This window comes from Saimiri boliviensis, chromosome 12 (assembly GCF_048565385.1).
Source record: "Saimiri boliviensis isolate mSaiBol1 chromosome 12, mSaiBol1.pri, whole genome shotgun sequence".
NCBI classification, from domain to species: Eukaryota; Metazoa; Chordata; class Mammalia; order Primates; family Cebidae; genus Saimiri; species Saimiri boliviensis.
In genome coordinates, this window is record NC_133460.1 from 2434792 (window position 1) to 2578970 (window position 144179).

Genomic DNA, 144179 nt, shown 5'->3' on the forward strand with positions numbered 1-144179 from the left:
ATTCTGGATGTTGACTTGCTGATACGTGGGATCTGGGATACCAAAGAAAGAGAAAGAAGAGTGGAGAATGACTGCAAGGCTTTCGGCCTGAATAACTGGGTGAAGGAGAAAGAATAGATGAGGAAGACTATGGGAAGAGGAGATCTGGAGGCCGAATCGCGGAATTTAGAGACACAGAAATGTGGTCCTGAGGCATCACTACTGACAGTTGGGTATTGCAGAGGTAGAAAGAGTGACTCAGGTATGTCCCTGGATGTTCATTGCAGACTGTACCAGTTTCCTATCGCTGCTGTAACCAATCACCACAGTCTTAGTGGTTTAAAACAATATAGGTTTGTTATCTCACAACCCTGGAGGTTAGGCATCCATATGGGACTCACTGGGCTAAAATCAAGCTCTCGCCAGGGCTGGGCTCCTTCTGAAGGCTCCAGGGAGTCTGGAGCCTGGAGCCTTTTCCAGCTTCTAGATGGCACCTGAATTCGTTAGCTCTCCTTCCGTCTCCAAGGCCAGGAATGCAGGTGGACTGCTTCTCGCTCAGACCCAGACCCTCTTGCCTCCTGTCTCCATTGTAAAGACCTTATGATCACAGTGGGCCCATGTGGATAGTCCAGGATTATCTCCCCATCTCAGCATGATGTCAGACCAGTGTCGCAGCCCCTCCGAGTCTGTTTCCTTTCCCTTAGGTGACTCGGATAGGCTTTTCCTCGCACACAGTTTTAAGCACTGAATAAGAGTGTGTTGTGGGTTGAATTGTATCATCTCAAGGTGCATCTGCTGGAGTTCTAATCCCTGGAAATGTGACCTTATTGGAGATATTATCTTCACAGAGGAAATGAAGTTAAGTTGAGGTTATTTGGGGTGGGCTTTAATCAATAAGATTGGTGCTTTTATAAAAAGAGGAAACTTGGATACAGATACATGCACAGAGGGAAGTTAAGAGACCCAGGGAGTAGACAGCAATCTACAAGCCGAGGAGAGAGGCCTGGAAAAGAGTGGAGTCTCCCGTAGCCCTCAGAAGGAACCACCCCTGCTGACACCTTGATTTTCAACTTCTGGCCTCTAGAGCTGGGAGAGAATAAGTTTCGGTTGCTTGAGCCAGCTTGTTACAGAACTCCAGCAAACCAATACAGAGGGTTTCTGCAAGGTGTTGATCTCCGTGTCTGGCATCTATGAAGTATTGCAGTGAGCAAATGGAGGGTATAAGAACAACAGACATAAATGATTGCCTGGCCCCTAGGCAACCCTCATTCCGTGGTACTGTCTCCCTCTCACTTTAAGGAGGTTTGTTATAAAGGAAACTCCCAGTCACATCCCTGTGGTCGCTCCCCTGACCACCCCCACCTCTTTTCTCAGATTGGTTGCTTCAAGCCAGAAGCACTTCCCCCAGCACTTCTGACTTGATGAAGTTATCTTGTTTCAGGGCAGAGCAGAGCTTTCCATGACAATAGCTCTCTGGGGGAAATAAAACCAGCCATCACATCACTGCCTGACATTCCCTATCACACATTTTCCTCCAGGTCTTCATGTCCCACAGCTTCACAAGTGGCTCCATGCAGGGCCCTCCATGACCTCCAGTGACAGATTGTCACCTAAGTGGGCAGCTGGGCTGCATTATCACAGCTGTTACAAGGAAAGAGAGGGTTGTAATCCCTCCCCAAATAACAGACTGCTTGTTAGACACGGAATGGTCACTGTGGCTGGTCAGATATGGGTGGGGAAGAAGAATCTGTTTATAGAAAACCACAGACTGACAACCTCTCGTTGTCCTTACTGTTCCCTATCTCCCTAAACCTGTTTTCTCTGCCCGCTTGTTGGATCATATGGATCCTGAAATGTCTCTAACATCTGATGGCAACTGGCAGTGTGCAGCCAAAAGTTCTTTCTTAGCCGGGCACGGTGGCTTATGCCTGTAATGCCAGCACTTTGGGAGGCCAAGGCAGGGGAATCACCTGAGGTCAGAAATTGGAGACCAGCCTGACCAACATTGTGAAACTCCTTCTCTACTAAAAACACAAAAACGAGCCAGGTGGGTGGGCACCTGTAATCCCAGCTACTTGGGAGACTGAGGCAGGAGAATCGCTTGAAGCCAGAAGGCAGAGGTTGCAGTGAGCCAAGACTACACCACTGCATTCCAGACTGGGCAACAAGAGCAAAACTTCGTCTCAAAATAAAAAAAGTTATTTCTTGCCTGGCCAGATATCTCAACTACTGCTTTAAAAACCCACTATATGTCAGACACATATAAGACCATTTATTGATCTACAAACATTTATTGAGTTTGTATGGTAGTAATTCGAATGGGTGATGGTGTAAGTAAGAGGTACCAACTAAAAATGGCCTAACAAAGTCATTATATGCAGAAGACACTTGCACATGGATGTTTATTCACAAGTGCAAAGATACGGAGCCAACACAAGTGGCTGTTGACTGAGAGGCTAAAGAAAAACGTAGTTTATATACACCATGGAATACAACTCAGCCTTTAAAAGGAATGAAATAATGTCATTTGCAGCAAGTTGGATGGAGCTGGAGGCCATTATTCTAAGTGAAGTAACACAGGAGTAGAAAATCAAAAACTGCGTGTTGTCACTGAAAGGGGGAGGTCGAGCTATGAGTACACAAAGGCATACAGAGTGGTATGATGGACTTTGTGAGAATTGTGAGAATGAGAGGGGGGCCAGGGATGAAAAATACCTACATATTAGATACGAGATGCACTAATCGTGTGATGAGCACACTAAAGTCTCAGAATTCATCACTACATAATTCATTCATGTAACCAAGATCACTTGTACCCCAAAAGTCATTAAAAATAAAGAATAAAAATTAAAAAGTATGCTGTAAAAAAATAACAAAAGCAGCTTAACTAATGCCACGTCATTTCTCACATAACAGAACTTAAGAGGAGTTGGATCCAGGGTTGATTCCATGGTGCCTGGGCTTTGCCTCAGTCTCTCTTAGCCTTTTTTACCTTCTCCCTCTTGGAGCCAAAATAGCTGCTGCTGCACTGTCATCACGTCTTTCATGTCAGTGTCCAGAGCAGGAAGGCAGTTTGAGAATGGCTGTTGGGCAGACAGTCACAAATGTCTGGGGGATTGGCCATGTGCTGGTCATTTTTCTTGGTGCTGATGTTTTGCTCCCTCTAATCCTGAGCAATATACTCTGGGAAGGTTTCATCTTAGAGACGTGTCTAAGGCCACAAGCTAGTAAGTGACATGATGGGAATTTAAATGTAGGTTTAACTGACTCCAAAAAGTTTGTATTCATTCCACCAAGATCTAGCAGTGTCTACATCAGGGTTTCTCAATCTGAGCACTGTTGACATTTTGTGCTGGACAATTTCCTTATTGTGGAAGGCTGTCCCATGCATTGCAGCTGTTCAGCAGCTTCTGTAGAATCTATCTTTTAGATGCCAGTAGCATACCCTCAGCAGTGACAACCAAAAATGCTTCCACACATTGCTAAATGTTCAGATGCTGCAAAAATCACTTGCAGTTAAGAGCCATTGCCCTATAGGGTACTCTTTCTGACTGTCAAGGCTCAATATAAAATTGCAGAAGGCTGGGCACGGAGGCTCACGGCTGTAATCCTAGCACTTTGGGAGGCTGAGGCGGGAAGATCACTTGAGGCCAGGAGTTGAAGAGCAGCCTGGCCAACATGGTGAAACCCCATCTCTACTAAAAATTTAAAAAGTAGCTGAGTGTGGTGGCACACACCTGTAGTCCCGGTTACTTGGGAGGCTGAGGCAGGAGAATTGCTTGAACCTGGGAGGTGGAGATTGCAGCAAATTGAGATAGCTCCACTGCACTCCATCCTGGGCAACAGAGCTGTACTCCACCAAAAAAAAAATTAAAAGTGAAGAGTCATCTTGTTGCATTGGCTCACACCTGTAATTCCAGCACTTTGAGAAGCTGAGGCAGGCAGACTTGAACTCCTGAGTCTAGGAATTCAAGACTAGCCTGGGCAACATGGCGAAATCCTGTCTCTACTAAAAACACAAAAAATTAGCTGGGTATGGTGCTATGTGCCTGTAGTCCCAGCTACTCAGGAAGCTGAGGTGGGAGAATCGCCTGGGCTCAGGAGGGCAAGGCTGCAGTAAGTGAAGATCGTGCCACTGCACTCCAGCCAGAGCAACCAGAGTGAGACTCTGTTAAAAAAAAAAAAAAAAAAAAAAAAAAAGCTTGAATCGTGAGCCTTTAACCTGATGAATATCATGCTCTCTGCTCTGGCACTCAGAATGGAGTTTTCAAAACACATTCTCTAATTTGGTATGATTGATGGCTGTAGAGGGGGTGAGTGGGAGATGAATGGACCACAAGTGCACCGTCTGGTTATTGACACTGTGTCACAGTGACGCTGCTGACGGATATTTTATAAGTTAACTCTTAATTTTAACCTTCATATCAATCTCACGATGCAAGTACTATCCTTCCCCCGATCTTTAGATGAGGAGAGTGAATTGAGAGACATCAAGTTACTTGCTTGAAGCTACACAGCTGGAGTGTGGCCGGTGGCAGAATCTGTCTGCAGAGGGCCCCCTCAAGCCTTGCTGTTTCCATAGCACCTCTGTGCGTGAGTTACTGTCAGCTCTGATTTTCCAAGGAGACACTCAGGCCCAGATTAGTACCTTGAATAATTCACAAGGCACTTTCAGGTGTTCAGGCCTGGGGACTTTCAGGAGACCTGGTGTTATGGACTGAAAGTCTGTGTCTTCCCCAAGTTCCTATGTTGAAGCCCTAACCCCCAGTGTGATGTTGTTAGGAGGTGGGCCTCTGGGAGGTGATTAGGTTTAGATGAGGTCATGAGTGTGGGGCCCCCACGGAGGGGGATTAGTGTTTTCACAAGAAGAGGAAGAGAGACAGACTCTTCCTTTATCTCCACCATGTGAGGATACAGCAAGAAGGCAGCCGTCTGCAAGCTGGAAAGAGAGTCCTTATCAGAACCCAACCCTCCTGGCTCCCTGATCTTGGACTTCTGGCCCTTCACAACTGTGAGAAACAAATGCCTGTTGTTTAAGCCACACAGTCATGGTGTTTGATTATAGCAGCCTGAGCTGATGAGGGCGGTTGGTAACACAGATGAGTGACTGCAGGAGATTGGTTAATGTCAGGGCAGTGCCATATCTCATGGTCCAGGAGGGAGCAAAGGCAGAGGTGCCCCAGCTATGACGCCTGCTTGCCTACAGATTGTCTTCTTCAATCTGTTCTGCACACAACTGTCTACAATCAGAGAGCCCGCCAAGCCAGCTGGCTGCTTAAAACCCTTCAGTGGGAACTGCGTGTGGTGGCTCATGCCTGTAATTCCAGCACTTTGGGAGGTTGAGGCAGGCGGATTACAAGGTCAGGAGTTTGAGACAAGCCTGGCCAACATGGTGAAACCCTATCTCTACTAAAGATACAAAAAATTAGCTGGGCGTGATAGTGCACGCCTGTAATCTCAGCTTCCTGGGAGGCTGGGGCAGGAGAATCACTTGAACCTGGGAGGCAGAGATTGCAGTGAGCTGAGATCACACCACTGCACTCTAGCTTGGGTGAGAGGGCGAGACTCTGTCTCAAAAAAAAAAAACCTTTCAGTGGATACTCAGCGCCAACTGGGTAAAGCGCCTAGAACCTATCACTTTCATGTTTTTAATTACTTGTTATTCACTCACTTAATGGTTTAATGAGCATCCAGGCCCAGGGACTGACCATACCTACCTGTCCAGCTCACTCACTTGCACCATCATCATCATCGTGTTCCTGAGTGCAGCCGTGTTTCTCTCAGTGCCTTTGTGGATGGTGCTGCTGCCTGAATGCACATCCCTATCAGTCCACCAGACAGATCCCTATTTGTCCTTTAAATATTTGCTGACTTTCTTGTGTAGACTTCTTGGAGTCTTCTCTCCCTGATAGTTAATCACTTCCCCCTCTGTGATGCACGATTTCCTTGTACACACATCTATGTATTTTTTTTTTCCACATTGAGACGCTCCACTGTTTCTGTCTGGCATTTGACTGTCTCTTCCAACATTCATGCCTTCAACAAGTATTTGTTGAGCTCCTACCATGTCCTGGGTACTGTGCTGGGAGCTAGAAATATAGCTAAGAACAAAACAGATATGGGAGGTTGTCTCTGTTTTCATGGAAACTACAGTCTATTTGGAGGAGCCGGCATTAAATACATAAGTAAAAAGTTAATAAAATGTGAGTGTGATAGGTTCTACAAAGGACAGGTTTACTAGGGGTGCCTCCAAATTTCCTTGTATCCCTGTAGTCCAGTGGTTCTAACAGAGGGTAACTTTGGCTGCCAGGGAATATTGGGCAATGTCTGGAGGTATTTTGGGGGGGATAGGTGCTCCTGGCATCTGGTGGGATGAGGCCAGGGGTGCTGCCAAATAGCCTACAGTGTACAGGACAGCACAGGACCATCAGAGGATGATCCAGCCCCAAATGTAAATAGTGTCGAGGTTGGGAGACCCTGCTGTAACCCCCTTCCCCAGCATAATATGCCCATAATAGATATACCAAAAATGCTAGCTGAATAAATGGATGAAGAAAAGAAGTCATTCAGTCATGGTGGCCAGAGATGCCAGTGCTTCTTCGATGAGCACCTGTGAATGATTTCTTCAGTCTTTGCAGGGTGAGGCAGGGCGGGTGTTGCCCCAGTTGCACAGATGCCCATGGGTCAGTTACACAAATGCCCATGCTCAGAAAGGGCCCAGCTTGGTTGAACGCTCCGCGAAGGCTCTCTTGAAATCTGTAGTAATCTTTGAGCAAGGGTCCTGCATTTTAACTCTACATTAGGTCCCACAAATTATATAGTTGGTTCTAGGCTGTGTAAGAAGGGTGGCAATTAATGAAACCTCGGAGAAGGGGGTTAGAAGAGGGAATCGATGATGAAGACTCCAGTGAGAGTAGAGGAGGTATGTAACCCTCTCTCTGATGTCTCAGGTCTGAACCCAGAGTCTGGAGCTTAAAATTTTATTTATTTTTTCTTCTTTTGAGACACGGTCTCACTCTGTCACCCAGGCTGGAGTGCAGTGGCTTGCTCTTGGTTTACTGCAGCCTCAGCCTCCTCAGCTCAAGCACTCCTCCTTCCCGAACTCCCTAAGTAGCTGGGCCTACAGGCATGCACCACTATGCCTGGCTAATTTTTCTGTATTAATTGTTTAAGTTGACACATTATAACTATACATATTTGTGGGGTCCACAGTGATGTTTTGATGTGTATAATGTATAATGATCACATCAGGGGAATTCGCATATCCATCATCTCAAGCATTTATCATTTCTTTGTGTTGGGAATGCTCAATATCCTTCTACCTATTTGCAACTTAATGTTACAGTTATCCTACACTGCTATAGAATACTAGGACCCACTGCTCCCATCTAGCTGGAATTTTTAATCCTTTAATAAATCTCTCCCTATTCTTCCTCTCTCCCTCCTCATCCCAGCTTCTAGTGTCCTCTGCCCTGTTCTTTACTTTTATGACATCAACCTTGCTAGCTTTAACATAAGAGTGGTAACGTGCAGTATTTAACTTTCTGTGCCTGGTTTATCTCACGTAGCGGAGTGTCTTCCAGTTCCATCCATGCTGCCATGAATGAGAGGGTTTTCTCCATTTTCATGGCTCAGTAGTATTCCATTGTGTATAGGCACCCCTTTTACTTTATTCATTCATCTATTGTTGGACACCTAGGTTGATTCCACATCTTGGCTCTTGTGAACAGTACAGAGTACAGATTTGACATCTATAGGAAGCTCTCCGTCTATTGCCCTAGACCTGCACCTTTCTCAGGCTTCTGCACCCTGGAAATGGTGCCTCTCTATAGTGCTCGTTAAGGAGAATTTCAAACATAGATTAATACAAGCATGGAGGCAGTGGTGCAATGAAGACTCATGAACCCTTTGCTCAGCCCCAAAAATGATCAACATGACTGTTGATCCTTCTTTGTGTGGCCAATACTTTTCTCATTTCCACCTCCCAAAAGGCTTTCCCTCCCATACTATTTTGAATAATTCCCAGAATTACATCATTTCATTTTATTTATAGTTATTTATTTAAAGAGAAGGTCTCGCTCTGTCACCCAGGCTCGGGTAGAGTGGTGTGATCATGGCTTACTGCAGCCTTGACCTTTTGGGTTCAAGTGATCCTCCTGCCTCAGTCTCCCAAGTAGCTTGGATTATAGGCGCGCACCATCATACCTGGCTAATTTTTTGATTTTTTTGTAGAGATGAGGGTCTCATTTTGTTGTCCAGGCTGGTCTCAAACTCAAGTAATCCTCCTGCCTCAAACTCCCAAAGTGCTGAGATTATTACAGGTGTGAGGCACTGTGCTCAGTCCTCATGAGTTTATGAATGTGAAATAATTAGGTAACTTTATTATCATTAACTTATGTATTTCTTAAGAGACAGGGCCTTGATCTGTCACCCAGGCTGGAAGGCAGTGGCATGATCATAGCTCACTGCAACCTCAAACTCCTGGGTCGAAGCAATCCTCCTACTCCAGCCTCCAAAGTAGCTAGGATTCCAGGTGTGCACCACCATTCCCAGCTAACATTTTAAATTTTTTGTGGTGACAGGGTCTTACTATGTTGCCCATGCTGGTCTCTCACTCCTGGGCCCGAGCAATCTTCCCACCTTAGCCTTCCAAGTAGCTGGGATTACAGGCAAGTACCACTATGCCTGGCCATTTCATTTTTTAAAGTTTCATCATATATCTCTAAAAGGTGAGGACAATTAAGAAATACTCAACAGCAATACCATTACCATCTCTAAAAAATGAATGATTCTTTTATATTATCCAATATCCTGTCAGTGTCTAGGAACTAGAATAGCTTCCTCTCTCCTTCCCCCTCCTCCCACATCCAATCCATCCATGTGTCCTGCCAACTCAAGACTCATCCTGAATCCATCCACTCTGCTGTCTCTCTTGGACTTCCACCCTAGCTTAGCCTGAGACAATCTCTGACCTGGAAAATTGCACCTCCTACATGGTCTGCCCTTTCCTGTCTCTGACCCCACCTCCCACTAGCTGTCCCCTACTCTCCTTCCCTATCTTTTCCCTCCAGACCAGCCACACTGGTACCCCGATGACCTGGGCCCCATATTAGCTGTTTCCTGGTACAGGAATTCTCTTCTAACTGATAGTCCCATGGCCTATCTCTGAATTCATTCAGGTCTCTGGTGTCTGTCACCTTCTCAGAGAGACCTTGCTGGCCAGCGTATCTAAACTAGTCCTTCCCCCCAAAGCCACCACCCTCAGCGCTGACCACTCTCTGAAATCAAGCCATATCATGTCATGCCACTGGTTGTTTATTGTCTTTCTTTCCTACTGGCACTTCCTGTAACTGGCGCTTGGCTTGTCTTGTTCACTTCTGTATTTAGCACAGCCTTTAACATCTTTTTTCTTTTCTTTTTCTTTTTTTTTTTTTTTTTTTTTTTTTTTTGAGACAGGGTCTTGCACTGTTGCCCAGGCTAGAGTATAGGGGTGTGAACATGGCTCACTGCAGACTCAACTTTCCAGGCTCAAGTGATTTTCTCGCCTTAGCTTCCCAAGTAGCTGGGACTGTAGGCATGAGTAACCACATCCAGCTAATTTTAACTTTTTTTTGTAGAGACAGTATCTTGCCATGTTGCCAAGAGGGGTCTCAAACCCCTGGCCTCAAATGATCCTTCCACTTTGGCCTCCCAAAGTGTAGGGATTCCAGGTGTGAACAAGACCTCGAGCATATACTCAGTTTTCACTGAATATTTGCTAAGTGCATGGATTTCTTTAGGGGTGAGGTGAGTTTTCCTGCCTCGGATAGCACTGGCAGCATTGAGATGATACCAGAACAAAAACAAAAATGGAAACAAATGCTGAGAAACCTCATCAAACAGTCAGCCAGGTTTGGAAAGCAGTGTTATGGGATGATTGTAAGGATGGGGCAGAGGCATTCTCTTGGGGTCAGAGACCCCACCCCATGAAGGGAAGCTGGGAAGGAACTGCAGATGTCTTGCCTCAGTTCACCCACTCTCATCTCCTCTGAATATGACTCTACCTACCCAGTGTAAACTAGGCTGAGAAATCCCAAGATGTATCTGAGAACAGCCAACCCTAGTGCCCACTCCAGGACAACCAGAAAGAGGAAAAATAAAATAGGGAGAATTCTCTTTTCCACAGGTCCATTAACTGTGGCTGGAACCCAGAGCCTCAGGCCTGGGAAACTCTGTGGATAAAGAGTGAAGAAGGTGGTGCTTTAGCAAACACCAGAATCTCCTGAGACATCTGCCGAAAAGGCAGATGTCTGACCTCTCCCCTTAGCCTCTGGTTCAGGCTATCCTTTTAGGAATCTCCAGTTTTAACCAGCACCCCAGTGGCTGCTGGTGCAAATGGTCCCTGGCCCCACCTGGGGACCACCAGACTCGAGTCTGGTCTGGAGCTGGAGTCCCCTCTTCTGTTTAACACTGGCTTCGAGAATACAGGTGATGAATTATGCAAGTCTCTGGAGACTTCCCAGAAGACCTCAGCCACCTTGTTAATTGGAGCCCAACAGAACCGAGATTGGAGGTTGGAATAAAAATAGCTGCATGCAGGTTGAAAGGTAAAATTAGCTTTGGTGTCAGGAATATGAGTTTCAAGGTTGTGGGGAGTCAGGGAACTGAATGTTTGTGTTGTAGTGTTTGTGCCGGTCATTTGGAGCAGCTGAGGCATAGCTCATATGGAAATCCTAACAATGAGGTCTTACTAATATGGCCAACATGGTGAAACCCCATCCCTACTAAAAATACAAAAAACATAAGCCAGGAGTGATGATACATGCCAGTGACTCAGGAGGCTGAGGCAGGAGAATAGCTTGGGCCCAGGAGACAGAGGCTGCAGTGAGCTGAGGTCACACCACTGCACTCCAGCCTAGCCAACAGAGTGAGACTCCACTGCAAAAAAAAAAAAAAAAAGTGTGACATATATTAATTCTCATATTGCAGATAATTTTAGCAAGTAGGCAAATTTGCAAATAAGGAACTTGCAAATAATGAGATTGACTGTACTTTGGTTATGGAACAGACGAATTTGAAAAATGCGTCAGAGCCTCTCCCCTGCCACACCTAACTGATTCAATGTAATGCAAGCAGAAGTCATGGATGATAAGAGACTGTCCCAAAGCCACTCACTGTGGGGCTGCCTCCGTTCAGAGCCCTGACCCTTCTCTGGGCCTGTGAGATGTCAGTGCTAGGCAAGAGGCAGGAGCCTGAGACAGCCGGCTTCTCATGTTGCTTCTTAGTCCCCACCGTAGGGGACACTTCCTACACCTACAGCCAGCACAGGCCATGCAGGGCAAGCTGCAGCTCCCGGGAAATCCACTCTTTCTCCCACAGGGAAGAGTAAGGGGTGAAGAAAGAGGAGAGAACCTCTCTCCAGGATTTTCCAGAGAACATGAGGCAACATGCCTATTTTAAGGGCCCAAAGAGAGTAAGAGAGAGGAGGGCAAAGTTCTCACTTCCAGGAAAGTCAATCTCAATTACAAGAGCTGCTCCTGGTAGAGACAGCTTTCAGAAAACCAGCAGAGAGGAAAACCCAGGGGCACGCAGCTAGCTGCCTTTGATTCTCTGCACCAGGAGACCAGAGATCCACAATCACCATCTCCAGGGACACGGCTGTTGCTTTTTAAATTTTGACAATGACTTTGAACATCACCTTGAAGTGGAGGTGTGTGAGGACCTCAGAGGCACTGCAAGATCCTGTGAAAATCAAACACGTCACCATCATCATCATGTCCCTGCCATTACTGGTGGACTTAAATGATATGGAAGCAGTTAATATATGCCAATGAATTTTTTTTTTTTTTTTTGAAATGGTGTCTCACTCTGTCGCCCACTCTGGAGTGCAATGGTGTGATCTCAGCTCACTGCAAACTCTGCCTCCCAGGCTCAAGTGATTCTCCCATCTCAGCCTCCCAAGTAGGTGAGAGTACAGGTGCATGCCACCATGGCTGGCTGATTGTGTGTGTGTGTGTGTGTGTGTAAAAATGGGGTTTCACCAGTTGACCAGGTTAGTCTCAAACTCTTGACCTCAGTGATCCGCCTGCCTCAGCCTCCCAAAGTGGTGAGATTACAGATGTGAGCTGTCGCACCCGGCCATATGCCATTGACTTTTAATCCCACAAAAAAACAAGTTTCTATGTATTGAGAGTTTGCCAGTTGCCTGATGCTCTGCTGTGTGTCACAATGGCTCTGTTTTTTAAATAACCATGCAAGCCAACTGTTTATTATTTGCATTCCATCAATGAAGGAACAGAGTGTTGGCCAAATTAAGTAACTTCATAAGCTAGTAGGCAATAGAGCAGGGTTTCTTGACTTCACCCCTGTTGACATTTGAGGCCAGATTATTCTCTTCTGTGAAGGGATGTCCCATGCATTGTAGGATGCTAGAGAGCATCCCTGGCCTCTACCCACTAGCTATGCCAGCAGCAACTCCCACAAGTTAAGACAACCAAAAATGTCTCCGGACATGGCCAAATGTCCCCTGGAGGTGGGAGGCAAATTGCAGTTGAGAACCAGTGCAATAGGAAAATAATGTCCAGGCTGTCTGAGTCCTGAGCTCACTCCTCTCATGCTACATGGTCCAAACTCCTTGCTGTTAATCCTCATCTTCAGCCTGAAACCAGGGCTCAAAGAGGAAGGCAAGTCTCCGCAGTTTGTGTGGGGTCCCAGTGTATGTGAATTCAGTCTGGCCCCAAGCTAAGACCTCTTCCCACCCACCATCCAACATCTGTTTCAAAGGAGATTCATCCATCAATGCCTGTAGTAAACCCTGGGCTTGAACTTGGGCAGTAATTAGGAAAGGTTCATTCCTATAGCCGTGACCAGACCTGCCTGCTCTTCCATTTCTTATCAAGGATTTTTCCCCCCGACAATGATTGTAAGGAAAGCCCAGGGTCTAAGTTCAAGGAATGCATTCTTCTGCTTCCTTCCCACAAGGTGGTAATGGCAAAGGTGTAAATAGCCCTCAAGGAACAGCTATGTGCACCGACAGATGAAGAACACGTTATAATTCACCAGGGTTAACTTTCTTGACTACCTTCCGTGTGCCAGGCACCTTTGACTATCATCTCCTCTAATCCTCACAAGTGCCCTGTGAATTGTTAACACACATTTTATAGATGCAGAGGCTGTGATTCCAGAGAGCTAAGGTCCCTTGGCCCCCGGTCCATGGCTAGGAAGTGCCCAGGCCTGAATTCAAACTCAGATCTGTTAGTTCTGAAGCTCAAGTGGGTTACAGTCTGCTCTGCAGTCCCCAGCTCACAACAGCTTCCACGCCTCCACTATCCCCATTTCCTTCTCCAGCCAATTACAGCCAAGTTTCACATCTACTGATTTTGCAACGATTCTCTTTTCTTGTACAATCACTGGTTTCAACTGCCAATATCTTACTTTGATGTCAAAAGAGAGAGGTAATATGTGGCTTCAGAGATTCAAAACTGGACAGAGCAACAGGTTGCAAAGCTTTGCTGGATTTTTAGCCAAAGAACTGGTTAGAAGGAGATCCGTGGCTTATCAGATGCCCCTCCTCCCTCCGCGTGATGGTGACTGATGAAGGAACATGCTTGACAGTTCAGTTAGCTCTTTAATTACATGGAAAGAAGGGCCTTCAGAAGCTGGTCAATCAGCTGAGAAAGAAAGAAGCACGTCTGGCTTCTAATCAATGGCTGTTCCAGTCTCTTTCATCAAAGGCTTGATCTGTCATTTTCTATTGTCTGCAGTTAATGAATCAGTTTGATCAGGCATTGCTTCCACGGCCTCTCTTGGATAAAGGGAGCTTGCTTAACTCTGGAGACTGCTGTCTCCTTGATAACGTTGCACCATGCGCGTCTCTGAGCATTTATCACTCTGGGAGTTGCGGTCTACTGAGTATCTGCTATGTGCCAGGCTCTGCATTGAAGACTCAGTATGTCTTAGCTCTTTTGATCTTCATGTCAACTCTAGGAGAGAGGTTCTTCTGGCTCCCTGGCCCTGCCCCTTACCAACTGGAAGCCTTTGGACTTCTCTGTGCCTGTTTTCTCATCTGTTTAATGGGGATAATAATAGTTCTGATCTCAAAGAATTGCAAAGCTTTGATGAGTTCATGTTTACAAAGTGCATAGAACAGTGCCTGGTACATAGTCACTGCCTGCAAGGGTGTGCAACATTTGTTATTATCCTTGTTTTTCAAGCAAGGAACCTGGGGTTGATAAGAAGGCTGACCAAGGCTCAGAGGTTGTCAGCAACAAGAGCTGAGACTTAACGCTAGTCTGTTTGACTCAAAAGCTAAGATCTTACCACTGGGTCATGAAAGCAGGGAAGGAGGAAGGGATACACAGCCATGTGATACGCTGCACCTGCTTTTGGGAAACTGCCAGAGCAGTGGGAACCCAGAAACTGGCTCTCACTTTACAAAGACCAGAGCAGACCAACAGTATGTACTGAACCCGCTTAGAAAAAGGCAGGAGACCATCTACCAGGGTTAGAGTGACCAAAAGGCCTGCTGGAGAAACTCCTCATTTTCAGAATAGAGGTCAAGCACAGAAGCTCTCCGGAGCCCTGCAACCTTCCTGTCTTTATCCTCAAGCACCTCACACACTCCAATCCTCCCATCAACACACACACATACATATATACATACATACACACACACCTACATACATAAACATATACCTGCATCTGTACTCAGATCTGACAGTGTTTTTAACTCCATGTCTGTTTATACATACTCTTCATTTTAGCTAAAATGCCTTCCTTTTCCCCATTTGTACCACACACACCCCCTTTGAAACTCAGCTCTAATGTCACCTACTCCAGGAAGCCTTTCATGATCACACCACAAAGAGCTACATGCCTCTTTGGGGCTTCTACAGTACTCCCTTTCTTATTTTTTCAGCTTAAAATTCCCCTGTAATTATAAATCCAGACTGTAATTATCTGTCTCTCTCATGGGCCCTGGAACTCACTCCAAGGTCCAGCTCAGAGGCCAGCACACAGTAAGTGTTCAGGAAATATTTGTGAATGAACGAGTTATGAAGGGATGGGTAGCCCACCTGGGTGCCCTTTCATGTGCCAAAGGGACTTTGTTAATTCTGTGGGTGCACACAGAGCTTGAAGACCACTAGTGGGTAGAGACTCCCAGGGAAATATGCTGACACATAGTAGGTGTACTCAACCACACCTAAAAAGAGGACAGGCTGCTGGACCAAACAGGGATTCCACGAGAGTCAGCGTATACAAGCAGAAGTTGAGGGAACGCTCATCAGGGATGCCAGAGTTAATTTCTGAATAACTAAGATGATGGCTGACGTTCCAGTGCTTTCTGTCTACACTCATTCAACTCGAAATCTTCTCAAACAACCTTAAGAATAACAATTGTGGGCTAGGCACTGTGGCTCATGCCTGTAGTTCCAGCACTTTGTGAGGCCTAGGCGGGTGGATCACAAGGTCAGGAGATCGAGAGCATCCTGGCCAACATGGTGAAACCTCATCTCTACTAAAATGCAAAAATTAGCCAGGTGTGGTGGCACATGCCTGTAATCCCAGCTATTCAGGAGGCTGAGGCAGCTGAGGCAGGACAGGAGAATCACTTGAACCAGGGTGACGGAGATTGCAGTGAGCCAAGATGGGACTGCTGCACTCCAGCCTGGCAGCAGACCAAGACTCCATCTCGAAAAAAAAAGAATAATTGTGATCACTATCATGAGACACTTCTATGTACTATGCCCTTACCACAAAGAGTGATCACCAGCCCTCCCTACATATATAATGCACAACTTAAAAAATGCGAACAGAATTCAAATAATCAATTCCCATGTTGGAGGAGGAAAAGATAACATCTGTATACGATCTTCAATGTAACCTCATTTTTCTGATGCAATCTTCGACCATGTATTTCTATTTAAATACATGTCTTTTAATTTTATTCTTTTCTTTCACAAGTGAGCAATGAGCAATAAGCTAAACCCAAAGATCATCCTGCTAAAAGTTAAAGATCTGCTGTGTTAGGTGGCTTTTATGATTTTATCTTCTCGTTTCTTTCTTTGTCTCGGTCATATTTAGTTTATGAGACTTGTGTTTCTTTAGCAGAAAGATCAGCACTTCTTCTTTTTGCTGGGTTTTCTATAGTAATCACAAAAATGCAATAAAATATTAAAGTCCTTGGCACAAACCCTGCTGCACAGGCAAAGACAGAAACCCTCCTAGAGAGGAATTTCTGCCAGGAGGTCATCGTCACATGAGCTTGAGATGGCCGTGCCGCTCCTGATACACAAAAACCCAAACTTCAGTGGAAGAAGTGGTGTATGGGCATCGTGTAAATGCCCCCAAAGCCCAGTTTGCCCTAAAGATGAATATGTGATAACCAAAAGCTATCAGCATGGTGTTAGATTTATTTGTCTGATAGGATATTATGGCTCAGGGCAGTCAAGTAACTCACCCAGAGTCGCACAGTCAATGAGAAGCAGGTCTGAGAACATGAATCAAGGTGGAATTCAGAACCTATGTTTAGTAATAATAGGTAGTATTTGTTGAGCACTTACTATGTGCCGAAGATTCTTCTAGGCACCATTTGTCTTTAACTTACTTAATTCTCACAGGAACCCTAGGAGGAGTGCCCCGTTTTATAGATGAGGAAACTGAGATGCAGAGACACTGAGTGGCTTGCCAGTGCCCACCCCACTAAATGTAGGGTAGCCAGAGTTTGAATTGGGCGAGCCTGGCTCTCAAGACTCTCTGTTAAGTGCCAGGCCTCTCAGTCAGCCAAAATCTCAGACTCTGATTGTAAAGAACACCTCCCTCTCTGAATAAGGATTGAGGACATGGCAGAGAGAAGCCAAGTGCCCTGAGGCTGGGTTGATTTTAGGAGCTGATATTTTCCTGCGGGGAAGCAGCTCTGCCATCAAAGGCTCTCCTGTTTGAGAAGCTGACCTTGCAGCACAAGGACATCCGAGCCAGGACCAGAGCTGCTTGTTTAAGGCATTGCTTCAAGAAATCTGGCAATGCTTCTCCTGCATGCCCCATTCTCATGAGGGGCTGTCGGGCCTCAAAGATCTGAATCAGGGACTTAATTGAATGCTTCAGGAAAAGGTGCTATGTGGGTCTCCATAGGCTCAACTCTAGCAGCATTTGTGCTTCAGCCACTGAAGCACAAAATGCAAACCACTAGCCTCTCAGTGCAGAAAAAGGAGCAAAGGCTTAGAAATCAGGAGATCTCAGATCAAGTTGAGGCATCCCTGACTTGCTGGCTGTCCTGGGCCAAGTCATTTCACCTGTGTGAACCTCAGGCTTCTCTGAATGTGGGGTGTGATGAGTCAGGTTTCTCTAAATTCTCTGCCTCCAACATCCAGGGCTCCTCTGCCCACATGCTGGAGGAGATACACATCATGAATTGGTTTGAGCTTCCCTCTGCACATTGAATTTCAGGCCTACATGACTGGAACCCAAATGAGGAGGGAATCCTGAGAAACCAAGACCAGTGCTTTACAGGAGGAGCTACAAAAGTCCCCAACTGCAGCAGTGACTGTACTTACCTGAATAGCTCCCAATATCTGATCAATTCCCTGCAATGATCCACCCCAGCTGGATGTCCTATTATTATTAATAGATGGTACTTATTGGATAGCATACTATGTGCTGATTATTTTACTTCCTTCAACAACCCTAAGAGATAGGCAAGAATTAGGACCATGAGAAAAAGGGGAAACTGAGGCTCACATGCCCAAGGGCGCATATATCTAATAAGTAGTACAGTTGGGACTAGACCTCACGTTAATACGACCAAAGGTCTGTGTTCTCTCCACTGCTTGTCCAATTCTCAAATAATCTTGGTCTTACAAACCAAAGCAGCTTAAGCACAGCTCACTTGTTTAGTATTCATTCAACAAGTATTCAGTAAGCACCGATTATAAGCTGGGTGCCACACAAGGCACTAGAGATACAGCAATGATGAGACTAACTCAGATTTTTGGGTTGAGAGAGCCTCAATTGCTCCATAGGGGGGACAATGAAGCTCCAGTAAGAGATAATCACAGTTGGAATGTGAATGAGACGTTGGCAGAGGCACACGGGAAGCATTCGCCTCCATTCTCATAAAAGAAAGCCCTTGATTGGTGGCGGTAAATGGATCATGAGGAGGAGCAGGGGGGAAATGTGTTCAAGCTGCATTGGTAGATTTACTGCAAAATGGAAAATGTTACTGAATGTAAAAATGCTGAAGATATGAAATTAAAATTGAATCACGAACACAAATCATTTCTGAGTTTCAGAAAAGTTTGAAGGTTGCCTGCATAAAATTTGCCTGGAAGATGGGGCAGATGAGGAACAAGTGGGAAAATATGTGGGTTTGTATGCCAGCTCAGAGTATTTATCTCAAAAGCGGGAATATTTTGCACATTTATAATGCTGAATATTTTATTCATCCATTCAGCAGACACATTATGTAGAGCAAAGGGGTATGAGATGAACAAGACCCTGTTCCTTTACTAAAGAAGCTCAGAAATGAGTGGGGAAGGGGCTTAACATATACATATATTACAATACTAATATTTACAACATTGTTAGGTTGTGAGGGTTGTGACCTATATGAATGAAGTCCCATCAGCTCCACAAGAAGGAAGCAATTAATTCCAACTCAGGGGAACCCCATAGCTTTTCCTGGAAGTAGATGCCCATGAAACGGGCCCTAGGGGTGGGTACAAGGGTGTCGGAGCAGAGAGAGAGAGACAAAGAGTGATCAAGATAAAGGGAAGCGAAGATGCGCAGATGTGGAAGCATGTTTGTTGATGAATGGTTGAGTTAGGATGCTGAGCTGTAGGTCGGGGGAAGATGGGATGAGAGCAAGTTTCTCAACCTCAGCACTATTGACATTTGGGGCTGCATAATTCCGTGTTGTGCTGCTGTCCTGTGCATTACGGTATGTTTAGCTGCATCCCTGGCCACTGCCCACTAGATGCAACAAAGAACACTCAGTAATTCTGGTTTATACGGCCAGTGTAATAGAGGGGAGAGAACAGGAGAGAGGAAGAGAAGGAAGAGCAGGGGAGGTAAGGAGCATGACAGTATCTTAGCTATTATTACTCCTAAGCATTAACTAGCATAAAATTCATACATATTACAGCATTTGACCCTCGCCGCAATGCCTATAAGTACGTAGCTTTAGGCTGGGTGCGGTGGCTCACACCTGTAATCCCAGCACTTTGGGAGGCCAAGGTGGGTGGATGACTTGAAGACGGGAGTTCAAGACCAGCCTGGCCAACATGACAAAACCCCATCTCTACCAAAAATACAAAAACTAGCCAGGCATGGTGGCAGACACCTGTAATCCCAGCTAGTCAGGAGGCTGAAGCAGGAGAATCACTTGGACCCAAGAGGTAGAGATTGCAGTGAGCCGAGATCGTGCCACTGCACTCCAGCCTGGACGACAAGAGCAAAACTCCATCTCAATACTGAAGAACTAAAGGACGTAGCTTTGGCCTCAGTAAGCATCGTTTTTTATCCCGACTCCGTATCCATACCCTATTTTTGTTTTCCCTCTGTTTCCTCCTAAACTGTGTCTCATTCAGCAACTGTTCTGAGTGACCTGCCTCCTGGAGCAGGCCACAGGCTGCCTAGGGACCCTCACAAGTCAGGGTGAGGGAGAAAGATCAAACCACCCATTCCAGAGCTACATGTCCATCCCATGAGTGCCACAGAGGCCCTGTGGCAAGGTTCCACCTCAGAGTCCTGCTGAGATGGCACGGTTAAGTCTTTTAAGCAAGGCAAAATAGAACAAGATGCCAAAAACCTGTCAGTGGTGTGCCACGTCCTTGTTTTACAAGATCCTGTCCTGTCTTGCCTTGTTCACCTTGCCAACCCAGGCCATTGCATCCCCGAGACCACTCAGATCTCCTTTTGCCTTTAGACTTCTTTGCAGGCTGTGTACTGTGCCTAGGGGGTCCTCCCCACCCCAGCTTCCTCACCCTGCCAACTCCACTCACCTGTCAAGTCTAAGATTACATATCACCTCCTCCAGGCAGTCTTCTCCATTGCCCAAGTCTGCATTGAGGCTTAACTCTGAGCTCCCATAGTAGGCTATTTCATCATTGTTATTTACTTGCATGCTCACCCTCCATTAGGCGAGGGGTCAGAAACTCTACCTGAGAGTAGAATAAAGTCTGTTTTGGTAAATAAAGTTTTATTAGAACACAGGCATTCTCCTTCTTTTACATATTAGCTACAGCGCTTTTGCATTACAAGAGCAGAATTAAATAACTACAACAGAGATATGTCCACAAAGCCTAAAATATTTTCTATCCACCCCTTTACAGAAAAACTTTTCTGGCTCTTGCACTAGACTATGGGTTAAGAGGAAGAACCCTGTATTGTTCCTCAGTATATTACCATCAGCATCTAGTGCTGGGCCTGGGAGATAGAAGCAGCTTAATGAATATTTGATGAATGGAATATTTGATGAATGTTGAGTACATAAGTGTCAAGCTCTGTGACAATGTGACAATGCTAGCACATAAGACACCCTTGGCAAGATAGTTCCAAATCAAAAGAAACAGTCTGATTGTATAAAACAAAATCAGCTCAGAAACATGTGTGCCTACACACACTCTCTCTCACACACACACATACATACACCCTGGCCTCTCAGTAAAATGAGTAGGTTGTGAATGGTATGTTGAGTTCCAACTTAAAGGAGATGCCACACAGAGACAGGTTGGGTTAAGGTAACTTCCTGCTATGAGCTTCTGTGATTTTTATTTGAATTTTCTTCCCATCCAATGTTTTGAAGAAGAAAAATCAGTTGTTGAATTAAACCTGAATTTCATCAACCTAGAAATTTGAGATGAATAATCTAGACTTTTTTTTAGTCTTGGAAGGAGGGAGAAAGGAGAGTAGAGCTAATATTATCTATTAAGGATGAGTGTGACTTCAGCTCCCCAAGCTGGAAATGTCTCCAAAAAATAATCTCTTGTCCCACTTGTCCAACTGATAAAGCTAAACTCCTTCTTCAGGAGTCAGTTGATTTTTGTTGCCTTGTCAAAGCCCTCTTTGGTTCACCTCCCTAAACTCTCTCCCTTTTCCAAACTCTATTAGCACTTTGCTCCTGCCTGTATTACAATCACTTCTCAGACTTTTGCACATCTACTTACATCATTGGGACTGTGAGCTCCCTGAGTTCATTCTCATCTACATTTCCAGATACATAGTAGGTGCTCAACAAATGTTTATGGAATGGTTAAAGAATAAATGATATTAGAGAGAGAGAAAGAGAGAATGATTGAATTAAATGAATGGATAAATGGGTAGGTGAATGCATGAATGAAGAAATGCATGGATGGATGGATGGATGGATGGATGATGGATATTTTGGTGGGTGGGTGGACTGATGGATGGATGAATGAGCAGTTAAGTGAATGGATGGATGGATGGATGATGGATAAGTGGGTGGGTGGATAGGTGGATGGATGATTGAGTGGGTGAGTGGATGGATGGATAGTTGAGTGGGTGGGTGGGTAGGTGGGTGGATAGTTAAGCAGATGGATTGATGGATGGATGGATGGATGGATGGATGAGTAGGTAGGTGAATGGATGGATAGACTGGATTAAATTGGGTTGGGTGGAAGTAACTGTATTGAAGTTATGAAGGAACTGAATTATATTCTCAGACCTTTTAATAGCTGGTTTAAAGAGAGCTATGCTACAGACAGCTGTCCCACACCTCAGGATTCTTTACTACAGGTACGAGAGTTCCAAGCCCTGGAGTCTTTACTCTTCTCATTGTATCTCTTCATTATTCCCTCAGTCCTCTTCTCAGTCCTCAGCTGCCCCAGCTCTCTCTGACTCATCAAGTTAGCTTTGCCCAGGGAGCCAAGAGGGTAAAGGGAAATTCCTTCATGGGAAACAAGCAGATGATCAGCTTCCAGCCCTCCAGAAAGAGAGACAGGAGGCCACCTGCTCACCTATGATGGATCTAATTATAGTAGTTGCTTTTATTGGTGATTTACAGAGCTTGGTCCCCCCAGTTGGAGCAAAACAGTGGAGAAATGATGGAAGGTGAGCTCTCTCATAGACATGGTTGCAGGTGCCTACCTTAGAAGCTCCTGCCTTGTCTTCTACTCATCTTTCTATTCCATACTCAACTGATCAGAAGAGCCAGTCTCTCTCTCAGGAGTGATGCCTAGAGCTCTGATACTCTGGGGAACACAAATCGAAAAACTTTGCTCTGGTTAGAGAGCACCACTTTGCAGATGGGGAGATTGAGGACCAGAAAGGGAGAAGGAAAATGACTTCCCCAGTAAATCCATGGAGGATCAGGAGCTGGAGCCCAGACTTCCTCCTTTATAATCTATTACACTTTGCTATTGCACTGCCTTCACATGTCAAACAATGTGTGACTACCTTGGAGACCCCTGGATAAAATACAACACTATGTCTAAGAAAGGTACCCTGTTCCAAGCTCATTTAGCATTCAGCTGGGGCTGATTAGAGTTCTGATTATGATGCTGGAATTATTTTTATTTCCCAGCATTAGTATTTAGGATCTGGTGGGCATTAGTCAATAGGGACTAAAACCAGTAACAGAAAGTAAAGTTCTTCCCTACACACACACACACACACACACACACACACACACACACGCTTGCACATGCACACACCTTTCTTTTCTTAGCTTTAATTAAGTTGACCCAGATTGATATGAAAAAATTTCCAGACCCAGAATTAATTTCTCTTTTATGATTGTGAAAATCATTATGTTTTTCAGAGGATGGGATGACAGAGATAAACTGAGTGAAATAGTTTCAGGACTCTTTCAACAGCAACAGGTAGACAAAGACCTTGACTAAAATCAGGGACAACAACCAAAGCCAGGGCTGTTGAGTCAAACAGTTGTGAATTTTCAATCCCATTTCTGTCCCTCTCTCTGGATGTGCTACCTTGGGAGACTTACTGTCTCTGAGCCTCTACATTCAACTGTGTGGACACACCTCAACTCACAGTTCATTCTTTGCTAAGTAGCCAAGAGATTTTTCAAAAACATAAATCAATCCAGAAACCTATTGGATTAAAAGTCTTCAACGTCTTCCCATTTGACTTAGAATAAAGCACGCACTCCAGAACGTTCTCAACGAGGACTTCCCTGATCTGATTTTGCATATAATAAAAAACTAAGTGTATTTGTGCAACCAAACAAGTGAACGCTTTTTTCACATGACACGTTTAAAGATGGTCCAGAGAAGCTCCAAAATGCCAAGAGAGATGCATGTTCCTTTTGTCCTCCTGCTCTTGCCATCATCAGAAAACAGAGACCCTCATGGTCACAAGATAGCCACACCAGCTCTGGACTTGGCATCCAAGTTCCAGGGGAAAAGTAGGGAAAAGAGCAAAGGAAAAAAGGCATTGCCAGTTGGATCTCTCCCTTTTTATCACTAAAGTGATAAGTTTTCTTTAGACTGCAACTTACAGGTTATTGGCCAGAACTTTGTTACATTATCAATGACAGTTTCAAGGGAGCCAGTCTTCTTAGCTGAGTACTTTGTCTCCTGAACAAAACAGGGTTCTATTAATAAGAAGAAATGGAGGTTAAAATGTTGGACTTGCCAGTAGGCTGTAGCAATAGCGAAGAGATTTTTGCAGCTGTAATTCAGGTCCCAAGTCAACTGATTTTGAATTAATTTAAAGGGAGATCATCCTGACTTACTCAGGTAAAAACCCCTAAAAGAGTGACTGGGCTCCCCAGAGCTGAGAGAGCCTCCATCCTGCCTTGATGAAATAGAGAGTGATGTTGAGGGACCCCAAATGGCAAAGGGATGCAGGAGGGCTTCAGAAACTTAGACTCTAGGACCTGAGAGCTGTCTCCAACCAAAAGCCAGCAAAAATCCATGGTGCTAAATCATGCACCCATAAGGAAATGGATTCTGCCAACACTCTAAATGAGGTTGGAAGCAGATCCTTCCCCCTTTGAGCCTTGAGATGAAAATATCATCTGACCACTACCTTGATTGCAGCCGTATGATACCCGGAACAGGGGACCCAGCTAAACTATGCTCGGACTCCTGACCCACAGAAACTGTGAGATAATACATATGAGGGGTTTTTTAAAGTGGCCAAGTCTCCCAAGGTAACACATCTAGAAAGGGACAGAAATGGGATCCAAAATTCACAATTGTTTGACTCAAACAGACCTGGCCTTGGTTGTTGTCTCTGATTTTAGTCAAGGTCTTTGTCTACCTGTTGCTGTTAAAAGAGTCCTGAAACTATTTCACTCAGTTTATCTCTGGCCAAGATTGTGGCAATTGTTGAAATGGAATTGCCGAAAGAATAAATGACAAGGGAGAGAGGGAAAGAGAGGATGGTTGAATTAAATGTGTGAATGTGTAAATGGATAGGTGAATGTATGAGTGGAGAAATGGATGGTTGGGGGGGTGGGTGGATGGATGGATGGATGGGTGGATGGATGGATGGATGGATGGATGCAGCAATAGATAGCTAATACTGTGACAAACACCCAAGTCTCCTTTCTGCCACTTTGATTGTGCTGTACTCCTTCATCCATTTGGGACTTCACTCAGGCTATTATTTCTGCCAGGTGCAATCTTTCTCCAGCTCTGCGCAGAGCCAACTCAATCTCCTCCTTCAAGTGCTGGCTCAAATACCCTTCTCAGAGATGCCTTTCCTCACCATTCAACCTAAGCACCTCCTCAACAGTCCTATGCCTCACCCTGCATCAGATAACCTAATCCTATCAGAAATTACCTTTATTTATCTATTTGTTTCCTTGAAACTGTATTTCTCCCCTAGAATGTCACCTCCAAGAGGGGAGGGACTGTGTCTGCCTCTACTGCATGTAGAACAGTGCCAGGAACTCAGTAAAGCTCAGGTAAAGACAGCCCCATCCACACACCCAGATTCCTGATGAGGTTTGCAGGTAGCTTAAAAGCAGGATTTCCAGACACACTCCAGCAGAGCACACCTATTAATGTTTTGTGAACATAGCAGAAGGTACTCCTGGTCTTTTGCTCTTCCTCCTACAGTGGCCCTCTCCCCTCCCACATGTCCATTTGTATGGTCATCTAGAGACTTGCCATATTATTTCCCTCCCTCACACATTCACCCTTGGGATTTAACTCTTGTGCGTGTGTGTGTGTGCGCGCATGCGCTTTATGCTGTTTTTGTTTGTTTGTTTGTTTGTTTTTGAGGTGGAGTCACACTCTTTTGCCCAGGCTGGAGTGCAGAGGCATAAGCTGGGCTCACTGCAACCTCTGCCTCGTGGATTCAAACAGTTCTCTACCCTCAGCTTCCCAAGTAGCTGGAATTACAAGCATGCACCGCCACGCCCAGCTAATTTTTTGTATTTTTAGTAGAGACGGGCTTTCTTCATGTTGGCCAGGCTGGTCTCAAACACCTGACCTCAGGTGATCTGCCCACTTCGACCTCCCAAAGTGCTGGGATTACAGGTGTGAGCCACCACGCCCAGCCTGTATGTGTGTATTTAACTGTAAGTTACTGCCTCATAAAAGCTAGCAGGAATTTGGAGAGGGTGAGTAACGCCCTGTATAAATAGAATACACCCTAGAAATATGAACATAGTGTTCACCTCCTACGGTTCATCTCTGCATTGTTCTCCTATGTTAAAATGAGACAATCTACCAAGAAAAAGGGGCACCTTGTCTATATGTTCCTGACCATCAAATAATACAATCGAGAGTTGCACATTAATGTGATATAAGAGACTCCAAAATTTCCAGAAGCGTCATTAGAAATTGTTTTGCCCAGCCCTTTTCATCTAAACAGGTGTGTTGTTGAACACCAGCCCTGAGGGGCCCTCTGTATACTGCTCTGTGGGCAACAAAGTGTGGCAAATATGAGTTCCACATTCTTGTCTTGGGGGCTCATAGTGAATGTTAATATGGTGGTCTGGAGGTAGCAGTTAGCCTCACCCCTCTGCCCCTCTGGGTTCTGAACCACCCATAAGACAGAGGAGGAATGAAATGCTTTATTATCCCCAAATGCAGACTTCCTGGCATAGTTGGGATGACCTAGAGTCAAGAAAGGCTTTGTGTTACTTTACTAGGGAGTCTGGAATCCAGAAACTGACTTCTGCTTCGACAATATATAGACCAGATGCTCTGAAGGACTTCTCTACATAAGATGACTAAATCCTAAAGAAAATAAAATTTTTTTAGTGGGATCACAAGAAGCAAGGGAAATCTCCAAGGGGCCTCCAAGCTATTGAAGCTTAAGCAGAGCAGACAAACATGCATAAGGGAACATAAGTATGACAATCAACTACAAGCTTCAGGATAAAAGCAAGATGTGGGGATTGGACCTAACCCTCCACTATTAATCCAGGTCACTAAAAACAGACAGTGCCTTTGGCTCTTGGAAGGCAAAAATGCAAAATTGCCTCTGAAGGAAAGGATCCTTACTCTGTGTCCTCAGTATTCTCACAGATCAAGATTGGCCCAATATAAACTCACAAATGAGTAAGCAACAAAAAATGATCAGATACATTTGAAACCAAAGAAAATCTACAAAATAGACCTATAAGTATTGAAATTAGAACTCAGTAGGTGTGGTTTTTTTAAAAAATAATAAAGCAGATTAGACACAGCTAAGAATTCATAAGGAAGATGGAGAGCAGTACAAAGGCAAGAATAAGAAAATAAGAGCTGTGAAGGGCAGAATAAGGTCTTCTAATGTGCATTCTAATTTGAATCCCAGAAAATAAACAGAGAGAGAATAAAAATGAATCTACATTTGAAAAGCAAAAACAGAGTTTTCCACAGCCAGTAAAGACATGAATCTACAGATACAAGAAGTACCATTTACACCAAACTGACTAAGTAAAAAGAAACCTATTCCTAGATACACAGTGGTAAAGCTAAAGAACATCAAAGATGAATAGGAATTCCTAAAAGCAGCAGCAGATCGAAGAAACCAGCAACAACCCCCAGCACAGATATAATAGTTAGACCAGCGATGACTGCACGTTTTTTAACAGTAGCAACAGAAGTCATCAAAATTTTCTCTTCATCAGATTGGGAAAAATACAACTGTCAAGCTAGAATAGCAGATCTAACAAAACTATATCTCAAGAACAAGGGCAAAATAAGGACATCGTCAAACTTACAAAAACAAAGCTTTAACCAATAGGCCATCTAAAATAATTTCTAAAGGATGTAGTTGAGAGAGAATAAAAATGACCCCAGATAAGAAGGTCTAAGATTCAAGAAGATTAGCAAAAGGGAAAAAGGATAAAACATATAGGTGAATCTAAATAACCATTGTATTCAAAAAATATATTTGTCTATGAAGTAGGTTTAATAGAAAGAACTAAAGTCCTCTGCAACAAGAATGTGTCAATTAGGAGAGAAACGGCTAGGGTTAAAGTAGTCCAAGATCTTTATATCATCAGGCAGGGTGGGAAGGTGATGACAGTCAAGAGACCAACATTACAGCCTGGGCAACACATGAGGACCTGTCTCTAGAAAATAAAAATAAAAAGTAAATTATCTGGTTGTGGAGGTGCATGCCTGTAATGCAAGCTACTCAGGAGGCCGTGGGAGGAGGATGCCTAGAGCCCTGAATTCTGAGGCTGCAGTGAACTATGATCATGCCATAGCACTCCAGCCTGAGTAACAGCCTCTAAAATTTTTTTTTAAAAAAGATACTGACATTAAAAGATACTGACATCAAAAGTCTCACATACATAGTAAAATTTCAAAGATAATCATTTAAAGAGTAAAAACAAAGGTTATAACTTCCATCTCAGGGAAGATAAAAAGTAATAAGAAAAATTAATTTTTATGACCAGATTTAAATTATATATATTTTTATAAATTATATAAATTATATAAATTATATATATTTTATATATAATTTTATATATAATTATATAAATTATATATTTTTTTAATTTTATATATATATATATATATATATATATATATATATAATGCAGTATCAATGAAACTTTTAAAAAGTTATAACAGGAGAAACAAGTCCAAATAGATCAATAATCATAATAAATGTAAATTAAATAACCATCTCAGTCAAATGGTTTTACAGATCGGACTAGGTAGGGGTGGGGAATCCAGCTATCTGCTGTTTTAATTTAAAAAAAAAAAAAAAGCTAAAACATAAAAACATACGAAGGTTTTGATACCGAAAGTAAAGGAATAGACAAAGACATTAGATTGTTGCAAACATACTTACCTTTGCACCAACGTAATATATCAGGCAAATACTATTAATACCAAATAAAATAGCTTTTTGGTAAAGAATATACATCAGGGAAAGAGAGAATCACTGCAAAATAATAAAGCATTTGCTTCTCCATGAAGATAGGATTCTAAAAATGTTTGCATCTACTCAAATTACTTTACAATATATACTGCACATGCTTCTTCAGACTTCTCTATGGAAGATCTCACCTGGCCTCACACCCTAACAAGTGTGGAGAGAAATGACTGTGGGTGGCCAGGTCAGCCGCTGGATGCAGTGTCCCCAGCCCTAGTAACTTGGCCAAAGTATGATAACTTCTCATCTTTCTAGAGATATGAGTCATTCTTCTTTGCATGAGGAGAAAAGAGGTCAGAGCTGAAGTTTCTTTCCCATAATCCCTTGAGAATGCAAAAGTGTTAGATTAAGTTCCTACTTTACAGACTGGGGACAGGAACACTGAAAAGAATAAAGAATCAATTTGTAGCTGGGTGTGGTGGCACACTTGTCGTCCCAGCTACTTGAGAGGCTGAAGCAGGAGGATTGCTTGAGCCTAGGAGATCGAAGCTGCAGTGAGCTATGATCATACCACTGTACTCCAGCCTGAGTGACACAGCAAGATTCTGTCTCTAAAAAGAAAAATATTAAAAGGGAGAAACTATTTGAATTCAAAAGGCAGAAGTCTTGACTTTGTTGAACCTAATATTCCGCTGATTTTTTTTTCTTAACACAGATCTACAAAATTTTGGCAAACAGAGACCTGATCCAATCCTCTCATTTCAAAGATGAGAAAACATAAAACACGGAGAGGTGACATGGCTTGCCCAAAGTCAAACAAATAATGTATTTGCATGTACACATAATCATTAATATTCACACAGGGACCCAAGAAAGATTGTGAAAACAAATGAATTTAAAGTTAAAATGGCAAATTCTCTCTCAATAAAGAAAAAAGCCTCTATCAAACAGCCCCACTAAATTAAAAAATGCACTCCAATAGGTCTGCTTTCCCTCTGCAAAGGGCTAGCAAACAAGAAAGCCGTAGCATGCTGTGCACGGCATTGAAATGTCAGATAGCTGCTGACTCCAGTAATTCATCATTGAATTGAAAGCATTACATATGGGAAGAGCAAAAATCTAATTCCAGCTCATTTCAATAAGAATTGATCTAAGGGTTCATTACATAAAGTAATTTTTACTAACACAACTTTGAACGGCGTCCCCCAGCAAGGTTTAGAATCTCTCCCATGATAGCCAGAGCCGGTAAGGGGAAATTTGCATGCAGATAAATGCTGCCTCCTAAGTTGCAGATCCTTGCGTTCAATTTAACTAAGTTGTTTTTCTTTTTTAATGTTTGCTTCATGTTGGAGAGGAAGGTTGGAGAGGGCTAGGAAACTGGAGTTAGCAGTTATTTTTAAAAAAGATCTAGGGGCCAGGTGCAGTGACTCATGCCTATAATCCCAGAACTATGATCCCATGCAGAGGCAGGAGGGTTGCTTGAGCCCAGGGATTCAAGACCAGCCTGGGCAACATAGCAAGACACTATCGCTACAAAAAAAAAAAAATTTAATATTTATTCAGACATGGTGGCATGCTCCTATAGTCCCAGCTTTGGGAAGACCAAGATGCGGAGGATTGCTTAAGCCGCAAGGTCAAGGCTCCAGAGAGCTGTGATCATGCCATGCACTCTAGTCTGGATGACAGAGTTAGATCCTGTCTCAAAAAACAGGCGGGGAGAGGATCTAGGATCTCAAATGCAGATTCATTTGTCTCCATGAGCTGTGTGGCCTTCACTGCTCTTCTCTAACTCTATTCCTTCTTCTATAAAAACACTTATATTTTATGTGATAATTGAATAAGAAAATGGATGTAAAGTACTTTGCAGAGGTTAAAGTTCTTCATGAAAGGTAGCTTTTAAAAAGCTCATAAACCGTTTACTAGTTCATGATCTCAAGATATTAATACCCACCGACCTGACAGCCTTTAAAAGAATGAATGAATGTGTGTGGTAGGCAATGACTGCTAGTCCCAATCTCCTCCCCTTTGAGTGGGCTTGAGTGAAATCCTCCAAGATCCCAGATGTATCCAGCCTTGTGTCTGATGGGTCTTTCATTAAGAACCTTAATCAATCTCTCTCTCTCTCTCTCTCTCTCTCTCTCTCGCTCGCTCGCTCTCTCTCGTTGTTGTTGTTGTTGAGACAAAGTCTCGCTCTGTCACCCATGCTGGAGTGCAGTGGCACAATCTCAGTTCACTGCACCTCCGCCTCCCACGTTCAAGCGATTCTCCTGCCTCAGCCTCCTGAGCAGCTAGGACTAAAGGCACATGCCAACATGCCTGGCTAATTTTTGTATTTTTAGCAGAGATGGGGTTTCACCATGTTGGCAGGGTTGGTCTCAAACTCCTGACCTCTGGTGATCCACCCAGCTCAGCCTCCCAAAGTGCTGGGATTACAGGCATGAGCCACCGTGCCCAGCCTCCTCCATCCCTTACTAAATAGGTTTTTCTAGGCTCAAACAACAGACCTCTGGCTAAATTCACAAGTTTTCAACTTTGAGTACTCATTGGGGTCATCAAATGAGGAAGTGAGGGGCTTTGAAAAACCCTGTGCCCAAGCTGTACCCAAAGCCAATTAGATTATCTGGGCATGGGACCCAGATGTCAGTATTTTTTAAAGCTCCCAGATGCAACAACAAAAAATAAAATAACCCAATTAAAAAAATGGGCAAAGGACTTGAATAGGCATTTCTCCAAAGATGATATATAAATGGTTCTGTGTTCCTGGAACAGGGCAGCCAAGACAGGATGTGGTGGGAGGTGGGCTAGGAAGATTTAGTCCTCAGAGTTCTGCCACACACAGGTTTGAGGGCAATGGGGAGGGAGCCTTGGAACGCATTAAGCAGATGAGTAATCTAGTCAGATTGACATTTCTGGAAAATTACTCTCACTACAAAATAAAGAGTAGATTGGATGAGGTGTGACCAGAGGCAGAAAAACAAGCTAGGAGTTGATGGGTGGACCCAAGGTCAAACATTTCTAGGACAGTGGTTCTTACACGTGCCTGGAAATCTTCTGCAAGCCTTGCTGAAACGAAGATTGCCGGGCTCTGCTCCTGGTGTCTTTGATTCAGTAGCTCCAGGGTGCAGCCAAGAATTCACATTTCTAGCAAGTCCCCAGTCAGTGCAGGTGCTGCTGGTCTGAAGGCCTGACTTTGAGAACCTTTGCTCTAGGTGGTAATGAGGTTAGAAGGGGGATTCATTTGGAAAGCAGCTTCACAGTTCTAGGCAGGTGGTTCTAGGTCAAGATTTAATGCTGGCTGTACATTAAAATCACCTGAAGAGATTGGACCCCACCACAGCCCCCTTCACTGATTCATCTGATCTGGGGTAAGGTCTAGGTATGGGCATTTAAAAGCCCCCAAGTGACTCTAGTGTGAAATCGAGGACAAAAACCAATCCTTGCTGCTCAAAGTGTGGTCCATGGCCTAGCATCTTCAGCACTGTCTGGGAATGAATTAGAGCTGTATCCCAGACCCACAGAATCAGCCTCTGCATTCTAACACAATTGTCCAGTGGTTCCTTGGCACGCAAAAGTTTGAGAAGCATGGATATAAATAGCATCTGGCCTGAAATGGGATTCCAGAAACAGCTGGAAGCACAGGGGAGGTGGAATCCAGCCCCCAGGATGATAACCCGGACAAGGACTCTCGGGAGAAGAGAGAGATTCATTCATTTATTCCGATGGACTATATTGACCTTCACTGTGTGCTGGGCATCATGCCAAGTGAGGCAGGCACCTGCCCTCAAGGCCAATAAAACATGACAATAATAAAATGAGAGGCCAGGAGCGCTCATGCTGAAGCTCTAGGGGTGCTTCTGAATGGCGGCCAGGTCAGCAACTCCAGCACCAGCTCCCAAGAGCAAGGACATCTTCCCTGCACATGACATGCCAGGCACCTGCCAGATTTTCCATAAATGTTTCCTGAAAGAATGCCAAATTTGGTAGCATTAGAACTGGGCCTTCCAGGTGGGAAAAATTGCTATGGGCAGAAATGAGCCAGGGCTTCGCAAATGGAGGGACCCCCGACCCAGGGCCAAACCAGGTTATGGCAAAGGCCAGGATATGTATGAGGGACCACAGCCTGTGGTGCCATTTGGCTGGATCTAGATCTAGTTGGCACTCTTATTCTGCACAGAGCCAGAGAGTAAACATTTCAGGCCTTGTGGGCCATGCAATCTCTGTTGAAACAGCCCAACTCTGCCTTGATAGTGTGAAAGCAGACATAGACAATCAGAAAACACATGGGTGGCTGGATTCCAATCAAACTATCTACAAAAGCAGGCTGCAAACCAGATTTGGCCCAAAGGCCCCGATCTACAGTAAGAGAAGAAAAAGCTAGAGATGGAGCCACAAAGATAAATCAGAGGTCGTTAGAAGTTCACAGAAGGCCTTGGCTACCAAGCAAGGGAGGGCAGATATTGAATCAACAGTGGGAAGCTGAATGCTAGAGAACAAAGTCAAACGCTCAGCTTGGAGAGCTCTATCAGACAGAAATATGTGAGAGAAGCTCAGGAGCTGGGGGAGGAGAAATGGGGTTGGGAGGCCACCAAGAGATTTGGGGTGGTTCCCAAAGGTCTGGACTACCAAGAGCCAGAGCAACGGCACCCACCCAGAGAGAAAGGCTGAGGTGCAGGAGACCCTTTGGTGGCTGACGGTAGGGAGGGAAAAGGACGGGTTGGAAACAGTGCATTTTTTGGTCACTGGGGTGGAAAAGGATTCTGTAGGCAAAGATAGGGAAGCTGGCAAGATCTTGGGGAGTGAGGATCCAGATCTGGAAGCTCAGGAAAGCATGTTGAGCCCAGCAAAATCCGAATATGCAGCAGCCGGAGGCCCCCCTATCAACTCCCTATCCCCCCACCCTCCCACCCCAACACAGCCAAGCACAGAGGCGGCTGGAGACAACATTTCAGAAAAGCAAGAGAAAAAGGTTAAAATGCAGGGCTGGACTGGCAGCTGTTGTTCTCAAAGATGTGAATCTGAGAGGCGGAGCTCACCCCAGGCTGGGGTGAATCCCAGCTCTCCTGGGCGAGAAGGAGCTTCAGAGCAGCACTCCTCAAACCTCAATGTGTCACAAACCCCTAGAGAGGCTGGTTAAGTCAGATTCTGCTGCAGCTCGCTGAATGAAGGCTCAGACCTTGCCATTCGTACAAGAACCCAGTGGGGCCGATGCTGCCAGCCCAGGACCGCACTGTGAGAATCGAGGCCATGAGATCATTCCCCCAACCTCTGTTGTCACCCAAAAAAAGGACAGTGAGGATCACTATGCGACCATTTGTTGAGCGACTAATACATACTAGGTCCTGGAGATACTGAGAAAATAGCAAAAGGAACTAACATCTGAGCCCTTGTTACGAGCCGGGCACTGCCCTAAGAAACCCCCATCTGTGACTCATCCATTTCTCACAGGGAAAGGACCTGCCAGGAGGCAGGCTTCACGAGTGCCACCGTTCTCCAGATGATGAAGTGGCCTGAACACAACGCAGCCGCACTGCAGAGCTAGAGCGCCATCGCTGCACCCAAGGAGGACAACAACTGACCACCTAGACAAGCTATGAGTCCCCCTAATTGAGGCCACCTCTCCTGGAAAATTTAAAACTAAGGCAAGCTCTTCAACGACATTGGATTCAAGGCATCATGAACCTCCTAAGTGAGGTGGGCTGGCTGCAGGGATCATGTATCTGCCAGCAGCAGGGACACCCATGGGGCCATGTGGCTAGGATGTCACCCATGGACAATTATTTCACTTTGCTTGAGACACTAAAGCACTAAGCCCTTAGAAGAGATACTTCCACGGAGCTCCTATAATGCAAATAAATACTCCCCAAATAAAAGGGAAATAATCTGGTGGAAAATTTTGTAGCTGGTGCGTATTTCATGGGCATGATTTTCAGAAGCGACTCCCAGCCCCTTCGTCAGGGTCCTGGAGTGCAGTCCATGCCGGGCGTTGCGATACTACCACCTACTGGCATTGCAGAGATCTGCTGCGGAAGTCGAAGCATCCAAACCCCCAAAACAACAGGGGAGGCTGCATTCTGTTAACACCAGTCTGGGCGGTGGCTGTTTTTAGCTGGGTCTCTCCTTCTGTGCCACTTTCATCATGGAAACTGGCTCGGTAGACCCAAAAAAAGCTGCGACGTGCTCTGCAAAAGCTGTTTGAGGGCCAATTTTAGCTGCATTTCTTGGAATTTGGGCTCCCAGGAGGAAGGAGGGTTGTGGCGGTTCCCAGGAAGCTGTGCATCTTCTTCCTGGAGGCTGTTCTGGCCACGAGATCATAGATCCCTTCGGGTTCTGCACTGCACCCTGCAAAGGAATATTTGGGTTTTATATGCAGCAGCAACTGCGTCCTGGGAACTTTACCATCTACAATCAAGAGCTTTCTTTATGTGGATCATTTCACTGATGCTTCCGAATAACCCTACACAGACATTCAGAATTATGCCCATTTTACAGATGAGGAAATCAAAAGTTGGGAAACTTAAGTAACTTGGCCAAGGTCATAGAGCTGGCCCGCCAGAGCCATGATTTCAACTCTAGACGTTGTCCTCTACACCCAGAACCTAAGGAAAGCAGTGGATCAAGAGTTGAAAGTCCTGGATTCACCCACACTCTGCTGCCAATTCACTGTGTGACTCTGAGCAGGTCATTTAAGCTCTCTGGGTCTCAGTTTCCTCAATGATGAAACAAGTGTGTTCATCATATGTCCTGCTTCACAAAGTTGTACAAGGATCCAAGAAGAAATCTGATATCCTTTGACTCAATGGTTCTGTTTCCTGGCCTGGGGGACATCAGACTCCCAGAGTCTTCTACAGATTCCAGGAGAGAGATGAGGCTAGGCTCAGGACGCTGACACATGAAACTCTGCTCCGTGAGCTGGAGACTACAATTTGTTTGATTTCCACTGTGCCTGGCAAAGAGCTTAGTTGGCCCCAGTAAGAAATTGAAAGTTGACCACCTACTATGTGTCAGGCCCTTATGCTACACATTGGGGGAGCAAACATAAGTGAGACATAGAGGTCATGGCCATATGGCAGAGATTGACAAGTAGCCAGGTAGACCGCTATACATTAGGGACTATGATGGAATAAAGTGGTGTGCAGGAAAGGGATATGGAATCACAGAATGACCCCAACCTAGCTTGAGAGGATAGGTGCCAGAGAAGCCTTCCTAGAATATCTGGCTCTAGTGGATCCCACAAAGCTCTTAATCAAGTAAGAAAATGAAGAAAAGAAGACTCTTGAGAGATCTGCAGACCCCGTGACAAGCCAGTGCCCTGGAGGTCAACCTGACCCAAAGACAGAAGCTTCACCATACTGCACCATCTCCAGAATCCCAGAAACCCCTTTCCAAGGCAACCAAGTCACTCTTCAGCTAATAACAAACAAGCAAACGAAAAATTAGCCTTTGTCCATATCAGCCAAGGTCCAGTTTCACGCCTTAAGATTTTGGGTAGGTCATTGGAAGGCTATCCATCCCTGCTGCCCCCATGCCAAGCCTCAAAATGCTAAATTAAAGATAGGTAAAATGACAGGCTCACTTTTCCCATCTTTGGCCTTGCTTGCAGATGGCTGTCACCTAGCCGGGAACCTGCAGGTCCAATTGTTTAATATCTCAGTGGTTCTTCACTGGGACAGTGTTGTCCTCCAGGAAGTAGCCAGCAATGTCCCGAGAAATGTTTGTTTGTCATGACCGGGGGGTGGGAGAGATGTTGCTACAAGCATCTGGTGGGTAGAGGCCAAGGACACTGCTCAACATCCCACAGTGCACAGGACAGCCCCTGCCACAAGTAACTATGTGGCCCAAGACACACTAGTCCAGAGGCAGAGAAACCCTGTTGTATCCTGCTGAGCTGACCATAGAGGATGCTAAAGGAAGCCATTAGGCCACTATTGGGCTGTTCAGAGCCCTCTTGGACAGAGGTGGAGGGAAAGGGGGTGTGGAGTTTTCTATCTGACTAAATATATTGCATTAGTCATCCCTGTGATTTTCAATATCTTACCCCATCACTGACCACCAACACTGCCTCAATTTCTGAGAAAGATCAGATGGTATCTCAGCCCTTTCCTATTCTCCATTCATTCCTCCCACATGGATTGAGCACCTAGAGTGTGTCAGGCACACAGTGGTGACTAAGACATTGTCTCTGCTCTCAGGAGCATTCAGTCTCCTGCAGAAGGCAAATTTGGCCCCTGTGTAACTGGAGAAACAGGACACCAGGTGCCATGACTCCAGGGGTGCCACCTCTCACCTTGTGGGAATGGTGCCCCTGGAGGATAGCTTCAGAAAAGCAGGTGAAGTTGCCCCCTTGGGGTTGACCAACATGGTGGGCTCTGAAATGCTAGAAAACAGGAAAGGGCAGATACTTAGCTGTATCTTAAAAGCAATGGGGGAGTACAAGGGACAGACAGGGAATAATATGGACAGATAGTGGAATCAATGGACAGATGTCTAATAGATACAAATGAGTGTCAGATACAAAACCGCTATAATAGACATTGCAATACCACTTTAGTATATAAAACTCACTCAGGACTTAAAATGTGCTAGAGACTTTTCATGGATCTGGCTTTGCCCACACATTAACTCTGGAAATAGATATTATTATCATCTGTAAATTGCAGATCAGGAAGGTGAGGCTCCATAATTAGCTGCTTTACTCAAAGCTGCCCAACTCAAAGGTGGCAGAGCAGGAATTGAACGGGGAATGTTGATCATATGAACTTGATCATTCTTATCACACCCAACTAAAAGAGAGTTGAGAAGTCAGCAGGGGACAGGCACTCAGGATAAATAATATTGCTGCAAGAATGTTTTTCTCTTCAAGTCCAGCTGCTGAGACTGCCTGTTGTAATCTGAGACCAGTTTTATCTATAGCTGCTGAGATAAAGTGCTGCAAATTTAGGACTAATTTCATCTACTCCCATTGCCCACCAATCAAGCTTGCCAGCTCCCCAGAAACTTTTGAAGCCAATGAACATTCTCAAAGAGCAATACGTAACATTTCTCTTTGCCATAAAACCTCCAATTTTCTCTTTGTTCTTCAGATGTACCAAAGTGTATCCAGTCTGTGTGCATGCCGCAAACTACAATTATTTCTTTCAAAATAAAACATTAAATTAAGAAATTCATCACTATATTTTTATTTTGACTTTTCCAGAACCCATGGAATTTGATTCCAAAAACTATATGCTTAACTACTTCCCTATCAACTGAGAAAATTGTTCAAAAGTTCAGTCAGGAATGAGCATATGAGAGTTGAGGGAGCTGGCTGAAACAGAAAAGTTATTGGAAGAAGTAAAGAGACAGGCTCTGAAAAGCATCAAATGCGGGGCTGAGCAGCCTGACCCTTGACACTGTGGAACTAGGAAGGCACATAGGTTCCCTCCTGTGATCTACCCTAGTTGATAGCTAGCTATGGGGAGAAGCAGTAAGGAGAGAAGGAGTTTGAGGCTTGCTGTAATTGGTTAGTGATGTCTGCCTTGAATGTAGAAATGGGGGATAACAGCACACTTAGCCTAGACTTGCCGTCCCTGATGTGGGCAATGAGGAACAATTACAAGTTTCTGAGCAAGGAGTGCTTTAATAGGACTACTCAGGCTATGACATGAAGCATAGAGAACAGAGCAGAGAGCCTGGGATTCTATGGAAACTAGCATTTTCTTCAAAATATGAAACCTTCAAAAGGCAACCTGCTCCACCAAACTTGATCAAATGTTTTTACAGTTATCTCCACTTTCTGAATAGTTGTTTTAACTCTGCTAACCTCATTCAAGAGTTCCAAGGAACTCCGTTAGTGCTTCCCCTCCCCAAGAATATTCCTCATTATAATTTTGTTCTCATATAACTTTGACTAATTAGAACACTTGGGAAGGAAGGGATGGCAGATAGCTCAGGGAATCATGAGAATAAGGAAGAATGATTTAATCACCACCTGGCTAGTCTAAATTACTATCCACAGTGTCCTAACATGGAAATGTCTTTCTTGAAAGGTGCCTTATTTGAGAGGCATGGAGTGAGGTGGCCAGTAGCCAAAGGCCACCTCAAGATGTCCCTCCCACGGCACACAAGCCAAAGAGCTCCTGCGCTGGTCAGAGAAAAACCTTACCATGGCAAAGTCAACTGCAAGATATTAGCAAGACACACTAAAATCACAAAACAGTGACACAGCAATGAATATTCACACATTCCTTCAACAAGTGTTTTTAACATCCCTACTGTGTGTCAAAGTACCTTAGAAGTGATACAGACATCTTCCCACTTTATGTTGAATCCATCTCACACCAACCATAGTGGACCATGGTGACTAATGTCTTCAGAAGCCCAGATATTTTTCTCCATTCCCCTTCTTCTAGTAACTTCTAGTAATTTCTACTACCAAATATTGGGATGGACTTGTGACCCAGCCATACCTGGCCAATCATACTCAGTGATCGCTCCAGGGGTGAACGTATGATCCAAGCAGAGCCACTCAGTGTCCTCTCCTGCAACGTTCTCTTGTAGTCAGGGTTGTGAAGGAGGATGTGAAATCAGATGCAGTAGTGGCCATTTTCTCCACCACATGGACAAAGCAGAAGATGGAGCCAGGCAGAGAGGAGCAGGCAGTCTCCTGTTCCAACCCCAAGAGCTATGGTTGCTACTTTGCCTCCTTCAATTCTGCAAACTATCTGAGAATTCATCCTGACTACATAAACCAACACATTTCCTCCCTTGATGATTTGGGTTGGCCGTGTCCCCAGCCAAATCTCATCTTGAATTGTAGCTCCCATAATTCCCACATGTTGTAGGAGGGACCTGATGGGGGATAATTGGATCATGGGTACAGTTTTCCCCATACTGTTCTCATGGTAGTGAATAAGTCACACAAGGTTTTACAAGGGGTTTCCTCGTTCGCTTGGTTCCCAGTGTCTTGTCTGCCTCCATGGAAGATGTGTCTTTTGCCTTCCACCATGATTGTGAGGCCTCCCCAGCCACATGGAACTGTGAGTTCATTAAACCTTTCTGTCTTTGTAAATTACCCAGTCTCAGTAATGTCTTTATTGGCAGTGTGAAAATGGACTAGTACTCTTGCCATGAGCTATCATCTCACCCCACGTAAAATGGCTTATATCCAAAAGACAGGCAATAACAAATGCTGGTGAGGATGTGGAGAAAAGAGAACCCTTGTACACTGTTGGCGGGAGTGTAAACTAGTAAAACCACTATTGAGCACAATTTGGAGATTACTCAAAATACTAAAAGTTTCCAGAAGAGTTTTGACTGATACATCATCCATGACTCTCTTCTCCACTTGGTATCTTCCAGTTATTGGGGAGCTGATGAGGGACTCGCTGTCTTGAGGTAACTCTTCTACTTTGAGGCACTTTGTCAGAAATCTCTTTCTTAGGAAAAGTCAAAATTTTCCTCGTGGGTCCTCCAGCCCTTGAATTCTGGTTCTGCCCTCTGGAGTTCTCCAGTCTGAATCTGTGACACTGCTGTATAATGTCTGTTAAATATGCATTTGCAAGCTGTGTGCCTTCTCCCAGGCACATCACACACACACACACACACACACACAAACCCCCAAGCCTCCTCTTTGCTCGTATGAGCACCTGAGTTTATTCTACCGTTCTGCATCTGACATGATATAATAGTGCATCTGAGTTCAGGCAAGCCTGGATCTAGGGAAACACATGAAATAAATCATCAGGACACTATCTCACCTTTCCTTTGTTCTTATTTCTTCAGTCTTGGTTGTGTTCACAGATAAATCCTTCTCACCTAGAAAATGGCCCTGACAGCTCAAGGCTCACACATCATCTTCACAGCTGATTATACCAGTTAACCGAAAGCAGCTCTCCCATGATGGGAAGGGTTCCAATTTGTCTGGGGGTGGGTGGGACAGGTAACATGCTTTTGTTGAACCAATCATTTTGGCCAGAGGAATTGGGATTTCCTATGGCCAGTCATGGGTGACGTGCCCATGTCTTAGTAGGAGGAAAGCAGGGAAAAGCCCCCAGCATATGGGATGTTACCAGAAAGCTGGAAGGAGAGGAATGGGAGAAAGGGAGAGAAAGTCAGCTTGAGAAGGGAAAGCTTGAGAAGGGAATCGCATCTGACCTACATGATTTGCAGAATTTCCACCTTCTAGGTGCTCTCCACGTTGTGGCTGGAGCTTTACCCTCCAAGGGTGGTACCTGGGTCTTAACCTGGTCAGGAAACATCATTTCATCATCACACTCTTTTCTAATTTATTGACCCAACCCAGACTCACATTCTCCCCTTGGAAGTCACATCTCATCCTCACTCCCGCTGAAGTTACAAGCAACATGCAGGCACACACACGCACACACACACACACACACACACACACAAGAAACAGCACATGTGCAAACACACAGGCACATAGACACATAGATACACAAATAAACATGTATTTACACATACTATATATTCACACACATAGACACATAACAACAGACATGCATACACAGATACAAACATACAAGAAAAATATGCATGTACATGCACATACACATCATACATAAACACAGCGATCCACATACATGTTCAGGCACACACATACACGTATGCATATACACAGATGTGCACACATATGTGTATTAACATATCTATAAACACATACACAAACATACACACACCTACATAGACATACATACCCATACAGTCAGAGGCACACAGAAACATGTATACACACACACGCATACATACACAAACAAACACACTTACACAGAGACATGCAAACACGTCTACACACATATTCATGTATAAGGGCTTATGACATGAGCTGCTGAGGACAAAAGAACCGCTTACTCACATCACCTGGAATGAAGACCCCACACCCCCACATGCTTTCAGGTCCATTCTCACTGCAAGTAAGACTCAACTCCCAAGGTAAAAAACCAAACCATGGCCAGGTGCAGTGGCTTACACCTGTAATCACAGCACTGGAAGGCTGAGGCAGGCGGATCACGAGATCAAGAGATGGAGACCATCCTGGCTAACCCGTCTCCACTAAAAATACAAAAATTTAGCCGGAGCGTGATGACAGATGCCTGTAGTCCCAGCTACTTGGGAGGCTGAAGCAGGAGAATCACTTCAACCTAGAGGCAAAGGTTAAAGTGAGCCGAGATCACACCACTGCACTCCAGCCTGGGCAACAGAGTGAGACTCTGTCTCAAAGAGAAAAAAAAAAAAACACGTGTTCCTTGCCCACTTCCCACAACCCAGAGCCTTCAGCCTAGCCTTGGCTTCTCCCATCACCATGGAAACCACACCACCCCCAGCACTTGCCATTCATAAACGTTTGTGGCACTCATGAATGTCAAAATGACACTGATATTTTCCAGAGAGGTGACCCTAATTTTGAGCACAACTCAAAGGACTTCTTAAAGATAGAATGCAGGATGACTTCTCTGGCCCTGGGTGAGTCACCAGGGAAGGAAAGCAATGTTGTCAGTCTGCTTTCTTTTGTGTTCCTGATCAGTTACCGCATTTTGTTATAAAATGGACCTCAGGAATAAAATCATAATTGATAACATGGTGATTGTTAGATTTAAAAAAATATTTTCCATGCCTGTGCTCCCCAGATCCTTGCTGAGTTGGCTGTCATTCCCTGAGAGTTTTTCCTCTGTGACACCTATTTCTGCCCCCTAAAACCCTAGCACAAGGTCTTGCAAATAGTGTCATACTGGGGGGCATGGAGTGTATAACTTTGCATTTTTTTCTATGATCTGCCTGGATAGACACAAACTGGAACCCGACCATTTAAAAGAGTGAAGAGGTTATTATTACAGGTGACATCTTTTGGAAGTTATTTTGCCCTTTAGGAATTATTTAATGCTTCTGGAAATGTTCAGACACCACCACTGCATTAAAAATTTGCAGAGATGACTCTGTGTGGCTAGAGAGGGAGACCTGGATATCATTTTACTACCGATTAGCCCATGCAGCTGGGCAGGGCTAAGAGTCTCCCAGCTCCCTGCTGCCTCCTCCAAGCTGTTTCAGCCCCACCTGCTCCCAAACTCTGTCCCTGACACCAAAGGTGTGGGACACCCTTAGCCCAGAGGCTATGGTGCGCCTCCGTTCTCCCACTGAGCCACTGACAACTCTTCCCGGCCTTGAGTCAGGCACAGATTCAATAAATATCCATTCCTTCTTTGATTGAATCCATTAAGGACCTCAGAACAATGTGTTAGCAGGCGAGAGCTGTACCTGTCTGCCCACGCTCTCAGAAGGACAACTGGGTTAGCAAGGCCCACTGTAGACACAATTGAAAAGCCAAAAATCAGGAAAGCCCTCAAAACTCTTTCAAGCTTCCTGCTAAACCTCCAAATCGGAGGCTGTGTTTATGTTCTCCTAACAGGGATCATGAAAAGAAACAGGTTACTGAGGTCAGGTGGCCTGCGTCGGGTATCTTCATGGCACACACAGGTCTATGACCTTGGGCAGGTACATTCGTTTCCTAGGACTGCCATCCTAAAGGACCACAAACTGAGTGCCTTAAAACAATAGAAATTGGCTGAGTGCGGTGGCTTACGCTTGCAATCCCAGCACTTTGGGAGGCTAAGGCAGGCAGATCAAGAGATCAAGACCATCCTGATCAACATGGTGAAACTCTCTCTATTAAAATACCAAAAATTAGCCAGGCGTGGTGGCACATGCCTGTAGTCCTAGCTACTCAGGAGGCTGAGGCAGGAGAATCTCTTGAACCTGGGAGGTAGAGGTTACGGTGAGCCAAGATCGCACCACTGCACTCCAGCCTGGTGACAGAGCAAGATTCCATCTCAAGAAAAGGAAAAAATATATATATATAGAAATTTACTCACTTTCAGTTCTGGAGGCCAGAAGTCTGATATCAGGGTTTCAGCAGGATTGGTTCCTTCTTTAAAAAAAAAAAATATGACCTTATTTCTTAATAAGGCCATGTTCGCAGGTACAGAAGTTAGAATTTAGATGTAATACTGCAGGGCCGGTGGGGGACACCTCAACGTGGTGACAGCAGGTCAGCAGGTCACCACAGCTGTGACCCTTCACTTCCTCTTGTGTATAGAGGAGACAATAGCCCCTCCTTGCTCTGGAGATTCTGCAGTAGAGTCTATTGAGAGCACCCAGCCCAGCTGGTTGTGGTAGTACACACCTGTAGTCCCAGCTACTTGGGAGGGTGAGTCAGGAGGATGGCTTCAGCCCAGGAGTTCAAGGCTGCAGTGAGCTGTGATTGCACCACTGCACTTCAGCCTGCATGACAGAGTGAGATGTTGTCTTTAAAAATAAATAAATAGGCCAGGCGTGGTGGCTTACATCTATAATCCCAGCACTTTAGGAGGCCAAGGCAGGCAGATCACTTGAAGTCAGAAGTTAGAGACAAACATGGTGAAACCCCATCTCTAATAAAAATATAAAAACTAGGCGGGCATGGTGGTGTGCACCTATAAGCCCAGCTACTTGGGAGGCTGAGGCAGGAGAGTCGCTGGAACCCAGGAGACAGAGCTTGCCATGAGCTGAGATCATACCACTGCACTCTAGCCTGAATGACAGAGTGAGACTTCATCTCAGAAAAATTAAAACAGCAATTAAGTACCCAGCCAGTAGGCCTGCAAAACCCAACGTGCCCATGGCCATGGTCTAGGGCCCAAGATTCTTAGCAGCTGGCAAATGCTTTCTTGGGGCCCAAATCCAGGAGACCTTTGTAGGGAGATCTTCCACAAAGGGGATCCAACTGGCAGCAAAGGGAAGGTTCTACAGGCACCTGAACAGAATCTCTAGGGGCAGGTTGATAGGAGGTGGAAATAGCTCGTACCCAGCAGCAACCTGATGGCTGAAAAGAGCAATGAAATTCTGCTTGCTGTCACTCTCTCTCTCTCTCTTATTCAACTCTCCCCACCGCCCCCACCCCCCAAACCCCACCCCCGCCACTGCCCCTGTTCTTCTAACAATTCTCAGCCAAGTTGTGGTGTGTTGTGGGTAGTTGTGAGGTATATTAGCAACGAATCTGTTGCTAATCATAAAATGCCAAATGTGGCAAATATGTGTATGAGTAGATGCAAGGTTATTCCTATGAAACGTCACTTTCATTCATTGCATTCTGGTTAGATTTCTTCAGTGGGAAAAGAAAGGAGAGAATTTACAGCTACTGCAGGCATGAGGGAGTCTCCACCCATGTTAGAATAAAAAGCCTGGGATCACTTTGCTTTATCCCACGCCCTGAGGGGCATGAACAGAAATGTCATGCTTTCTTCTGTGTAACGTACATAGGTGCAATATACCATGCCTGAGGGAGACCTTGGGCGAGGAAAGGAAATACAGATGGCCAGGAAAGATCAAGAAAGATGCAAGAATGTAATTAGAAAGAGAAGGCACCATTATTTACTCACCCGCTTGGCAAAACATGTTAAGTTTTATCCTAACAGGTATTGGCAACAACGCAAAGGTGCAGAGAGGAGTTCATTCAAACATGCTTGTGAAACTAGCCCAATTGTTCCATGGAAATGGTATAACTCACCATATCCAGACAACAAGACGCCAGACCCCTCACCCATCTTGATTGCTTCCTTACTCCTTCCTCATTCTCCTTTTCCCACCTTCCCCACTCTATAAAATAATCACATCATTTTAGTTGGTCGGGGAGTCAGACTTGAGACTGATCTCCTGTCTCCTTGGCCTTCGTCCCTGGCAGTACTCATCTTGGTGACTGGCTCTCTGTGCAGCAAGCAATGGGACCTGGACCAAACCCTTGATGTTTTGGTAACGTGATTCAGAGGAGTGAGGTTGATATGACAATTTGGGGGACTTTGTGGCATACAGATGCCTTTACCTTTCTGACTTCAATTCCTACTATTCTCTCTCTTGCTCACCAATAGGATGTGTCATTTCCCAGGGTTAACAGCACCAGTCCTTTAGAAAGGCTGCCTGGATTAGGAACTTCTGCTTCATCACTTTGTAGCTGTGCAGACTTGGCAATTTCTTAAATCTTTCTGTGCATTCATTTCCTCCTGTGTAAAATGGACATGATTGGCTGGGCACAGTGGCTCACACCTGTATCCCAGCACTTTGGGAGGCTGAGGGAAGCGGATCACCTGAGGTCAGGCATTCAAGACCAGCCTGGCCAACATGGCAAAACCCCATCTCTATTAAAAGTGTAAAACTTGGCCAGGTGTGGTGGCATTCACCTGTAATCCCAGCTACTCAGGAGGCTGAGGCAAGAAAATAGCTTGAACCTGAGAGGCAGAGGTTACAGTGAGCCGAGATCACAGCACTGCACTCCAGCCTGGGCAACAAGAACGAAACTTCGTCTCAAAAAAAAATTAATTCATTAAAATAAAATGGAGATGATAATAATACTACTACCTCACAAGGGTTGTGTGAGGATTCATTAAGATAGTACATGTAGGCCGGGTATGGTGGCTCATACCTGAAATTCCAGCACTTTGGGAGGCCAAGGAGGGCAGATCACTTGAGTCCAGGAGTTTGAGACCAGCCTGAGGAACATAGTGAGCCTTGTCCCTGCTAAAAATACAAAAAAATTGCCAGGTATGGTGGTGCATGCCTGTCATCCCAGGTATTCTGGAGGCTGAGGTGGGAGGATCATCTGAGCCTGGAAAGTTGAGGGTGCAGTGAGCCGTGATTGTGCCACTGCACTCCAGCCTGGGTGACAGAGCAAGACCCTGTCTCGAAAAAAAACAAAACAAAAGATAATACTGTGCTGGGACCAAGTGGGTGCTGAACACAGGGCATCCATCATCATCATCACTCTCATTAACATCACTGTTATTTCAGATGTGCCAGTAGGGTCTCTTTGATTCTGAGTGATATATGCCAGTGTGCCAGGATTTAGTATGTCTGTACATGACACTTTCATTCTGCTATATACAGAGATACAGGATATTTTCACTCTGTTATTTATACTGATGGGGAAAGTGTCACTGTTGGTTACGTACACAGCAAATCAGCCTCTTTACTGTTATTTTTAAGCAAGAGTTTCTGGATGTTATGTAGGTAGTTAAGCTATGTGTATATTTACTCCTCACAATCCCTACAGATCTGGCATGTTTGGGTTGGTTAAATCTGCTTGGCTCCTGTCACTGGCATACACGGTGCTACAATCTCAGAAGAGATTGAAGAAAACACAGATAGAGCCACCCATTCTCCCAGTGTTCCTGGGACTGAGGGGTTTCCCTGGGCTCAGGACTTTCAGGTATAAAACCAAGAAAGTCCTAGGCAAAGCAGGGCTAGTTGGTCACCCACCATAGACACCACCCAGGTCAGCACTCCTCAAATACCAGTTGTTCATTACCCCACACGCCTAATCACTTAGGAGCACAGATTCTGGAGTCAGGGGTCTGAGTCAAATCTGACTCCACTAGTCATAGTCATGCAGCCTGGGAAAGATATTGATATCTCTGTGCCTCCTTTTGCTCAAGTGTAAAATGGGGTTAATAATGGAACTAACTGCAGTGACTGTGAGAATTTAATGAGTTTATGAATAAAAAATGCTTAAAATCATGCCTAGCCCAGAGTAAGCACTCAATAAACCTTTGCACTGTTATTACATCTGCCACTACCTCTAGTATCTATTTAGGTATTTTCTAGATCTACACAATCATAAAAGGCTTAAGTGTGTCTATTGTAAAATGAAATGGTACATCTCTACCCTAATTGGAAAGCCAGTCCTGTTAGTCATAAATAGAAGATAACTGTAAACATAAGTGTGTAACTATTTACCAAGTAGAAGCAGCTCACGCTCCATTAATGGGATGCCAACAGCCTTTGCAAACTCTGATTTCTAGCCCAGTTGCTCCAAACAAGTGGAAACTGGCTGAGAAACATAGAGGAACAAGGCAAGGTGGAGTCAGGGCTCAGAAGCCCACTGTATGGACGCCACATCTAAACCCATCACACTGTGCCCTAGGGCCATTAAGAAAGGGCAGGTAGCGGGGCGCGGTGGCTCTCTCCTTTAATCCTAGCACTTTGGGAGGCTGAGGCAGGTGGATTACTGAGGTTGGGAGTTTGAGACCAACCTGACCGACACGGAGAAACCCTGTCTCTACTAATAATCCAAAATTAGCCTGGTGTGGTGGTGCATGCCTGTAAGCCCAGCTAGTCAGGAGGCTGAGAGAGGAGAATCACTTGAACCCGGGAGGCAGAGGCTGCAGTGAACAGAGATCACACCATTGCACTCCAGCCTGGGCAACAAGAGTGAAACTCCATCTCAAAAAAAAAGAAAAAGAAAAAGAAAGGGCAGGTAGGAGACATTTTCCACAGGTTGGCCCTTTTCAAAGCAGGTATCTGAAATCCTTGTCAGCCCTCACCTAGTCTGGTCCTCAGCAGGCAGGTTAGAGTTAGGGCTAAGGCACCTCCCTGAACTGGCTCTGCCTGCTTAGGACGAGTCACTTCAACTCCCTGGGCCTCAGTGAACCCCATCTGCAAAATGAGCATAATAATATCTGCCTCACAGGGTCACTGAAAGGATCAGACAGGATACAGGTAAACACATCTTGTGGCTTGGAATGCATTCAAGAAATGTTCCTGCTCACCATCTGGCCTGTTTGAATACTGAGAATTAATTTGTGGAAGCTTTTCATTCTTGGATGAAAACTGTCTCATTCCCCTAGCCTCAATTGCCTCAATGAAAACTAGGAAAGACATATAATCAGAAAGCTCTTGAGAAGGCCAAGGAAGGGATGTTAATTTTACCCCTTTTAGACAATTGTTCATTTTCTTTAATTGTACTTGAAAATCTGGGCTCCTACTTTAGAAGACTTCAAACGGTGAGCTTGAATCACAGCACAAACTTCAATTGACAGGCTCATAATACTATTAGAGTAACTGCTTATTATCTTCTATTATTGAATAATATGTTCATTAATAGCTCTCCCCTTCCTTTACTATAACATTCCCCTGCTAAAAATAAACATAAACACCAAAACCCAGGATGTTTGAGAGCTGAACTTGACCACAGAGTGAGCAACATGGAGAAACCTCATATCTACTAAAAATATATAATTAGTCAGGCGTGGTGGTGCATGCCTGTAATCCCAGCTACTCAGGAGACGGAGGCAGGAGAATCGCTTGAACCCAGGAGGCAGCAGTTGCAGTGAGCCAAGACCGCGCCATTGCACTCCATCCTGGGCACCAAAAGTGAAACTCCATCTCAAAAAAAAATGCATTTATAAAATGTTTGCAGTAGTGACTAGCATATAGTACACAGTACATGAAGGTGACTGTTAATTAAATCCAGAGCTAGGGATTGACAGGTGCAAGCGCTGGCCTGAAACCTCAATCTGCCCCACCCGAGTCACAAGGATTAAAAGAAGAGGAGGAGGATTCTCCCACAGGAAACAGATGTACAGTTAGCAAAGAAAGGAGAATTCGGAGCAGAAATTCCAGCACAGCTGCTGTCTGATAAAGTGGCCTCAGTGACCTGCCACTACACTTGATTATTTTCTTTCCTATTAGAGACAAACCTAAGATTGAAGCTGCCTTAAATTAAGATATAAAATATCCTAATTATGTGTGAGAATAAAACAGAGCAGGTCATCCTGGCCTGTTGCTACAGTTTCCTTTGTGTTTCTACTCACCAAAAATGAATCCAGGACAATCAGACATTTAAAGTCTACCTTTGGCCAAATGAGGTGGCTCATGCCTGTAATCCCAGCACTTTGGGAGGCCAAGGCGGGTAGATCACTTGACGTCAGGAGTTCGAGACCAGCTCAGCCAACATGGTGAAACCCTATCTCTACTGAAAATACAAAAATTAGCCGGGCATGGTGGTGCACACCTATAGGGCTGGAGAATCGCTTAAACCCCGGAGGCGGGTGTTGCAGTGAGCCGAGATTGTGCCATTAAACTCTAGGCTGCGTGGCAGCAAGACTCAGTCTCAAAAATAAAAAATAAAGTCTACCTTTGACTCATTCATTTGTTCTACAGACATTTAATGAGCGCTAGAGATGGATGTTCCCCCAAGCTAATGAGGCTTCAGCTCCAGGGGCCCTCACGGAAGTAGGCTTCTTCCAAGGCCTTCCACCGAATTTGATATTTGTAATTCTACGTTACTTTCCTTAAGGAATGCCCTCCAAATTGTATAAGCCACGGGACCCGTGAAAACCTGGATTTGCCTCCATGAGTCCTATTATGTGCAGGATGAGGAGCGGCTGAAGGTACAGAGATGAACAAAAGGTAGTCCTGTCCTGCAGAGTTTTAGTTATACAAGACGGATTAGTCCTAGAGCTCAGCATCATGCCTGCAGCTAACAATACTGTATTGTGCATTTGAAGAGGATTTAATAATACCGTATTGTGTATTTAATAAGAGCATAGAGCTGAGGGTGTGTGTTTTTTTTTTTTTTTTGAGATGGAGTTCACTCTGTCACCCAGACTGGAGTGCAGTGGTGAAATCTCGGCTCACTGCAACCTCTATCTCCCAGGTTCAAGTGATTTTCCTGCCTCAGCACCCCCGGTAGCTGGGACTATAGAAGTGTGCCACCATGCCCAGCTAATTTTTTGTATTTTTAGTAAAGACAGGGTTTCACCATGTTAGCCAGGATGATCTCAATCTCCTGACCTTGTAATCTGCCTGCCTTGGCCCCCCAGAGTGGTGGGATTACCACCACTGGTGTGAGCCACCACACCCAGCCAGGGTATGTGTTCTTACCATAAATAAGAAAGGAGAAACCTTTGGAGGTGATGTAACTGTTTATTACACTGATGGTTGTCATGATTCCATGGATGAGTACTGACCTCTAAACTCATCAGGTTGTATACAGTGAATATGTTTTTCATATGTCCAAGAGAAAGAGGTTATTTTAAAATACAAAAGAAAAAGAAGGTGGTCTTGTCTCGAAGGAGCTGCCCTCCATTGAGGGAAATAGAGAATGAGCATGAGGATCATTTCACAGGGAAAATATTTGCTATTAATTCATTCACTCATTAAATAAGTATGTATTCATCACCTACTATGTGTCAGGCACAGCAAAGTCCTGGATGAAAAGGCAGGGAAGGACAGTGCTCTCAAGGAGATTCCAATTGAGCAATATAAAAAAATAAAATTTCAGTCCAAGGGCTAGACGCAGTGGCCCATGCTATAATTCCAGCACTTTGGGAGGCCAAGGCAGGTGGATCACCTGAGGTCAGGAGTTTGAGAATAGCTGGGCCAACATGGCAAAAACTTGTCTCTATTAAAAACACAAAAAGTAGCCAGGTGTGGTGGTGTGCACTTGTAATCTCAGCTACTCAGGAGGCTGAGGCAGGAGAATCACTTGAACCGGGGAGGTGGAGGTTATAGTGAACCGAGATCATGCCAGTGCACTTCAGCCAGGGCAACAAAGAGAGGCTTTGTCTGAAAAAAAAATTCAGTCCAGAAAGCTAGGACAAAGTGGTAAAGAGTGACCAAGATGCTTGGTTGGGAAAGGGTTCTCAGTCAGGAAAGAAAAGCTGGGATGTGAATATGAGAAGTCCTAGCAACGTAAAGATAGGGAATTGCTCTAAGCAGAAAGAACAGAAATTGCCAAGGTCTAATAAAGGGATGACCCCAGTGATTAAAGGAGAAGATGGAAGGCCAGCATGGCCAGCACAGAGGGGACCAGGGGGAGAGAAACAAGATGAGGTCAAAAGGCTGGACTTTGACATTGGAAGCGATCGGAGTTTTAGGCAGGAGAATGATATGATCTTGTTGATATTACCAAAGAGTTATCTGCCTGCCATGGACAGAACAGAGTGTCAGGCAGGAGCAAAGGCTGGTTAAGGGACTTCTACCCCTATCCAGTTGGCAAACACCCCAAAGTTTCACAACCTATTGCTATAGGTTGGGAGGAAACAGAACTCAGCTATTATTGGTAGGAATGTAAAATTGTACCACTCCCATGAGGGAGAATTTAGCAATATATAGCAAATTTACATAGCCATTTGGCCACTGACTCATCAGTCCCTGTCTTAGTCATTTTGAATTGCTACAAAGGAATGCTGGGGCTGGGTAATTTATAAAGAAAAGAGGTTTATTTGGCTCACAGTTCTGCAGGTTGTACAAGAAGCATGGCACCCGCATTTGCTTCCGGTGAGAGCCTCAGGCTGCTTCCACTCATAGCAGAATGTGAAAGGAGTTGGTGTGTGCAGAGACTACATGGCAAGGGAAGAGGCAAGACAGAGACGGGGTGCCAGGCTCTTCTAAACAACCAGCTCTCACAGGAACTAATAGAGAACTCACTTACCACTCTTCACCAAGAGCGGGCATTTACCTATTTGTCAGGAATCCATTCCCATTACTCAAACACTTCCCATTAGACTCCATCTCCAACTTTGAGGATCAAATCTCAACATGAGGTTGTGTGGACAAATCTGCAAAATAGAGTAATCCTACTTCCAAAAATCTATTCAAAAAATACACTACCAAAAACACCAAAAAAAAAAAAAAAAGATTGTGGGGGGAAATGAATCTATTCTCTGTAATATCATCTGTAATGGCAAAGGCTGGGAATCACCTATACAGTTGTTGGATTAAATTAATCCTGTGCATTGGCATAATGCCGTCCACTTCCTGGCTGTTAAAGGAATGTGGAACATCTCTACTTAGTCATATAGAGTGATCATCAGGATATATTATTAAATAAAAATGCAAAGTAGAGAAAAATGTCTATATTATGATGACATTTATCTAAGAAAGAGGTAGAATATGAACACATTTTTAATGGAAAGAATAAATCAAAAATTATAAAAATGGTTACCAAGAGAGGGAGAAAATACTTGAAAGGGGAAGCACAGAAACTAGATTCTACCAAATAGACTGTATAAATTTGACTTTTAAACATTATAATTTTTATATCATTTCCTAAAAATTATTCCAGTGACTTTAAATCTAATATTTGACTGTAAATCCCTAGTAAGATATGAATTCAGAACCAAAAAAAAGCTGCAAAAAGTCTTACATTGTTTTTGTTAATCACATATAATAACAATGATATATGATATGATATGATATGTTACTATTGTTTTCCTGAGAACATTCTGTATGCATTATGAGATAAAGCAAATGAGTGCCTGTGTTAGTTTTAGGTGGAATCAGGAATTTTGGTATAGAAGAAAAAAGACACTGCTATAAAATTGAATACACTAAGTAAAAACCTACTAGTCCTGAATTTGAATTGGAGGTCTCAGTATCAAATCAAGATATATTTTATCTTCAAAAAACAAAAAGAAAATGTTTCAAGTTACTGGTTCTAGCCAATAAAAAGATGAGAAACAATGTCCATCCCAGAAACAACAAGCATCCCCAGCACTCAGACTGTGGTCACTAAGTGCCATTCCTTACCTAGAGAAATCAGGGATCAATAAACAAAGGGCTGATGCTATGTCTGGGGCAGAGCACAGCAAAAACAAAGAGTAGGAGAAGGGAGGAAAGTAAATTACAAAGTAGCTGCCAGTGAACAGGAGGAAAGCCAAGACAGTGAGTGAACACCAACACCAAGAGAAGAAAGTGTGTTTTTTAATTGATATATAGCATTTGTACATATTTATGGGGTGCATATGATATTTTGTTACATGCATAGCATGTAATGATCAAGTCAGGGTATTTGGGTTGTCACTACATTGAGTATTTATCATTTCTTTTTTTTAATATATATATTTTATTGTGTTTTAGGTTTGGGGATACACGTGAAGAACATGCAAGATTGGCACATAGGTATGTACATGGCAGTGTGGTTTGCTGCCTTCCTCCCCATCACCTATAGCTGGCATTTCTTCCCATGTGATCCCTCCCCACCTCCCCACCCCCTGCTATCCCCCCCCTAGTTCCTCCTCACAGACCTCAGGGTGTGATGCTCCCCTCCCCGTGTCCATGTGTTCTCATTGTTCAATGCCTGCCTATGAGTGAGAACATGCGGTGTTTGATTTTCTGTTCTTGTGTCGGTTTGCTGAGAATGATGGTTTCCAGGTTCATTCACGTCCCTACAAAGGACACAAACTCATCATTTTTTGTGGCTGCATAGTATTCCACGGTGTATATGTGCCACATTTTCTCCGTCCAGTCTATCATCAATGGGCATTTGGGTTGGTTCCAGGTCTTTGCTATTGTGAACAGTGCTGCAATGAACATTCGTGTGCATATGTCTTTATAGTAGAATGATTTATAATCCTTTGGATATATACCCAGTAATGGGATTGCTGGGTCAAATGGAATTTCTATTTCTAGGTCCCTGAGGAATCGCCACACTGTCTTCCACAATTTTTGAACTAATTCACACTCCCACCAACAGTGTAAAACTGTTCCTATTTCTCTATATCGTCTCCAGCATCTGTTGTCTCCAGTTTTTTAGTGATTGCCATTCTAACTGATGTGAGGTGGTATCTCAATGTAGTTTTGATTTGCATTTCTCTAATGACCAGTGAAAATGAGCATTTTTTCGTGTTTGTTAGCCTCATATATGTCTTCTTTTGTAAAGTGTCTGTTGACATCCTTTGCCCACTTTTTAATGGGCTTGTTTCTTTTTTTCTTGTAAATCTGCTTTAGTTCTTTGTAGATTCTGGATATCAGCCCTTTGTCAGATGGGTAGATTGCAAAAATTTTTTCCCATTCTGTTGGTTGCTGGTTCATTCTAATGGTTATTTCTTTTGCTGTGCAGAAGCTCTGGAGTTTAATTAGGTCCCATTTGTCTATTTTGGCTTTTGTTGCCAATGCTTTTGGTGTTTTGGTCATGAAGCCCTTGCCTGTGCCTATGTCCTGAATGGTTTTGTCTAGATTTTCTTCTAGGGTTTTTATGGTGTTAGGTGTTATGTTTAAGTCTTTAATCCATCTGGAGTTAATTTTAGTGTAAGGTGTCAGAAAGGGGTCCAGTTTCTGCTTTCTGCACACGGCTAGCCAGTTTTCCCAACACCATTTATTAAATAGAGAATCCTTTCCCCATTGCTTGTTTTTGTGAGGTTTGTCAAAGATCAGATGGTTGTAGAGTATTTATCATTTCTGTGTTAGGAACATTGTGAGTCCTCTCTTCTAGCTATTTTGAAACCTACAAGACATTGTTATTAACTTTTGTCACCCTACTCTGTAATCAAACATTAGAACTTATTCCTTATATCTAACTGTATGTTTATTCCCATTAACCAACCTCTGCAAAGAAAGTGTTTTAAGAATGCAGGAGTGATCAATTGTGATGACTACTGCTGAGGTGAAAAGTAAAGTAATAGCAGGGCTGACCCTCGGAGTTGGCAACATGGAGGCCACGTGGCACTGACAAGTGAGGTCTCAGTGGAGTCGCAGGAGCCTGATTGGAGTCTTGAGGAGAGAACCCAAGAATGCCAGGAAAATTTAGAAGTTTCTCCAGAAAATTCTATAGACAAAATTTAAAAAAAAAGAAAGAAAGAAAGAAAAAGAAACACAGCCGAAGGAAACAGATCCAAATCTTGCCATCTGTGCACTCACCTCTAATAGGAACCTGGCATTTAGAAAAGGTACATGGAAAAGACACATACTTTTCTGTATGCTCTTCATCAAAATGCAGGTGTCATTTCTTTTTCCTTTTCTTTTCTTTTTTTTTTTTTTTTTTTTGAGACAGAGTCTCACTCTTTCACCCAGGCTGGAGTGCAATGGCGTGATCTCAGCTCACTACAACCTCGCAGGTGTCATTTCTACACATGGTGATATTTAAGCAGGAAGGCATTGCCTTGGCTCCCCTGACCCAGGTGAGGCAATGAGTGCCCCACCTCTGAGGGCAATCAAGTTAAAAAAGAATGATCAGCTATCAGGGATGCTATGGAGGTGATCCAGCCTTGGATCTTGAAATAGGGCTTTGTGCACTATGGAAAGCAAAATGACCTAGGAAACAATGGGAGCTTAACAGATGATCCAGGCCTATCTGTGCAGCTTTTCCAATGTCCCTCACTTCTCCGGCAGCTCCAAGACCTTGTAATTCCATGGAGTTTGCTTTGGATAAAGGGACCCAGATTCCCTTATATGGAGCTTTTCTCCAGGTATTTCTCTCCACTGGCATCTCCCGCACTCCATCTGCCAGTATCTCCTGCCTTTTCTGCTGCCAGAATTAGCCACAGAAAAACAAGCACAAAAGAACCTTTCATTGCCACCGCCAGCTGCACACTCCAGTCTCAGACCTTGCTGCAGATTCTAGCCACGGGATGGTAGAAAAACAAACCCAGAGCACACCTGTGCTTTCCCTCTATTTACTCACAGAGATGGGAAGGGAAAATGGCCAGTTCTCCACTATCACCTTTAAGAATGGCCCAACTTAAAGCTGGAATAACAGATGCTAGATACAGAAGGAACTTGCTGGTTGCAGGATCTGAGGTCCTTGTATCTCCTGTAATAGATATGTAAAGAACAAATATCTAAAGAGCACCTTCTGGCCAGGCATGATCGCTCATGCCTGTAATCCCAGCACTTGGGGAGGCCAAGGTGGATATAGATCATCTCAGGTCAGGAGTTCGAGACCAGCCTGCCCAACATGATGCAACCCTGTCTCTACTAAAAATACAAAAATTATCCAGTTTGGAAATAAAGCACTCTATGAACAACCTTGTTATGAACCACATGTTTATGTCACCCCAAAATTCATATATTGAGAACTTAATTCTAGTGTGATATTTGAATATGGGGCCTGTATTAGGCCGTTTTCGAATGGCTATCAAATACCTAAGACTGGGTAATTTATAAAGAAAAGAGGTTTACTTGGCTCACAGTTCTACAAGCTATACAGGAAGCATGATGCTGTCATCTCCTCAGCTTCTAGGGACGCCTCAGGAAGCTTATAGTCATGATGGAAGGCAAAGGGGAAGCGGGCATGTCATATGGCCAGAGCAGAAGCAAGACAGAAAGAAAGGGGCACCATGTGCTTTTAAACATCCAGATCTCATGAGAGCTCACTCATTATCATGAGGACAGCACCAAGGGGATGATGCCAAACCATTCACGAGAAATCCACCCCATGATCAAGTCACCTCCCACCAGGCCCCACTTCCATTACTAACTGGAGATTATAATTCAACATGAGATTGGGTCTGGGACAAATATACAAACCATATCAGGGCCTTAGGAAGTAAGTAGGTCATAAGGGCCCTCATGATGGGATTAGTACCCTTATAAGAAGAGATACCAGAGAGCTAGTGCATGTGCTCGCTCACTCGCTCTCTCTCTCTCTCTCTCTCTCTCTCTCTCTCTCTGTCTCTCTCTCCCTCCCTCCCTGCCTCCCTTTGTCTCCATGTAAGGATACAGCAAGAATGTGGTTATCTGCATGCTAGGAAGAGCACCCTCACAAAGAACCCAACCATGCTGACCACCTGATCTCTGGTTCCATCCTCCAGAACTGTAAGAAATAAATGTCCCTTGTTCAAGTCAGCCAGTGTACGGTGTTCTGTTACAGCAGCTCACACTGTCTAAGGCAGCCCTCCAGCCAGAAGCCTCCCTGAAATATACCTGCAGAGGCGTATACTGGGCTTGTTTACTTGTTACAGAGAGGAAGAATGCATGCCCATGGGAACTGTGGGGTGTCTCTGTAAGAAGAAGTTAGGAAGGTCTCAGTGGATTGGGTCTTGTGTTAGGTGATTTGGTGGAGGGTTTCCAGAAACAGAGCTTTGCTATGGATTGAATGCTGCCAGAAAGCAGGAGTTATTGAACATCTCAATACATCCTTTTTTTTTTTTTTTTTTTTTTGAGACAAGGTCTCCCTCTGTCACCCAGGCTGGAGTGCAGTGGTGCAGTCACAGCTCACTGCAGCCTTGACCTTCCAGGTTCAAGCAGTTCTCCCACCTCAGCCTCTCTAGTAGCTGAGACTACAGATGTGTGCCACCACACCTGGCTAATTTTTGTATTTTTGGTAGAGACAGTGTCTCACCCATGTTGCCCAGACTGGTCTCGAACTCCTGGGTTCAAGTAATCCTCCCACCTTGGCCATCATGCAAGGCCCCAGTAAATCTTACCTAGACAAAAAGAAGACTAAAGCAAGACTAAAGCTGATGTTGGTAAAGAAACAGCAGTCATTCACATCAGTTGAACAGAGAGAGAGGTTTGGCATTTTGTGACTTGGACAATGTTCATGTTTTGTCTGGGTTCAAACATGCTTACGGTTGGGCGGAGGGGGGTGGTCTTGTTCTGTCCAGATTCATCAGAGTCACAGAGTGCCCTGCCTGATGCAGGTGTTGTGGGAAATCATTCATGTTCAACAGGACAAGACCCAAGTCTATCTGTGAGTAGTACCAGGCCAGCTCCTACCAGTACTGAGCTTTAGCTGATAGTCCCAGGAGGGCCTGCTCTCTTTCCCAACTTAGACTAGGCTTTCTCCTCACAGAGGCTGTGCACATAACCATTGTGCCCCTCTGCCTATAACCAAGTGTGTCAGCCCCGAAATGCATTTTAAAACTTTTTTCCTTTCCTTCCTAATCTCAGAAGGTAGCCTTGTACTGTAAGACTCTATTTTCTTCCCTTTCCCACTAGGCACGTCCATGCACAGTGTTTGCTTATCAAATTATGTGCTTGCTTAGGAATTCCAGGGGCCTGTCTTGAAACAAACCAATCAGAGAGACCCAGCTGCAGAATCTTCTGTATTGAGGGGAGCTATGAAGAGTTGGCCCAGAACTACTGAGCCAGAGTCAGGTTGATGCAAACTAGACTCCAGACGGACAGTTACTCAACATAACTAGCAGAACACGACACCCACACCTGCACCCTCTTTCACCACTCCTGTATAGTTCCCACACCTTGTCTCTTCTTAAACCCTTCCAATCCACCCAGAAGACTGAGATGGTTTCTTTGAAGCTTGAGCTCTGCCATTCTCCCATCTGCTAGCATTTGACCAATAAAAGCTGCTTTCCTATCACCACCCCTCACTGCTCATGCTTGGACTTCTGAGCAGCCAGCAGCTGGATTTGAGCTAGTTCCTTACCCCTCTAAGGTCTTCCAGAACAGGACACAGCCTAGGACAAGCTGAGCAATGTGTGCAACCTGGAGAACTAATGTATTTATGTGAAAGGAAAATAAATCTTGGAAATCTTGGAGCCCCAAAAATCACTAAGCTAAAGGGAAAAGTCAAGCTGCGAACTGCTTAGGGCCAACCTGCCTCCCACTCTATCAAAGTCACCCCTCTGCACAGTGAGATAAATGCATATCTGATTGCCTCCTTTGGAGAGGCTAATCAGAAACTGAAAACAATGTAACCATTTGTCTCTTACCTACCTATGACCTAGAAGCCCCTCCTCACATTGAGTCACCATTTGTCTCTTACCTACCTATGACCTAGAAGCCCCTCCTCACATTGAGTCACCATTTGTCTCTTACCTACCTATGACCTAGAAGCCCCTCCTCACATTGAGTCTTCCCGCCTTTGCTTCACGTTGTCCGGCCTTTCCAGACTGAACCAATGTTCATATCGCGTGCGTTGGTTGATAGCGCGTGTCTCACCAGAATGTATAAAACCCAACTGTGCTTTGACCACCTTGGGCACATGTCATCAGGACCTCCTGAGGCTGTGTCATGGGCGCAGGTCCTCAACGTTGGCAAAATAAACTTTCTAAATGAACTGAGACCTGTCTCAGATTTTCAGGGTTTACGTTTATTAAGAGTTCGGCCGGGCGAGGTGGCTCACACCTGTAATCCTAGCACTTTGGGTGACTAAGGCGGATGGACTGCTTGAGCTCAGGAGTTTAAGATCAGCCTGGGCAACAAAAAATACAAAAGTTAGCTGGAGTGGTGGCACACACCTGTAATCCCAGCTACTTGGGGAATGAGGCAAAAGGATCACCCTGCCAAGGACTTGAGCCCAGGAGGTCGAGGCTACAATGAGCTGAGACTGTGCCACTGTACTCTTGCCTAGGTGACAAACTGAGACCCTGTCTCAGTAAAAAAGAGTCCACTCAGATAAAGAGAGACACAGTAGTGGAAAGGTGACTGCATTACTGTGAAGACACTTGGGCTACGGTGCCATTGGCACTAGCGGCTCAATGCATGTTGCTAGATTATTCTTTTCCTCTGTGGACCGTGATTTCCTTATCTGTCAAATGAGAGTTTGGTCAATGCTTTCCAAGGCCCCTTGCAGCTCCCCCATTGTTGAGAGGACCCCCCCCACCACCCAAAAGAATCAATTCATGCTGGGGAAATCATTTGCTATTTTCCAGGGTCCCAAGGACTTTTCTAGACTTCCTTTGGAAGCAGATTTGCTTTGCAGTCTCTGGTAAGCTGTATGTATTTTCTAAGCTTCAGCTTATTTATCCAAAAGTAAATTTAGGCCAGCTGCAGTGGCTCATACCTGTAATCACAACCCTTTGGGAGGCTGAGGCAGGAGGATCGCTTGAGCCTAGGACCTCAAGGCCAGCCTAGGCAACATGGCAAGACCCCATCTCTACAAAATTTTTTAATTAGCCAAGCATGGTGGTGCACATGTGGGGGTCCCAGCTACTCAGGAGGTTAAGGTGGCGGGGTCATTTGAGCCCTGGAGGTCGAGGCTGCAGTGAACCATGTTTACCCCACTGCACTTCAGCCTGGGCAACACAGCAAGACCCATTTCAAAAAAAAAAAAAGGAAAAGAAAACTTTTCATCTTATAAAAAGTTAAAATCATAAAACAACAAATACCTAAACTCATTTAGATTTACCATTTATTAATGCTTTGCCACATTTTCTTATCTCTATCAGTTGGTTTTTTGTTTGTTTTGTTTGTGTTTTGCTGAACTATTCAGTGCAAAAGTAATTGCAGCTTTTGCCATTAAAAGTAATTACAAAAACTGCAATTACTTTTGCACCAACCTAATACTTGAAACAAATGTAACATAATAGCATTTCATTCCTAAATACATCAGCATACATTTTCTAAGAACAAATACATTCTCCAGCATAATACTTTGTGTCATAACACCGTTACCACACCCAGGAAATTTAGGTCAGATAATAATGCTACCCAATATGCAGCCCATATTAAAAGCTTCCCAATCCAGTAGTCTCCAAAACATTCCTTTCAGTTCCTTGTCTTTTCATATCCAGAAACCAGTCAAGGGTTAGTTGACTTTTCTCTCCGGTCTCCTTTAATCTAGAACGATCCTACCACTTTGTTCTAACTTTCATGTCATTGACATTTTTTCAGAGTCCAGGCTAGTGGTCTTGCAGAAGAACCCTGTCTCTTTGAAAGGAGCACAGCTCTTCAAAAAGACTTTAACATTTAGATGTCTCTGTAATATAAAGGCTATCCCCCACACATCTGCCTGATGATGAGATTTCAGTAAGCATCTTATGCATGGTGGATTTCATTCTGATTCTTCCATTAAGAATAAATTCGAAACACCTAGCTCTTCTCCAGTTTCCCTCATTAAATGCGGTTGCCAGCTCTAAGGTGGGCCCCATGAGTTTGATTCAAAGTCACGCCAAGGTCATCTGGCTGGCCACTGCCTACACAAAAAAGAGAAAATCCACTTAGGTCAGGGGCTGTTGATATAGCCTGATGCCTTTCCTGCTGCTTTATTAATTCTAGTGAAAGTTTCATAACAGGTGACAGCTTTGCCCTTTAATTGCTGAGGGATTTTAATTTTGCACTGCTGTTTGCTGTTCAAAGTGATTTATCTTGGTTCATAAACACTTGCATTGCAGGGACTTTCTCTACAGCAAGAAAAGTAAACTTATAAGCTGTGTGATTTTAGCATACACATGAAATCACACTTTTAATTAGGTCAGTACCTCCCAACATCAGGCAATTCATATCACCTTCATCATTTTGGCCATATCTGTACTTACTTCATACTTTTTTAACATAAGTTGCTTTTCTTGCCTAGATAAAAATGTTTCCCAATAAAACATTGTATCATTATTGATGAAAAACTGGCATTGTTTTCCATTATCAGCTGAAAAACACAGTGAAAACCTAGATCTGAGGCCTGCTGAAGGCTCTGAGCCTGAGGGCTGCTCTGTCTTGTTTAAACAGAAATCAGCAAGAATTAAACACAGAGGAAGCCAAACTTTTGGCTTTGAGTAATCAGAGAAATTAGAGGACATTGAAAGGGGATTGATTTTCCACTATAGTTATTTAATGTTGGCTTTGCAGTCCACTTAAAATGAACAATCTTCTGTGCCCACAAACAGACACACACCCTTCATTTTGGGAGACTGAATTCTGTCTATTTTGGGTTTCTTTTTTTTTTCTTTTGAGTAACATGTTGAAAGATCAGTCTCTATGTTACATGACATGTATTTAGTATTTGGTTGGAAAACTTGGTTATCATGTCATTCCAGATGGACTGTTCTCTGAACTGTCGCTGAACTGACGCTGAACTATACTGAAATTGCATTTTTTTTTTTTGAGACAGTGTCTTGCTCTGTTGCCCAGGCTGGAGTGCAACGGCATGATCTTGGCTCACTGCAACCTCTGCCTCCCAGGTTCAAGCGATTCTCCTGCCTTGGCCTCCTTTGTAGCTGGAATTACAGGTGTGCACCACCATGCCCAGTTAATTTTTGTATTTTTAGTAGAGACGTGGCTTCACCATGTTGATCAGGCTAGCCTCCAACTCCTGACCTTATAATCTACCTACCTCAGCCTCCCAAACTGCTGGCATTACAGGCATAAGCCACTGTGCCCAGCCAAAATTGCCATTTTTTTGTAGGTTGAAAATGGTCTAATGTCAGCAATTTCATGCCATGTAGCCTAAGAGCAACCATCATCAGTATCAATGGTGTTTCTCATTTCCAAAGGACTCCCACAAATATCATCTTGCTTGGTCCCAACAGCACACTTTCATGCAGGGTTTTTGTTTTTTTCCTATCTTTCTTTCTTCCTTTCTTGTCATATCTGTTTAATAGATGAGAAAATTCCTCTGGGGAATGAAGGCATTCCCCAAGCTCAGGTATGGTGCCAGTGGAGACCCTGGGGCTGAATTCAGTGAGGCTGATCCAGAGTTCCTGCAGTCTCTTTTGCCTTCCAAGCTATCACTGTAAATATAACTTTAAAGAAGGAGTGAAATTCCAAAGTTAGCTGTGGCTATTTTCCTGTGACTCGGAGCCCGTCCATCTGTCTTCGTCTGTGTTGATCCAGCACAGTCGGGGCTGAGTAAGTGTTTGCTGAGCTGGGTCACTGGTTCTCACAGTGAGGAGGGCTTACAAGTCACCACTGCCAAGCCCGTTTCCACGGGAGGAAAGGACACAGATTTATTCAGCCCAGAAGGATGGCTTGAAAAGTTCTGGATTTATCACAGTCAGAAGTTGTGTCTATTTTGTTTCTTCACTGCCCTGCACAAATAAATGCCTGAGGAAAGAAAGGTGGAGGAAAAGGAGGCCGGGCGCGATGGCTCATGCCTATAATCCCAGCACTTCGGGAGGTTGAGGTGGGTGGATCACAAGGTCAGGAGTTCGAGACCAGCATGTAGTCCCAACTACTCAGGAGGCTAAGCCAGGAGGATCACTTGAACCTCAGAGGCGGAGGTTGCAGTGAGCCAAGATTACGCCACTGCCCTGCAGTCCGGGCAACAGAACAAGATTCTGTCTTAAAAAAAAAAAAAAAAAAAAAAAGGCAAGAAAAGTGGAGAAAAAGGAAGGTAGGACGGAGGGAAGGAAAAGAGAAGAGAGTAGGGAGTGAGGAACCAAAAAAAAGTAGGAAAGAGAAGAGGGAGGGAGAGGGTGGAGGGATGGGGAAGGAAGAGGAAGAATAAAGAGAGAAAAAAGGAGGAGTGAAGAACAAAAGAAGACAAGAAGAAAAGAAAGGCGAGGACGAGGGCAGCCTGGATTGCAGACTTAAATTTCTATTGTGGCTTATTTGGATTTCAACAGAAAGAAAATGGGTGTTTAGGATTCCGACAGGTGAGTGTTCGATTGCCTGCTCCTCCCTTGCCTAGATGTAGCCTTGAGCAAATTACATCCCTCCTCTTGGCCACAATGTTGCCATCTTTATAAAAGAGAAAACAACACCAATTGCAAGGGCATTAGGAGAATTGAAGAGAAAGTGAATTCTCTGTGAATGCTTTGTCTTTGCTGTTATTGTTCCTGTTGCCATTTGCCAGTGTTGGAAAGACTTGCCTCCTTTTATTTATTTATTAATTATTTATTGCCCAGGCTGGCCATCAGGGGCACAATCTCGGATCACTGCAACCTCCATCTCCTGGGTTTAAGCGATTCTCCCAACTCAGCCTCCTGAGTAGCTAGGATTACAAGCATACACCACTATGCTCAGCTAATTTTTTGTATTTTTAGTAGAGATGGGGTCTCACCATGTTGGCCAGGCTGGTTTCAAACTCCTGACCTCAGGTGATCTGCCCGCCTCAGCCTCCCAAAATGCTGGGATCACAGGCCTCAGTCACTGCACCCAGACCCTCCTTCTTTTTTGACCTTGAAACTAACATTATACAATAACTTTACCCTTTGAGCAACCTTCTCCACTTAAGGAAATTTTGACCCAAGATTTGTACACAAGGAGGAGGAAAATTCACAAGAGCCACAGAGATGGTCACCCTGGAAACCGCAGGGAGGCCACTGGCCCAGGTGTGTCTTAGACTCTGGTCTGGCAGTGTTCCCCTGAAAAAATTAAACAACAGGGATGTTCCTTTGGGCCTTCGAGGAGAAGGATGCCTCTGCAGGTCTGTCTGTCTTAGTATAAGCTTCTCCAAGGCAGTGAGCCCAGCGTGGTGGGGGTGTGGTAAATGTTTGCTGAGCTGAACCATTGATTCTGGCCTGGAGGAGAGCTTAGCAATCACCATCTCCAAGCCCCTGAAGGGCTGTCAGGATGGAAAGGACACAGACTTTTTTAGCCCAAAAAGATGACTGAAGACCACCAGCTGGGGTGTCAAGAGAACCAATTTCAGCTGTATAGAAAGGACTGATTTCTAATAACAAGGGTGTCCAAAAATCAAGTCTACTGCCTTATGGCAGAATGTATCACAATTAGATTGGGGCAGGCTCTTAAGGCATGAGTCTTGCTCTGTCCATCACTGTAGCCATGAGCCACGCATGTTTTTCAAATGGGGCCAGTCCAAATTGCCATGTGTTCTAAGTGTAAAATATATGACAGGATTGAAAGACTTAATGTAAAAACAGTGCAAAATATCTCATGAATATTTTTATATTGATACATATCAAAATGACAATATCTTAGATGTATTATGTTAAAATATACAATAAAAATTCATCTTGCCCAGCAAATCCTAACAAATATAAAGAAAAAAATAAGATTTAACTTGAGCTTTTCAACATAAAAGTGGATGTAGGATTACAAACAACACATTCAAACTTTAAAAGACAGAGCTGGCAGTACTGGATTTTTGTTTTGCTCTATGTGTTTTGTTTTCTACATAAAGAGGACTTTGATGAAAATCTTGGGGTGACTATTCAAATAAGAAATGAGATCCGTAAGATTTTGAAGTAAATAAAGACAACACAAACAAATGAATAAAACTTGTAGTGGTCACGGATAGGAAGAATCAATATTATTTAAATGGCCATACTGCTCAAAGCACCTAACAGATTCAGTGCTATTCCTAGCAAACTGCCAATGCCATTTTTCACAGATTTAGAGAAAACTATTCTAAAATTCAAATGGAATAAAAAATAGAGCCAGAATAGCCCAAACAATCCTAAGGAAAAAAAAGCCAGAGGTATCACACTACCCAACTTCAAACTATGCTGCAACCCTACTAAAACCAAAACAGCATTGTGCTCGTACAAAAAGAGACGTGTGGAAGAATGAAACAGGATAGAGAACCCAAAAATGATGCTGCATACCTCCAACCATCTAATCTTTGACGGACTTGACAAGAATAAGCAATAGGAGAAAGATTTCCTTATTCAAAAATGGTGCTGGGATACCTGCTATCCATATGCAGAGGAATGAAACTGAATCCCTACCTATCATCATATATAAAAATTAACTCAAGGCAGATTCAAGACTTAAGTGTTAGACCTCGAATTTTAAAAAGTCCTGGAAGAAAACCTGGGAAATACACTTCATGATGTCAGCCTTGGCAAATAATTCGTAGCTAAGTCCTCAAAAGCAACTGCAACAAAAAACAAAAATTGACAAGTGACACCTAATTTTTTTTTTTAAGATAGAGTTTGGCTGTGTCACCAAGGCTGGAGTGCAATGGCAGGATCTCAGCTCACTGCAACCTCTGCCTCCCAGCTTCAAGTGATTCTCCTGCCTCAGCCTCCCGTGTAGCTGGGATTACAGGCACCCGCCACCACGCCTATAACAGTACAAAATTATCCAGGTGTGGTTGCATATGCCTATTGTCCCAGCTACTCAGGAGGCTGAGACAGAAGAATTGCTTGAACCTGGGAAGCGGAAGCTGCAGTGAGCTGACACCATGTCATTGCACTCCAGCCTGGGCGACAGAGCAAGACTCTGTCTCAAAAAAAAAAAAAGAAGAAGAAAAGAAAAAATAATCAGCCTAGCATGTTGGCATGTGCCTATAGTCCCAGCTACTCAGGAGGCCAAGGCAAGAGGATCACTTGAGTCCAGGAGTTCGAGACTGCAGTTAGCTATGATAGTGCCACTGCACTCCAGCCTGGGCGACAGAGCAAGACATTGCTCTGTCTATAATAAATAAGTAAATTTTTAAAAATAAAAATAAATAAATGAAACTCCTATACCATGTAGCCACTGCTGGGGTTCAGATGTGGGCTCTTTCTCAATTTCTCCAATTGAGAAAAAGATGAAGGCTACGGACGAATTGAGTGAGTTGCTGATGGAGTGAACTGGGTAACTCAGCCTAGATGTGAGGCTATAGTCAGACTTCTTTCTACTTTTCCCTTTGAGATGAACTTCCCCATACTGGGGAAAAGGTTATCAGAAAATGGAGCAGAGACCATTTCCCCCCTCACCTTGCCCCCACAGGGAGGTCTGGGCTTGAGTGGAGCAAGGATGAGACCTTCGATCCTCCACAGGTAAAGCATGAGCAAAGAAAACTGAGAAATTGGGGCAGTTTTATAAAATCTCCCACCATGGACAGCTCCATGTGGTGCGAAGTAGCATCTTTTTTTTAATTTTCTTTTTTATTACCTTTCGAAATTTGTGTGGGTACATAGTAAGTGTATCTATTTATGGAGTACATGAGATGTTTTGATGCAAACATGCAATGTAGCATCTTGAAGTGGCTAAGCATGAACTTTGAAGCCAGTCTCCCTGGGTTCAAATCCTGGTTCTGCCACTGACTAGCTATGTGACCTCAGACATCCTGTTCAACCCCTCCATGCCTCAGCTTCCTCATCTGTCAAGAGAGGATGATTAATGGGCATGCCTCTCAGTTTCTTGCAAAGTTAAACATATATCTACCCTGTGATCAACACTAGGAGAAAAACACCCAGGTGGCGGAGAAAGCAAAATGGTTTTCCATTATTTGAAAGGAAAATTATGGCATCTAAGTCGGGTGTTATATTCATTTCCTGTAGCTCCTGTCGCAAATTTCCAGAAACTGGTGGCTTACAACAAAACAACACAAATGTATTCTCTCAGCCAGCCTCAGTGGCTCATACCTGTAATCCAGCACTTTGGGAGGCCTAGGCAGACCAATCAGTTGAGCTTGAGAGTTGGTGACCAGCCTGGACAACATGGAGGGACCCTGTCTCATATATATATATATATATATATATATATACTAAATTAGCCAGGTGTGGTAGTGTGCACCTGTAGCCCCAGCTACTGGGAAGGATGAGGTGGGAGGATTGCTTGAGCCTTGAAGAGAAAGTCTGCAGTAAGCTGTGATGGCGCCAGTGTACTCCAGCCTGGACAACAGAGCCAGACCCTACGGAAAGAAAGATAGAAAGAAGGAAAGAAATAGAGAGAGAAAGAAAAAAGCTAAGAAAGAGCAAGAAGGAAGGAAGGAGGGAGGGAGGGAGAGAAAGAAAGAAAGAAGAAAGAAAGAAAGATGGGAAGGAAGGAAAGAAGGAAGGAGGGATTGACTGATTGATTCTCTCACAGTTCTGGACCCCAGAAGTCAGAAATTAATGTGTCCTCAGGGTTGGTTCCTTCTTCAAGCTCTAAGGGAAGCATGTGTCTCTTGCCTGTCTACAGCTGCTAAGGGCTACCACAGTCCTGGATGCTCCTTGACTTGACTCCTTCACTCTGATCCCTGCATCTGTCATCACCCATCATCACCTGGTGTTCTCCTCTGTGTCTTCTCTTTTTTCATAAGGACAACAGTCATTGGATTTAGAGCCAACCCAGATAATCCAGAATGATCTCACCTTGAGATTCCTAATCTAACTATATCTGTAAAGCCCCTTTCTTCAAATAAAGTCCCATCCACCAGTTCTGGGTGGACATATATTTTCAGGAGACTACCATTTAGCACACAACAGGTATTCAACACAGTTACCCCAGGCAGGGACTGCTGTGTTCTGCATGCTGTAAAATAGCTAACATTTATGAGGTGTTTGCCTTGTGTCAGACACTACGCAAACTGATTTCCACCCATTAGTTCATTTATCCCACTCACAATTTCTCTATCTCAGCATGTGAAAATGTGACTGTCCCTTCCCCAGGCCTTCAGTGCCTGCAGAACAATGATACATGAATGAAACCCTCCTTCACCACCATCCATTCTCCTTTGATCGTTCATAATTTCATCACTTTAAAGGATATAAGTAATAGCCCTGCTTCAAAAGAGGCAATCCTTTTATCTTCTCTCATTCAGCACCGGCAGGGACAAGACTGCAGAATATAACTGTGATTCGTTTCTTTCTTTTGGGGGCCAAGTTCTTTCAGCAGGCTGGAATGCAGTGGCACAATCTCAGCCCATGGCGACCTCTGTCTCCTGGGTTCCAGAGAATCTCTTGCCTCAGCCTCCTGAGTAGCTGGGACGACAGGTGCACACCACCATGCCCAGCTAATTTTTTGTGTTTTTAGTAGAGACGGGGTTTCACCATGTTGTCCTGGAGGGTCTCAATCTCTTGTCCTTGTGATCCACCCAGCTCACCCTCCCAAAGTGCTGCGATTACAGGCGTGAGCCACCGTGCCCAGCCGTGATTTGCTTCTTTAAAGCTCCTTTAACAATGCTAGGTGTAGCATTTACTTGTGGGGGAAAAAATACAAATGAGTACAAAAAAAAAAAGATACTTTCCCAAACTTGGGAATTTTCAACAATACTTGGTACCTAGTAGAAGTAATAGTAATTAAAGAATAATGACAGCAGCAACCACATCTAGCATTTATTTATTGAGAATTTACTATGTGCCAAGTAGTCTTATAAGCACTTTGCATGCATACTTATTTCAAACCCTCAACAACCCCATATGGTAGGTATTAAAATTATTCCCATTTGACAGATGAGGAAGCTAAGGCTTACTGAGGATAAAGCACTTGCCTTGAGTTACAAAGCTAGTGACAGCTAGAGCTGAGATTTAAACTCAGTAAGTCTAGCTACAAGAACACTGCATTCTAGTTGGCATGTATTCTAGCACGGAATGGCAGAAATCAGTTTTTGGTTGTAGGACTGAGGTTCCCATCTCTTTGCAGTCTGTAGCTCCTGGGGTCCTTTCTCGAGTCCTTGCCTATGAGCCTCTTCATCTCAGAGACAACATATCAAATCCTTCTCATGCTTAGAATCATTCTGATTTCACCTTCTGCTGCATGGAGCTAAATAAGACACAGCCAGTATCCTGTAGGAGCCTACGGTCCAGCAGGCAGGTTAAGGAGCACTTACAATTTGGGGGGATTATGGGCTATCACAGAGTGGAGGAAGTATGTACACAGAGTCTAGAAGATAGAGAAGCCAGACAGGCTCCCTGCAGACCCTGACACTAGATGTGAGTTTGCATAACCAAGGAGAGTTAGGCAGGCTCTAGTGCTGGCTTTCAGGCCAGCGAATCCATGCAGGGAGACCAGCCCTTGCGTAGACCTAAAGCTGAGAGAGAAGCTAGTGAATAAATTCAATGCTGCAATGAATTAAGAATATTCTGGCTGGGCATGGTGGCTCACACCTGTAATCCCAGCACTTTGGGAGGCTGAAGTGGGTGGATCACGAGATCAGGAGTTCAAGACCAGCCTGGCAACATAGTAAAACTCCTGTCTCTACAAAAAAATACAAAAATTACCCAGGTATGGTGGCAGGCGCCTGTAATCCCAGCTACTCGGGAGGCTGAGGCAAGAGAATCGCTTGAACCCAGGAAGTAGAGGCTGCAGTGAGCCAACCTCACGCCACTACACTCCAGCCTGGGCAACAAAGTTAAACTCCATCTCAAATAAATACAAATAAAAACACATAAATAAAAGCTGTTCTCTTTCCACAGCTTCACAGCTGCCCAGCTCTTTTGATATTGACAAGATCCCATAGAGAAAGCCTGCAGTGTCTGTCCCTGCAGTAGAGACGCCTCCAAGAGGGCACAGATGGCCAGCAGTCTCAGGCTGGGTCCCCAGGGGCAGACCCTGAAACAAAGATTCCAGCACAAGTGGTTTATTAAGAAGGGGATCCCAGGAAACATCGGCAAAAAGAGCAGGAAAGGGAGACAGGGAAGGTGGGACAGTCCATCAGGATGTATATTAAGCAAAACACCGTGTGTGCAAATTGGAGCCCCTTATGACTGGGGAACTCTAGACAGACAGTGCACAGCACACCTCAGCTTTCCATCTAAGGGCGACGATCTGCAGTGTCATCTACCAACTCCCAGTGTTGGCTGAGGGCAGCTTCCACAGGTGTCAGTGTCCTCACACTTCCAGCCTTCCCCGTATGCAGATAGATCATGCTGTTAGCCTGAAAGTCCCTGCAGATAGAAGGCCAAGAAGATGAAGGCACATCAATGTAGATGCTGAGGAATGATCAGGGGCACTGGTAACCTTCGCCACACCAGCAAAGGGAAGACACCTAGTGGTCAACGGGTCCACCTCTTCATAGGTAGGGAAGAAGATAGGAGGTCTGTTTTGGACTGAGCACTGACTCAGGCCAGTGTGAGCTGCGATTTCTTTTTTTTTTTTTTTTTGAGATGGAATGTTGCTCTGTTGCCCAGACTTGAGTTCAGTGGCGTGATCTCAGCTCACTGCAACCTCCGCCTCCCTGGTTCAAGCGATTCTCATGTCTCAGTCTCTCAAGGGTCTGGGACTATAGGCACCCGCCACCATACCTGGCTCATTTTATATTTTTTTAAAAGAGCCGGGATTTCACCATGTCGCCCAGGCTGGTCTCAAATGCCTGACCTCAAGTGATGGGCCTGCCTCAGCCTCCCAAAACCCTGGGATTACAAGCATGAGCCACCACATCTGGCCGCTGTGATTTCCAAACCCTATTTACTTGATTTTAAGATACCATTGCCTGTAAGATGCACCTTGGTTATAATAATAGCTTTTCCAGACTTAAAAAAAAAAAAAAAGAACACCCCACTACATTAAGTGTATACAAAAAGCATTCTAATTTCAGATATGCTAAAAAGTTTAAAAGAAAGTATCTCCAACTCTAGACAATATGGCTTTGTCCTGCTGTCCCTGTAAGAGCACTCGTACCCTTCTGACCCTCCGTCCCAATTTGGGCTTAGAAAATAGAGTTATTTTGTTTGAAAATCTGTTCTGGTTCTGAAGTTCTGTAATTTTCTCTTTCGCGCAGCATCTTCGTCATGGCAACACAATGCCCATTTGCATTTCAAAAACTACCCCTGCCTACTTCACACCTTAAAACAAGAATCGAGATCCCACCTTAATATTTTTAAACAGGCAACTTCAACCCTTTTGTGTCCAGGTACTCTTTTTCAGGCAACAAAAGGAGCTACAGTTTCTCATTCAGCATGTCTGCATCCTTAAAATGCACATTTATTAATTAGATGCATTAGGCACTGGCTAATTTTGTTACAAGGAGAAAGAAGGAGAACTAACATTTATTAATGGACTGCTACTCCCAGACACCTCACTAATGGCTTTAGATGTAGCATTTCATGCAATCCCCACAACTGATCCCTGAACAAAAGAAACTAAATCACACCCAGGTTAAGTCACTTGACCAAAGCCACATAGCTGGCAAGTTGCAAAGCTGAGATAATGCTGGCAAAATTATCTGCCATCATACCCTGCATCTTCTCAGGGCTTAATAAATACGAAGGACAGACACAGCCAGAAAACAGAGAGGGAGGAGGTAAAGGGTGTGAGAATGAATAAAAAGGAGTAGAATTCCATCCCCAAAAGATTATCCACCCCCTGGTGTTGGACCACCTGGTGTTGCTAAGAAACAAGAACATGAACATTCTGCTCTCCAATTCCTAAAGATAGAGACTGGTTTGCCCCAAGAAAAGAGGAAGCAACTTTCCTTTTTCTTTGCTTTATCCATCTCTTGTCCTCTTAAATATTTTCCAGCCAACATCAGACAGCCAAATCCCTTCATTGTGAGACTTTTTTTTTTTTTGCCACCTTCATCGGCAGTGAGACTTTTTTTTAATCTGCTCTCAGTCCATTTAATTTAGCAAGTCATTTTTTATTAGTATTTTCGTTTCACCTTCACTCTGGGAAAGTTTTAGAGAATAAATCTGGCTTCTTTATAATCCCACATGAATCTCTCAGACTTTGTTTTCCCGCTATGGAATAATAAAACCAGTAACTATACATTAAACTGCCTGAACACCGCTGTCAAAGAGGCATGGTCTGTACAGGGCCAGCTGAGGATGCTCCAGCCTGCCCAAGCTCCTAGCATCTGCGCAACCCCCTGTCATAATTCCACCCTTAAAGATTCATTCCTTTGGCTATTCAAATGCCATCTGTAAAATCACATGATCCTGGGAGAAGTGACACATACCTAATATGCAGGGATTCTTAAACTTTTCATGGTTTTTTGTTTCTTTTTCGTTTTTGGTTTTTGGGTTTTTTTTGAGGCAGAGTCTCACTCTGTCACCCAGGCTGGAGTGCAGTGGTGCAATCTTGGCTCACTGCAACCTCCGCCTCCCAGGTTCAAGTATTTCTCATGCCTCAGCCCGCCTTGGCCTCCCAAAGTGCTGGAATTACAGGTGTGAGCCATTGCGCCTGGCCTTTTCATCATTTAATAATGAAGGAGGTGGGTGGATCACCTGAGGTCAGGGGTTCGAGACCAGCCTAGCCAACATGGTGAAACTCTGTTTCTACTAAAAATACAAAAATTAGACAGGCATGGTGGTGGTCATCTATAATATAATCCCAGATACTCAGGATGCTGAGGCAGGAGAATCACTTGAATCTGGGGGCAGAGGTTGCTGCAGTGAGCCGAGATCACACCAGTTCACTCCAGCCTGGACCAAAGAGTGAAACTCCATCTCAAAAAAAAAAAAAAAAAAAAAAAGAATAAAGGAGGGTAGATGGACCTTATTCCTAGAAAAGTATTAATAGACACAAAATTGTACACCTCTTTTGGACCCCAGAGTGAGAACCACTGTTTGAATCTATTATCGGCTGATACCTTGTGAAGTAAGCCAAGGGGGAAAAGATTATCTCAAATTTGACTAAAAGTCAGATTGTAGATGTTACATAACTACATCTACAAAGTCCCTTCAAAATAACACCTAGATTTGTGTTTGACTGAATAAAACTGTAGCCTAGCCAGGTTAACACATTAAACTGTCACATGCAAAGGGAGATGTGCATTGTGCAGAGAAAATATGAATCGAAAGCCTGCCTAGAAGGTAGGGAGGGCTTCCATGAGGAGGTGATGTTTAGATGGAGATTGAAAGGACAAGCTGGAGTTGCCTCAGTAGGCATCGGGGGCTGCAGAGGAAGGGGCAGGCCAGGGAGTGGGACAGATGCTACCCACATACCAAGAGCCACCATTCATGGGCATCAGCTCCATGAGAAGAAATGCAGGCAGCTTCTAGGAGCAAAGACCAGGCCCTAGCTCGAAGCAGGCACCTCAGTCCTACAACCACAAGGAACTGAACTCAGCCAACAACCTGAACAAGCCTGGAAGTGAATTCATTCCTGGAGCCAACAAAATGGAACGCAGCCCTGCTGACCTCTCGATTTTGGCCTCATGAGGCTCTAAGCAGAGGACACAGCTCAGCCAGGCTGTACCTGGTCTTCTAACCTTCAGAACTCTGACATAACAAATGCATATTTTTTTAAGTTGCTACATTTGTGAAAATTAATTACAGCAGCAAAAGAAAACTCATACACTTCCTATCCTGTGAGAAGCCCAAGTCACATGGAGAGGTTTGAAGGATGAAGCCCCATGCTGACAGAGAAGCATGCTGGGGAGCCCTATGGCCCCAGACCTAGGGTGAAGAAGCCCCTTTGGATATCCAGCCCTGCTCAGTCTTCAGATGAATCCAGCCCCCACTGCAGCTGACCCACAACTGCAAGAGAAACTCCAAGCCAAAACCACCCACCTGAACCCAATCAATCCACGAAAGTGTGGGAGATAATGACCCACTGGGGTTTTAAGCCTCTGAGTTTCACAGCCACAGATAAACCAGAAGTGGCTGTCATGAGGATTAAATTAGAGTTAATACCCTAAAGCACAAAGAACAGCAAATACTCCACAAATGTCAGCAAATACACATTTACATGATCATTCCCACTTGGCATATGAGGAAACTGAGACTCAGAGAGGGATAAGAAGAGCTGGAGAGCAGCACAGCTGGGATCCTCACCTCACGTCTGCCTGACTCTAGACCCCTGTTCCTCCCACGGCACTGGGTTGGCTTCTAACCCTCGACGCCTGCTAGAAGGGAAGGTCGTTGCATTTCTTCCATGGTAGTGGGCTTCCATGTTGCCAGGACAATGAAAGAATCTGCCCATATGTGACACAGGCTTCCTACAATTCACTGCAGGAAGCTGACAAACCCCCCCACCAGGACTCTTGCATCATTAGATTCTCCTTTCCTCTTCCAGGTGGCTTCAGGGAAAGGTAGCTCAGGCATGAAGGATGCAGCCAGCAAGGACAGTCCCTGCTACTCAGCCCTGCCACCCACTGCCCCATCTCTGCACCCCAAGAACCACGTACAGGAAGCTACTGTCCCTCGGCCAGCACAGCACCAGGACTGGAGGTTGCCCAGCTGGTGGCTTTGAGCCCTGAGGGCAATCCATCATGTCTAGAGGATTCATTGCCATAGCAGTCTGCTGCATCCAGCCTCCTGAACAGAATAGCAATGACCAGGTGCCATCACTGGAAACTGAAACCCATGCAGTTGACACTGTCCAGAGTCTGCCACTCTCCAGCTGTGGGACACAGGGCAAGTCCCTTCTCTCCTATAAGCAGAGCCAAAAAACATAGCAAAGAAAGAAATATTCTTTCTGTTTCTCCCTTTCTCTCCACCCTCCTCCTCCAGTCATCCCCTCTCCTCTCATTCCTTTCTCTCTTTATTCTCTGCCTTATGCTCTGAGAGCACCGGAGGAAAGGCATGGAGAGCTAGGCTTCCTTCCCTGTCCCCAATGCCTGTTCCTGTCCCCCCTGCCCTCCAGCTATGCTCAGGACCTGTCTGATAACGAGAATGTGCTGGCCACATTCAGAACCCCATGGCTGGGATTCCGTGACAGCAAATGTCCCCACCACAGAAACCTCAGAAGTTGTGTTAAAGAGAAGGAACCACGGACCAAGATGTCAAATCTCCCCCGGCTCTCCTTCCTACCCTTGCCTTTGCGTCTAGTTCCAGAGAATGAGGACAGGACCTGGAATTCCAGGATGGTGGATGAAGAACTGATATGTGGAGCTACTAAGTAACAGCCCTGTGCTCCTGTAGCTAATCGGTGGTGGGTGGGAGTCATCAAACCCTTCTCTTCTCCCACACCTACCACTGTCCTCCACCCAGCATTAGAACTGGACCTTCTCTTTCTTCTGTGTTCTATCAGAGGATAAAGATGAGGATAAACTACTGGTTACAGAGAGACCATCACAGATGTGTCCTTACAGATCTGACTTCTCTTCTGCGATGATCACAATGACAATGACATGAAAAAAAAAAAAAGTATGCACATGAGGAGACACAGTGGTCTAGGGAGAGTGACAGAGAAAGTCTATAGGCAGCCGGGCATGGTGGCTCATGCCTGTAATCCCAGCACTTTGGGAGGGCAAAGCTGGCAGATCACCTGAGGTCAGGAGTTCGAGACCAGCCTGGCCAACATGGTGAAACCTCACCTCTACTAAAAAGATAAAATTACCCTGGCATGGTGGTGTGCACCTGTAGTCCCAGCTACTTGGGAGGCTGAGGCACAAGAATTGCCTGAACCCAGGCGGCAGAGGTTGCAGTGAGCCAAGATTGCACCACTGCACTCCAGCCTGGACAACAGAGTAAGACTCCATCTCAAAAAAAAAACAAGTTATAGGCATGTGTCAAATCCAGAAATCAACATCCATATTTATTTATCCAAACACCTTGGGGCTAGGGGACAGAGGAAAATAACGTCATAGGATGGTTTGGTCTTTTTCTGACAGTCCTAATAGCAGAAATCATGGGACACATACAATGGCCACGAGAATGGGCCTCCCTTCTCCCCAGTGGGTGACATCAGGGAATGAGCCTAGGAGAGATAGGGAAAGATAAGAAATGATGTAATAGTGAAATAATCCAACTCCAGCCCCCCTCCTCTTAGAACAGCATGAAACTTCACACCACATGCTGAGGATCATCAGGCCTGTTTTGTAGATAAGAAGACCAACACCAGAGAGGTAAGGTAGCCTGCCCCAAGTCACACATCTCATAACCACATTCAAACTCAGGTCTATCTCGCCAGGTGCGGTGTGGCTCGTGCCTGTAATCTCAGCAATTTGGGAGGCCGAGGAAGATCACTTGAGGCCAGGAGTTTGAGAACAGCTTGGCCAACATGGTGAAATGCCATCTCTAGTAAAAATAGAAAAGTAGATGGGCGTGGTGGCATGCACTTGTAATCCCAGTTACTCAGGAGGCTGAGGCAGAAGAATCGCTTGAACCTGGGAGGCAGAGGCTGCAGTGAGCCAAGATTGTGCCACTGCACTCCAGCCTGGGCAACAGAGCAAGACTCCATCTCAAAAAAAACCTTAAGGTCAAAGCCACCACTCCAGCCTCCACCGTACTGAGGGATGCATACCAACCTCCTTTCAAAACCTGCATTGCCCGATGTTGCAAAAGGCCTAGAGATTTACCCCAAAGCTGGAAGATTTATGCAGTTAATTTCCATTAGGACTAATGGAAGAAAGAAAAGGCCATTTTTCTTATAATTAGAAGGGAATTCAATCTTCATAGCCAACGAGTCTAATATCTCAGCTTATGTAACAGAAGAAAGCGAATGCAAATGGATATAATGAAGGGAGAGAGAAAATCATTCGGATTACTGGCTGCAGAATGGATGGGCAAAGGTATAATACAGTTCATGATGGAAATAGTTCTCCGCAGCCAGTCAGGGTGGACTTCAAATGCCCGTCATCATCAGTGCCAGCGCTTTTAGAAAGGCTACAGTGTGACAGTTCTGCACATCACTTGCAATATCTCCTAATGCCAAGGGAATGGTAGAGGAGGGACTCTTATTATGCTCATTTCAGAGATAAAGAACTAAGGTTCTGAAAAAAAAACAATGTGCCTCACCGATGATCACAAAATGCCTCCCATCACTCAGCCTCTATCTAGCAGGCGCCAACTTCATGCCAGGCGCACAGATGATCGCTCCTCAGCAGGCCAGGATGATCCAGGATCCAAATCCACATCGGTTTCACACAAAATCCACTTCCCTTCAGAGCAGAAACTCATTCAGTATTTGCCAAATGAATGAATGCCTTCAAAGTTTGTATTCTGCTGCTTTTTCTTTGCTGCTGGCAAGAGTTCCAAGCAGAGGGGCACTGGGATGAAACATCACAAGCTGCCAGGGGCTTGTCAGATCCCATCAGCTCCCTGTGCCTCTGCTGGAGCCAGACTTCAGGTCTGTTCCTGCAGCCCCAGTGAGCCCCCAACATTGGCCTGTGCTCAGCAACTACAAAAGGTGTGAGCTAATGGAGTATTGATTCTTTTTTTAAAAGCAGGAAAAACCACAGGTGTTGCAGCAATGCACAGTCAAGAAGAGGGAGAGTGAAGAGAGCACAGTGAAAACCCAGCACCCCCTCAAGATTCCCCAGCTCTGCCAGCCCTCTGCTTTGCTCCCAGGGACAAGAAGGAACCAGAGACTAGAAGGGAAGGGACACATCGTACAGACAGGTGACACACTGTCCCATCAGCATGCCTTGCCTCCTGGGGCCTTTGCAACAGTCCTGGGGCTGAGTTACTGATGCTTTATTTTACTCACAAATATATCAGTTGAATAGGGCTCAGTGAAAACAGCTCATCTCCATTCCAGGTGGCACACACTGTGGTAGTTAGATTGAGCCCAGGAGGCAGAGGTTGCAGTGAGCTGAGACTGCACCACTGTTCTCCAGCCTGGGTGACAGAGTGAAACTCTTTGTCAAAAAAAAAAAAAAGGAGCAGGCTGTCACTGCAAAACATATTCTTCTTCTCTACAGAGTATGAACTAGACATTACACCTTCATCTTTGTGCAGAAACAATTCCAGTTCACTTCTGAGACAGTGGAAATCCATTAAGGAATCTGTTAAGGAGTCTTTGACAGACTGACCTAAAAGCACAGAGTGACCCCAAGGTCACTCTCCGGGAGGGACGTAGGGGCCTGGAGGGGCATCTTAGTCCCGCATGGCATGTCCAACCTCAGTCAAATAATCCAGCACAGCCATTCCCCCAGGTGCCTCCTTCTGCAGGGCAGGGGCTTTCTCAGGAGTATGAGTTTGCATTTTCTACATGAAAGGTGCTAGTGTAGCCCAGGTGTGGTGGCTCACACCTGTAAATCCTAGCATTTTGGGAGGCTGAGGTGGGCAGATCACAAGGTCAAAAGATCGAGACCATCCTGGCCAACATGGCGAAACGCTGTCCCTACTAAAAATACAAAAATTAGCTGGGCATGGTGGCCCACACCTGTAGTCCCAGCTAATCAGGAGGCTGAAGCAAGAGAATCACGTGAACCCAGGAGGCGGAGGTTGCAGTGAGCCGAGATCCCACCACTGCACTCCAGCCCAGCAATAGAGCAAGACTCTGTCAAAAAGAATGAATGAATGAATGAATGAATAAATCAATAAATAAAGGTGCTATTGTTCATCCCTTCTCGACTCTGAAATGTCTCAAAAATCTGAAAAGACATTTTCTTGGGGGGAATCAGAAAATAATTTTGTTTCTAATTTCACAGAATGTTCTGGGTTATTTATTTATTTTTGAGACCATATCTTACTCTGTCACCCAGGCTGGAGTGTAGTGGCACAATGTTGTTTACTGCAACCTCTGCTTTCTGGGTTCAAGCAATCCTCCCGCTTCAGCTTCCGAAGTAGCTGTGACTACAGGCACACCACCATTTTTGGCTAATTTCTGTCTTTTTGTTTTTATTGTTGTTGTTGTTGTTTTGGAGAAATGGGGTTTTGCCATGTTGCGCAGCCTGCTGTGGAACTCTTGAGCTCATGCAATCCTTCACCATGGGCCTCCCAAAGCCCTGAATTACAGGCCATGAGCCACCACACCCAACTCCATAGCATTTTCTATAAGCCTAATTGTATTCACTTGTATTCACCCGAACTTCCTTCTACACATACAGTTCCAGATGTTGAAATAGGTACCTGTATTGAACATCTACTGTGTGCTAAAGGTTTTATGTTAATTGTTTCATTGAATCTGCAAAACAGCCCCATGAGGTCCATGCTATTATCATCACCACATTGTGGAAACAGGAAGACTAAGACCTAGAGAAGCCCTATATCACCAGGTTGGCCTAACAGGAAGCTGGCATCTGAGCCCGGAGCTCAAGGTTGCAATCATACTGTATGACTTCCCTGCTTTTCTCACTCAAAAACTGTCCGGGTCTCAAAGGAAGCTACCATCAATGGCAGTTTATGCTGGAACCAAAAACAGTCGCTAGCATAGAACATAGCTAGGGTTCTATGTTGAGGATCAGGGAGCCCAGAATCAGGAACCAGTCTGTCTTGAGTTTACCACGTAATTGGAGACACGTCACCAGCTCCCATTCTGCATCCGCATCAGGTTCTCAGATGGAGCTCCCATTACCTCTCCACCCTCATCCCTGCTTCTCTATACCTTCTTCTTACATGCCAGAAACAGCTAACTACTTCTAGCTCCCTGCACTCACTAAATTCCTTGCGCTATGCTGCCTCGGCCTGAGTAGTTCCTGTCACCTCCCATGCCACATTCTACACCTGAATTCATTTCTCAAGTATCTGCTGCAAGGTCACTGTTGAGAGCTACTAAGAATCTTAAGGAGGTCTACATTTAAAACAGAATTGGAAATGCATCAGTGCGGTAGAAGGACAGAAAACTGGAGATGGGACAGGTGCAGTGGCTTACACTTGTAAGCTCAACACTTTGAAAAGCTGAGGTGAGAAGACCGCTTGAGGCCAGGAGTTCAAGACCAGCCTGGGCCACACAGTTAGACTCTGTCTCTACAAAAAATAAAAATAAATAAAAATAAAAATTCCAATAAAAAATAAAACTTAGGCCAGGAGCAGTGGCTCATGCCTGTAATCCCAGCACTTTTAGAGGCTGAGGTGGGAGAATCATCTGAGATGAGGAGTTCAAGACCAGCCTGGCCAACATGGTGAAACTCCATCTCTTTTGAAAATACAAAAAGCTAGCCCAGTGTGGTGGCTCACACCTGTAATCCCAGCTACTCAGGAAGCTGAGGCACGAGAATTGTTTCGACCTGGAAGGTAGAGGTTGCAGTGAGCCGAGATTGCACCACTGCATTCCAGCCTGGGTGTCAGAGTGAGACTCTGTCTCAAAAATAAATAAATGTAAAATAAAAAATTAGTGAGTATTCTCTCTCCACAAAGCAAAATGTCTTGTTAGGACATAGATTTGTTTGGGCTGTCTATTGCCAAGTGACTACTCCAAAACTTAATGGCTTCATACAAAAGTGCTTTATTTTACTCACAAATATATAAGTTGAATAGGGCTCAGTGAAAACAGCTCATCTCCATTCCAGGTGGCAAGCACTGTGCTAGATTGAGCACTAGATCATAACTCATAGGGCTGCCAAGTTGGTACTGTCAACCAGCTGGGACCTCAGCTGGTCCTCAGCCAGGGTTATGGGCTGGGGACCTCAGTCTTCCTCACGTGGGCCTCTCCACAGGATGTTTGGGCTTCCTCACAGCATGCTGGCTGGCTTCCAAGATGGAGCACAAGGCAGATGTGTGTGGCATTTTTATAAGCTAGCCTCAGAAGTCGCATACCAACACTTCTGTTGTGTTCAGTTGGTCGAGACAGTCTCCACGACCCATCCAGGTTCACAGGGAGGGCACAGAAGCTACAACTCAAGGGGGATGCCAAGGCCGTAGCACAGTGTGTGTGACAGGAGATGTTATTGCAATCATCTATTGAAAATATGATCTGCCACAATTTGCACATGGCTTTCCATAATCTACAGCCAATTGTTTTTGAACTTCTCATTGTTTCCTACACCTTCTGATAGGATCCCATGCCAGAAAGAAGCAACATCCAGGTGACCCAGAATATTGGATGCACAATGGTGAACTTCCTGATGTCGAGTCTCAGGGAATATCAAAGGCTGCAGCAAAGCCCCAGGCAACATCAGATCAAAAGTCTTTCTGTCTGCCTTTTCTATTTTGTGGGTTGCCATAGTGATGGCAAGGGTGAAATTGAGAGGCAACTGTAGACATTATCATAATAGTGGCTCTTAGAAAATCTGCACCTAAATTCACCAACACACACACATACACAGGCTCAAAGCATGTAGAACCAAGTATTGCAAGGACTCAAGATGAGGTATCCAAAAAAGTTAACTGTTTTCTAAAATTCTGCTGGCTGTAAGGCCTCTGTCTTTTTAGCTGATCTTGACACCCCAAAGAGACACAGCTACTAGGATGGTAGGCTCCCCGGGAATTCTTCTCTGGTCCTTCGGATAAAGCTGTGTTCTGTCTCTCAGCTTCCATAAGAAGCTTGTTCTTATTCTTGTCACAGCTTATATTGGTCTGCACTCTAATCATCTATGCACCTGTTTATCCCCTTCCTGGGATGGAGATTACTTGAGAAAAGGGACCTCAGCCGTGTAGCACAATGCCTGGTCACACAGCAGACGTTCAACAGATGTTGTGAAACTGACTCAACCATCTCAATCTATTTCTTCCAGCAGTACCTATGTCAGTTTATCAGCATCTTCATTGTTTTGGATCCTTAAGGGGCACTGAACTGCTGTCAAGGGAGTGAGTGCTGCAGTACACATGCTAATTCAACTTTGCCCTGTTAATGGACAGTGGAGTGATTTCCTTTTTTTCCTATTGTGAATGATGTTGTGATGAGACATAGGTGAATCAAACCTCATCTGCATTTCAGATTATTCCCTAAGGCTAACATCCAAGTTTGGAAACCACTGGATGAAAGAATAGACATACTGAAGGCTCTTGATTCAAGCCAGAAAAATTGTTCTTCAGAAAGACAGCAATTTGCATTCTGTAGCTGCATTTTAACATGGCAATGATACTAATAGTAACAATATCAATAATAACAGCGATGTAATATAGTACTCACCAAGTGCCATATATTCTTCTAAGCTCTTGATATTAATTATCTCAGTTAATTCTTTTAACAATCCTATAAAGAAAACATGATTATTCTCTCCATTTATAGATAGGGAAACTGAGAGATCGAAATTGTGTCCTTGCCCAGCAACACACAATCAAGATGGCAGACCAGAATACAAACCCCCAAAGCCGTAAGACAGAAGCATGAGAGCCTCATCGCCTTCCTTCCTCGTGATATCTAAAGAGAAAGCAGGTCAAATATCCCTTCCATAACTCATATGAGGCCATTAAGCAATCTTCTATCTTCCATTTCTGCAAAGCCAGTTGGGTGTCCCCAGTGAATGTTAGCCCTGAGCCTTAGGTTACGTTCCCTAGAGGCAGAACCTGAGATGGGAATTGGAGAGTGTGATCTGTTGAGGGAGGGCTCTCCGGAGAAGTGAGAAGCAGGAAGGGATCGTGGAAGAAGTGAGCAAGGATATGGCTTCCGGTCAAGTTCACCTGGCCTGATCCAGGTGAAGGCTCTGCAGCACTAATCAAATGACAGGGGCTGAGCACCATGGCTCATATCTGTAATCCCAGCACTTTGGGAAACCAAGGTAGGAGGATTGCTTAAGGCCAGGAGCTTGAGATCAGCCTAGGCAACATAGTGAGACCCTGAGACCCCATGCCCCCACCCATCTCTCCCAAAAACAAATAGAGAAAAAGAGAAATTACTCACCTATAGTCCCAGTTACTCAAGAATCTGAGACAACAGAATCACTTGAGCCCAGGAGCTCAAGCCTGCAGTGAGTTCCAATGGGCATCATTGCCCTCCAGTCTGGGCAATAGAGCAAGACCCTGACTCTAAAAAACAAACAAAAACAATGACAGCCCCACCCATGCCCCAGTTTGACTAAAAGGTCCAATCTTTATACCTGGGGTGTCAGTCATTGGCTGAGTGCTGTCCCTGCAGATGAGAGTATGACTTCACAAGGTGAGGTGGCTCCTGTCGGGAAAGGGCAGTACCCTGGAGATAATTCCCTGGACAGCTGTGAGCTGTTAGCAGCCAACATGCACAGCAGCTTGGAGATAGATTTGTCTGCCGATAAAGGGGACCCAGGGGCCAGGCGAGGTGGCTCACGCCTATAATCCCAGCACTTTGGGAGGCTGAGGCGGGTGGATCACGAGGTCAAGAGATGGAGACCATCCTGGTCAACATGGTGAAACCCCGTCTCTACTAAAAATATAAAAATTAGCTGGGCATGGTGGTGCGCACCTGTAGTCCCAGCTACTCAGGAGGCTAAGGCAGGAGAATTGCTTGAACCCAGGAGGCGGAGGTTGTGGTGAGCTGAGATCGTGCCATTGCACTCCAGCCTGGGTAACAAGAACGAAATTCCATTTAAAAAAAAAAAAGAGGGGGCGTGGGGGGAGCCACACAGGGCACCAGCAACTCTATTTCACCTTCCATGCTTCCTACATAAACCAATAGCCTAAACTCAACCCTCCCAAATAGTCTTTCTTCTCCACTCTGGGTTGCACCATAGACATGCTGCTAAATGAGATTTCCCTGTAAGTGAAATGGGAAAGTTCCCTGGCCTCCCTCACAGGACAATGCAACAGGGGTGTGGCTCGTCTGTTCTGCCATTGTGCACACTCAGACTCCTTATGGGAGGGCAAGCACGCAGATGGGTAGGTGCAGGAGCTGGGGTGAACACCCCTGGGCTACTGCCACAAGGCAGCGTCCAGGGGTAAGTGTCTGTGTCTCCCAAAGCCCACGCTGGTGTGTGTTACAGTGCACTCTTTTAGCTTGCTGTCCATGGACCACTTAAGTTGACTTAACCAGCTCAGTGGACCCTCTCCTTTTTTGCAAGGGCAGAGGGCCAGTTTGACAGCTTTCTGTATCCCAAGCTCTTGTGTGGCATCCAGGAAATATCGAGTCACACACAGACTTGAAGGATGAATGTGAGGGTTTTATTGAGTGGTGGAAGTGACTCTCAGTGGGATGAATAGGAAGCTGGAAAGTGGATGGAGTGGGAAGATGATTGTCCCCCGGAATTTGGGTGTCCAGCAGCTGATCTCTCCTGGACCATCCCTAGCTAAACTCCTCTTAGCATTCAGACACTCCTTCTCTTCTCTCTGCTGTTCAATTCTACCATTCTTCTGCTCTTCTGTTTGTTTCCTCATAGAGCCTGGGGTTTATAGAGTATAGGATTGCGGGCATGGCGGGGCACAAAAGCGGGAATGCCTATTCTCATTTAGGGCCATGGGTTTCCAGGCTTAAGGGTGGGACCTTTGCCAGAGAACGACCCTCTTCTAACCAGTATTTCCCTGTCTTCTGTCTGCATTATAAGTGTCCCTCACTGGGCTCAGAGAAAATACTGATGACACAAGAGTGGAACTGTGAGACTCCAGGGAAATAGAGACAAAGTGAATGCATGTTGTAATGCTTCACCTTTGGCTAACTTCACTGTGAGTCAGAAAAGAAGGAATTCTTAAGGAGGATGTTTGGAAGGTGGCCCTCCAGAAGCAAGCCCAAGTAGGAAAAAGGAGAAGGAATCACGCCCCCCCCCCAGTCCTGTCCCAAGCCACATTCCCCATCTACTAGGCCTTGCTGGAATGTAAGGAAAGAAGGATGAATCAGAGACAGGTCCAGCCCTGACAGAGCTCAGCACATAATGAAGAAGACAGAGGCACAAGCGACCTCAGTGCAGATGCACAGGGTGCCAGGAGCACAGAGGAGGAGCAGCCCCTGCAGGGGAGGAGGGGAGGTCAATGAGGGCTGCAGAAGATCTTAGCATCAGACCTGAGTCCTGATATTTGGTTGGCCAATGGAAATTAACTGGGCATAACAAGGGGCAGAAAGGACATTCCAGACAGAGGAAGCCATGTGTGCAAAAGGCAGGCAGCCAGATCTAGCATGGGGGTTTCCATAAAAGCCCATTTTACAGCAGAGAAAACTGAGGTTCAGAGGAGTGAAGCAGCTCCCCACAAAGGCACATTAATGACAAAAGAAAAACTTCAGCCAAATTAAATGTAAAGGAGTTTAATTCAGCAATGAATGATTTGCGAATCAGGCAGCCCCCAGAATCAGAACAGATTCACAGAGATTCCAGTGTAGCCATGTGGCAGAAGATTTATACACACACAAAAAAGGGAAATGACATACAGAAACTGGCAGTCAGGTACAGAAACAGCCGGATTGGTTTCAGGTCAGCATTTGCCTTATTTAAACACAGTTTGAACACTTAGAGGTCTATGAGTGGCTGAAGTATGGCCACTGGGATTGGCCAAAACTCAGTGATCGTCACAGGTGCATACTCCTAAGTCAGCGTTTCAGTCTTGTCTGACTATTAAGCTAGGTTACAGTTGGTCCACAGGAATCAAATGCAGAAGTATGGGGTCCTTCTCAGGCCATATGTAGTTTGTCTTAACAATAATAAGTAACAGAATTGGAGTCTGCTCTCTACACTTCAGGAGAAATCTCCCAGGAGTGGAAGAAACACATATTCAAAGAAGAGATAAACCATCCCACATTCACCATCTAGGAAACAAGATGGATGCTGAAGGGCATCACAGAACACAGAAATGTAATGTCATCCTCCCTAATCTCTCTCTCTCTCTCTCTCTCTCTCTCTCTCTCTCTCTCTCTCTCTCTCCTTTCTCTCTTTATTGGATTAATCCTTGATGCCATTCATGGCAGACAGCAACTGTACACCTTTTCATTCATCTCGGGAAACGCAGACATGACACATCTGAAAAGCCTAGGTCCTCTCACTTTGACACCCCAGAAAGAGATTTAGACCCTACCATGGCCACGAAAGTCAAAAGTGCTTAAAATTCCAGTTAGACAGGAGGGGGCATGAGCTTTTGAGATCTGTTGCACAAAAATTTAAGTATGTGAAGAGATGGCTGTGTTAATCGGCTTGACTTAATCATTCCATAATGTGTACATACATATATCAAAACATCACACTGTGCTCCACAAAATATCTACAATTATTATTTTTTTAGATGGAGTCTCACTCTGTCACCCAGGTTGGAGTACACTGGCACGATCTCAGCTTACTGCAACTTCTGCCTCCTGGGTTCAAGCGATTCTCCTGCCTTGGCCCCGCAAGTTGCTGAGATTACAGGCACCCGCCGCCACGCCTGGCTAATTTTTGTATTTTTGGTAGAGATGGGATTTTACATGTTGTCCAGGTTGGTCTCAAACTCCTGACTTCAGGCGATCCACCCACCTCGACCTCCCAAAGTGCTGGCATTATAGGCATGAGTCATGCATGAGTCAGCCTATTTGTCCTTTTTTTTTTTTTTAATTTTAAAGGAAAGAAAATTCCATTGAATAGAAAGAAAAAAATAAAATAAAGGAAAGAAAAGAAAGCCATGATATTCCTAGGGAGAACTTCCCAAATAGGTAGAGGAATTCAAATAAGAGGGGAAGGTCTGTATGCAGATAGTGGATCATTCAAACTAATACAGCTTTAAAATAATTGCCAAGTCCCTGAAGTAAACAGGGATTTTACTCCAAGGATTTGTTTTACTCCAGTAAAACAGGGAGAGAGTGTTGGGAAGGGAGAAGATTCCAAAGAGTTTGCTTTCCCAGATCACACCAGTATTTTCCAAAGTGTGGAAAATATGCTGGTGGTACATAAAATTATTTAAGTTTTAACACAGCACTGTAAAACATCTAATCACATGGAGAAATGGTCACTCTCTGTCTGTTCTTTTTCAACCCTTCCAGTTATTGCAAAGAGAAAGTCTCCATGGGTGAGTTTGTCTTTAAGAACTCGAACCCTTCCTAATCCCTTTTAACTTACAGAGCACTTGCCTCTGGCTAGGCGTCTTCCCTGGCAAATGCACCCAAGTAGAATGGAATACCATTGTCTTCTTTTTCATTATACTCACTTTTCTGTTTTTATATGTAAGCTTTTATTTCTCAATTGGCAATTTACTTTTTAATATTTATATAATGGTCGAAAGGTTTACAAATCTGTCTTTAATTCCATTCTAATGAGGTTCCCATTTTTACATATATACCACAATTGGAAGAAAGAAAAGAAAGAGAAAAGGAAGGAAGGAAGGGAGGGAGGGAGGGAGAGAGGAAGGAAGGAGGGGAGGGGAGGGCAGGGAGGGAGGGAGGGAGGGAGGGAGGGAGGAAGGAAGGAGGGGAGGAGAGGGCAGGGAGGGAGGGAGGGAGGGAGGAAGAAGGGGAGGGGAGGGCAGGGAGGGAGGGAGGGAGGGAGGGACGAAAGAAGGGAGGGAGAGTAGGAGCAAAAGACTTAGGTAGAACAAAACTGAAAAGATGTAAACTAGCCAATCCTTTTTCAAAAACACTGTATTGATTTTTATGCTTAGCATTTATTTCCTCTTTATGACATTGGTTTTCCATTTATAGTAGTGACAGAAAGTTTCCTGTTTAAAATAGTCTATTAATTTAATTTTAAAATGAGTTGGCTTTATATCAAGTTTAAAAAATAGAATGTGGATATAGATGCAGCAGAAATCACACAGGTGGTAAGCAAATGACTCAATTTTGGGTAACACTGGGAAGCTTGATTCTTTTTTTAATATTTGGCTTCCTGAAGTTTAACTCTTGGAAATGTGAGGCACATACGCTCTTGTGGCAGGGGCAGGAAGGCTGAAAGGCGTCGCCGCGCCGGTGGGAGGGAGCAGAGGGTGTCAGGATGTGCTCTCCCAGATATCCCAGGAAGTTCCCGGCATTTTGAATCCAGCATCTGGCTTGTCAGGGTCCCTGCTCTGGGTTAATAAGCCGGGAACAGACGGAGAGCTATTGTGAAGATCGAGATGGGGGATTTTCAAGGAGGCAATTTAATGAGCAGCGGTTTGAATTGAGACCAATGTCAATGTCTTTTCTGTTTTCCACCAACCATCACAGAAATTGCCACAAATGATGTCTTAATTCTGTTCCCTAGTGGGTCTGTGATATGGCAAAGGCTGAATTTTAAATTGTTTGATCAGAATTAGCAACATTAGTCACTGCAAATAGCCTTTTAATTTCCACAGAGCTGCCAAGGAGAGCAAAAATAGAATTGTGAGGAGGGTTCCAGCAGGCAGATGTGTTCCTGGTTCTAGGCCTTGTGGTCTGCTGGAGGTGTCTTCAGGTGCTCCGGGGTTGGCAGGGCGCAGTGGGGGCGGGGAGGTGGGGGGTGGGAAACGGGTGTCAGCCCCACCACTTCCTGTGGGTAGCGAGGGTTTGCTGTCCCAGGAAACTGTGGATTCCAGCCGGGCACAGTAGCTCACGCCCGTGATCCCAGCTACTTGGGAGGCTGAGGCTGGTGGATCGCTTGCACATGAGAGGCAGAGGTTGCAGTGAGCCAAGATTGCCCCATTCCAGAGCCAGACTCTGTCTCAAAAAAAAAAAAAAATCTAAAATCTTTACAGTGAACAAGACACTGCCTGAGTGTTCACTGCCACCTTCTCCCACCTTGCCTTACATCCTGTCTTCCTCACCCACTGCTTCTATCCATCCCTAGAACAAGCTCATCTCTTTCCAGCCCCAGGGCCTCTGTCTATACTATCTCCTCCTCCCTCCCCTTCCCCGCAATAATCCTGTGACTGTTTCTCATCCTGCATGTTTCCCCTTAAATTATCTCTCATAATAGAGACCTGCCTGACCACCCTCACAAAGGTAGGTTCCCACCCCTCTAGATTCAAACACAATGCATGGTATGTCCTAAAAGCACTTATGGCCAGACACAGTGGCTTACACCTGTAATCCCAGCGTTTTGAAAAGCTGACGTGGGAGGGTCACTCGAGGCCAGGAGTTCAAGACCAGTATGGACAACATAGCAAGACCCCATCTCTACAAAACAAAATTTAGGCCAGGTGTGGTGGCATGCGTCTGTAATCCCAACAATTCAGGAGGCAAAAGAGGGAGGATCACTTGAACCCACGAGTTCAAGGCCAGCTTGGCCAACATTGGGAGACTCTATTTCCACAGAAAACAATTAGCTAGATGTAGTGGTGCCTGCATGTAGTCCCAGGTACTCAGGAGGTTGGGGCTGGCAGAAAGCTTGAGGCCCAGAGTTTGAGGCCGCAGTGAGATGATCATGCCACTGCACCCTGGTCTGGGCAACAGAGCGAGACCCTGTCTCAGAAAAAATCATTTATCACAGCTTATCATTTTTCTGTATTTGTTTGGGTATTTTTGTTTTGTTTCATTTGTTTGTTTGTTTGTTTTTTGAGACAGGCTCTCCCTCTGTTGCCCAGGCTGAAGTGCAGTGGCACAATCTCGGCTCACTGCAGCCTCCACCTCCCAGGTTCAAGCAGTTCTCCCACCTCAGCCTCCCAAGTAGCTGGGATTACAGGCATGCACCATCACCCACAGTTAATTTTTGCATTTTTTTTAAACTAGAAATGGGGTTTCACCATGTTGTCCAGGCTGGTCTTGAACTCCTGGGCTCACGTGATCTGCCCACCTCGGCCTCCCAACGTTCGGGGATTACAGGTGTGAGCCACTGCACCTGGCCTATTTGCTTGCTTTTGTCTGTCTTTCACGATGGGTCATAAGCTATTTGATGCAGGCTTTGTCTCACCGCTGTATTCCCCGGCATCTGGCCCGTCACAGACCATTTCACACATGAGATCTTACTAAGTCCTCTCCATACCCTAAGAGGTAGGTGGTCTTATTCCCACACTACAGACAAGAAGCCTGAAGCTCAGAGAAGTTAAGGAAGTGACTCAGACCTCATGGTGGAGCCAGCATTCAATCTCATGTCTCTTTGACTCCCATGACCAAACCTTTACCTATTAGGTCAGACCCAATGTATCTTCAACCAAGAAAGTACATCCACTTCGTACCCCTCTCCCTCCTGTCATTTGCAAAGTCAAAAGCAATTAAGTACCGGCTCTTGGCGGTACCTTCTGGGTACACAGCACTTGCCTCTGTGTAAGGGGAAGGCAGCTACGAGAAATGTCATCATTTTTCTCTTTCCCAGAAAGTGCAACCTCAGCAAAGCCTAGCTTGCTTCAATGGCAGCTGCTGACAGTTATAAGCCATGGCAGTTTCCAGTGCTCACAAAAATAAATGGAAGCATTAGTCTTGGGCCCCGTCAGATGGGAACTTGCTGCCTCCACAGCCATCTGCACAGGAAAGCTGAGATGCGGCAGTTGCCCTGGGTCCCCGCCAGGCAGCAGTCAGACATCCGAAGATACAATTCCCCTCCCCAGCCCCTAACAGAGCCCATCAATCAGGAGGACTGAACCTATTACCCAGGCCCTCACCCCAACACCCATCACTTCCTTTTCTTTCTTTTCTTTCTTTTGAGACAGGGTCTCACTGTGTCACCGAGGCTGGAGTGAAGTGGTGCAACCTCAGCTCACTGCAGCCTCTGCCTCCCGGGTTCAAGAGATTCTCCCACCTCAGCCTCCCCAGTAGCTGGGATTGCAGGTACACACCACCATTCCCAGCTAATTTTTCTTATTTTTAGTAGAGGCAGGGTTTCACCATGTTGGCCAGGCTGGTCTCAAACTCCTGACCTCAAGTGATCTGCTCGCCTCAGCCTCTCAAAGTGCTGGGATTACAGGCATGAGCCACCGTGCCCGGTCAGATCTATTGCTTTCCACCTTTCCAGACAGTCTGCTGATTTATCTGGCTTACAGTCTGGTGTGCCTCTGTAAAATGTGAGCTCCACAGGGGGAGAGGTGTTTATCTGTTTTGTTCACCAGAATATCTATATGTAAGCCAAAGTAAGCACCTCAGTAAATATTTTCTGAATTAAGGGAATGAATGGTCCTAGAGTCCCACCAGTACACCCAATTTGGAGAGTATCCATTCAGAAATATCCTACTCATTCCCACCCAGCGGGCAGGTTAAGAGGGGGTGTCACTCCCTGAGCACAGCTTTCCCAACACCACTGGCAAGATGCCAGGTAGGTGACACAAGTAGTAGGTATGAGACTGCTTAGCTCAAATCCCTACTGCCTATAGGCTGTGCCACTCTGAGCAAGTCACTTGCCCTCTCTGAGCCTCGATTTCCTCATCTATAAAATGGTTGTGGTAGACCAAATCACGCCTCCGCACAAAGGTGTTATGTTAGTTCATTTTCACACTACTGTACAAGAACTACCTGAGACTGGGTGATTTATTAAGAAAAGAGCTTTAATTGACTCATAGTTCCACAGGCTTAACAGGAGGCAATGACTGGGGGGCCTCAGGAGACTTACAGTCATGGCGGAAGGTGAAGGGGAAGCAAGCACCTTCTTCACATGACGACAGGAGAGAAAGTGAGCAAGGGGGGACGTGCCACACACTTATAACCCATCAAATCGCAGGAGAACTCACTCACTATCATGAGAACAGCAAGGGGGACGTCCACCCCCATGATCCAATCACCTCCCACCAGGCTGCTCCTCCAACATGTGTGGATTACAAATTGAGATGAGATGTGGGTGGGGACACAGAGCCAAACCAGATCAGGTGTCCATGTCCTAATCCCCGGAACCTGTGTATATTGTAGCTTACACAGCAAAGGAGAGTTTGCAGATGTATTAAGTTAAGGATCTTAAGATAGGGACGTTATCCTGGATTAGCCAGGTGACCCAATCAAATCACAAGGGGCCCTTATAAGAGAAAGAGAAAGGTGGGAAGGTCAGAGAAGGAAACATGAAGATGGAGGGAGGCAGGGGTCAGACTTAGAGAAAGACTTGAAAATGCAACACTGCTGGCTTTGGAGACAAAGGGGTCATGACTCAAAGAATGCAGGTGACCTCTAGAAGCTGGAAAAGTCAAGAAAACAAATTCTCCTCTAGAGCCTCCAGAAAGAACACAGCCCTGCTGAAATCTTGATTTTAGCCCATTAAGACCATTTCAGACTCCTGACCTCCAGAACGATAAGAAAATAAATTAACCCAGCACAGTGGCTCACATCTGTAATCCCAGCACTTTGGGAGGCTGAGCTGGGAGGATGGTTTGAGCCTGGGAGTTCAAGACCAGCCTGGGCAACATGATAAGATCCTATCTCTATAAAAATTTTTTTTAATTAGCTGGGTGTGGTGGTGTTCCCTGTAGTCACAGCTACTCAGGGGGCTAAGATGGGAGGATCACTTCAGCCTGGGAGTTAGTTCAAGGCTGCAGTGAGCAGTGATGGTGCCATTGCACCCCAGCCTGTGCCACAGAGCAAGACCCTCTCACAAAAAGAAGGAAAAATAAATGCGTGTTTAAAAAAAACGCCACTAAGTTTGTAGTGATTTGTCACCACAGTCACAACAAAGACAATGCCATAAATGACAATACCTGCCTCATGAGGTTGCTGGAGAAATTCAATGAAGTATCATCACACAGCGCCTGACACATAGCAGGTACTCAGTCAGACTGACTTAGTCATGTCACGCCAGTGCCCTGCCTTCTCAGCCTTTCTTCTGTGAACCACTAAGGATAATGCCATCCTCCAAGGATGCTGGTACTTCCCTTCCCTCCATCTGTTCCCCACCTGAGTGCCTTTGTCCTGCAGTTAATTCACTTACAGAAACACCAGGGCTTTCAAGTCAAACCAGCTGGGTCCTGCTCTGCCTTTCCTCCTTGTGCAATTTTGGATAGGCTTCTTGACCTTTCTTGGCTTCGTCTTCATCATCTGTAAAATGAGACCAACCACACCTCCCACAAAGTGTCACTGTGAGGCCAGGAGGCAATAACACATAGGAAGCACTCAGCCCCCACAAGTGGTACTGCTACTATTACGGTCACTAACAACGGCAAAGCTCACAGCTATGCAACAGTGGAAATGGGTGTCCTAGAAGGTAGTGAGCTCCCTGCCACTAGAGGGAACCAAACTACATTCTGAAGATTGTTCATGCTCAGGAACCCATGCATTGGATGGTGGGGATCCAAGCTGATATAAAATGTCAGAGTGGAAGAGGCAGGGGAAGGGGAGTATGTTCAGAATCACTGATTCCAACCCTTGATTTTATAGAGAGGGAAACTGAGGCCCAGAATGAGGAAGTGGAGTTCCCTCCGAGACCCCTGCCCCTCCACCAATCTTCTGAACTGCAAGCAGCCTTTGTTCCTGTGTGCCGTCACATCTGCACCCAGAGCCAACTGTTTTCTATTAATATTAATGTGGTGGAAAATTAAAATAGACTCGAAATGCTGCTTTCCAGCCCATAACCTCTGGGCTGTGCAAGGGGCAGACACCCTTACCATCAAGTGCCACTGGATTAGAGCTTATTATTAATGTCACAAGGGGATGACTGACTGGTCTGAAGATGGACAAGGAAGAACACAAAGGCAAAGGCACAGATCACACATGGGGAAAGCTCATGAGCCACAGCTGAGAGGACTATGCTGTCTCTTGATAGAGCCCTCTGCATCCCAGTTTCTCACTCCAAGGACTCCCCTCCCTAACATCCAGGAAGAATCACCACACCATTGCAGCCATTATCATCATCATAATCATCATCATCATCATTACCATCATCATTATCATCACTATATCATTATCATCATCACCACTGTCACCATCACCATCATCATTACCATCATCATCATCAGATCTATTATCATCACCATCATTACCACCATAAACATCGCCATCACCATTATAGCCATCATCTTCATCTTGTTATTACCATCGCCATCATCATCATCATATAATCATTACCATTATTATCATATCATATTATCACCATCATTATCACCATCATCACCATATCATAACCAACATCATAATCATCACTATTATCACCATCCTCAGATATCATCACCATCATTGCTGCCATCATTGCCATATCACCATCATCAACAATATCACTATCATCACCATATCATTATCATCCTCATCATCACTATCATCATCATATCATTGTCACCACCATCATCACCACCATTATCATATCATCAGCAGCATTATCATCACCATTACCATAGTCATCACCATCATCATCATCATTGCCACCGTCGTCACCATATCATTGACATCATCATCATCATCCAGATCTCGCTCTTCAAGAATTCACTGTTCTGTTGGAAAGGCCCTGGGATAAACAGACAACAAAGGCAGGGTCATGAGCACTGCAGCCACCTCCCAGGAGTTAGGAGCACAGGGAATGGAGAGAGAATTTACCTAGGAGAGACACAGGGGTCATCTTTGGGTGGAGAGCCAGTGAATGACATGAGCTGGCACAAACTGAGGGTAAAAACTGATCACCTTCACCTAAAGTAATGGGATGAGCACTGTGCTAGGAATCTAAAGTCCAGAACTCAAGTTCTAACTTGGCTCTAAGTATGTGACTTTAAGGTATGATTTTCAACCTTGGCATTATTGACATTTTGGCCTGGATCAGAGTTTGTGGTGGGGACCGTCCTGTACATTGTAGAGTGCTTAGCAGCATCCCTACAGGCTTCTACCCACTAGATGCCAGTAGGACTCACCCCCTCCCATTAGGACAACCAAACTTCTCCCGAGGAATAAAACCACACCTGGTTCAGAACCACAGCCTTGTCAGGCACTGTGGCGCATGCCTGTAATCTCTTGGGAGGCCAAGGCAGGTAGATCACCTGAGGAGTTGGAGACCAGCCAGGCCAACGTGATGAAACCCCATGTCTACTAAATATACAAAAATTAGCCAGGTGTGGTGGTGTGTGCCTGTAATCCCAGCTACTTGGGAGTCTGAGGCAGGAGAATCACTTGAACCTAAGGCAATGTTGCAGTGAGCCAAGATCACGCCACTGCACTCCAGCCTGGGCAACAGAGCGAGACTCCATCTTAAAAAAAAAAAAAAAAAAAAAATCACTTAACTTTTAGTCTTGGCTCTTCATCTGTTAAATGACATAGTGTTCAGATCCTATGGTCAACCTGCATGGGTTTCGGTCATGGCTCTACCAACTGCTAATTATGTGTCCCTTGTTGCTGCACCTTGTTTCCTCCTCTGTACAAGCGAGACAGTATTCATGCCTGCTGCATATAGCCATTGTGAGAATCAAATAAATGATGCATTAAAATTCCTCAGCTGATAAGGCATCCTACAGAATGGGAGAAAATGTTTGCAATCTATCCATCCGACAAAGGTCTAATATCCAGAATTTACAAGGAACTTAAACAAATTTACAAGGAGAAAAGGAAAACATCAAAAAGTAGGCAAAGGACATGAACAGACACTTATCAAAAGAAGACATTTATGCAGCCAAGAAACATATGAAAAAAAATCACTGATTATTAGAGAAATGCAAATCAAAACCACAATGAGATATCATCTCATGCCAGTTAGAACAGTGATTATTAAAAAGTCAAGAAAAAAAAATGCTGGCAAGGCTGTAGAAAAATAGGAATGCTTTTACACTGCTGGTGGGAATGTAAATTAGCTCAGACATTGTGGAAGACAGTGTGGAAATTCCTCAAGGATCTAAAACCAGAAACACCATTTGACCCAGCAATCTCATTGCTGGGTATATACCCAAAGGAATATATATCATTCTATTATAAAGACACATGCACACCTATGTTTACTGCAGCACTACCCACAATAGCAAAGACATAGAACCAACCCAAATGCCCATCAATGATAAACTGGATAAAGAAAATATGGTACATATATACCATGAAATACTATACAGCCATAAGAAGGAATGAGATCAAGTCCTTTGCATGGACATGGATGAAGTTGGAAGCCAACAATCTCAGCAAACTAACACAGGAACAGAAAACCAGACATTGCATGTTCTCACTTGTAAGTATGAGCTGAACAATGAGAACACATGAACACAGAGAGAATAACACACACTGGGGCCTGTCAGTGTGGAGAGGGGAAGGAGAGCATCAGGACAAACAGCTAATGCATGCTGGGCCCTCATACCTAGGTGACACTTGATAGGTGCGGCAAACCACCATGGCACATGTTTACCTATGTAACAAGCCTGCATGTTCTGCACGTGTATCTCAGAACTTAAAGTAAAATTAGTTAATTAAGTAATTAAAACAAAAGAAAGTGCTCAGCACAGAGCCTGGCACACAGTAAGAGATCCATAAATGTAAACCATTCTTCTCATTAATACCCAACTCACAGGCATAGAGTAGAAATCAATGTCAGTGTGCTGATGACCCTAACACAGCTCTCGTTCCACATACTGGTCTCACTGCCCTTTCTCTGCTGCTCAGCCAAACCTTGGTGGAATGAAAAAGTTCTCAAGGAACCGCAGCAGGACAGACAAATTCTCTGAGGCTTTCCCCTAAGTGTGTAGCCCCAAGAAAGCCCCCAATCTGATTTTCAGCACTCTGTTGACTGCCAGACTGAGAGAGTTAATACCACAGTATTTTCAGCCTTGGCTCTAGCCCCTAAAAAAAAGTGAGATGCAGCAAAGAGGGCCGGGCGCGGTGGCTCACGCCTGTAATCCCAGCACTTTGGGAGGCCGAGGCGGGTGGATCACGAGATCAGGAGATCGAGACCATCCTGGTCAACATGGTGAAACCCTGTCTCTACTAAAAATAGAAAAAAATTAGCTGGACATGGTGGCGCGTGCCTGTAATCCCAGCTACTCAGGAGGCTGAGGCAGGAGAATTGCCTGAACCCAGGAGGCGGAGGTTGCGGTGAGCCGAGATCACACCATTGCACTGCAGCCTGGGTAACAAGAGTGAAACTCCGTCTCAAGGAAAAAAAAAAAAAAAAAAGAGATGCAGCAAAGAATTCCAGAGTTCTAATATTCTCTGTCTGATCATTACTATTGTTGTGGTGCATTTGGCCAGCATATTGTGCTTTTAAATCAGAGACCTGGCAGTTACCCAGGCTGCACCCAGCAAAGAGAGTTGTTGTGTTGGTTATCACAGAAAGAGCAACTGCAAGAAGAAAAGAATTTGTTTCATGGGTGAATGCATATGTCCAAACTCATCAAATTGTATACATTAAATACAGCTGCTTTTTAAAAAGATGAAGAAGAAGAGAAAGATGCAGAAAGGGAAAGAATACGCATACTCTGAAAAAAAGAAATAATTATTCATAGGCCCTAAACAATGGTGCTTCTTGCTTCTAAGTCTCAGGGGAATATCCTCTGGTCTCTGGCAAGAGTAAAAGTATAGAAGGAAGAAAGTGGCATTCAACTTAAAAAGAATTGTGTTCTCATTAAGTGACTTTGGTTGCTTATCTGCTTGTATTCAAGCCTCTGTCTCCTCATTTGCAAAATAGAAGTAACAGCCACTTGCTCTTTGGGAATGCTGTAAGGCATGAAATGAATACAAGCATTTCCACAGACCCTACTCCTAATGAAAGGTGGCAATAGCGGGTGTACAGAATTATGGAAGAAAAAAGTGGAGATGGACAGGGGCACTGACCAGTAGAAGAGAGGTGTTCTGTTTGGGTGGTTGGTTTTGGGTTTTTGTTGTTGCTGTTTTGAGATGGAGTTTCACTCTTGCTGCCCAGGCTGGAGTGCAGTGGTGAGATCTCAGCTCACTGCAACCTCCACCTCCCAGGTTCAAGCGATTCTCCTGCCTCCGCCGCCCAAGTAGCTAGGACTATAGGCAAACACCACCACCCCAGGCTAATTTTTGTATTTTTAGTAGAGATGGATTTTGTTACGTTAACCAGGCTGGTCTCAAACTGCTGAGGTTTTTAAGATGTGATGCTAATGCAGAGAAATGATCTCCCAGCGCTCCCCTACCTCTGCCTGCCATGGGAGCCCTGGGATGCTCTGAATCTGTGACAAACGAAAGGTTCCCACTGTGAGCCCGGCTTGAGATTCACAGCCACAGTCTCCTCCCAGGACGGAGGAAGGAGCCCCAGGACTATAATTAAAGTGTGTAAGGGAACTCTGGCCACAGAAACAGAACCCTGGACTCAACTCCTGGCTCTGGTAGAAATGCCCCCATGAAACTACTTCCATTTTCTTTCCTTTTTTTTCTTTTTTTTTGAGACGGAGTCTGGCTGTATGCCCAGGGTGGAGTGCAGTGGCGCAATCTAGGCTCATGGCAACCTCCACCTCCCGGGTTCGAACAACATGTATTTTGTTTTGTTTTTTTGAGACAGAGTCTCATCTGGGCTTACTGCAGCCTCTGCCTCCCAGGTTCAAATGATTCTCCTGCCTCAGCCTCTCAAGTAACTGGAATTACAGATGTGCGCCACCACACCTGGCTAAGTTTTGTATATTTAGTAGATACGGGGTTTCACCATGTTGGCCAGACTGGTCTTGAACCAAGACATCTGCCTGCCTCAGCCTCCCAAAGTGCTGGGATTACAAGAGTGAGCCACGACGCCCGGCCACATATGCTATTTTGATGCATGTATGCAATATGTTTGAGGCTCTGGATGGCCCAGTTACCCTGATTTGAACATTACGTTTTCATTGTTTTGACTTTTCCCTCTTCATAAAAGAAGGTCTAAGATTCAGCAACAACACCTCTCCAGGTCTTTGTTTCCTCATCCCTTGAGTGGAACATAAAATCTGTAGTTGCTTATATCACAGAGATGCTTCAGGGCTCCAGGGGGAAATGTGCAAAATCAATGTCTCTGTCAACTGCAAAGTGCTATACAAATGAGGGGACACAGCAGTGCCTTCATCAGCTGCCTGGCTTGCCCCAGATGATTCACAGGTTTTAGCAGTTCTGGAAGCTTGATTCAAACACCCAAAATTCAACTCTCTTATGCTCCAGAAACCATCTGCCTACCCTTGACACTTACTTCTTTTCAGGCCATAGCCTGATCCCATTTTTATGAATTAAGTCCTTCTGACACCTGGATTATTCATCAACCAGCCACCTAAAAATGAATGGCACAAAGGCGTCAGCCACCGCTTAATCATGTGGCACCCAGCAGACACCCAGGAAATAAGGGATTAACTGGACTGACTCACAAACACATCCAATAATCCATTAGGTTCCTTGGCTTAGCTTGGCTTGGCAAGATTCATAGAGGGAATTTCTTTAAAAAAAAAAAAAAAAACGCAAAACCAAAACAAAAGTATCTGCTCTTTTTTTTTACTTTTATGACACTTTTATTGAGATATAATTCGTATGCCATAAAATTTATTCTTTTAAAGTATATATTCAGTGCCTTTAGTATACTCACAAAATTGTACCATCACTACTTAATTCCAGAACATTTTCATCGCCTCAAAAAGTAACCCCATCCCCATTAGCAGTTAGACCTCATTTCTCCCTGCTCAAAAGTGTATGCTCTTAAAACTCAGGAGGACGGCCAGGCGTGCTGGCTTACGCCTGTAATCCCCATACTTTGGGAGGCCATGGTGAGTGGATCTCTTGAACTCAGGAGTTCAAGGCCAGCCTGGGCAACCTAGAAAAATCCCATTTCTGCACAAAAATGCAGAAGTTAGCCAGGTGTGGTGATGTATGCCTATAGTCCCAACTACATCAGAGGCTGATCTGGCTGATCTTGAGCCCAGGAGGCAGAAGTTGCAGTGAGCTGTGATTGTGCCACTGCACTCCAGCCTGGACAACAGAGCCAGACCCTGCCTCAAAAAAACAAAAACAATAACCAAAAAATTACGAGGACAACAAATGTCTCCATGTGCCTACCACTAGAATGGTGAAATTTAATACAAGCAGAAGCAAAACTCCCGTAATATGCACATACCGCCATACTTACATACATGCATGTGTACATGCAAATGTATATACATACCCAAAGCATACAGATGGATATCCTGGGAAAAGTCCTTGAGCTCCATGAGGCACTGTTTGCATAGGTTAAAATCCCAGCCCCAATGTCTAGCAGCTGAGAGACTTTTATCAAATAACTTACCTTTCTTACTATCCATGGAACAATGGGGAAATGACCCCACCATCCCTTCCCAAAGAGGAAAAGCACTGTAATTGTTGACAGTGTGATTAAGCCATCCAAGGTGTGGCAAGCCAACTATATACATCATAAAACAAGCCACACTTGTATTATGCTAATTATAAAATGCACATTGTTCTCTCAATAATATAGTCAAGAAAAAATTAAAAAGAAGACTGTGGGCATTTTGATCCTGACCAGCCGATGTTGGATGTTGAACTCCTGCTGCGTCTGCCCCCTCTCCCCGCTGAATCAGTGCCTCGTATCGGTGCTTATGCCAAACCTTGGTGCCATTATCATTTGTTGAAATGCATACTTTTCACTCACTGTCAGTTTTATTTGCTACTTTGGCTGTGATTAATGGTTTCTTTCTTGAAAGTGTGATTCTTTTAAAACCCTGGCATCTATGCATCTCCTTTGGTTTCTTCCTCTGGCTTTTGTCCATTTCTCTGTCTTGTACTGGCTCCTGTGACACCCTGCCGTGCCTCCAGCCACCACCTCTTCCTTCACCTGCTTCTGAGCTCCCGGGACAGTTGGATGGGAGTTCTCAGGAGCCAGAAATCAAAAGGAACAACTAGGCCCTCCAGGCTCAGAAGCTGTTTCAGGTCCAAGGCCAGAGACCATGCCCTAGTCGGCCCCATCCATCATAGTTTATTAAAGCTAGACAAAGGACATGCTTATATACTGTTGGTGGGAATGTAAATTAGTGCGACCTCTATGGAGAACAGTGTGGAGATATCTCCAAGAACTAAAACTGGAACTACCATTTGATGTAGCAATCACACGACTGGGTATCTACCCAAGGAAAAGAAATCCTTATATCAAAAAGACACCTGCACATATATGTTTATCACAGCACAATTCACAATAATGAATTCATGGAATCAACCAAAGTAGTTACGAACAGAGGATTGGATAAAGAAAATGTGGGCTTTTGTTGTTTGGGTTTTTTTTTAGATAGGAAAGAAAAAAATATATATATTTTTTTAAAATGTGGGGTATGTGTGTGTGGTATATATACATATAAATACACATTTATGTTTATATATGGGGTATTTATACACATATATGTACAAATACCATGGAATACTATGCAGTCATAAAAATGAATGAAATCATGTCCTTGGCATCAACATGAATGGAGCTGGAGGCTCTTCTCCTAAGTGAAATAACTCAGAAACAGAAAATCAAATACTGCCCGCTCTCACTTGTAAGTGAGAGCTAAATAATGGGTACACATGGACAATAAAGATGGAAATAACAGACACTGGAGACTCCAAAAGGGGAAAGGTTGGGAGGGGGTGAGGGTTGAAAAATTACCTATCAGGTACAATGTTCACTATTTGGGTGATGGATCCACTAGCAACCCAAACCTCACCATGATGCAATATATCCATATAACAAAACCTGCACATGGACCTTCTGAATCCATAACTTAAAAAATAAAATGTTATTATTACCTCAAAGATACTGTGCTGTTAGTTCCATGATTAAAATATGTTTCTCTAAAAGAAAAATGCCACAGCTATGGCAACATTCCCTTAACACCTACCTCATAGCATCCTTGTAAAGGTTAAAGGTTAAATGCCGTGAGTCAATGAAGTGCTTTCCTTGCTCTTCTTACCTTTACTCTGATGGAAAATAATACCTCCCCCACTCCACCATCCTGGCATAAAGCGAATCCCTGCACCCCAAAATTCCTGCCTGACTCCCTCTGGCTTCCTGGTGCTGATGGTGCTTGGGAGAGAAGGCAGTTCTGTCCCTCTGGACTCAGCCAAAACCAGAATTAGCCTTCCATGATGGTCCCACCTGCCTCTCCTTCTCTTGCTTAGGGCACAAAGAATCCACCCTGTAAAGAGATTCACAGCCAGCTTCACGTGGAGGGAACCACACCTCCTCTTCCTCTGATGTTGATGCAGCTCTCTGTGGCATCCTCTTTCTATGATATTTCTATCACAGCCTCCATCATCGCCCTTCCCATCCTATCACAGGATGAACCCAATGTTGATGCTCATGGACAAGGTTAATAAAAACTAGCCAGGCCTTCCCTGAAACTGTTCCAAAGCTCAACCTCTTCCTAGAGCTTCCTTCCAAGAAAGGAATCCTGAAATGAGGAGGCCAGGTCTTCAGTGAAGTATGTGGGGGCAGGAGAGATCTCTATGCACATGCAAAGCATCTATTATGGGTTAAATTATGTCACCCAAAAGAGATACATTGAAGTCCTATCTTCAGTACCTCAGAATGTGACCTAATCTGGAAATAGGGTCTTTGCAGACATAATTAGTTGCATAAAGATGGGTTCATACCAAAGTAGTGTAGATCCTTAATCCATTATGACTGATGTCCTTATAAGAACAGGGGAAGGCCAAGCGTGGTGGCTCTTGCCTGTAATCCCAGCACTTTGGGAGGCTGAGGCAGGTGGGGTCAGGAGTTCAAGACCAGCCTTGCCAACATGGCAAAAGCCCATCTCTACTAAAAATACAAAAAATCAGCCGGACATGGTGACACGCACCTGTAGTACCAGCTCCTTGGCGGGGGGCTGAGGCACAAGAATCACTTGAACCCAGAAGATAGAGGTTACAATGAGCTGAGATCATACCATGGCACTCCTGTCTGGGCAGCAGAGCAAGACACTGTCTCAAAATAAATAAATAAATAAAAGAGGAGAAGAGACAGAGACACAGAGCAAAGAGACCAGGTGGCGACTGAGGCAAAGGTTGCAATGAGGCATCTGGGAGCCAAGGAACTCCGGGATTGCTGGTAGCCACCAAGAGCCAGGAAAAGTAAAGAACATTGCTCCTCTAAATCTTCAGAAAGAGGACGGTCCTGCAACACCTTGCTTTCAGCCTTCCAGCCTCAAGAACTGTGAGACAGTAAATTTCTGTTGTTTTAAGCTATTCGGTGTGTGATAATTTGTTATGGCAGCCACAGGAAACAGATCCAACATCTCACAGTTCAAAAAGTCAGACAGAAGTTGTACCACCCAGGCCAGGCACAGTAGCTCACACCTATAATCCCAACACTGTGTGAGGCCAAGAAGGATGGATCCCTTGAGGCTAGGAGTTTGAAACCAGCCTCGGCAAAATAGTGAAATGCCATCTCTTAAAAAAAAAAGAAAGAAAATACAAAAAGTAGCTGGACGTGGTGGTGCATGTCTATGGTCCCAGCTACTTTGGAGGCTGAGGTTGAAGGATTGTTTGAACGCAGAAGGTCTAGGCTAAAGTGAGCCAAGATTGTGCCACTGCACTCCAACCTTGACAACAGAACAAGACCCTGTCTCAAAAGAAAAAAAAATTGCACCACCCTGTATATATAACCCCAGTGCACTCACCCTTTCCAGCCTCCCCACTTTTACATATGACGTCCCTGCCCCCTGCAAAGCCCACCTCTCCCTTTGCCCAACAAAATTCTACTCACTTTTTATTTTTCTCTTTTTCTTTTTGATACAGGGCCTCACCATTGCACTGGATGGAATGCAATCCTCCCATCTCAGCCTCCCAAGTATCAGGCTGCAGACATGCACCACCATGCCTGGCTAATTTCTGTATTTTCAGTAGAGACTGGGTTTCGCTATGTCACCAGGCTGGTCTTCAAACTCCTAGGCTCAGGCAAGCCACCCGTCTTGGCCTTCCAAAGTACTGGGTTTATAGGTGAGAGCCACCACACCCAGCCCCTGCTCACTTTTTCAAGGTATATCTTAGATGTCACTTCCTCCAGGAAGCCCTCTCTGACCTCTCACACTCCCCACCACCACCATTGCTCTTGTATATTTCTTTTCTTTCTTTCTCTCTCTTTTTTTGGAGACGGAGTCTCGATCTGTTGCCCAGGCTGGAGTGCAGTGGCACAATCTCGGCTCACTGCAACCTCCACCTCCCAGTTTCAAGCTACTCTCCAGCCTCAGCCTCCCAAGTAGCTGGGACTACAAAGTACAGGCCACCATGCCTGGCTAATTTTTTTTTTCTTTTTTTGGTGGGGTGGGAGCGGATTTTTAGTAGAGATGGGGTTTCACTATGTTGGCCAGGCTGGTCTCGAACTCCTGACCTCGTGATCTGCCTGCCTCAGCCTCCCAAAGTGCTGGAATTACAGGCATGAGCTACCTCACCCAGCCGCTCTTGTGTATTTCACTGCTGCAGCACTTGTCCCAACGTAGGACAATTTTCTGTTCATGAGTCTGCTTTCCCTGCTGGACGATGAGCTCACAGAAGCCAGAGAACTCACTCACACCCCTAGCACCACAAAGGCCTGGCCCAGAATTCCTCATAGGAACCAGACTTCAGCTACATCCTTAATTAATATAGCTTCGTCTCAGTGTATCTGTAACACTTTCTTCTTGTAAAAGAGAGATCTGAAGCAAGTGAGACAAAATGCTAACATCTATTAATTCCCTAGGGTAGATACATGGGTGTCATATGATTTCTTGTACTTTTCTGAAGGCTTGAAATATTTCCTAATGAAAATGTTCTCAGCCTTAAAAACAGAATGTAATGGGCTATCTTGGAACACACCAGCCCACCAGAGAATTTCTCCCGGAAAAGGTATCTCTAGTTCAAAGCATGTGCCCTGGAGCACATTTGGAGACTCAGCCCACTGGTGTGTGGTGAGGAGGAATATTTCCCAGTTGCCCTCAATGTGCTCTTCATTATGTTATTCCTGTTTTCATTGTGACCGCAATCCTGTGAGATCATTTGATTCTTTCCTTTTTTTAAAAGAGAGACTTGCTGTGAGGCGCTGTGGCTAACACCTGTAATCCCAGCACTTTGGGAGGCTGAGGCAGGCAGATCACCTGAGGTCAGGAGTTCAAGACCAGCCTGACCAACATGGTGAAACCCCATCTCTACTAAAATATTTTTTTAAATTACCCAGGTGTCATGGCACTCACCTGTAATCTCAGCTACTTGGGAGGCTGAGGCAGAAGAATCACTTGAACCCTGGAGGCAGAGGTTGCAGTGAGCCAAGATTGTGCCACTGCACTCCAGCCTGGGCAGCAGAATGAGACTCCATCTCAAAAAGAAAAAGAAAAAAGAGTAAGAGAAAGAAACACCAGGGCAGAGGTTGCAATGAGCTCGCTCTCTCTCTCTCTCTCTCTCTCTCTGTCTCTGTCTGTCTCTGTCTCTCTCTCTGTCTCTCTCTGTCTCTCTGTCTCTGTCTGTCTCTCTCTCTCTCTCTGTATCTGTCTCTCTCTGTTTCTCTCTCTTTGTCTCTCTCTCTGTTTCTCTCTCTCTCTCTGTCTCTCTCTCTGTGTCTCTCTGTCTCTCTCTCTCTCTCTCTCTCTCTTTTTCTCTCCCCCTCTCTCTCTTTCTCTCCCCAGCCACATGCATGTGAGGACACAGAGACAAAACGTCCAATTTCAAGCCAGAAAGAAGCTCCCACCCGAACTCAGACTTCAGCTTCCAGACCCGTGAGATAAGCAGTTCTGTCCTCTTGGAAACAAGTCCTGGGGACTCGACTCTAGAGAAGCCTGTTGGTAGCAGAGATCCGAGCAGTGGCAGAACTGTGGGCTGCCCAAAGCATTTTATTTTATTTATTTATATATTTTTTAGGGAAATGCAATTGTTTATTAAAACTCAAGTTTGTGTTTGCAACCATTCAACAGAAGGGGTAAAACAAAAACAATTCACATCATCCTTCCCCCACCCCCAGCCCCAGCTTCTGGGGCTTAAGTGTACCAGGCTTCCACTTAACCCCTGACTGGCTCTGGTTCCAGGACCTCACATGCCTTCCTAATCTAGTAACTGGGTCCCGGGCATCCCCGTAAAACCGCTTAGTCCCTGCCTTGCTGGCAGCTTCGGGAGATCGCAGGGTCCCAGACTCGCTGGCAGCCTCAAGGGACTGCTGGGTCCCGGCCTCTGGCACCTCCACCGGAGAACCCTGTGTCCCGACCTCCCCGACCTCCACCGAACCTGGGTCCCGGCCTCCCGAAATCCTACTGAAGGCCGCTGGGTCTCGGCCCTCTGAGTGGCTGCATCCTGGGCGGGGGCCTTTCCTGAGCCTTTCGCCTGGGGCTGGCGGTGATAGCCAAGTTCACAATAATCTTGATTCTGCCCTCCTGGTAAGAAGGCCTCCCAAATGCCAGGATCTCAGCCTCGCGGTTGGGGTCCAGGTGATTCTTGTGGATCAGGATTTGGACCCTGGACGTGCGGGTTGCGCTCTCCGCCCCCGCCCAAGATCTTTTCCACCAGCCAAACCTCGAGGCGAACTACCTGCGGATTCTTCAGAAACTCGGAGTGGAACCAGGAGAACGGCTTGAGGAGCTGACCGAGCACCTCGAATGACGTTGCTTTTGGCTTCATCAGTTGCACGAGCGTCGGAAACCGTCTGGGAGTGTCCATGCTGCGGCCGGCCCTGCAGCAGGCGAGAGAGCGCAACCGCAAACCCCAGGGAGCAGCTGGAGGTAGGCAACTTTTTTTTTTCTTTTTTTTTTTTCATGTTCTTTAGAAAAAAAATTTATTGTTGCAGCTAAAAGGCAAACCCATCATGAATATGGCAAGTTGGAAAACTGTACAGTCAGTTCCTTGAGACCCTCGCCTCCCCATATCCACACACACCTGAAAAGGTATTATAGCAAAACACCTTGCTTTTTTGGTTTTTATTTTTGTAAAAATGGTTTATTCCACAGCCATTGTAAAAAATAATGACCTGATGAGTAAATACTAGCTTAAGGTATATAGCAGAGCAGCTCGCTACCTCTCCAACGTAAGCGGAACAGGGTGGAGAGCCCCAGCTGCTCTCCAGGATAGGAGGTTAACCAGTACGTCCATTTTGAAATGCTGCTATATGTACACACCCAAACTACTACATACATATACAGGACTTAAAAACAACAATCCCAGCTCAGAATGCTTACAGCCTGGCACCTAAGCCTTATCCACAACTCACCACAGCTCTGCGGGCTGACGCCTCAAATGTTCCCATCACAGAGTTTCTCTGTACTGGCTTCTACCACGAGGAAGGCAAAATGTGAAAATGCTGGCAAGAGAGTAGCTCAGGAGCTACAGCTGTGGTGTTTTTCTTGTTAAAAAGCCACTTAATGTGGAGGTCTTAAGTTCCTCTGGTGTTTAAGAGGAAATGTCTAATGTTTAAGCCCCCTGGTCTGTGGCTGCACAAACTAAGACAGCTGAATTCTGAAAGAGATAACATCTGAGCCAACACCTGAAAGATAAATATGCATGAGCCAGTTAAAAGAGAGAGAAGACTACTATAATTCCATCAGAATTGCTACAATTAAAAAGACTAACAGGCCGGGCACGGTGGCTCAAGCCTGTAATCCCAGCACTTTGGGAGGCCGAGACAGGTGGATCACGAGGTCAAGAGATCGAGACCATCCTGGTCAACATGGTGAAACCCTGTCTCTACTAAAAATACAAAAAATTTAGCTGGGCATGGTGGCGTGTGCCTGTAATCCCAGCTACTCAGGAGGCTGAGGCAGGAGAATTGCCTGAACCCAGGAGGCAGAGGTTGCAGTGAGCCGAGACTGCGCCATTGCACTCCAGCCTGGGTAACAAGAGCGAAACTCTGTCTCAAAAAAAAAAAAAAAAAAAAAAAAAAAAAAAAAAGACTAACAATGCCAAGTGTTGGCAAAGATGGAGAGCAACTGAAACTCCCACACGCAGTTGGTGGGAGTCTAAATTGGTACCAGCACTTGGGAAACCTATTTATAAATTTCTTACAAGGTGAAACAGACACCTATCTCACCACCTGGCAACTCTATTCTTGGCTTATATCCTACAAAGTCACCCACGTACTAAGATGTGCACACTTTACACCCACTACATGTATGATATACCTCGATTAAAAGTTTTTTTTTTGTTTTTTGTTTTTTTTTAAAAGAGGTGTTGACCGGGCATGGTGGCTCATGTCTGTAATCCCAGCACCCGGAGAGGCTGAGGCAGGTGGATCACCTGAGGTCAGGAGTTCGAGACCAGCCTGGCCAACACGGTAAAACCCTGTCTCTACTAAAAATACAACAACAACAAAAAAGTGTTTGGGCATGGTGGTACACACCTGTAATCCCAGCTACTTGGGAGGCTAAAGCAGGAGAATTGCTTGAACTTGGGAGGCAGAGGTTGCAGTGAGCTGAGATCACGCCACTGCACTCAGCCTGGACGATAGAGCTAGACTTTGTCTCAATTAAAAAGAGAGAGAGAGAGAAAGTAGGTATGTTTTTGTCTGAGACATATTCTTTACATTTCCCTTTTTCTTTTTTGAGATAGAGTCTCTCTGTGTCACTCAGGCTGGAGTGCAATGGCCTGATCTCAGCTCACTATAGCCTCCACCTCCTGGGTTCAAGTGATTTCCATGCCTCAGCCTCCCAAGTAGCTGGGATTACAGGGGTGCATCACCACACCTGGTTAATTTTTGTATTTTTCATTTAGAAACGGGGTTTCACCATGTTGCCCCTAACCTCAGGTGATCCACCCGCCTCAGCCTCCCAAAGTGCTGGGATTACAGGCATGATCCACCATACCCAGGACTTTCTCTGAGTTTTTAATCAAGAAATTCCAACAAGTGAGCTTCCAACCTGAGAACAGCCAACCAGAAAGGGCCCATTGAGGCAATCACTTAGAGACTTCATCCATCAATGTGCACCGGGAAATAATGAGATTTAGGGTCAGTGGCTTGGAAAGAGAAAGGCTGAAAACAGCAACAGCAGATGGATAGAATACTCAGAGAGGGGGCCTGAGTGACTCCTACTCTGTAAGTAACTCTGTGAGTGACTCTTATACCATCCAAGAAGGGTGCTAGTTCCAAGGCAAAGAGAGGGAAAGGATGGAAGAGAAGATGCCCCTGTGCAGGAAGGTGTGGGAAGCTCAGCAGAAAGCTAATGAGTGTCTGTGTCATCCCATTACACCAGGGCCCTTTGCACAGCACTTAAAAATCCAACCAGCGTCTCCCTGACACACTCTTTCTGCTCAGCCTTGCTTGTCTCTTCGTAACTTTAAAGTGGCAGAGCAGCGTTTTTAATTAACAAGCCGTGTCTCCATCCTACCGTTTATTTATTTAACTGCTCAACGAGACAACCAGGTACCTTCCAGTAACGAGAAGAATTTTAAGAGGGTGGGAAGGAGGGCACAGGGGAGCCGCTTAAGGGTGTCAGATGAGCAGATGCAAGCTTGTTAGTCGCTGTGAATGCATAAATCTCTGAAATTAATTTCACCGATGCTTCATTTTTTATTAATGTTTTCCTGGCCATAAAAAAGGAACACTCTAGTCCCCTGAATTCCAGGTGACAAAGACACATTCTTGGGAAGAGGATAGATTCAAACACTGTGCTACGACCAACCCTCCTCTCTGTCTTCCCCCATCCATCCTCTGTGTGTTCGGCATTTTTCTCTCCAAGCCTCTGACCCTCAATCTCGTTATCATTTCCTTGTGCACATTAATGGATGAAGTCTGCAAGAGATTGTCTTTTTGTTGTTGTTATTTAGTTTTTATTTCATAATTACAAACTTAATTCAACTCTATAATCCAGCTAGGCATGGAAGGGAACAAGAAAAACATGGAAGCCAAAGGGAATTGCAGGGAGAGCACAAAGATTGTAGGATACTGTGAGCAAATGGGGTGGAGGGTGCTCTCCTGAGCTGCAGAAGGAGTGGTCTGGTGGTGAATTTAAAACGCTAGTCAGACTTACTGAAGTTGTCCACAGTCGGCAATGGTGATCTTCTTGCTGGTCCTGCCATTCCTGGACCCAGAGCATTCCATGGCCTCCACAATATTCATGCCTTCTTTCACCTTACCAAAGACCACATGCTTGCCATCCAACCACTCAGTCTCACACATGAAAAACTGGGAACCGTTTGTGTTGGGTTCAGCATTTGCCATGGACAAGACGCCAGGACCTGTATGCTTTAGGATAAAGTTGCTTATGATCCCAAAAACACAGGCAGAAGAAGTGACATGAGATGGGAAGTGTGGTCAATACAGGATGTGCCTGTATTGTCAATGGGCTACTCTCTGAGAGACAGAGCGCCCCACCTGGAAGACCAGGGAGCAGAGTAGTTACCCAGCAACTCCTGTCAGTCACCGACAGAAGATGCTCCTGAGGGCACGACCAGTGTTGACCCCTCTGTTATTAATAGTTTGCTAGGGCTGACATAACAAAATACTGCAAACTGAGTGGCAGGTGTACATAACAGTCATACACGATTCATGGTGTCACACAGTCCTGCAGAATGCAAGTCCAAGAGGCTGAGAATCTGCCTTGTGCCCCTCTCTCCAGCTCTGGTCACTTGCTGGCCCGTACTGCTCAACAGCGTGTAGATGCATCACCCCCATCTCTGCCTTCATCGTCATGCGGTATTCTCCCTGCCTATGTATGTACGTCTCTGTGTCCAAATTTCCCTTTGATTTGGAGATGGAGTCTCACTCTTGTCACCCAGGCTGGAGTGCAATGGCGCAAACTTGGCTCACTGTAACAACTGCCTTCTGGATTCAAGTGATCCTCCTGCCTCAGACTCCTGAGTAGCTGGAATTACAGGCATCTACCACCACACCTGGGTAATTTTTGCATTTTTAGAAGAGACCACACACAAATTTCCCATTTTTATAAGGACACTGGGGTTGGGGGGCCAGGAGCGGTAGCTCACGTCTATAATCCTAGAACTTGGGAAGTCCGAGGAGGGAGGATCACTTAGGTCAGAAGTTCGAGATCCCCTCTCTACAAAATAACAAGCAAATAAAAAAGCTAGACATGGTAGGACGTACCTGTAGTTCTAGCTACTTAGGAGACTGAGGTGAGAATACTGCTTTTGCCCAGGAGTTCAAGGCTGCAGTGAGCTGAGATTGTACCATGGCACTCCAGCCTGGGCAACAGAATGAGAACCTGCCTCTAAAAAATAAAAAAATAAGACCCTGCCTCTAAATGAGACCTTGCCTCTAAAAACCAATCAATATGACATTAGTCAAATTGGATGAGGAGTTACCCGAATGACATCATCTTAACTTGATCATCTGCAAAGACCCTATTTCCTAATAAGGTCAAATTCACAAGTACTGGGGTTAAGACTTCCACATTTTTTTTTTCTGAGACAGAGCCTCACTATGTTGCCCAGGCTGGAGTGCAGTGGCTCTCTTGCAACCTCCACTTTCCGGGTTCAAACGATTTTCCTGCCTCAGCCCCCTGAGTAGCTGGGACTGCAGGCACATACCACCACACCCAGCTAATTTTTGTATTTTCAGTAGAAAAGGGGTTTCACCTTATTGACCAGGTGGGTCTTGAACTCCTGACCTCAAGTGATCTACCTGCCTTGGCCTCCTTAAGTGCTAGGATTACAGGTGTGAGCCGGGGTGCCCAGCCAGGACTTCCACATTTGTGTGGGATCACAATTCAGCCCAGAATGCCTCCCTCCATAGCATTTCCAGGAAGGAAAGCCCAGTGCAGAGCAGCACGGGCTCCCAGGTGGATGAGTCCAGGGGGACTCAGGCAGTTCAGCAACGGCATCTGCTGTGGCCTCTAAGCCCACAGGTGTGTAAGTATAGTCTCCTGGCTATACTTCCAATGCAATGCAAATTGGGTTAAAGCTGAAAAGGCCATCATCCCTCAAGCATGACTAAGAGATTAAGAATTGTATCTCAAAACCAAAAGCCAAGCGTGCATTCAGGCCACCGCTGCAGCCAGCTCCACTGCCAAGAAGTTATCAGTGCAGATGAACTGCCTATTAACGGGAAGTGTCTCTTAATGGCCCTTCAAATCATTTCATTAAAAGTTGCTATGATGTCTCCAGCTGAATCAAGTCATGCTGGGAAGGCCATTAGGTTAATCAAAGTATGAGGACAGCTCACCATCTACTCTTAATTAACAAATTAGATCCCACTGCCAACTCAGCAAAACGGAGAGCTGGACAGCGACCCTTAGGGCAGTCGGACTGCTCAGAGCACCCTTCCATCACTGACTGCCAATCAGTCAGAGCCTCATGGAGAACCTCAGCCCGGGGCAACGGGATTTTCCTCACTGGAAGTGAATTGGAAGGGCTCCAAGATGGCTCTTTTGCCAGCAAAATATCTGCCATGCTCCCATGCACGTCTGTCTCCCATGCTAAAATGCAAGCTCCATAGGGTGACAGGTTGCTCCTGTTTGCCCAGGACTGAGAAGCTGCCTGGGACCCTGGACCCTTCCTCCTGAAGCCAGAATGGTCCCAGTCAAACCAGGACGGTCACCACCACTCTTGCTTCATGACAGCAGGAACATGGTCTGCTTGCATTATGCTTTTTCCCCAGGGCTAAAACAATGCCTGGCACACAGTAGACATCAAAGATATTACCAATATAAAAATATGAATGAGTGCATGAGTTTCTTTTTTTTTTTTTATTTGAGACCAAGTCTCTGTGCCACCCAGGCTGCAGAGCAGTGGCATGATCTCCACTCACTGCAACCTCCACCCCGGGGTTCAAGCATTTCTTTGCCTCAGCCTCCTGAGTAGCTGGGACTACAGGTGCGCTCCACCACGCTTGACTAATCTTTGTATTTTTAGTAGAGATGGTGTTTCGCCATGTCAGCCAGGCTGGTTTCAAACTCCTGACCTCAAGTGATCCTCAGCCTTGGCCTCCCAAACTGTATGGATGACAGGCGTGAGCCACCACACCCAGTCTTTTTTTTTTTTTTTTTGAAACAGAGTCTCGGCCGGGCGCAGTGGCTCAAGCCTGTAATCCCAGCACTTTGGGAGGCCGAGGCGGGTGGATCACGAGGTCAAGAGATCAAGACCATCCAGGTCAACATGGTGAAACCCCGTCTCTACTAAAAAAATACTAAAAAAAATTAGCTGGGCATGTTGGCGCGTGCCTGTAATCCCAGCTACTCAGGAGGCTGAGGCAGGAGAATTGCCTGAACCCAGGAGGCGGAGGTTGCAGTGAGCCGAGATCGCGCCATTGCACTCCAGCCTGGGTGACAGGAGCGAAACTCCGTCTCAAAAAAAAAAAAAAAAAGAAAAGAAACAGAGTCTCACTCTTGTAGCCCAGACTGAAGTGCAGTGGCGCCATCATGGTTCACTGCAGCCTCAACCTCCCAGTCTCAAGTGATCCTCCCACTCAGCCTCCCGAGTAGCTAGAACCACAGGCGTGCACCACCACATTCAGCTAATTTTTTTGTAATTTTTGTAGTTTCACTATGTTGCCCAGGCTGGTATCAAATTCCTGGGCTCACGTGATGCTCCCACCTCAGCCTCCAAAGTGTCAGGATAAAAGGCATGGGCTACCACACCCCACCATGAATAAATGAGTCAATCTTCCCTCTGTCTAATCCCACAAGGTAACCAATTCAAACAGCCTGGAGTATATTCTTCCAGTTCTGCCTTATGCCCACAGAAACACACAGAAATAAGCATACAATACACATAATATGGAGCCTCTTTCTACCCCTGACAAAAAAGGAATCATGACACAGACACAATTTAGCAATTTACTAGGCCGGGCGCGGTGGCTCAAGCTTGTAATCCCAGCACTTTGGGAGGCTGAGGCGGGTGGATCACGAGGTCAAGAGATCGAGACCATCCTGGTCAACATGGTGAAAGCCCGTCTCTACTAAAAATACAAAAAATCAGCTGGGTATGGTGGCACGTGCCTGTAATCCCAGCTACTCAGGAGGCTGAGGCAGGAGAATTGCCTGAACCCAGGAGGCGGAGGTTGCAGTGAGCCGAGATCGCGCCATTGCACTCCAGCCTGGGTAACAAGAGCAAAACTCCATCTCAAAAAAAAAAAAAAAAGTCAAGATTTAGCAATTTACTTTTTCACTCACCACTGGGCGGTATATCTCTTTCCAGATCTCTACACACAGATCTACCCAATTCTTTTTCATGGTTCATCGTGTTCCATAACACTGCATGTACCATAATTTATTCCATTTTTTTTCTGTTGATAAAATTGTGTTTCCAAGTTTTTCCAGGGTAAACAACACACAAATCTTCACACCATCTTGGCTCACCACAACCCCTGCCACCCAGGCTCAAGCAATTCTTCTGCATCATCCTCCCGAGAAACCAGGACTATAGGCTTCTGCCACCATACCTGGCTAACTTTTGTATTTATGGTAGAGACAGGGTTTCACCATGTTGGCCAGGCTGGTCTTGAACTCTTGATCTCGGGTAATCTCCCGGCCTCGACCTCCCAAATTGCTGGGATTAGAGGCATGAGCCACCACAAGGTAGACTAATCCTGACTGGCTAATTTAAAGAGAGCAGGGGTCCGAGCTGGAGTGTCAGGGTGGGTGGTTTGGCAGGAAAGATGGTTACAGGCAGGTCAGGGCAGGAAGCCAGGGGTGACCTAGGTCAAAGAAGGTGACCGGAGCAGGTGACTGGAGTCAGGACGGAGCCGGGGGTCGGGGGAACAGAAGTGAACTACTGATTAGAACCGGTGAGAAGGCTGTTTACTGGAATTACAAGGAAATTAAACTTTAAAATAGAGAAAGAATAAGAGAGCTGAACATACTGACATACTGATTCTTTGAAGAGAAATGGTATTCACTGTATCTAACAGGCATGAGCCACCACACCTCGCAAAGCTTGCTTTTTTTTTTTTTTTTTTTTTGAGACAGAGTTTCACTCTTGTTCCTCAGACTGGAGTGCAATGGCTCAACCTCTACCTCCCTGGTTCAGTTGATTCTCCTGCCTCAACCTCCTGAGTTGCTGGGATTACAGGCATGTGCCACCACCCCTGGCTAATTTTGTATTTTTCTGTAGAGATGGGATTTCTCCATGTTGGTCAGGCTGGTCTTGAACTCCTGACCTCAGGTGATCTGCCTGCCTTCGCCTCCCAAAGTGCTGGGATTACAGGCGTGAGCCATCACACCTGGCCTGTCTAAATTATGATTAACATGGGCCCATGCTGCCTATTTACAAATTTCTGCATTTCTCATCTTGTGTGTGGCCCTTATTCAAGCATAAATTAGTGTGTCCCCTCTAAAAAGACCCTTCTCCAGGAGGACAAGAATATGGAATTTTCGACAATTGAACCTGCTGCTATTTTTTAATGTAATTTGCTGGGGAAGAAAGAGTAGCCCACATGGCTCTGACTCTTCTGCTCGGGGATATCAGTAGAAGCGCCAGTCAGATCCCCTTTTTATTAAAATCCTCAAAGTAAATTCCACCGACGAAGTGTCCACATGTTACAGACAGTATCGGAACAGCCAGGCATTTAAAGACATGCTGGGGCGGCGCCGGAAGTAGAAGTTTGGAGTTTTAGCTCTGCCCTGGAGAATACTGGATGAAATCCCAGCAGGGTCCTTCCCGCCTGGGCCCACCTCCCTCTGCTTGCCCCTCCCAGGGAGCCCTAGAGCACCCTTGTTGTGAGCGAGAATCAGCTCCTCAGCGCACCCTGGGGGCTGGATGCTTGAATCCCATTTAGGTTAAGTGAGCAACTATCTGCGTCTCAGTGCGAATCTTCCCGCTAAGTTCTTCTGGGGCACCCCATTATTGAATTGTGCGTGTGCACGTGTGTGCATATGTGTATTTGTATGTGTGTATGTGTATTCGTGTATGCATGTGTATTTGTGTGTGTATGAGTTTATGTGTATTTGTGTATGTATATGTATGTATATGTGTGTATGTATATGTGTGATTTGTGTATTTGTGTGTATGTATATTTGTGTTTGTATGTGTGTACGTGTGTGTGCATTTGTGTATGTGCGTATGTTTGTGTATGTGTATTTGCATGTGTGTGTGTGTGTGTGTATGTATTTCTGTGTGTGTGTGTATTTGTGTATGTGTGTTCCCGGTACCTCTCACTTGACCCCCGAATGGCCAGTTTCCCAGGTTTGTTTTCTGCCCCTTGGTTGTCAGTTGTTGGCTTTGTTTGGTGCCCCTGGGGTCCTCTTCTCACTGCATCCCACGCCTGGGCCCTGTTTGAGCTTCCTGAGCCCGTCATAAGAAATGACCACAACCTGGGTGCCTGCATCAATATGACCACAGGGTTGGTTCCTGCTTATTGCTCTAACTCTGTCCTAGACTCTGGGCTCCCAGCAACCCTGAGCTCTCCTCTGCCTGTAGCTGCCTCACTCCAGTCTCTCCCTCCGTTGTCATGTGGTGTTCTTGTCTGTCCCTGTCCACATTTCTCTCTTCTTAGAGGTCATTGGAGTGACAGCTAACCCGAATCCTGTATGACCTTATTAAACAACTAAAGACATCTGCAAAGACTCTTTCTGAGTAAGGGCCCATTCTGAGGTTCTAGGTGGACATGAATTTTGGTACATGACCCCACCCATCCTGATTCTCATCCCAGAATCTCTTGGTGACCCTCTGCAGGCATAGGGCCCGATGATACACCGTCCAGAGTGGAGAGGGCAGTGTAGCCAAGGGGCCGTCTAAATCAAGTGGTGCACAGAACCTGAGGGCAGGGATGTGGCCTTCCACTAGGAGACGGGATAAAAGGGAGCAGCCAGGTGGGTGCAGGTGAAGGGTCCAGGGCTAGGATGCAACCCCAGCAAGGGAGCTGGAGACAATTTTTCCTGTGGCTTCTGTTTGTGATGCAGGAGGAGAGGGTACAAGGAGCTCAGAGACAGCCGGGCAGAATGAAAGGCCAGGAACATTCTCCAAGAGTGGGTAGCTTTCTGCTCAAATCTGCATTTGAGGTTGTGGGAGAAGTGCCGTGCTAGATGCTTCGGTGGTTTTCAACTGCACACCCAGATGCATTATATCAGAATCGCTGGGAGTGGGGCTCAGGCCCTGGGGCTTCAAAATCTTTGCAGGTGGTTGTGTTGTGCGGTGAAGGCTGAGGACCACTGAGCTACTGTCCGAATCCCTGCAGAACAGGCACATTCCCCTAGAGGGTGATGGGGTAGGCTGCGCAGACGAGAAACCTTGAAGAGCCCTTTCTCAAGACAAATCTTCAGCTCCACACAGCTCAGGGCAGAATCTTGGGGGTGCAGGGGCGATAACTCATAAAGTACATAGGGGCATGGGTGGAGGGGGTCACTGCCGAAATACTGTCCTCAGGGCCTGGCCCTGACAGCTCTGCTTCTCTCCAGTTACCCCGTGACTGCAGCGATAAGTTCCGTTCACAGGGTCTGGGTGCCTGACAGGCTGGAGGGATCCGTCACAGCCGCACTGCACTGTCCCAGCTGTTAGCCTCCCCCTTCTCAGTGGGTTCCGGACCTGTTTCTCCCCCTGGGATGTCCTCCTCTTACTTCAGGTGAACCCCGTGGGAGACGTGACATTTCTTGCCCTAACACAATCTATTATGGAACGTGTTGCATACTCCCCGAAAATTCTCATGTTGCAATCTTAACCCCCTTACCTCAGCGTGGGACTGTATTTGAGACAGGGTCTGTAGAGAAATGATTCCATTAACCACCCTAATTGGATGAGCCCTAATCCAATAGGATTCGTGTCCTTAGAAGAAGAGGTGATTGGCCAGGCGCAGTGGCTCACACCTGTAATCTCAGCCCTTTGGGAGGCCAAGGTGGGTGGATCATCTGAGGTCAGGAGTTCAAGACCAGCATGATCAACATGGTAAAACCCTGTCTCTATTAAAAATACAAAAATTAGCCGGATATGGTTGGCGCACACCTGTAATCCCAGCTATTCAGGAGGCTGAGGCAGGAGAATTGCTGGAACCCGGGAGACAGAGGTTGCAGTGAACTGAGATTGTACCACTGCACTCCAGCCTGGGCGACAGAGCCCGGGTGACAGATTAAAAAAAAAAAGAAGAAGAGGTGATTAGGACGAACAAAGGGAAGATTCATGAAGACACAGGGAGAAGGTGGCCATCTACAAGACAAGGAGAGAGGCCTCAGAAGAAATCAACCCTGCTGATACCTTGATCTTTGTCTCCCAGCCTTCAGGATTGCCAGAAAATAAATGGACAACAGGCACGTGCCACCACGCCCAGGTAATTTTTTGTATTTTTAGTACAGACGGGGTTTCACCATGTTATCTAGGATGGTCTTGATCTCCTGACCTTGTGATCTACCCACCTCCGCTTTCCAAAGTGCTGGGATTCTAGGCATGAACCACCACACCCGGCCATACAGTTGCTTTTTTTGTTTGTTTGTTTGTTTGTTTGTTTGTTTGTTTTTGTTTTTGTTTTTGTTTTTTGAGACAGAGTTTCGCTCTTGTTACCCAGGCTGGAGTGCAATGGCGCGATCTCAGCTCACCGCAACCTCCGCCTCCTGGGTTCAGGCAATTCTCCTGCCTCAGCCTCCCGAGTAGCTGGGATTACAGGCACGTGCCACCATGCCCAGCTAATTTTTTGTATTTTTAGTAGAGACGGGGTTTCACTATGTTGACCGGGATGGTCTCGATCTCTCGACCTCGTGATCCACCCGCCTCAGCCTCCCAAAGTGCTGGGATTACAGGCTTGAGCCACCGCGCCCGGCCTTTTTTTTTTTTTTTTTTTAACCTGAGGAGTCTCACTGTGTTGCCAGGCTGGAGTACAATGGCAAGATCTCAGCTGACTGCAACCTCCGCCTCCCAGATTCAAGAGATTCTCCTGCCTCAGCCTCCAGAGAAGCTAGAATTACAGGCACCTGCCATCATACCTAGCTAATTTTTGTATTTTTGTAGAGATAGAGTTTCACCACGTTGGCCAGGCTGCTCTTGAACTCCCAACCTCAGGTGATCTGCCTGCCTCGTCCTCCAAAAGTGATAGGATTACAGGCATGAGCCACTATGCCAGGCCCCATGCAGCCTTCTTTTTCAATGAAATCTTATCTGACAGATTAATTAATGGAACAGATAAAAGCAGCCTTGTTCTGATGAATTGAAGTGGTGGGAGGGGCTGTGTGGCTTCAGGAGTTGACATCTTATTTTTCCCTCACCTCCTTCAGCCCCCTCTGCTTTCCACAGGGGACAGTTGAAAAACCACTGCAGCAGAGTTTGATACCCATTTTGCAGAAGAACCGTCAGCCTGGGGCGGGCAGGACTAATTCCTGCAGGAAAATGTGAAGCCATCACCTCACTGCTTTCCCTTGTTGTATCATAATTCTGTTTCAGGCTTTTATTGTTACAGAGGGAATCAGTCTGACGGATCGATTCCCAATCAATGTTAGGAGACATAGTTTAGGATACAACATGGGATTTGCAGTCAGATACCAGAGTTCAAGTCCGTCTTCCCTCATTTACTAGCTGAGTGTCTTGGGCAAGTCACCTGATCTCCATGAGCCACAGATGAATCATCTGTAAAATGGAAACATGATAAGATTGTCAGCAGGGAGGCAGCTTTGGGTAATCGAATAAACAGGGGTTTTGGAGTCACACAGACTGAGTTTGGCCTCAGCCCTGCTGCCTCATGGCTCTGCGGCTTTGACCTTACATCTTTTCATCTGTCATTTGTGGGTAATAAGGGCACTTAAAAGGTTGCCTTGGGGATTAACAAGGTCATGTGTGCAAAGCGCCTTGCATAGAAATTGTCTTATAGTTGCTCAACTAAAGCCCGTTGTTTCTTTTTCTTTTTAAGACAGAGTTTCTCTCTTTAGCCCAGGCTGGAGTGAAGTGGCACAAGCTTGGCTCACTGCAAGCTCCGCCCCACGGGTTCAAGCAATTCTTGTGCCTCAGCCTCCAAGTAGCTGAGATTATAGGTGCCCACTACCACACCCGGCTAATTTTTTTGTATTTTTAGTAGAGACCAGGTTTTGCCATGTTGGCCAGGCTGATCTCAAACTCCCGACCTCACATGATCCACCCACCTTGGCCTCCCAAAGTGCTAGAATTACAGGCTTGAGCCACCGCGCCCGGTGTCTCTCTTCCTTCCTTCCGTCCATCCGTCCCACTCTCTCACCCAGGCTGGAGTGCAGTGGTGCTATTACAGCTCACTGCAGCGTTGACCTCTTAGGCTCAAGTGATCCTCCCACCTCAGCTTCTGAAGTAGCTGGGGCCACAGGAGTGTGCCACAACACCCGGCTAATTTTTGTATTGTTGATAGAGACAGGACTTCACCATGTTGCCCTTAATGGCCTCGAACTCTTGAGCTCAAATGATCCAGCCTCAGCCTCCCAAAGTACAAGGATTACAGGCATGGTGCCCAGACTCTTTTTCTTTTTTGTATGACACAGGGTTTCACTCTGTTGCCCAGGCTGGAGTGGTGCAATCATAGCTCACCGCAGCCTCAAACTCCTGGGCTCAATCAATATTCCTGCCTCAGCCTCTCAAGTAGCTGAGACTACAGGTGCATGCCACCATGCCAGGCTAATTAAAAACTTTTCTCATAGAGACATGGTCTCTCTTTATTGTCTAGGCTGATCTCAAACACCTGGGCTCAAGCAATTCTCTCACCTCAGTCTCTCAAGTAGCTGGGACCATAGGCATGCACCCCCACGCACAGGCCCGTTGTCTTTTTTTTTTTTTTTTTTTTTTGAGACAGAGTTTTGCTTTTGCTCAGGCTACAGTGCAGTGGTGAGATCGTAGCTCACTGCAACCTCCGCCTCCCAGATTCAAGCGATTCTCCTGCCTCAGCCTCCCAAGTAGCTGGGATCATAGGCGCCCGCCACCACATCTGGCTAATTTTGTATTTTTAGTAGTGAGGGGGTTTCTCCATGTTGGTCAGGCTGGTCTCAAACTCCCGACCTCAGGTGATCTGCCTGCCTTGCCTCCCAAAGTGCTGGGATTACAGGTGTGAGCCCCCACACACAGCCCAGTTGTCTCCTAAGTCTCCTTTCCCTTCTAGTAGACCAGGGAACACATGCTTCTTCTGTAAGGGGAAAGTAAATATTTTTCATTTTGTGCCCCATACAGTCTCCATCACAGTGACTCAACTCCGCCGTTGTACCTAGAAAGCAGCCACAGATGATATGTCAGTGATGGATGTGGCTGTGTTTCAATAAAACTTTATATTTGCGTGGCGGCTCACACCTATAATCCCAAAAGACTGGGAGGCTGAGGCGGGAGACACTTTGAGGCCAGGAGTTTGAGACCAGCCTGGGCAACAGAATGAGATCCTGTCTCTACAAAAAGTAAAAAAAACAAAAGGATACTTTACATATCGACATTGAGAGTTGAATTTTGTATAATTTTCACGTTACAGAATATTATTCCTTTTTTTGGTTGGGGGGGACAGGGTCGTGCTCTGTGGCCCAGGCTAGAATACTAGTGGCACCATCATAGCTCACTGCGTCCTCCACTTCCCAGGCTCAAGCGATTCTCCCGCCTTGGCCTCCTGAGTAGTTGGGTCTATAGTTGCGTGTCCTCAAGCCTGGCTAATTTTTTTTTATTTTTTGTAGACATGAAGTCTTGCTATGTTGCCCAGGCTGGTCTTGAACTACTGGACCCAAGCAATCCTCCTGCCTCACCCTCCCAAAGTTCTGGGATTACAGGTATCTGCCATTGCACCAGGCTTTTCTTTTGATTTTTTTTTTTTTTTTTTTTTTTTTTTTTGAGACAGAGTCTTGCTCTGTCCCAGGCTGGAATCCAGTGGCGTGACCTTGGCTCACCGAAACCTCTGCCTCCTGGGTTCAAGCGATTCCCTTGCCTCAGCCTCCCGAGTTGCTGGCACTACAGGCACATGCCACCATGCCTGGCTCTTATTTTGATTATTTTTTAAACGATTTTAAAATATAAAACCCACTTTTATCTGTGGACTGTACAAAAGTGCATGGACTGGATTTAGCCAGTGGGCTGTAGTTTGCCAACTTCTCTAGTAGTCTGAATGTCCCCAAAGCACTGTCATTTTCCTTACAGTCTCACTGCCTTGCCCACAGCGGAACTCCTGGGAACATTTGGTGAAGAACTGAGATACTGAAGGTCTCTCTCTCGGAGATGTAATTGTGGGAATTCGTGGAAAATATGAATGTGAATGGGCAGGCATACTGCAGATACTTAACGTGGTTTTGGAAAGGCTGGCTCACCTTCCAGGAGAATTTGCATCTTACAAGCGGAGGCCGGGAGACTGGGAGGCAGAGTGACCAAGAGACCTTGACGTTCCTGAATCCCCAGCCGGGTTCGCTTCTCAGCCATTCCCAACTCAGCCAGCAGGGGGCAGCAGGGCATCGCCGTCCTCGGGGCGTCTCCGGCCCTGCGAAGGCTCAGGTCCCGGGAAGCCTCACCAGCAGCCACCCTGACAGAGGACCGGAGATGCTGAGAGACAGCCCAGGTGACCTCCGAGTATCTTTCCTGCTTTTTGCAGAGGAAGGCAGGGGAATGGGCCGCCTGAAGCCAGCCGGAAGCAGCCGGGAACTCGGATGCTCAGAAGGGGAATGACTTCCTTTCTCTCAAGAGATGGAAGAAGATGAAAAGGCAGACGTTGCTGCACGTGGCCACCGCCCTGGCGTTTCCGTGTGTTCTATGTAGCCCTTTTTTTGGCCACTATGTTTGTGTTTATAGAGGGATTCATGGGGATGCAGGGAAGCCAGGGCAATCTTTGATTCGAGGTAATGTGCTCATTATGCACATTGACAAATACCAGGCAGAAAGAAAACGGTCACATGGGCTGGGTGTGGTGGCTCACGCCTGTAATCTTAGCACTTTGGGAGACCGAGGCGGGCGGATCATCTGAGGTCAGTTCAAGACCAGCCTGGTCAACATGGCAAAACCCCATGTCTGTTAAAAATACAAAAAATAGCCGACCTGGTGGCGCAAGCCTGTAATCCCAGCTACTCTGGAGGCTGAGGCAGGGAAATCACTTGAATCCAGGAAGCGGAGGTTGCAGTGAGCTGAGATAGCGCCACTGCACTCCAGCCTGAGCCACAGAGTGAGACTCCGTCCCCCCAAAAAAAAAAAAAAAAGGTCAATGGATGTGGGCCAGAGCACTGAAGACCCGCAAATGACATCCTCTTAGCCTTTAAAACCTGAAAGGAAGCCAAGAGGTGAGGCCACCTCACTGCCCTCACAGCTGCCTACGTGATCTTGGATGGTGATGAACGTGATCAGCTTCATGATGCTAAGTCTCCCCCTCTGTAGAACAGAGATGGAAAAAAAAAAATGACAGGTCCACATGAGGGCGATGTTTCTAAAGCACGGTCCCCAAGCCACCAACATCAGCATCACTGGGAACCTTCTTAGAAATGCACACTCTGGGGCTGGGGAGCAAGCAACTGGCCCTAGCAAGCCCTCCAGATGACCCTCAGGGATTTTTTTTTTTTTTTTGAGACAGGGTCTTGCTTTGTTGCCTAGGCTGAAGTGCAGTGGCACAATGTCAGCTCACAGCAACCTCGACCTCCTGGGCTCAAGCCATTCTTCCACCTCAGCCTCCTGAGTAAATGGGACCTGTAGGTGTGCACTACCACACCTGCCTTTTTTTTTTTTTTTTTTTTTTTTTTTTTTTGTAGAGATGGGGTCTTCCTATGTTGCCCAGGCTGGTCTTGAACTCCTGGGCTCAAATGATCCTCCCAGATCAGCCTCCCAAAGTGCTGGGATTATAGGCATATAGGCATGAGCTGCCATGCCTGGCCACTCTGATGCTTTTTTTTTTTTTTTGAGATGGAGTCTCGCTGTGTTGCCAGGCTGGAGTGCAGTGGCGTGATCTTGGCTCACTGCAACCTACACCTCCTGGGTTCAAGTGATTCTCCTGCCTCAGCCTTCTGAGTAGCTGGGATTACAGGCACGCATTGCCACACCCAACTAATTTTTGTATTTTTAACAGAGACGAGGTTTCACCATGTTGGCCAGAATGTTCTCAATCTCTTGACCTCATAATCTGCACATCTGAGTTTCCCAAAGTGCCAGGATTACAGGCATGAGCCACCTCGCCTGGCTCTGATTCATTCTTAAGGGCAGGAACCACTGGTATTCTGTAGCTGTTTTCAGCATTGGCTACACATTGGTAAAAAAGGCCTAATGTGTGGATGTGGCAGAGGGGATGCCCCCAGACCAATTCCAATTCCAACAGACCAATCACGCGCTCTAGGGTTGGGACCAGGGTGTGTGTGTGTGTGCGTGTGTGTGTGTGTGTGTGTGTATTTTGAGACAAGGCCTCACTTTGTTGCCCAGGCTGGAGTGCAGTGGTGGGATCATAGCTCTCTGCATCCTCAAACTCCTGGGCTTCAGTGATCCTCCTGCTTCAGCCTCCCCAGTAGCTAGTACCACAGGCATGTGCCACTGCACCCTGCCAAGTTTTAATTTTTTGTAGAGACAGGGTCTCGCTTTGCTGCCAAGGCTGGTCTTGAACTCCTAGACTCAAGCGACCTTCCCTTCCCAGCCTTTCAAAGTGATGAGACTACAGGCAGAAGTCACTGTGCCTGGTTTGTATCTTTTTTTTTTTTTTTTTTTTTTTTTTTTTTTTTTTTTTTGAGACAGAGCCTCACTCTGTTGCCCAGGCTGGAGTGCAGTAGCATGATCTTGGCTGACTGCAAACTACGCCTCCCAGGTTCAAGTGATTCTCCTGCCTCAGCCTCCAGAGTAGTTGGGACTACAGGCATGCACACCACGCCAGCTAATTTTTAGATTTTTAGTAGAGACAGGGTTTCACCATGTTGGCCAGACTGGTCTTGAACTCCTGACCTCAGGTGATCCACCTGCCTTAGCCTCTCAAAGTGCTGGGATTACAGGCATCAGCCACCATGCCCAGCTTGTTATTTTTGAAATTCCAATATAGTCATGATGATTCCAGTATAGCCAAGGTCAAGGCCCAATCGTATCATAGAAAATGATTTGGGGGTCAGCCAGACCCTAGTTCAAATCCCAGCTTTGATACTTACTGGTTGTTTGACCCTGGGCAAGGTGCAGTACTTCTCTGACCCACAATTTCTCTTCTGTAAAACCAGGATAATCTTTTCTCCCTTGCAGATTTACCTTTTTGTTTTTTTGAGATAGAGTCTTATCTTGTCTCTCAGGTTGGGGTGCAATGGTGTGATCTCAGCTCACTGCAACCTCCACCTCCAGGGTTCAAGCGGTTCTCCTGCCCCAAGCCTCCCAAGTAGCTGGGATTACAGACTCGCACCACCACAACTGGCTAATTTTTTGTATCTTTAGTAGAGATGGGGTTTCACTATGTCAGTCAGGCTGGTTTTGAACTCCAGATCTAGGTGATTCACCTGCCTCGGCCTCCCAAAGCGCTGGGATTACAGGCAAGATCTAACCCTAGCCAGTAGGGAAATGACAGAGCAGTAGGGGCGACCTCCATCAGGCATAAGTAACCCTTTTCCTCCCTTGTCCAAATGTGCGCTCACCATTGTTCCATCTGTGAGCCGTACCCTTCTATAGACGTAACCTGCCTTGCTGAGGAAATTTATATTCAAATACTACTTCTTTTTCTACATAGAAGATTTTACTTATAACATGCCTATAATCTCAACACTTTGGGAGGCTGAAGCAGGTGGATCACCTGGGGTCAGGAGTTTGAGACCAGCCTGATCAACATGGAGAAACCCCGTGTCTACTAAAAATACAAAAATTATCTAGGCATGGTGGCAGGCGCCTATAATCCAAGCTACTCAGGAGGCTGAGGCAGGGGAATGGCTTGAACCTGGGAGGCAGAGGTTGGAGTGAGCCCAGATCACACCATTGCACTCCAGCCCGGGCGACAAGAGCAAGACTTCATCTAAAATATATATATATATATATATATATATATATATATATATATGTATGGCATAGATTGTAGCAACTGCCCACTCTGCATGGTTCATATCAATGCTAATCCTCCCCAAACCCAGCAGGCTAGTGGGAGTAGACCACCTGTACAGGTAATATGGGGACACATTGTCTGTAAAGAGTATAAAGACTGGATATGGTAGTTCATGCCTGTAATCCCAGCACTCTGGCAGGCTGAGGCAAGAGGATTGATTGAGCCCAGGAGTTTGAGATCAGCCTGGGCAACATGGCAAGACCCCATCTGTACCAAAAAAAAAAAAAAAAAAAAAAAAAACATTAGCTGGGCAGGGTGGAGGGTGCCTGTGATCCCAGCTACTTGGGAGGCTGAGGTAGGAGGATCACTTGAGCCCAAGAGTTGGAGGCTGCAATGAGCTATGATGGTGCCACTGCACTCCAGCCTAGGTGCCACAGCGGTCTCTAAAAAGAAAGAAGAATTTAAAAACAGGAATAAAGCCAAGCACAAGCTGGTCTGCTTTTTATTGTCAACATGAGCCATGCAAGACTCCACCCCAAACAATCTTTCCTTGGCCTAAGCTCTAAACAGCTGCTGCACTTCGTTGGGCTCTAATAATATATACATGCCCTTCAGAGGAGCACATGGCTGTTTCTTCTCCTTTAATCAACACTGTGGGCCGGGTCAGTGGCTCACCCCTGTAATTCCAGCATTCTGGGAGATGGAGGCTGGAACCCAGGATTCCGAGACCAGCCTGGCCAACATGGTGAGACCCCATCTCTACAAAAACTAAAACAGATTAGCTGGGCATGGTGACACATTCCTGTAATCACAGCTACTTGGGAGGCTGAGACAGGAGAATCACTTGAACCCGGGAGGCAGAGGTTGCAGTGAGCTGAGATGGTGACATTGCACTCCAGTCTGGGACACAGAGGGAAACCTTGTCTCAAAAAAAAAAAAAAAAAAACTGAAGCATACAAAAGAAATTGCGTTCTACGTGGAAGTTAATGATGAGAAGCCCCAGGCACACAGCTCCACGGCTTTGTTTTGTGAGTAGGTTCCCAGCAGGTGGGGACTGTCGCGGCTCTGTCTCCTCAGGTTTCCGACTGCCTGCAGCGCGTTGTATCCCTGAGCTCCAACAGTAGATGCGACGTAAACATGGAAAGCACAATGGAAAGAAACGGAACTTCGGTGGCTCTCATTCCGACACCCCATCTGCAAGTAAAAACCTGGAATCTGTATGCATGTGTACAGTTTAGAACGGCATGACGACGGGACCCGGGAGGTGTGCCATTTTGGTGTGGTGAGTGCAGATTTTAGTTCACACATGAAATATTTTATTGAACTCAAATAACATTTTTTAAAATGTTTTTTCTAATGTTTGCACTGGCGCAGTGGCTTATGCCTGTAATTCCAGCACTTTGGGAGGCCAAGGCAGTGGATCACTTGAGGTCAGGAGTTTGAGACCAGCCTGGCCAACATGGTGAAACCCTGTCTCTACTGAAAACACAAAAATTAGCTGGGCAGGGTGGTGGGCACCTGTAATCCCAGCTACTGAGGAGGTTGATGCAGGCGAATCACTTGAACCCAGGAGGCAGAAGTTGTAGGGAGCCAGGATCCTGCCACTGCACTCCAGCCTGGCTACAGAGCGAGACTCTGTCTCAAAAAAAAAAAAAAGATCTCATCTGGGTGTCATGTAACCTGTAAAGGCTACCAGGTGGTGTATTCCTATTTTGTAGAAAATGGAGGCTCAAAGAGGGAAGCTAACTTGTTTAAGGTCACACTGCTGGTCAGTGGCAGAATCTGGATTCAAGTCAGGTCTGTCCACACTAATGTGAGATCCTGTTATGGTTTTGAATATTTGTTCCCTCCAAAATTCGTGTTGAAATTTAATCCTCAATGTGGCGGTATTAAGAATTGGGGACTTTAAGACGTGACTGGGTCATGAGGGCTCTGCCAGATACATGGGTTATCACGGGAGTGGGCCCGGTGCCTTTTTTTTTTTTTTCTAAGACAAGAGTCTCACTCCGTTACCGAGGTTGGAGTGCAGTGGCATCATCTTGGTTCACTGCAACCTCCACCTCCCAAGTTCAAGCAATTCTCCTGCCTCACCTTCCCAAGTAGCTGGGTTGACAGGCGCTTGCCAGCACGCCTGGCTAATTTTTGTATTTTTAGTACAGACGGGGTTTCACCATGTCGGCCAGGTTGGTGTCAAACTCCTGACCTCATGATCTGCCCAGCTCGGCCTCCCAAAGTGCTGGGATTACAGGTGCTCACCACTGCATCAAACCCGGCCTGGTGGCTTTATAGAAAGAGGAAAAGAGACCTGAGCTAGCACCCCCATGCCCCTCCTCATGTGATGCCCTGGGCCACCTCAGGTCTCTGCAGAGAGACCCCAACAGCAAGGAGGCCCTCACCATATGTGGCCCCCTGAACCTGGACTTCCCAGCCTCCAGAACTGCACGAAATAAAATGTGTTTCTTATAAATAACGCAGTTTCAGGGATTCTGCTATAAGCAGCCGAAAATGGACTGAGATCCATTTTCATTCTGCCGTCTTCCACATGCGCTATGGGCCCTCCTGAAAGAAAGGCTTGCCATCTGAGACCTTCAGGGCTGAGGGACATCAGAGCAGGCACTTCCCAGCTCACCTGGGGAAGGGAGGCAGAACCACACGTGGCAATTCAGGGAAAGAGAGGTGAGCACGCTGCAGAAAGGTTTCTGCAGGGAGTGAGTGTTGTTGCGGTGTCAGGGATAGCGAGTCAGCCCACATGTGGGACAGAAGGGACGAGGGTTTCTAGGGCAGCACTGCTCGCCTTGAAGGGTGGAAGCATACACCACCCCAAAATATGCCACGTAGGCATAAGGATTATTTTAAGCTCATTATTATTTAAGGCAATTGCCGTATTATTTTAGGCAATCAAGAAGCAGCAGATACCAGAAAAGCTCTCTGCTGTCCCTCTATTTGCCTAAAAGCAGGACATACATTTGTCAAGGTGTCCCTTCCCCTCTCTATCAGGAAGGATAGGAACTAATCCCTGGGACAAGTCTGGCCCTTCATGAGCCTGGAGGACTCTACACAGCAAACCTGAGTAATGAGCCCCCTCCCACCGTTAGTTCAGTACCTAATTACTGCCTTGTGTTCACCAGGAACAGAGCTAATGGGAGATGCAGAAGAGACCAGATTCGTTCTCAGCTGGGAGCAACTGTGCCTCCCAGGGCTCACTCAGCAATGTCTAGAGACATTTGGGAGGGGGGGTCACACCTTGGAGGTAGGGGAGGGGTGCTCCTGGCATCTCATGAGTTGAGGCCAGGAAAGCCACTGAACACCTACAGTGCACGGGATAGCTTCCCACACACAACAAAAAAGCATCCAGCCCCAAGTGTCAATATTGCTGAAGTTGAGACCTAAATAAAGAGACAGATCAGAAACAGAAAATCTGTGTCTGTCTGTCCCTCTGTCTCTCTGTCTGTCTCTCTCTCTCCCTCTCTCTCTCTCTCTCTCTCTCTCTCTCCCTCTCTCTCTCTCTCTCTCTCTCTCTCTCCCTCTCTCTCTCCCTCTCTCTCTCTCTCTCTCTCTCACAGGCACACAGAGGAAATGGCATCTATTGGAGCTAACAGAACAAGGGAAAACTCGAATTGGGGAGCAGGAAGGGAGTGAGGGAGGAGAAAGGAGAAGAAGGGGTCCCAGCGCCCCATCTGATCCAAGTTTCAAATTCAACAGGCTAACATTTTAAAGATTTGAATAATAATAAAAATGCCTGTGCTCCAAAAGAATGTATTACCCGCATCTATCCCAAAGGCTGGCAGTTCTTCCTGGACTGTTGCAGGAAGAAGGAAAATGAACCCAGTTCAGCTGCCAGCAGGGGACGGGGACGGGAGTAGAAGAGACCCAGGCTCAAAGGACATAAATTACTCCGGGGGGGGGGGGACACACACACCTTAAAAGTTATTTCTAATAAATAAGCCGCGAGACGTTGAAAGGGTGTATCTGTGCTGCTTCAGAACACCAGTTTCTAATCACGGTGCACACCCTGGTTTTGAGATGGCATAGTTCCCTTGATGCCCTTCGTGGGCAGCAACTGGAGTGGCTCCTGTCACTCAGCCTGCAGTCCATGGATGGCTAAGTGTTAACAGCTCAGCACCGGGTCAGGGTGACAGCCTCCTGCAACTGCCCTCCTTGACACGGTTCGAGTTCCTGTTTGGTGTCCAGGAAGAATCAGGTCACGTGAACTATTGAAGTGTATGTGGAGGACTTGATTGGACAATCAAAGTGGCCCTGAGCGGGATGGTGAACTGGAAGGGGATGGTGCAGGAGGAAGATGATCTTTCCCTGAGGCTGCACCGCCTGAAGTTAGCCGCATCTACCCGCAGTCTCCGATGCTCAGCCACATGCAGCCCTGAGGCTCGGCAGCCTGCTTCCCCAACCACTTGAATCAGCCGCTCCTATTGCTCTACCAGCTCAAGTCTTTTTATGGGCACAGGATAGAGGTGTGACAGGCCAAAAAGGCCATCATTTGGGCAAAAAAAAAAAAAAAAAAAAAATGGGGTCAGCTGTTTTTACTTAGAGCTAAAGTTCCAGGCTTAAGAGTGGGGCTTAGCCGGGGGCCCAATCATTCTGTATGGATATGACCCATGGACTCCCCAGGAAGCCCATCTGGGAGCTTCCAACTGCCCCCAAAAGCAAGGCTGAGCTCTTGGAGGCCCGAACTGTCCCCAACACTCCGCGCAATGCCTGGGACAAAATTGGTGCCAAATATGTATGAGTGGATGGTTGTTGTTTGTTTGTTTATTTGTTTTGAGATGAAGTCTCACTCTGTTGCCCAGGCTGGAGGGCAGTGGCATGATCTCAGCTCACTTCGACCTCTGCCTCCTGGGTTCAAGCAATTCTCCTGCCTCAGCCTCCCGAGTAGCTGGGACTACAGGCATGCGCCACCGCACCCAGCTAATTTTTATATTTTGAGTAGAGACAGGGCTTCACCATGTTGGCCAGGCTAATCTGGATCTCTTGACCTTGTGATCCGCCTGCCTCGGCCTGCCAAAGTGCTGGGATTACAGACGTAAGCCACCGCGCCAGGCCTGAGTGGATGGTTTTCAACAGTGAAACTTAACGTCATCCAGCCAAGGTCCTTCCGCCATCCTGTACCTCTGTCCCTCACTGAGCTCTTGACATACTGGCTTCCTTCCTCGCCCTCAGACCATCAGCACATTCCTGCCCCGGGGCATTTGCACTTTCTGTGCTCTCATCTCAGCACTTCCTGACTCACTCCCTCACCCCCGTCAGGGCTTTGCACAAGTGTACTTTTACAAAATTACCACTTGCTCTTTCCCTTTCTGCCTCTTAGGGACTGAATTTCCAACCCCTCATGGGATGGTGTAAGGAGATGGGGACTTCAGGAGGTAACTAGGTTTAGAAGAGGCCATAACGGGCTGGGTGCAGTGGCTCACACCTGTAATCCCAGCACATTGGCAGGCCTAAGCAGGAGGATCGCTTGAACTCAGTAGTTCAAGACCAGCCTCGGCAACACATAAAGACCCTGTCTCAAATCAAAATAATAAATTTTTTAAAAATAAGAATAAAATAGAACAGGCCATGAGGGTGGGTCCCCCATGATGGCATTAGTGCTCTTCTAAGAAGAGACACCAGAGTGGCCAGGCACAGTGGCTCATGCCTATAATACTAGCACTTTGGGAGGCTGAGGTGGGCAGATCAAGAGGTCAGGAGTTCGAGACCAGCCTGACCAACATGGTGAAATCCCATCTCTATTAAAAATACAAAAATTAGTCAGGTGTGGTGGTGCATGCCCATAGTCCAAGCTGCTTGGGAGTCTGAGGCAGGAAAATTGCTTGCACTAGGGAGGTGGAGGTTGCAGTGAGCTGACATCACACCACTGCACTCGAGCCTGGGCATTAAAGTGAATAAGACTCTATCTCAAAAAACAATAACAAGATAAATAATAAAATAACTGCTTTATCCCAGTATTAAAATATTAGTACTTAGTGTTGTTGTTGTTTTCATTGTATTTGGGCTCTGGGGTACATGTGCACGTCCTGCATCCTGCAGCGTTGTTGCATAGGTACATACATGCCATAGTGGTTTGCGGTCTCCATCCCCAACCCCTCGGTTGCCTACATCAGGCATTTCTCCCCATGTTATCCCTCCCTGCCCCCCAACTATCCCCCCGCCCCTCCACTCCCCTGCCTAGCCCGATGAGTGTTGTTCCCTTCCCTGTGCCCACGTGTTCTCATTGTTCATCACCTGCCTCCGAGTGAAAACATGTGGTGTTTGGTTTTCTGTTCTTGTGTCAGTTTGCTGAGAATAATGGTTTCTAGGTTCATCCATGTCTCTACAAAGGACACAAACTCATTGTTTTTTATGGCTGCATAGTATTCCATGGTGTATATGTAACACATTTTTTTTTGTCCAGTCTGTCATCAGTGGGCATTCGGGTTAGTTTCCGGTCTTTGCTATAGTAAACAGTGCTGCAATGAACATATGTGTGCATATGTCTTTATAATAGAACAATTTATAATCCTTTGGGTATATACCCAGTAATGGGATGGCTGGGTCAAATGGAATTTCTATTTCTAGATCCTTGAGGAATCGCCACACTGTTTTCCACAATGGTTGAACTAATTTACACTCCCACCAACAGTGTAAAAGTGTTCCTGTTTCTCCACATCCTCTCCAGCATCTGTTGTCTCCAGATTTTTTTTTTTTTTTTTTTTTTTTTTTTTTTTTGAGACGGAGTTTCCCTCTTGTTACCCAGGCTGGAGTGCAATGGCGCGATCTCAGCTCACCACAACCTCCGCCTCCTGGGTTCAGGCAATTCTCCTGCCTCAGCCTCCTGAGTAGCTGGGACTACAGGCACGCGCCACCATGCCCAGCTAATTTTTGTATTTTTAGTAGAGACGGGGTTTCACCGTGTTGACCAGGATGGTCTCGATCTCTTGACCTCGTGATCCACCCGCCTCAGCCTCCCAAAGTGCTGGGATTACAGGCGTGAGCCACCGCGCCCGGTCTTGTCTCCAGATTTTTTAATGATCGCCATTCTAACTGGCCTGAGATGGTATCTCAATGTGGTTTTGATTTGCATTTCTCTAATGACCAGGGATGATGAGCACTTTTTAATATGTTTGTTGGCCGCATATTTGTCTTCTTTTGAAAAGTGTCTGTTCATCTCCTTTGCCCACTTTTGAATGGGTGTGTTTTTTTCCTGTAAATCTGCTTTAGTTCTTTGTAGATTCTGGATATTAGCCCTTTGTCTGATGGGTAGATTGTGAAAATTTTTTCCCATTCTGTTGGTTGCTGGTTCACTCTAATGATAGTTTCTTTTGCTGTGCAGAAGCTCTTAACTTTAATTAGGTCCCATTTGTCTATTTTGGCTTTTGTTGCCAGTGTTTTTGGTGTTTTGGTCATGAAGTCCTTGCCTGTGCCTATGTCCTGAATGGTTTTGCCTAGGTTTTCTTCTAGGGTTTTTATGGTGTTAGGTCTGATGTTTAAATCTTTAATCCATGTGGAGTTAATTTTTGTATAAGGTGTAAGGAAGGGGTCCAGTTTCAGCTTCCTGCGTATGGCTAGCCAGTTTTCCCAACAGCATTTATTAAACAGGGAATCCTCTCTCCATTGCTTGTTTTTGTCCAGTTTGTCAAAGATCAAATGGTTATAGACGTGTGGCGTTGCTTCCGAGGCCTCTGTTCTGTTCCACTGGTCTATATCTCTGTTTTGGTACAGTACCATGCTGTTTTGATTACTGTAGCCTTGTGGTAATATAGTTTGAAGTCAGGTAGCGTGATGCCTCCAGCTTTGTTCTTTTTGCTTAGGATTGTCTTGGCTATGCAGGCTGCCTTTTGGTTTCATATGAAGTTTAAAGTGGTTTTTTCCAGTTCTGTGAAGAAGGTCAGTGGTAGCTTGATGGGGATGGTACTGAATCTATAAACTACTTTGGGCAGTATGGCCATTTCACAATATAGATTCTTCCTAACCATGAGCAGGGAATGTTTTTCCATCTGTTCATGTCCTCTCTTATTTCCTTGAGCAGTGGTTTGCAGTTCTACTCGAAGAGGTCTTTTACCTCCTTTGTTAGTTGTATTCCTAGGTATTTTATTGTCTTTGTAGCAATTGTAAATGGGAGTTTGCTCATGATTTGGCTCTCTGTTTGTCTGTTATTGAGGTATAGGAATGCTTGTGATTTCTGAACTTTGATTTTGTATCCTGAGACTTGCCAAAGTTGCTTATCAGCTTAAGGAGTTTTGGGGCTGAGATGATGGGGTCTTCTAAATATACGATCATGTCGTCTACAAATAGGGACAATTTGACTTCTTCTTTTCTGATTGAATGCCCTTTATTTCTTTTTCTTGCCTAATTACTCTGTCTAGAACTTCCAATACTATATTGAATAGGAGTGGTGAGAGAGGGCATCCTTGTCTAGTGCCAGTTTTTAAAGGGAATGCTTCTAATTTTTGCCCATTCAGTAATATTGGCTGTGGGTTTGTTGTAAATAGCTTTTATTGTTTGGAGACACGTTCCATCAATACCTAGTTTATTGAGAGTTTTTAGCATAAAAGGCTGTTGAATTTTGTCAAAGGCCTTCTCTGCATCTATTGAGATAATCATGTGGTTTTTGTCTTTGGTTCTGTTTATGTGGTGAATTACATTTATAGATTTGCATATGTTGAACCAGCCTTGTATCCCCAATATGAAGCCTACTTGATCGTGGTGGATAAGCTTTTTGATGTGCTGCTGGAGTTGGTTTGCCAGTATTAAAGATTTTTGCATCGATGTTCATCACGGATATTGACCTGTAGTTTTCTTTTTTAGTTGTGTGTCTGCCAGATTTGGGTATCAGGATGATGTTAGTCTCATAGAAAGAGTTAGGGAGAATTTCTTCTTTTTGTATTGTTTGGAATACTTTCAACAGGTACCAGCTCCTCTTTGTATGTCTGGTAGAATGCAGCTGTGAACCCGTCTGGACCTGGACTTTTTTTGGTCAGTAGGTTATTAATTGTTGCATCAACTTTAAAGGTTGTTATTGGTCTATTCAGGGTTTCAACTTCTTCTTGGTTTAGTCTTGGGAGTGTGCAAGTTTTCAGGAATTTATCCACTTCTTCCAGATTTACTGGTGTATGTGCATAGAGTTGTTTGTAGTAATCTCTGATGGTAGTTTGTATTTCTGAGGAATCAGTGGTGACATCCCCTTTACTGTTTTTTGTTGCATCTATTTGATTCTTCTCTCTTTTCTTTTTTATTGGTCTAGCTAGTACTCTTTTGATGATCTTTTCAAAAAACCCACTCTTGGATTTATTGATTTTTTTGAAGGGTTTTTTCTGTCTCTACCCCCTTTCAGTTCTGCTCTGATCTTAGTTATTGTCTTCTGCTTCCTTTTGAGTTTTTTTGATCTTGCTCCTCTAGCTCTTTCAATTTTGATGATAAGGTGTCGATTTTAGATCTTTCCTTGTTTCTCATGTGGGCATTGATTGCTATAAATTTCCCTCTATATACTGCTTTAAATGTGTTCCATAGTATCTGGTACATTGTGTCTTCATTCTCTCTCTCTCTTTTTTTAAGATGGGGTTTCACCATATTCGTGAGGCTGGTCTTGAACTCCTGACCTCAGGTGATCCACCCACCTCAGCCTCCCAAAGTGCTAGGATTACAGGCATGAGCCACCACCCCCAGCATGTGTCTTCATTCTTGTTGGTTTCAAAGAACATTTTTATTTCTGCCTTCATTTCATTGTTTATCCATTTGTCATTCAGGATCAAGTTGTTCAGTTTCCATGTGATTGTGCAGTTTTGAGTGCTTTTCTTAATCCTGAGTTCTAATTTGATTGTGCTGTGGTCTGAGAGACTGTTTGCTATGATTTCCGTTCTTTTGCATTTGCTGAGGAGTGATTTATTTCCAATTATGTGGTCAATTTTGGAGTAAGTGCAATGTGGTGTTGAGAATGTGTATTCTGTGGATTTGGGGTGGAGTGTCCTGTAAATGTCCTGTAAATGTCCTGTAAAGGTCCGCTTGGTCCAAATCTGCATTCAAGTCCTGGATATCCTTGTTAACTTTCTGTCTTGTTGATCTGTCCTATATTGTCAGTGGAGTATTAAAGTCTCCCACTATTATTGTGCAGGAGTCCAAGTCTCTTTGTAGGTCTTTAAGAACTTGCTTTATGTATCTGGGAGCTCCTACATTGGGTGCATAAGTATTTAGGACAGTTAACTCTTCTTGTTGCATTGATCCTTTTACCATTATATAATGCCCTTCTTTGTCTCTTTTGATCTTTGTTGGTTTAAAGTCTGTTTTATTAGAAACTAGGATAGCTACCCCTGCTTTTTTTTTTTTTTTTTTTTTTTTTTTTTTTTTTTTTTTTGCTCTCCATTTGCTTGGTAAATCGTCTTCCATCCCTTTAATTTTGAGTCTATGTGAGTCTTTGCATGTGAGATGGGTCTCCTGAAGACAGCACGCCGATGGGTCTTGACTTTTTATCCAGTTTGCCAGTCTGTGTCTTTTGATAGGGCATTTAGGCCATTTACATTCAACATTAATATTGTTATGTTTGAATTTGATCCTGCCATTTTTGTTACTGGCTGGTTGTTTTGCCCATTAATTGACATGGCTCCTTCATCGCATCATTATTCTTTACCATTTGGTACGTTTTTGCAGTGGCTGGTACTGGTTGTTCCCTTCCCTTTTTAGTACTTCCTTCAGTAGCTCCTGTAAGGCAGGTCTTGTAGCAATGAAATTTCTCAGCAATTGCTTGTACATAAAAGATTTTATTTCTCCTTCCCTTTGAAGCTTAGTTTGGCCGGATATGAAATGGTTGAAAGTTCTTTTCTTTAAGGATATTGAATATTGGCCCCCACTCCCTTCTAGTTTGCAGCATTACTGCCAAGAGATCTGCTGTGAGTCTGATGGTCTTTCCTTTGTGGGTGACTCGACCTTTCTCTCTGGCTGCCCTTAGGATTTTTTTCATTTCAACCCTGGTGAATTTGACAACTATGTTCTTGGGGTTGCTCTTCTTGAGGAATATCTTTGTGGTGTTCTCTGTATTTCCTCGATTTGAATGTTGGCCTGCCTTGTTAGGTTGGGAAAGTTCTCTTGGATAGTATCTCGAGGAGTGTTTTCCAACTTGGATTCATTCTCCCTGTCACGTTCAAGTACGCTGATCAAATGTAGATTAGGTCTTTTCACATAATCCCATAGTTCTTGGAGACTTTGTTCATTTCTTTCCACTCTTTTTTCTCTAAACTTGCCTTCTCATTTTCTTTCATTGATTTGGTTTTCCATCTCTGATATCCTTTCTTCGGCTTGATCGATTCAGCTGTTCAAACTTGTGTATGCCTCACAAAGTTCTCATGCTGTGTTTTTCAGCTCCATCAAGTTGTTTATGCTCTTCTCTAAGCTGGTTATTCTAGTTAGCATTTCCTGTAACCTTTTCTCAAGGTGCTTAGTTTCTCTGCATTCAGTTAGAACATGGTCTTTTAACTCAGAGAAGTTTGTTATTACCCACTTTCTGAAGCCTGCTTCTGTCAATTCATCAGATTCCATCTCTTTTTTTGTTCTCTTGATGGTGAGGAGCTGTGATCCCTGGGGGGAGAAGAGGTGTTCTGTTCTTTGATGGTTTCCTCCTTTTCGCGCTGGCTTTTTCCCATCTTCGTGGATTTATCTTCCTTTAATATTTGAAATTAGTGATTTCAGGATGAGTCTCTGAGTGGACGTTTTTTTCTTTTCTTTTCTTTTCTTTTCTTTTTGAGCCGGAGTTTCGCTCTTGTTACCCAGGCTGGAGTGCAATGGCGCGATCTCGGCTCACCGCAACCTCCGCCTCCTGGGCTCAGGCAATTCTCCTGCCTCAGCCTCCTGAGTAGCTAGGATTACAGGCACGTGCCACCATGCCCAGCTAGTTTTTTGTATTTTTAGTAGAGACGGGGTTTCACCATGTTGACCAGGATGGTCTCCATCTCTTGACCCCGTGATCCGCCCGCCTCGGCCTCCCAAAGTGCTGGGATGACAGGCGTGAGCCACCGCGCCCTTTTTTCGATTGCGGTTGGAGCTGTGTCTTGGTCGGCCTGCAGAGCGCGGTGCTGGGCTCTCTCGGCTGCAGTCAGGGTGCCGGGCGGGTGGTCCTTCCCTGGAGTTTGTTTGCAGGTGAGATGGGCCCCGCCTTCCCCGTGGCGTCTTCCCAGAGCTCCATCTTCCTGGTCGGGGTCACGCGGGTGCATTCGCTGCCTAGCTCTCCGCGAGGGCTTCAGTCTGAGTTCTGCGGAGGTGGGGCCTGCCGGGCCTCGTGGTCTGTTTCCCCGTTTTCCACACTGCCTCCCTCTGTGGGACGGTCCGTCCTGCTGCCGTTAGTCCAAACCCCCGCCCCGGTTCCGGTGACAACTCGCCGCGCCCGGCCACAGGCTGCTCCTCAGATTGGCATCAACGACCCAGGGCGCCGCACGGCCTGGCAGGGCCCTCGTGACCGTGGGTTGCAGGAGGGATGAGGTAAGCACAGGATCCCAGATGGAGCGCGAGGGGGTTAAGTCCCCCGACCCTCTGAGCCGGCTGCACGTTTCAGGTGGGGACACCCCCCCCCCCCCCGCGTCTTGATGTGCACCCGCCCCGCCCCCCACCACCTGGGCGGCTCCCGCCCTGCGGTTCCTTTCCTGGGCCTAAGTTCAGTGCCCTGTCAGCCACACAGAAGCGAACCCGGCACCTCATCTGGAATCGTGAGTCCCCTCGCCCTCTGAGTCTCACTCACTGGGAGCTGCATTCCCGTCCAGGCTTCTCTCAGCCATCTTGGATTTTTTAATTATGTCGATGTAGAATAGAGTATATCCATTGAGTATATCAGATGTTACATTTAATGTTTTTAAATGTTTGTGGTTATTAAAGGTTGAAAGTAATTGTATTGGCTGGGTACAGTGGCTCATGCCTGTAATCCCAGCACTGTGGGAGGCCAAGGCAGGTGGATCACCTGAGGTCAGGAGTTCAAGACTAGCCTGGCCAACATGGTGAAACCCCATCTCTACTCAAAATACACAAATTAGCTGGGCTTGTTGACACGTGCCTGTAATCCCAGCTACTCTAGAGGCTGAGGCGGGAGAATTGTTTGAACCTGGGAGGCAGTGGTTGCAGTGAGCCGAGATCGCATCTTTGCACTACAGATTACAACAGAGCGAGACTCTGAGGAAAAAAAAAAAAAAAAAAAAGTATATTGATTTTTAGCTTCCCTTTTTTTTTCATCTGTTAATAATGAATCTTGTAACAAATTTCTCTGTCTTCATTTTTGCTGTTCTTGTTCTTTTACCCTGGGGGTTCCTTAGGAAGCAAAGATTCTGTTCTGGAGACTGGCAGTATTTTGCAGAATCACCTTGAGAGCTAGATGAGATATTAGAAACCATACATGCTTGTGTCGACAAACATTAACTGAACACAGTAGATATCATTTAATATTTGATAAATGAACCATCCATAGGTTACAAAGCACAAAGTTAAACTAGGACCATTGGCTCCTGAAAAAAATGCCCAGATACGTTTTTGAAAATAGAGAAAGACCAGAAGAATGTGACTAAATTGTTTTGATCAGTTCTATCCTATAAGACCTTGCCCCAAAAAAAAAAAAAAAAATGTTTTTAAAGCTGGGTTTCAAATGTGGGACAATTGAGCTATGTATTTGTAAACATGCTATTAAAAAGCATGTATGACTTTTCTCCCAATTAAAATACCATGCAAATGTGTAAGGCTGAGCTTTGTCAGCTAAAACTAATTAACAGAACAGAACAACTCAAATGATACCATTTCCAGGTGAATTTGTTGTTTGTAATCAGACCATTTTCTTTTTTATAATTGGAATTTTAAAAAAGTTAACATGATATTGATTTATTTTTCTTTCCTTTTCTTTTTTAGAGGCAGGGTCTCACTCTGTTGGCCATGCTGGAGTGCAGTGGCACAATCATAGCTCATTGCAGCCTTGAACTCCTGGATTCACCCCATCCTCCCAAAGTGCTGGGATCGCAAGCGTGAGCCACCATGCTCTGCTGCTTTTTTTTTTTTTTTTTCTCTTTACTCTGTTGCCAAGCTGGAGTGCAGTGCTGTGATCTCGGCTCACTACAATCTCTGCCTCCTGGGTTCAAACCATTCTCCTGCCTCAACCTCCTGAGTAGCTGGGATTACAGGCACATGCCAGGACACCCAGCTAAATTTTGTATTTCTAGTAGAGATGGCATTTCACCCTGTTGGCCAGGATGGTCTCGATCTCCTTACCTCGTGATCTGCTCGCCTCGGCCTCCCAAACTGCTAGAATTACAGGTGTGAGCAACCATGCCCAGCCAGTTTTTACCTCTTTCCAGAAGAACTCATCCCTAGAGTTTTCACTGGGACTAAGAGACAGTTATTATAACTAGATGCTAGAGAAGCTAATAGTAAAAATCTTGGTCAAGAAAGAAAAGTTGGTACAAGTTGCACACAGTAGCTCATTTAACCTTCTAGAGAAAGCTATATTACATGGTGCATTATGAAGAATAACTTCAGCTATGGGTCACAGAGACCCAAAATGACAGTGGCCTAAATAAAACATAAAAAAGATTCTATGGGTTGCGTGCAGTGGCTCACACCAGTAATCCCAGCACTTTAGGAGACCCAGGTGGGCAGATCACCTGAGGTCAGGAGTTTGAGACCAGCCTAGCCAACATGGTGAAACCCTATGACTACTAAAAATACAAAAAAAAATAGCCAGGCATGGTGGCATGCACCTGTAGTTCCAGCTACTCAAGAAGCTGAGGCAGGAGAATTGCTTGAACCCAGGAGGTGGAGGTTACAGTCAGCCGATATCGAACCATTGCACTCCAGCCTGGGTGACAAGAGGGAAACTCCATCTCAAAAAAAAAAAAAAAAAAATCTATGACATAAGAATCTGGTATGAGGTAGTGCAGGGCTAGTTTGGCAGCTCCATCGTGTCAGAAAAATAGCTTTCCTCTGTCTTCTTGCTCACCATTCTCCATTCCGAAAACGACGTATTGTTCCAGATGGCTGCTCCGTCTCCAGCCATTGCACCTGCAATCCAGCTCAGTGGAAGGAGGAAAGAGGAGAAATAGAACAACACTCTCAAGGAGTTTTCCACAGTTTTGCCAATGTTCCATTGGCGAGAACTGAGTCACATAGCCATACATAGCTGCAAGGGGGTCTGGGAAATGTAGCCATTATTCAGTGTAGCCATTTGCCCCAGCTGAAAACCAGGGGAGACTGGGTCTTGAGGGAACATGAGCATGAAGTCTTTGCCCCAGGTAGATCCTATATTTAATCCCCTTTTACAAATGAGGAAACTCAGAAGTTAGTGACTTGACCAAAACCACAGTGTGAATAGGTGATGAACTGCAAAATATTCTGTGACACTTTTCTTCATACACCTTACATAAATAAAGCCTTAGTTATTAACCCTTCAACATTGGCCAGGAGAGAGATGTTAAATAAAAGCAGCATGTTGGCTGGATGCGATAGATCACACCTGTAATCCCAGCACTTTGGGAGGCCGAGGCGGGAAGATCACTTGATTCAGAAGTTCGAGACCAGCCTAGGCAACATGGTGAAACCCCATCCCTACTAAAAATGCAAAAATTAGCTGGGCATGGTGCCATGCACCTGTAATCCCAGCTACATGGAAGGCTGAGGCAGGAGAATCATTTGAATATGGGAGGCGAAGACTGCAGTGAGCTGAGATCACGCCACTGCACTCCAGCCTAGGTGACAGAGCGAGACTCCATCTCAGAAAAAAAAAAAAAAAAAAAAAAATGCAAATTCTAAATTTCGTTCTTTATACTGAAGTCACTGCTTATTTTATCAAATAGAAATTTTCCAGGACAGCTATTCCTGAGGCAGAGACTATGTAAGAAGGGGTTTCTCTGTCTCTGGGGAAAGGAGGGCAAAGGGGTCTGCCCCACTGATGCCCATGGAGGGCTTGTGAGCTGCTCCGACGCCGCCTTCCCCCATCCAGGCAGGGCTCCCTGTGGCCATAGCTGCAGCATCACTGCCCTCTACAGCCCGCCTGGAGACCCGAAAGGGGAGCTCAACCACAGCTGCGTCTGCACCAGGGACAGGGTTGAGAGATGGAGCCCCTCCTTCCCACCTTGCTCGCCGCAAGCATAGGGAAGCTTCAGTGGGAAGAGTGAACAAGGATGGGGAGAGAAGTGGGGAGATTGATTCAGAAAGATCATAATTGCAAGAAGCGTGTGAGCAAATGGGGGAGCAGGTCACGGAGGAGCATGGGAATCAGGACTACGGGGCGTTATGGAGTCACACGGGAGGCTACAAGCCAGAAAACCCAGAGTGCGGATGCCCATTTAGGCACTGGCTCTCCTGCCTAGCTGGGCCCCACCAGCCCACTCATTGCCAGTTCCACGTCAGCCCCTCTCTTATATCAAATGCTGTGCCAGGGATGAAGGATGCAATGATTCAAAAGAGAGATGATCCCCACCCAACCCCTAAAAAGGGAGCAAGACCATGACACCTAGAAATCAATGAATAACAATAAGCTGAGACAAGTATGATGAAGGCAAAGAATGGGGTGTGTGGGGAGGTACAAGAATTTGCAGGGGCCTGGGTGGGACCTGGTTTGAAACAAAAGCTGAAGGAGGATGTGGACCCAACCAGGGGAAGATGGAGTGGTAGTGGGGCGAGGGGAGCCCCCCAGACCGAGGCAGCAGCAGATGCAAAGACCCCAGGTGAGCTAGGACTAAGCCTGCCCATGGAGAGGAAGTGGGGCCAGGGTGGCAGGGGCAAAGTGAACACACTGGAGAGCCATGGGCAGGGACGGTGTCCCAATCAGGTCTATTCTTAGGAAGGTTTAGATTTAGAGTTCCTTAGTTTCTGGGTGGAACACGGGTTGGGAGCTGGCAAGTTAAGAACGTGAGAGGAGGCCATGGAAGACATTGGGTGAGGGGGACGTTGGCCTGGACGAGGGCAACTGTGGAGGGGTGAAGAAAGGTGGATAGACTTGAGGGCGATTAGCACAATGAAGGCCAGAGGATGTGTGCGCACTATGGGAGGCCCCACATGGAGGGATTAAGAGTGTGGGCTCAGGCCTGTGATCCCAGCACTTTGGGAGGCCGAGTCAGGAAGATGGCTTGAGACCAGAAGTTCTTTTTTTTTTAAGACAGAGCCTCACTCTGTTGCCCAGGCTAGAGTGTGATGGCATAATCTTGGCTCATTGCAACCTCCGCCTCCTGGGTTCTAGTGATTCTCCTGCCTCAGCCTCTCAAGTAGCTGGGATCACAGGCACTCACCAACACACCAAGCTAATATTTGCATTTTTAGTAGAGACAGGGTTTCACCATGTTGGCCAGGATGGTCTCAATCTCCTGACCTCATGATCTGCCCACCTCAGCCTCCCAAAGTGCTAGGATTATAGGCGTGAGCCACCGCACCTGGCAGAGACGGGGGGAATGGAGTGCAATAGCACAATCTTAGCTCACTGAAACCTCCACCTCCCAGCTGCAAGCGATTCTACTGCCTCAGCCTCTCTAGTGGCTGGAATTACAGGTGCCTGTCACCAGCTAATTTTTTTATATTTTTAGAAGAGGTGGACTTTCACTGAGTTTGACAGGCTGACCTCAAACTCCAGACCTCAGGTGATCCACCCACCTCTGCCTCCCAAAATGCTGGGTTTACAGGCATCAGCCACCACGCCCAGCCCAATTTTTTTTTTTTTTTTTTTTTTTTTTTAGCCGGGTGAGGTGGCCCATGCCTATAGTCCCAGCTACTCGGGAGGCTGAGGTGGGAGAATCACTTGAGTACAGGAGGCGGAAGTTGCATCGAGCCGAAATTGCCCCACTGCACTCCAGCCTAGGCAATGACAGAGTGAGACCCTGTCTCAAAAAAACAGTACTAGCCAGGCACAGTGGCTCACGGCTGTAATCCCAGCACTTTGGGAGGCCAAGGTGGGTGGATCACGAGGTCAAGAGATCGAGACCATCCTGGTCAACATGGTGAAACCCCATCTCTACTAAACATACAAAAAATTAGCTGGGCATGGTGGTGCGTGCCTGTAATCCCAGCTACTCAGGAGGCTGAGGCAGGAGAATTGCCTGAACCCAGGAGGCGGAGGTTGCGGTGAGCCGAGATCACGCCATTGCACTCCAGCCTGGGTAACAAGAGCAAAACTCCGTCTCAAAAAAAAAAAAAAAAAAAAAAAAAATAGTAATAACAACCAAGACCAACTTAAAGAGGCCCCTATCTGCCAAAGATGGGACAATTTGAGCATCAGTTAAAAAAATAACTGCATACTAAATGTTTCAATCCGTGGGTTTATAACAATGCTAAAAATAATTTTTAAATGCTCATTGGTCCCCCTTGGAAAATTCTAGTGAGCCAGTTCATTTGTTTTATTAAGGGGGAAAGAATTAAGCAGTTATCCTTCCTTTTCTTTGCAAACTGCAACACTGAGTAATCAAATGGGAGATAAGGGGAAATTTCTGTATATAGAACTCTTCCATCTAATCAATGAAGAGGAATGATAGAATGAGAATACCATCACCTTGCAACCCCAAATGAATTCGTGGATGCAGGCACTGCACATCCACACCTGCTGCCCTCCCCTAGAGTGACAACCAGACTTTATGTGCATCCTGACGGGAGCAGGACACTATACCTCCTATGAGGCCGTCTTGCCAGATCAGTCAGACTGGAACCCGAGCAAACCTCTGTACCCAAGGCCGGGCATAGTGGCTCATGCCTGTAATCCCAGCACTTTGGGTGGCCGAGGTGGGCAGATCACAAGGTCAGGAGTTCAAGACCAGCCTGGCCAACATGGTGAAACCCTGTCTCTACTAAAAATACAAAAATTAGCTGGGTGTGGTGGCACATGCCTGTAATCCCAGCTACTCTGGAGGCTGAGGCAGGAGAATCGCTTGAACCTGGGAGGCAGAGGTTACAGTGAGCTGAGATCGAGCCACTGCACTCCAGCCTGGGCTACATAGTAAGACACCCCCCAACCAAAAAAAAAATACAAAAACTAGCTGGGCATGGTGGCTAGTGCCTGAAATCCCAGCTACTGTGGAGGCTGCGGCAGGAGAATCGCTTGAAACTGGGAGGCAGAGTTTGCAGTGAGCCGAGAGTCACATCATTGCACTCCAGCCAGAAAAAAGTAAAACTCTGTCTCAAAAATAATATGGGAAAGTCTGTAAAAATTTAGATATTTGGCCAGGCACGGTGGCTCATGCCTGTTATCCTAGCACTTTGGGAGGCTGAGGTGGGCGGATCACAAGGTCAAGATCGAGACCATCGTGGCCACCATGGTGAAACCCCATCTCTACTAAAAATACAAAAATTGGCCGGGCACGGTGGCTCATGCCTGTAATCCCAGCACTTTGGGAGGCCGAGGTGGGTGGATCACGAGGTCAAGAGATCGAGACCATCCTGGTCAACATGGTGAAACCCCATCTCTACTAAAAATACAAAAAATCAGCTGGGCATGGTGGCGCGTGCC

At 45.5% G+C, this 144179-nt stretch overlaps 1 pseudogene; it reads right to left on the bottom strand.

Moving 5' to 3' along the window:
- Positions 1 to 34778: 34778 nt before the first annotated feature.
- On the bottom strand, positions 34779 to 105660 carry LOC101031012 (uncharacterized; annotated as a pseudogene).
- Between the last annotated feature and the right edge of the window lie 38519 nt (positions 105661 to 144179).